The sequence below is a fragment of the Pleurodeles waltl genome, chromosome 11 (genome assembly GCF_031143425.1).
Source record: "Pleurodeles waltl isolate 20211129_DDA chromosome 11, aPleWal1.hap1.20221129, whole genome shotgun sequence".
NCBI classification, from domain to species: domain Eukaryota; kingdom Metazoa; phylum Chordata; class Amphibia; order Caudata; family Salamandridae; genus Pleurodeles; species Pleurodeles waltl.
In genome coordinates, this window is record NC_090450.1 from 923,971,873 (window position 1) to 924,116,051 (window position 144,179).

At 45.4% G+C, this 144,179-nt stretch overlaps 1 protein-coding gene across 1 annotated transcript; it reads right to left on the bottom strand.

Moving 5' to 3' along the window:
• Nucleotides 1–652: 652 nt before the first annotated feature.
• ABCB9 (ATP binding cassette subfamily B member 9) lies at nt 653–117,710 on the bottom strand. Its single transcript, XM_069214964.1, has 12 exons — nt 117,573–117,710; nt 99,453–100,151; nt 88,318–88,432; nt 88,028–88,158; nt 77,255–77,460; nt 58,759–58,956; nt 52,169–52,297; nt 40,132–40,320; nt 35,635–35,808; nt 20,597–20,756; nt 8,835–8,971; nt 653–2,390 (listed from the first exon to the last, which is right to left on the bottom strand). The coding sequence occupies exons 2-12, from the start codon at nt 100,060–100,062 to the stop codon at nt 2,106–2,108; spliced, it is 2,334 nt and encodes a 777-aa protein (XP_069071065.1). The 5' UTR covers nt 100,063–100,151; nt 117,573–117,710; the 3' UTR covers nt 653–2,105.
• Between the last annotated feature and the right edge of the window lie 26,469 nt (nt 117,711–144,179).

Consider the following 144,179-nt stretch of genomic DNA (forward strand, 5'->3'; position numbering starts at 1 on the left):
GTAAGCCCACGAACCAATGAAAGACACTGACATGACATGGACGGGGCTCCGAGCACTTTTTAATTCCTAAAGCGTCTCGCTTAGCGAAACGCATGCGCAAGGGCATGCGATGCAGGCTCGACCCTAAAAAGGACTTTATTGGTTCTTTGCTTCTTATAATTCTCTTCAGTTCAATCAACTTGAGAGAACCCATTTGTTTTGGCTGAGGTTCTAAACCTAAATACAGCCACTAAAGTGCCAAACTCCAGTCAGTTCAACATTACTGAGTATTGCAGTGGGAGACACTGAGGCCTACAGTATCAACCTGGCAAACACTGTTTGAGAGCGTGGCGTGGCATGAGCGTGGCCTCGCCTGGCACCGCTGCTAGTGCCCCTTTGCCATGGTAGCAGTACCAACCAAGACTGATTCAGTGGGGGTTCCCAACCTTTCGACTCCTGAGGATCCCACTGAACTATTACTGGAAGCCAGGGACCACAAAGCAATTTATACAATTTAAATCTCAAACATTAAAACAGTAATTCGCAAACAATACACCAACAAGCACACACCAAACAAATACTTGAACTACTAAAGATATAATCATTTTATATTAAAAAAATATGCCAAAATCGAAAACGTTTAGTGGGAAGGTTGGCGCTACATCTCGACAACTAACTTTTCAATGTTTAGTTTTATTTAGGAAAGCTGAATCCTCCGGCCAGATTCTGCATTTCTCAAGCAATTTCTGTTTTTATTTTTTCAGTACCAAGAACTGAAAAAGCTTTTTCACACAAGTATGTGGTGGGGGAAGGAAGTAAAACCATAAGGACCTCTCATCTCTCCATGGCCTCTCACATGTAATTTATTTGTTTTATAGCACCTCTCATACCAGTGTAGGGTGTTGGAGCACTTTAAAGGGGTATACAGGGTGTAGGATTCAAATGTCATCCACACTGGTAGGCATTATCTAAGAGTGCTTGGCCTGGAGAAGCACAAACCCAAGATTTAGAATATAACGCAGTGGTTAGAGTGGACTTTAATAATAAGAATATAGTTCTAGGCAAGCAAAACTTTTTTTAGCAGTATGAGGATAATGAAAGACAGGAAAACATAGCTTTCTAATTTGTGCCTTGCAGTTTGCATGCAGCTCTTTGATGGCAGTTCATAGCTCACTGTGCTAGATTACTATTGTAATTTATGAACTGCACAGTAACAAAAGAATCTCTGTGACAAAAGTAGTAACCCACTGTGCTATGCACATAAAATACTGTTCTTTGCATGATACACATTCTTTGCAGTAGGCATATTAACCATCAGTGCAACCTTAGATGAGTCAAAAATGCCACTAGACAAAACTCCCATCTCTCTCCAGCAGGTACATTAATCATCAGAGTTATCTTGATGCTGCTGGATGTACAGTGAACTTTGCAGTGGTTTTAAAACTGCTGCAGGAAAAAGTAATAAATATAAAAACATGCACGTTTCGGTCAGAGGCCCCAGCTAGAGAAGTGCCTTTCTGCCAGCCCAGGCCTGCGGACCCCCTGGGAATGTGTCACAGACCCCTGGTGGTCTGCGGACCACAGGTTGGGAACCACTGCCTTAGACTTCTAACTTTCCCAGGTCCTTTTTTTGTATTGGTCTTATATTATTATTTAATTTATTGCTGGCTTGATTGTTCGTTTTCTGTCTTTTTTGCATGTTTAAGAGGCAGGAAATAATATACAAATCAAGCAGACTGTACAAAAAAGGCATACAAGAAAAAAGGTAACAAATGTATATAAATAGCCATAAATAACAACCAGAAAGAAAAACACTATGTGAGTCAAACACTACATTTTTAAACTGTTTCATGTATAAAGACTCATGAAAGCAATGAGTACTACCAGTGCAGCAATGACATATTTTTGTGTCTTAGGGCCAGATGTAGCAAAGGGTTTTACCCATTCTATGTCTATGGGAAAATATGTTAGTACATATGGCCCTTAGTCACATCCTCTTCAATATACTCTGTGTCGTATTACAGAACAAGTTATTGCATATCAACGTGTCATTTCACCCAGATAGGGTATGTCCCAGCTGCTGCATCGTCAGAGCTCCATCACATTCATGAATTAGTCTCTGACTGCTAAGTTCCTGCTGTTGCCTTCCTCAGAGTGGCGCTCTGCAGTGCACTGGTTTGCACGACTGATCCTATACTGTCCTCATCACCGGGGTCACGCACTAGCACCTGCCGCTGGACCAGCTTAGAGTACAGTCCACCTTCTTCCATGAGCTGCTTGTGTGTCCCCTGCTGCACCACACAGCCCTTGTCCAGCACGATGATATGGTGGGCCTTCTCCACAGTGCTAAGCCGGTGTGCCACAATCAGCACCGTGTGCTTCTGCAGGTTGCCACCTACTGCTCTCTGGATCTGCCATAAAGTGAGAAGAGAAGGTGATTCATCTGAATAAACAATGTCTCTATCTTTATCCAACCTGTGGCTCCATTCTTTTTTTAACTTTGACCATAAGTACAGTATCTAGGTGTGACTAATATGTAAATCTGATTAAAACATGGAAAGATAGATGGGGAGAGAGTGTGTATGAGAGCATAAGAATGTCATGTTCACCTTCAAAACTACTCGCGTCTCAAAACAACTCTCCTAGCCTCAAAATGTCTCGCCTAAAAAGGCTTGCTTCAAAACAACCTGCTCAATTTTTTTTAATTTCACTTAAAATTATAAATGTCTGCTGTGCTGTTAATTTTATTACTTAGTAGTTACACAATACACAGACACTAAGGGCCTCATTACGAACCTGGCGTTTGTATGACCGCCAGGTTCGCGGTAGTGGTCAGACAGCTGCCAAAGCGGCAGTTGGACCGCCACATTATGACTGCTAGGTTTCCACGTCCCGACGGACTGGCGGTCCTACTCCGTCAGGGCAGCGCTGCAAGCAGCGTTGCCCTGGGGATTACGATCCCCTTCTCTGCCAGCGGTTTCATGACAGTACCACCGCCAGGAAAAGGCTGGCGGAGAAGGGGTGCAGGGGGCCCCTACACTGCCCATGCCCTTGGCATGGGCAGTGCATGGGCCCCCCTGGCCAGCATCCTCGCAATATTCACTGTCTGCTTTGCAGACAGTTAACATCGCAGTGGGTGCTGGTGCACCCTACGCACTACAGCATGGCCGCTGGTTCGATTATGAGTCGGAGACAATGCTGTAGGCTGTTTTCCGCTAGGCCAGCGGACGGAAACTTGGTTTCCGCCCGCTGACCCAGCGGGAACATTGTAATGGGCCAGCAGGTAGGCTGCCACAGTGGCTGCAATCTCCCCCTCGGAATTTCGGCGGACAGGCTTTTCCGTCTGCCGAAATCGTAATTAGGCCCTAAGTCTGTGTGTATGTTTTCTTCTTAATTTCACAATGTCCCTTTAGTACTGTGTTCTATTAAAAAAATATATCTACGTTAGGGGTCTCTATGTTCTTGCTACTAACACAGTTTCTACCTTATGGTTCATTTTATAACTTAATTACATTATTATTTACTTTCATTGTTTACCCATGCATACTTTTCAATATAATTATTTTAAACTACCCACAAATTAAACTATTGATAACACAGTTTCAGTGTCATTGTTGCTCTTTTTTTCATAGCACGGTGTCAGCTTTAAAATTACATTTAACTAAAGGCAAATAAAATAGAATAGCTAATTTTGATAGTCTCTAAAAGCAGGGATGGGCAGAAGCTCTTTTTTCAACAGCGTGTGAGCTGCCATTTTCCCGACCTGTATTCGTGGGCAGGAAAATGTTTTGGAAAATGCAGGTAGAGTCCTGTTGCACAGTTGACCTCAGCTGGGGCAATATGTACTTTCTTGGATCGCAAAGAGACGGGGGAAGGTTCAGGCCTCTTTAGGTTTTCTGCCAATTAGAAAGGCATAAAGACAGATAACTATTCCGAATGGCCAAAAAGCAGCTAATGTGAACTGATAACACAATCTGGCATTTCAATTATTGGTCTGTGTTTCAACCAATGTAAACTGATTCCTCTGGACAAACATTTGAGATTGGCTGCTGAGCCATTCAGAATAGTAGGGGCAGCCTACAAATTCCTGGACCAGCTTTCCAGTCCCGGAGGGTTCAGGAGGCACGGAAAAGACACATGTGTGAGTAAACCCCACAGTAAAGAGTCAGTGCTGAAAATACTTAAATTACGGATCACTAATGGTATGCTGATGGATTATGGATTTTTTGAGCCTCTCAATTTATAATTAATACAACTATGTGACCAAGGTTCACTTTACGCACTAGAATTCGTATTTTCTCCTCATTAATATTTATAATAAAAAACAAATAAAGCTAAATCAGTTACTTTTAACGTGCAACATTTTTCAATAAAATAATGTTGGAATCATTGTTACTCTTCGGGTATGACTTTATCATGTGAACAGTCAGAGTTCTGAGTTCTCTGGAAGCTCTGAAGTAGGTGCTTTTAAGGGAAGTGAAATGAGGTAGTTTGGGGCAAGATGATTAAAACCACCATTCAGGTTCTTCCAGCGTTTAGTTCACAACCCATTCCTCCTTCAAACTATTTTCTTTCCTTTACCCTCCTATACTCCATTCTGCTAAAAGTATTGTTCTCACGTTCCCTTTTCTGTATCACAACACAGAACGCCCGTTCTTGCCTTTTCCAGCTTCATAACATCAGGAAATGTGGGTCCGCCATCACATTCAGTGATGCTAAAACACTCATTATCACTTTTCATTCTCATCTTCATTACAATATTCTCCCCTACTTATTTGCCTCTTCGGTTTCCCCCTCTTTGGTCTGCGTTGAATGTTTCTATGTCTTGTCTTCAGTCCCCCCCTTTCCACACATATCACCCTATCTCATGTTACTCTGCGGGTTTCCATTGTCATCTCCATGTCCATTTTCTTTTGCCTTGTGCATAAACTTGTGAATGGTTCCTGCCCCCTTATCTTTCCTCCATTATTTAGTTCTGTATCCTGAGAAAGACCATTCCCTCCAAACCATTCTCTTTCAGATCTCTTGCCTACTTTACCTGCACTGCTGTTCTTGCATCTAAGCCATGGAACACATATCTGTAAAAGATGTTTTCTGTTCTTCTCCAACAGTCTATGCTGACCATGTATACATATGTATCACCAGGGTATGAATATGGAGTTACGAATTGTAAATCTTTACTTGCATACATATACATATCGTCATGGTAGTGTGGCAGCTTATAATCTGGCAGCAACATTTTTGCAGGATAATATTTAAAACATGAGTGTCTGCTAGAATACTCTGTTTAGGAATAAGTGATAGGAGCAAGATGGAGTGGTGATGCTTCGAAGGAGGGGGAACTAAGAGGGAAAAGGGAGCCCTGTCAACACCATGGGCAAACGGGTTCAGAGGACTGCCAAGTGCTAAATGCTGACATGAACTTGGAGAGATTCAACTCAAAGAAGATTCCTGAACAGAGAGGGAGGGGAGGACCCAAGTGGTAGCAGATTTTCCCAGGACTCCCTTAAGAGGAGAGGAGAAAAACTTGGAGCGTTGACAATAAGATGGGAATGAGTCAATGCAAAAGTTGTGAAAGTCATGGTTTGCTAAACTTTGCACAAGAGTCTTGTGAAAACTAGATTCTGAAACATGAATTAGGCAGGGCCAGAGAAAGGAAGAGGAAGAAGAAGGATGGGAGATCTGGGTATGTGCAAGGGATCAGAAAGGCAACATCAGAGGTGAGGTGGTCACAGGCATCCAGGACTGGTGCCAGCCATGCTTTAATGAGTGATCGATATCTATGCAGACGCTTGACTTGACCATTGTGTCTGGCCTACAGGAGTATTAACTGCAAACATTAACAAACTTAAGGAGGAAGGAAAAGGCAGAGGAACATAAAATAAAGCTATGGAGGATACTAAACAGGGATAGCTCAAGAGGGAGTATCTCAACCTTCTGAGAGGGAGGGATTCATAGCATAATCTCCTCACTGTCTTTAACAAAGATTTTAGATCTCCCATGCGATGAAGCTAGGAATATCCCCACTGAACTAAGTATGTATTATGGTATGACAAAATCTGTCATACATCTTGGCCCTCGTTCCTTGCTTAAAACAGTCCTAAGCTAAACAAAAATGTCAGTGAATCGGATGCTTACACTGCAGAATATGTCAGGCTGAAATGCTACTGCCTTCCAACAAGGCTGGATTCAATCACTAGCTGCATATTTCTCCTACTGCACCATAGAAGAATGGGTTGACCATGTGCTTAGTATACATTCATCAAAACATCAGATTTTATACTGTTATGTTCAAGTGCACTCCACTTCACCAACACCTCCAGTAGCCTGAGTCCCCTGACACTGCTGGAAAGTGTAACCATACACGAGTGCCATGCAGATAGATTTGAAAGTCATCAGCAATCAAATCCAAATTCCCCTTAGGATGCACTTGAGAGAACAGTCATATTTGTAAACTAAGAAATGTTAACTTCTCATTTTAATATTTCTAAAGGTTTATGTTTCAAGAAAGAACTGGAAATGTAAAGAAATGTCTCAAGAAAGAATTGGAAATGTCAGAAAATACGCAAAACTTAAAGGGATCGGAGGAACTAGAAAAGCACTGGGAACATAAAGTGAAGATGGGAGAAGAAAAACAAGACGTGAGGGTGTGAAACTTAAAGTGTACAAAAAAGAAGTAACAGTAGAAAGAAAAAATTGAGAAGCAAACATTTGAAGAAACTCACTTGTAAATTAAAACAATTTGGAAAAGCAAGCTACAACCGCAAGATCTTCTTCTGAAAAGCAGAGGAAACAGAAGAGTCCCTAGGTGGCCCCGAAATCCACTACCACAATAGGATTTGAGGAGAAATTGTCTATGAAGGGCACTGCTTTCAGTCAAAGTACAAAGAAAGTAGTACTCATAAGCCTTCTGAGAATCTCTGGCTTTTTAGGATGGCATGAATCACCGAGTGAATACCCCAGAGAAGTCCACAAGGATAAGAACCGAAAGCTACCCCATCTGTTGCCCACTTCTGAGACATGTTGGTAGTGTTTACCCCATCACTGCGCATTAGGAAAAACAGATGGGAATCTGCCCAGATGTTTAATAGTGCTAAAGCTGACGGGCCACCTGCTCTCAAAGATCTTACATCTCAAAGCAGGACCCAGCATTGGATTGAAGCTACTCTCAACAGAAAGTACAAGAATAGAGTCCTTGAGCATTGGAAGAAGTACTAAAGCAATAAAGAGCTCAGGCAACAGCCTCACCGGGAAGAGAGTAATCAGAATAATATGGGCACTAAGAATTTCATTAAAGTTTGTGTCAAACTTTCCCATATGAAAACCCAAAAGGGCAGTGGGGGATTGACAGGAGTCCAGTGATCCTTTTATATATTTTCCTTTCCTGAAAGATAAACCCTTTCGATCCTATATTTAGAGTGTAATCAGAATTACAGTATAAACATCCACAGCCTTATGCCTGACAGCAACAAGAGGAAAGACATTTACAGCCTGGTGCAAAAATGAGCCGTAAGGACCTCTTTTCCAAATAGCATTTTGTGCATCTGGTTTTTCACATTGATGCTAAACTAAGAACTAGTGCAAGCAAACAGTATTTCACCTGTTTTGCACATGACATGTCAACATTATTTCCAATCTCTGAATCGGTGTTAGTGCTCTAATGTGCACAGATACCTCTTGGGCCTGTTTTTTTCTGAATTTCTTTTTATTAGTTGATAGACCAGTATATATACATATCACGTAAGTATTTGCATTCGTTGTTTCCAGCATGACCAACCAAAGGTATTAGACCGACATGTACCTCCATCAATCCTCAAACACCTTGTCCAAATAAACCAGTATTCATCAGCACCTCTTGGTCCTGTTGTAACACTACTGCCACAGTCTAAATTACACTGCAAAGAGCAACACGTGATGGTGTGCACAAGGAAGTCTAAGGGTGTGTGAGCTGATAGTTGTAGGATGACTTACCTCTTATTAGGGGAAAAAGGAGTCCTAAAAGAGACAATTGAAATTAAGAATGCATATTTGCTACTAGCCTCAATCAATTTTTCAACAAGACTGTGCCTTTATTAATATTCAGCCACTGAAATAGCTCAGCTTCAGGGGCGGCTCCTCTGCAATGGCGGAGGAGCGTTGCAGCCTTGGCCAAGAGCCAGGAGATGAAAAGTTACACTATTGTTTTATTTTTCATCTGCTGGCTCAGTCAGCAGTAGAGGGAGTGGTGCGGCTGGGCCATGGGAGGTGGGATCAGGGAGGAGGGGAGAGTTCACCTAAGTGCGCATGTGTGTTTGGCCGGCCGTCTCAGGCCAGCCAAACATCACATGCACACTTAGGTTTCTCCAGCCTGGCTGTGTTTAACAGCCAGGCTGCAGAAACTGCACAGACCCCAGGGCTGTGCCTGAGCAGCAGTCACTGCCCCTCAGACCAGTCCTGACACTGCTTTCATGCTAGGTTTTGCATGAAAGCAGCGCCAGGATTGCTGGGGAGCCTGTGCTGGTGTCCCAGTGAATGCTGGGACACCGAAAGAGGAGCGACGCGGCAGGAGTTGGTGAAAAAGGTAAGTTTTTCCTTTCTTTATTTTTTTATTTTCCCCGTCAACCCCACCCCCTCCCCCCCAACATCTGTGGTGGCGCTGCTGCTCAGCTTACGAACCGGAGTGCCTGCCGGTGCTAACGACAGGTGTTACTACTAAGCAAGTATATGGTACTTATTTTCTCAATCTCAAAACTCCAATCTGCTGCCTTCCGGTCACACATAGGTATAATGCATACAGCGTGCGATCCTGACAAGCGCCCTTATCTGCTCCATTGATTCCTGCCTTTGTGGTATATAAACCCTCCAGACATACTCACTGCGTGCTCACTCTCTGCATCCAGGGCACTAGTGGCTTCATCCAGTATCAGGATCTGTGGGTTTCGGATTAAGGCCCTAGCAATAGCCACCCGCTGCTTCTGGCCGCCCGATAGCTGGGCACCTTTCTCCCCCGCTTCTGTGTGAATGAAGAAACCCATGCAATTGGTAAAGGGAACAGCTAATACACCATTTGTTTGTGCCAAAACTGTTATGAAAACTTTCTAAGGTTAGCAACGAATCAGGATTCCCTAGAGTTATGAAAACAGTTAATATTGGTATTGGAGAGAAGCAAGGCTAAAACAGTATGTGCTGTACAAATAGCTTGCTCCGGAAACATATTACTTAAACCTTCCACAAAACAGAACGCATTTTCCTAAAAAGACATCCTGCAAAAATGCAGCTTTAAAAACTGGAGAATTTGCAACCACTTTTGTTATGATTGCAGTATTACTGTAAAGGCGGTGCGGTCTAATGTACTTATGTTTTGTATTTTAATTGTAACTCGGGGTTTCAGACTACTACCTTTAAAGAACCGTAATGCCCTTGGGTCCATAACCTTACTGTCCTGTTTTACCGTCTTGGGTGAGAGAGCGACTGGGTTCCTTTTTCTCTAAATAGTGGAAGTGTATTGAAATAGGGAACTATTAAAAACGTGACTTTAATACACACTCAACATTTTCAGGACATAATTGTATTTTCTTCATGTTAAAATCTCCTTCCCAAAAAGTTTTTGTGTGGTGCCACCCCCTATAAGTAAAAATTACTTTTGAACCTTATGGAAACTGGTGTGCTTGAAATCTTCTGGCTAAATATTAGTTGTATAGCTATGGCTTCCAAATGTCTTCTTCATGTGGAAAGTGTTTGTTGGTCTTCGATAAAAAAGATTTAAACATATTTTCTAGGCAACCATTATTTGTTTACAATGGAATGTGCTAATATTCTGGTTCCAAAGATGTTTCAAATGTATGTATTCTAAACTTTTTGGCCAAATTATTAGTTTGAAATGTCACTGTTTCAAGATTATTTGGAGGTGGTCTACAATTTCTGGTCGAAAATGTTTACTTGGAAATATATTTGTTTGAACTTTTCTGCTCAAATATTAAATGCTCCCAAAAGTATCTGTTGCAGTTTCAATGAGAAATGTAATATAGCCCGAGCCATAATTGTAAAGTTTAACTATTCACAAAACAGACTTTTCAAGGAAATAGAATAAGGATTAAATGTTATGAACATAGCCTTTTGCATAACACAGTGTTTTCCTATAAATAGTTTAGACCATAAACAAATCTGATATTTTTTTGCTTAAAGCCATGTATCAGTCTTTGCAAGTCATGCTCGTCTTTTACTGCTGACATCATCAGAAGAAATAGCTTTCGTTCCACACAAAGTGTCCCTGGCAGCGGAACAAAGCAGTACAGAAAGGTACAGGGAGCTAGGTACATACATGCAGGGGCGTATCCTCTGTAGGGAGGCGTGGTTGGGGTGTTACACCCCCTAATAAATGTATTTTCTGATGAATAGTTGGGTACAGTAGCTTTCAGTAGGGTATGGTGTGGTGTCTGTCGGATTTCACCTGGGATTTATGCAAGCACACACTGACAAAAGCACACACATGCGCACTCTTTCATTGTTTTTTTTTTAAAGCCCTAAAAATGTTCATTATTTTACAAAATATTGTGTTTCTCTTACTTTGTACTCCAAACAATCCGCATTTCTCTCCCTTCCAACTGACTCTTAAGCTCCTCTGGCGCCCCCTGCTTGCAGTATAATGTAATTTGTCATTATATTCCAGCGTGATTGTCGGGAAATCTGAAGCTCACCCCTCCCCCAATCCTACTGACCAAGCTACGCCCCTGCATAAATGAGGGAGACAGAGGATGTAGGGGCAGATGAAACCAATGCCCACGCTGCCACAGCACCTCACAAGGAGTCTGCGGAGGGTCTCCACAGCTTCGAGCCGAGGGACGGGCAGGGGCTATGGACACTTCACCCTCCCTCCTTTAACAGTTGCTGCTGCTCATTAATGTCTGTACTGTAGGTGCCCAGCACTAGCTGGACTTTGAACAACAGGAGTTTTGAAAAGACTGAGATGAAAGCTTCCCAGAGACGTTGGGGCTTTCAACATCCTTGGGGCCGATTTACAAAGATCTACTCTTACACCTAGGTGTAACTCTTCACTTTTTTGCTATTTAATATTTCCAAGTGGAGACTTACACTTAATGTACATTGTATACGTATATGTTTGCACCCCTCAAATGAGGGTGTGAAGGCTCCTAAACAGAATTTACAAACGTAAAGTAAATTTTCACCAGTTGGTGAAATTCTCTGCCTCCATGGTGAAGATCTCCCGATGGGAAAATATGAGAAAACTTAATCAGGTTTATTCATTTTATTAAAAAAAATACAAATACGTTCATGCTTAATGTACATCTAAAATCATTTTAAATATGTATTATTAATTTGAAAGCAATAAAATGAGATGTTACAGCACATTAAGCCATCAAAATAAATGTGGCCAAGAAAAGTGTCCTCATCACACTGTGCCACTTGCAATAAAGGTTTAGCAAATGCACACTGCAAGACAATGGACATAAAGGTATCCAGTGTAAAAATCTGCATCCAGAATGTTATGTGTGGAACACAGTCACTACATTGGCGAGGAAGTGAATCTGCACATGTGTGTTGCCCTGCCTTCAGTAGTCTCTGATAAGTAACTTATGCAACACCAATGCTCGACATTAGGTAGTCTTCAAAAGAACAAAACTTGAACTTAAACTCAAGTCAAATGTTTACAATGTTTTTTGTATGCTGGATATCGCCATAAACTGTCCGCTTTTGATGCCAATAATCTGGGCCTCATCTGGTGTAAAAGGGTGAGAGCCTTTGACATCTATTTTGGTGCAGTTGGCATTGTAAATGACAAATATCTGCTCTGCTTTGGCATGCACTGTGTAGGTCTTGACATCAGATATATTTTTGATCAATTTGAAGAAGATGAGACTCCCATAAAATTGAAGGAGACGCTGAAGACCTTTTTTCTAGCGAAGGGAAATGTAAGACAAGGAACAATATATATTTCAATCCAACATTCACAAGCCCAGTGAAACCAATAATTCCTTTGTTACTCACCTGAAGAAAAATGCTCATCGCCACGATTTTGACAATTCTAAGAATGATCCAAGTGGGAGTATGTATTGTTTCTCTGTACTTGCGCACGGTTTCCCAGATAGGAATGTCGATGGCATGAAATTTCATGACCGAATATCAAGGTGAAATATGAAAAGGTAAGTAAGTAGGGATTTTTCAAACTTAACCCCACATACATGTACCTTGACACTCTATTTCTCTCTCTCTCTCCCTACATACACATACACACACACACCTATATATATATATATATATATATATATATATATATATATATATATATTCAAGGTGCATAGTTGTGGACTTAAGAATAGTAAATCTATACTTTTTCTGTAACCACTCATTTTTCTATTTTTGTCCCTCAATATTTTGTCTAAGATATTCTGATACCACGATATTCCTACGCTCAATATTCCTTAGTACAATCAATTCTAACTATGCAGAAGCCCTTTGATTTCAATTCACTGCAGGCTGCGAATTCGCCACTTTTCTCCCAAAACTGCTACGAATATCTCGAAATCTGCAAGATTTTCTAGCTATTTTCTAGCTATTCAGAACACAGCACACAAACGAGAATGAAGCTGAAGTTGTAAACTGGCACAAGCTTTGCAATACAATTGATGAATCTGTCAATACGACCCAAAGGCCGTGAATCTTGAAGCACGTGCTAGTGCTGTGGTTTCTGTCCCCCACACTCAGCTGCTCAGAGCACGTGATAGCCGTCGAAAAAAAGTTAGCCACTTCCAGTGTCTGCCAGAGTCAAAATGAAAGTGGGGCATCTTGCAAAACCTCCTGCTTGCCTAGACCAAACGTAACACCAAATCAGAGAAATAGTAGCAGACATCTGCTCGCCTTCCAAATCAATATCATCAATATCTAAAGACAGAGCTTCACAGTGGACTGCCAGAGTTTACTTTAGTGGAGGAAGGATGCCCACAATGAACTATGTGAACTTGTCCTTGCTATTGACGTTAACAAGGTACTAATCCAATTTCTTGTGAATGTTGGTGCCCTACCTGCCACACCTTTTCGAACATCCACTGATGTTCGCCTTTGTGTATATGGCTCAAAAGGGCCCCTCGAGTATTTGGGAGTATTTCATACACAGCTCACTCATCTCCTCTCTCAATTGACTGTAACATTTATGTTCTGAAGTTCAGGCTAATTAAGGTTGGCCTTCTTCTATTTCTTTGCCACCTGAATGCAAGATTAACCATGGAAGTAGATTTTGACTTTGTGGGCATGTTCTGAAAACTCTTCCAAGGCACTGACAAAGGTAAAGACAGACAACAAGACTTTGCCTACACAAAGATGTGATGGTCGAGTTTGTTGCTCAGCATTTTCTCAGCATATCTTTCAATATTCAAAAATAAGTTGAAGACTATATTAACGAGGGGCGGCTACTCCACTATGGCGGAGGAGCATCGCTCCCCGCCAGCAGAAGCAGCTGCATAACTTTTAAACTGTGTTCATTATCGTTTTAAAGTAAAAGGAGCAGGACCATGGGGCTGTGACGAAATAGGGGGAGTGCACACCACTATCCCTCAGCTTGCATGTATGTTTGTCAGTCTGTCTCGGGCCGGCCAAACACACATGCGCACCGGGCTCTCTCCAACCCAGCAACGCAGTGCTGCGTTGCTGGGTTGGAGACAGCAGGCAGAGATTTTCACTCCGCCTAGGAGTGCCCTGGCTGGGTGCTCTGTCCAATCCTAATGCTGCTTTCATGCTGCCAGCAGTATGACAGCAGCGTTGGGATTGGACACAGGGCAGGCTGGGAGTCTGTGCCTGCAGAAGAGGAGATATTCACTGTGGTCTGTTTAGGCCCACAGTTGGTTGCTGAGGTCTTTTTAAAAAGGAAGTTGCTGTGTAGCAAACGCATTTAATGTTTGGAGAGTTGAAGTAAGAACATGATGAGAAGCTTACCAGATTCAGTTGAACATTGTGTGAAGTGAGCCTGACATTCAACAAGGATAAATGTTGCTTTGACAAGATCTCAGCTTTCAGGTCTGTCCTTCCGCTGACCAATGTGTCAATTCTTGGCTCACTCTGGTTTCTGACCCGTTCCTGTGCCCCTATAGTCTTGACATCGCCACTATCAGCACACAATTAAGAGTGCCGACAAACAAAACAAGCATTGGCAAAGCCAATAGGTCTCACCTATACAAGAGCGATTGGCTTTGGCGATGTGTTTTGCCATGTTGTACACCAGTGTGCTGTCCAGCATTGCTAAAAGTTAGTGGCGTGGAGTTTCAAAGTGGTGTGGGGAAGGAAAGTGTTGTAGAGTGGATTTGCTGGAGTGTTGTAGAGTTGATTAGATGGAAGCAGAGTTCAGTGGCAGAGAGATTCCTAGAGTGGAGTGGGGGGTAATAGGTTGGAGTGGTTTAAGGTGGATCAGAATGAAGAAGAGTAGATCAGATTGGTGTGGGGTAGAGTAGGGTGGATTGAGTGGAGTAGAGTGGATTGGAGTGGGGTGGATTGGAGTGGGGTGGTCTAAAATCGAGTGGGGTGGATTGGATTAGGGTGGATTTGAGTGGGGTGGATTAGATTGGATTTGGGTGGGTGGTTTGGATTGGAGTGATAGTGCTGGGGGGTGGGCTCAGTTGGGGAGGATTAGATTGGACTGGAGTGGGATGGATTGGAGTGGGGTGGGGTGGACTTTATTCACTGGATTGTAGTTGGGTAGATTGGACTGGAGTGGGGTGGATTGAACTAGAATGGGGTGGATTGGATTGGATCGGGGTGGGTAGATTGGAGTAGATTAAATTGGAGTGGGGTGAATTGGATTGGACTGGGGGGGTTAGATTGGAGTGGGGTGGGGTGCATTGAACTGGGAGGGGGTGGATTGGACCAGGATAGAGTGGGCTGGATTGGAGTGAGTGGGGTTGAGTGGGATAGGGTGGAGCGGGCCGGATTGGATTGAAATGGAGTGGATTGGATTGGGGTGTGGTAGGCTGCAATGGGATGGGTTGGGTGGAGTGGATTGGATTGGAGTGGGGGTGTTGGATTGGATGGGGTGGAGTAGAGTGTGGTGGATTGGAATGGGGTGGATTTCACTGGAGTGGGGTGGATGGATTGGATTGGAGTGAACTGAACTGGGATGGGGTGGGATGGATTTCAGTGGGGTGGATTGGAGTGGTTTGGGTTGGAGTGGGGTAGGCTGGATGGATTAGATTGGAGTGTGGTGGACTGAACTGGGGTGGGGTGGATTTGATTGGGCTAGAGTGGGGTGGATTGGAGCAGAGTGTGGTGAATTGAAGTAGGGGTGGAGTGGAGTGGATTGAAATGGGCTGGGGTGGACGGAAGTGGGTAGATTGGATTGGAGTGGTGAGGGGTGGATTGGGGTGGGGTGAACGGTACTGGAGTGGGGTGGATTGGAATGGGGTGGACTGTAGTGGGGTAGACTGTAGTGGGGTGGATCAGATTGGATGGGTGCATTGGAGCAGAGTGGATTGGCATGAGGTGGATTGGATTGAGTGGGGTGGATTGGATTGGAGTGAACTGAAATGGGATGAGGTGGACTGGTGTGGATTCGAGCGGAGTGGATTAGATTGGATTTGGGTGGGTGGTTTGGATTGGAGTGATAGGGCTGGGGTGGATTGAACTGTAGTGGAGTGGACTAGATTGGACTGGAGTGAGGTGGATTGGATTCACTGGATTGGAGTCGGATGGATTGGACTCGAGTGGGGTGGATTGAACTGGAATGGGGCAGATTGAATTGAAGTGGGGTGGGTGGATTGGAGTGGGCTGAATTGGAGTGGATTGGATTTGAGTGGGGTGGGGTAGGCTGGATGGATTGGAGTGTGGTGGACTGAATTGTGTTGGGGTGGAACTGAGTGGGGTGTATTGGGGTGAAGTGGGGTGGAGTGGATTGAAGTGGGCTGGGGTAGATTAGAGTGGAGTGGACTGAAAGAAGTGGATTGGATTGAGTGTGGGGTGGTTTAGCTTGGGGTGTGGTGACTTGTATTGGAGTGGGATGGACTGGCATGGGGTGGAATGTGGTGGATTCGTTTGGGGTGGGTGGATTGGAGTGGATTGGTTGGAGTAAAGTGGATTGTATTGAGTGGGGTGGAGTGGATTGAGTGGGGCAGATTAGGGTAAAGTGGGATGGATTAGGGTGGGTTAGATTAGTTTGAGTGTGGTGGATTGGCTTGGGAGGAGTGGATTGGGGTGGGGTGCACTGGAGTGGGGTGGATTGGAGTGGGTTGGATTGGACTGGAGTGGGGTGGATTGGATTAGAGTGGGTTGGACTGGAGTTAGGTGGATTGGATTGGTATGGGGTGGAATGGATTGGTGTGGGGTAGATTACTTGGAAAGGGGTGGACTGGATTGGAGTGGGGTAGATTAAGGTGGTTTGGAGCAGGTGGAATGGAATGGAGTAGGGTGGATTATTGTGGACTGGACTGGACTAGAGCAGGGTGGATTAAAGTGGATTGTATTGGAAAGGGATAGATTGGGGTGGTGTGGGTGGATTGGATTGGAGTGAGTCGGATTGGGTAGCAGTGGACATGATTGGAGTTGGTTTGGATTGGTTGGATTGATTGGAGTGGGTGGATTGTATTGAGTAGGGTGGGTTAGACTGAAATGGGGTGCAATGGTTTGGAGTGGGTTGGAGTGGAGTGGGGTTGGGTCGATTGGACTGGAGTGGAGTGGATTGGACTGGAGTGGGGTGGGGTGGGATAGATCGGATTGGAGTGAGGTGTACTGGATTGGAGTGGGGTTGACTGGCTTGGCTGGATTATAGTGGATTGGATTGGCATGGGGTGGAATAGATTGGTGTGGGGTGGACTGGAATGAGGTGGGGTGGATTGGAGTGGGATGAATTGGGATGCAGTGTTGATGATTGGATTGGAATGGGGCGAGCTGGAGTGGGACTGATTGTTTTGGAATGAGTGGGTTGTTTGGGACTGGAGTGGGGCAGATTGTTTTGGATTAAAGTGGAGCAGACTGGAGTGAGGCAGAATGAAATGGGTTTGGGTGGGGCAGATTGGAGTGGGACAGATTGTTTTGGATTGGGGTTGGGCAGACTAGTGTGGGGCAGATTAGTGTGGGGTAGTTTGGAGTGAGGTGGATTGGAGTGGGGTGGATTGGATGGAGTGGGGTGGATTGGGTTGTTGTGGGGTGGATTGTATATGTATGGGGTGGATTGGACAGAAGTGGGGTGGTTTGGAGTGGGGTGAATTGGGATGCGTGGGGTGGATTGGATTGGGGTGAGGTGGACTGGCTTGGAGTGCGGTGTATTGTTTTGGATTGGAGAGAGCAGATTGGAGTGAGGTGGATTGTTTTGGATTGGAGTGCGGCACACTAGAGTGGGGCGGATTAAAGTGGGACAGATTGGTTTGGATTGGAGTAGGGTGGATTGGAGTTTGGCAGATTGATTTGAATTGTCGTGGGGCAGATTGCAGAGGGGCAGATTGTTTTGGATTGGGCGGACTGGAGTGAGGCAGATTGTTTTGGATTGGAGTGGGGCAGATTGGTGTGGAATGGAGTGGGTAGATGGGAGTGGAGCATAGTGTTTTGGATTGGAGTGGGGTATATTGTTTTGGACTAGAGTGGGGCGGATTGTTTGGAGTGGTGTAGATTGTTTTGGATTGGATTGGGACAGACTAGATTGGTTGAGAGGATTGGAGTGGGGTGGGAAGGAGTGGGTTGGAGTCGGGTGGGGTGGATTCTTGTGGGGTGGATTGGGGTGAACTGTAGTGCGGCAGATTGGAGTGGCGTGGATAGGAGTGTACTCTAGAAGTATGTGTTAAAACATAATTTCCGAAATTACATATAATAAAGAAAACTTTTTGCTTTGCAATGTTTAGAACAAGGTAATCTTCATCTTTTGAGAACAGCGCCCACAAGCAAAAAAAACAAGAAAACAAAGTGCAAAGTGAGAAAAGACGATTTGGCACAGTAAAAAGAAAGTTAGATACTTTGCAATTTTGTTTGTCCTGCTGTACAAATTTTTGACAGTCACAAGCCGCCTGTTTTCAGGGAACTAGATGTTAAAAAGAACAAAATAGTACCTCAATCACGCGGGAGCAGCGGACGGGCACTGATTAAGCTGAATATATCGGTGCTTGGCCCATGCTCCACACAGAGGAACGGAAATAATGCTAGACCTGCAGTGACGAATTACGAGGCTGTAAAGAAGAGTGCCATGCAAGCCAACATGTACACAACCGAGTCTTGCAGACGAGACGCATGTGCTAGTGCATGAAGTCGCAGGCTCAACCCTGAAAATGGTCTCTATCCAGTGGTTCAGAAGATGAGAGTTTGAGATAATCCAAGCAAAAATCATAGAAGGTCAGAATTTGGCCTATTTCAACTCCTCAGTACAAGACACAAATCTTATTTGAGTCTAGGTGCCACCCGGGCTTAATAAGCTGGTGACCAAGAAGCCCCACTTTGAGCGATAGCACATGCAATTTAGTCTCATAAATCCTGAGCAAGCTTACTTCACAGCCAGAAAAGGAAAGCCTTATGGAGAAAAGGGTTTGTGAACATTTTAACCTTTTCGTCTGCGATAAGCCATTCACTGTTGTGTAAGATCATCAAGCTTTATATATCATTTTGGGTAATACAAAAGCCAAGATGCCTCCTACAACAGAGAGACAGGGCCTTCGCTTGCAGGACTGCAAATTCAAAATAATTAATTGCCTGGTGTAGACCGTGCTAAGTTTTGTTTCCATATTCATTTCACCTCTTCTGAAACCAAAACATCTGTTTGCTGAAGACTATCTCTGCTACATCATTAAGCAGACAAGCTCATGCGCGTTAAGCAAAAAAAATAAAATAAATTAAATTGCACAAGCGTCAATTTGCCACACTTTGTTGAGTGTCTGATCTCGTCGACAAGCAGAGGTGGAGGGATTTGCAAGGTATGTACAAGTTTCACAAACACAGTTAGTTGAAGAACCTTAAGGCGAATTGTGCAAAGTGAAAAGTGAACCATCACAATGGACTCCTAATCAGAGAGGTCCTCTTAGACATACCTTTCTCCCTCCAGAGCCAAGTAGAGGTCCTGGCACATAAGGGTCCAGGGGCACAGTGGCCACAAAACGCCTACGAATTCAAAATGTTTGGTTCCGTCTTCTTGACGGCCTTGTGGAAAAAAAGATAGTGGGGGAGTGCCATGACTGTCAAATTGTGGGGAAAGAAAGCTAGACCACCCCAAAGATGTCCACACTACCAACAAACGTCTGTGGTAAAGTTGTGGTTTACATCTTTGGACACTATGCCATGGGCCAGTATTTGTTAGTTGTGATGGAGGAATGCTCCTTTTCCCGAAGTAATGGCCCTCTGTAATGCTGCAACAGACATAGTCATATCTGGCTTAAACAAATTCTCCACTTTTGGTATTCAATCTTAGTGAAGTGCAACAATGGGTCTGCTGTCAGTGGAAAGCATGTCAAAGACATTGCAACACTCCTGGGTTCTGTACCTCAGGATATAACCCCACTGTGGCCACAGGCCAATGGCATCACATGAGACATCCATGGCAACATTAAAAAAGGCACTCCAGATTACAGCAGCAACCAGATCTTCCACCTCTGAAAGGCTCTGCCAAACTGTACGCGACTACAGAGACACAACAGATAGCACCGCAGGTGCCTCACCTCCAGGTCTGAAGGTTAAGAAGAACCAGACCCTCAACTACATCTGGAAGTAAAGCCCTGGGACACTCTGAAAAGAGAAGATGAGATCTGACGCCAAGAAATGACCGCAAGCCAGACCTTCTCATGTGGGGCAAGGGGACACTCTGCCTATCAAACACCAAAGCACTAGCAAACGTGAATTTAATTATGTCCCTCAGCCATAAATGATCACTGGCATTTAAGAGTCAATGCTCTCAGACCTAGGCACAGACTCTGAGGAAAAATATGCAGCTGAACGACTTCATTCTTATGATGCTGAAGTCAGTTTGGCTGATCTTCACTGGACGGTAAATTGGTCTCTCGTGTTATTACTATTCCTGAACCATTCTCCACCCTTCCTCCTCCTCCTATTCCTTCATGTCTAAGGCCCATATTTATACTTTTGTAGCGCCGCATTTGCGTCATTTTTTTACGCAAAAGCAGCGCAAACTTACAAAATACAACTGTATTTTGTACGTTTGCACCGATTTTGGTTTAAAAAGCGGCACAAATGTGGAGCTAAAAAGGTATAAATATGGGCCTAGGTTCTTCCTGTTTGTCTTCTTCTATTTCAGTCTTTCTAGTTTATCTCGTCATCCTCGAAGAAATGTGAGGCCTGGTGAGCAGCACTTGTTGACCAAAGTCAAAAAAACAAAAAAGAGAGAGAGATAGAGAGAGAAGGACAAAGGTGTAGAAACATGGTTGAGTTAGGACCCAGGGGAAGACACTCCCGAAAAGAAATGCAATTGCATAACACTGTGCTGCATACAATAAGCTGCAGTGAGATCCTCAAGATTTTATCACTCGCATGCTGTAAGAGCATTGGAATTAATGTATTCAGTTTGCATCATGAGTCTTATTATTTGTGAAACAGCCAGTGCAGGGGTTAGACTGGAGACCTTTTAGTTTCAGAGTTCCTAGTGTTAGGATGCTTATATTTAGGTGTTTTTTACCTGTGCAATTTACCCACGCTCTGTACCTGAGCTATTTACCTGTGTTATAGCCATCTGGTAACTCTGATACGAAGGAGTGTGCATTGGCCTTTTCCGCTGCTTGAACAATGGCGCATTCAGGAGATGCTTCCAAGCCATACATGATATTGTTCCTTATGGACCGAGCAAAAAGGACTGGCTCCTGAGAAACCAGGGACACCTAGCAGAGAAAACACAGTATGAGATTGGCAACACAGCATAATAAGTCTGCACCAGGTGCAGAAATCTACATATATTTTTTAATATGTAAAGAGGGATGTGGCGCGATAATAGGCCTTTGTACTTGGGGGATTGGCTGGCATGGTCATTATTAGAGTAGATGGTATCTATGAAGTTACTTGGAACCCTTCAGTCAAAAGCAGCCAGGCTGATACTTACCAAGGTACATTTCAATATCTCCTATAATGTTAGGGGCATCAAATATTAGATAATGAAACCAAGTGTTGAGCAATTACCACAATAGCTTCTCATCAATTAAATGACTGAGGCTTTCTGGATGATGCACACTGAACATCTAACCACCTCGAGGTGCACTAGCTGCTTACTGTCTTAGTGCACCACATGCTGCACTTCAGAACAGCATGGTTTTTCGTTTTTGTTTCTGAACTGCAGATCAGAATAAATTCATGGCCGGTGACTCAAGACCATCCAATGGAGTGGGTACGCAAGTGAGAGTCTGTATCATCTCTTGGAGGAACAGATCCACTTTGGTCCCAAAGAAACAGAGAGCATGAAAGAAAACGTATTCCAAGGTGACAGATACAATCCATGTTTTTAAGTCTGTGTAAGCCCTAACTGATATTTTTTAATATTACCACTGATTACATTTGACCAACTTTTCTGACTCTGGAACCTTGTACTAAATATATGAGGATATTGATTAGAGCATAATTGAGAAACACGAATTTGCCTGCTAAAAGATGACTAGTTTGCATCCAGACATCCAGAGAGCTTGTACAACCTTGAATGGGGTCAATATCACCCCTTTTGTTTGAAATATGGACATGATCCCAATTCAGCCTCATTACACCTTCGCTTGTTCCTCCCCCGGTCACACTTCTTATTGCAGCACACATGCAGAAGGTACACAGGTTCACCAGCAAATTGTGGCCCATTGGCTACATCTTCCAGCCATGTTCTTCTCTCATTGACACGCACCTCCCACTATGCTCTCCGTAATCACCCTTGGCTTCACTGTTATTGTCCGGTTGTTTCAGTCGTGGTTTTTTATAAAAACACAGGCTATGGTTTTTGTCTTAGGACTGACGTACACCTCTAAGAAGGAGTAACCTGAGCATGCCACAATTTTTACAAAAGTTGAAAAAAAGTGTGGTGTAACAGTGCTTTATTGACATACGTATGTGTACATTAGGCGCTTTTTAGTTTCCTCTTTAGTTTCACCTGTGGGTGTTACCACGGGTGCATCCTAGGAGCAGTTAGAACTGTATATTAAACCCACTCAGATTAAACTTTTTGATATTTACAAACATTTTAATTGTATTTCCTGCAGTTATCTACACTCACAATTTACTGGAAAGTCCAGGCGTAACTGCTGAAAAAAGAGCCGAAGGCGCCCCAGTTACCCGAAGTTTTACAGAGGAGGGGTTAAAGAAGAAACTATGTTAAGGAAAAATATCCTAAGAGAAGAAAGGATTTCTAAAGTTAATTTTAAAATGAAATTTGCCCATTTGCCGAACCTACACGGGCCTATATCATGCATATTCACAAAGAGCTAGGAGCTATGACAAGAGTTGCAGTTGTCCTTTTTTGAATTTCCTAGAATTGAACTATTGCTCAACACTGTCACACCTGTTTGGGAAGGGAAGGTTGGTAGGTATCTCACACAACGTCATTAAATAACAGGCATGAACAGTACATAAGCCCATAGGTTGGATGTGAGCTTGCCAGCCTCACTGTGAACTAGGCACCCTTTCTACTGGGTGGGAGCTGGTCCTGCTTTGATGACATTGTTCTAATACATTGGAGACAAAGTTTGCCAGATGTTTCTGAAGACTCAAAAATGAACTCTTCAACCATTTAACATTCTTCCAACTTATTCTGATCCCGAATCGAAACCCATTAATTTAAATGCACCTTGCAGACTTTCTCTACCAACCAGTGGCGGAGGGGCGTCACCCTCCTGGCTGAGCCAGCATATGAAAAAAAAAAACAATAGCTTGCTATTGTTTTATTTTCCATCATAATTTTTAATCTGCTGGCTCAGCTAGCAGGTGCAGGGAGGGGTGGGGCTGGGCCACGGGGAGGTGGGAGGAGGGGAGAGTGCATTAAGTGCGCATGTGTGTTTGGCCGGCCATCTTAAGCCGGCCAGCTGCTACTAACACCAGAAGATGATTTAAGCAATAAAATGCCTGGTGTTTTCCAGCACCTCTCATTGGTGCAGTAATTGTTTCAGTTTGATTTTTATTTTGAAAATGGTATGCTGTTTTACTTTTTTTTACAGTAGCATGCCTAAATGTACCTAGGTCACTACGTATATATAATGCTAATAGAACACTGGAATGTTAAGAGGCCCAGTAAATACAGCAACTAGGCCTTCTGCTTTAACATTCCTATGTTTGTCTTTCTGTTTCTCCATTTTAATTCAGAACATTCTGCCCTCAGTAGGTCTATTGTTAAAGGCTTCCCCAACCCTCGGCAGCCTGCTATAATTCTAAAGTATGAAGATGCTTGTTACGTTTCTGGCACTAGGACATAGATACGTAGGGTCCTAGTCAGCAAATAAAATATATAAAATTAATATGAATATAAAACTAAGAGAGGTAACTTACATCTCCGACTGAATTTTCTTTTATATTTTTTGTATTCACACACTTTCCTAGCTGTGTGCATGAAAAGTTGCCCCGATGTAGGTTTCTGGGTGTAACTACTTGAAATGTCGCGTGACTATTACACAGGGCACTTATTCCAGCTCTGCGGAAGTGCCCACACAAAGGACATGGCATTTACTACTGCAGGGTTCTTTTGTGGGTTCCTGGCGGGAGCAGAAAATACATTTTCAGTTGTTAGCTTACCTTAGAGTCTGCATTTAACTTTGTAAATAGGCCCCACAGTGTCTCAATATTGCTATGATACGCCCCATTTATATCCCTAATAGAAGTGTTTCAAATAAATAAATCCATTTATGTTCTCACTGCACAACAGTGATAGCATCTGAAACTAGAACCAGCTGCGAGGGTCTTAAAAGGTCACCCTGCAGGCTGGAACACACTCCCACAGGTCCACCCACCTGCGAGCACTGCTGTTTCATCTCTTGTTCTTGGTGGTTGTTGCTGCATGTTAGCCTGTTAGCACGACTGGATGCCTGGGCACATCCCTTCCCATTTACACACAACCTATGTCTCCTCTTCACACCGTGAACATACAGAAAGATGTCTAGAGGCAAGAAGGCTTCTTCCACTGTGGACCTGAACAAGCTCCCGTTGAAAGTAGGAACACCTCCAAGTCTAATGCTTAAAGCACTAGTGAGAACATTTACTTGGAAGCAGCTGCAGGGTTTAGCCCACGTTTTTGAACGACTGACAAAGACTGAGCTGGGCACTGAGGGGGGCGTGGGAGGCGAGCAGTGGCTTGCTTCCCTGGGTTGTCTCTCTGTCAGGCCTGGGTCCCCTCTCACTGTCCTCCTGGCCTTCTAACTCACTTGCCCTCTCACGACCATCCTCCATTGTCTCTCCTAAGACCACCCTCAGTTGACAAAGGCTTCTCATGTGTTGTGATTAAAGCCAGACATGTTGGTACTGGGCTGTTTACCAATCACATCTTCACATCACTTCCACTCAACCTCCAGTACCAGCACTTTCCCATCTTCATTGCTAACCCTCTCCGCTTCCCTTCTCCCTCTCTTGTTTGTCAAAGCCTTCACTTCTCCTCTCCTCCTTCGCGCACCAACTTTACTTCACCATTCTCTCACTTTCTACATTTTTATTTCTAAGCCATCCTTCCTTTTGCCCTCTCATTATAAGATTACAATAGTAAATAAAAATGATAAAAACTACATAAATACACAAGGTATCAAAGTGCACACTGAAATCTAAAAATCAGTGCTGCATTTGGGGAGCTAATACTGCTTGCAGAGAGTGAGATTGTACATTTTTAGATTTTGTTTGTGGCTCGCTCTTGGTGAAAAGGGCTCGGTCGAGAATAATGTATCTTGTCATACAGTCATCGAGCAGAGAAGACCTGGCACAGGTGCCAGATCCTCCATAGTGCCTTACTCCTACTCCAGAAGGATTGCTTCTAGCATAGGAGGGAGTGATCCAGAATCTATCCCCATTCAGTCCATGGCCTCTTTAATGGTGTAGATTAATTAGCAACCGCTGGGGTTCTAGAGCCAATACTTCTGTCGTCTGCAACCAGACTGACCCAACCCGAAACCTTTGAGACTAGCGTTTTGCCGTTGTCACGGGTGATGGCCATTCGGTCCCACAACAGATCCCAACAATAACCAAGAGGTTCCGTAACTGCAGTCCTAATTATTGAGCTATGGATTGTAGTTGATTGTAGAAAATGTGGCATGCTTCACAACTTAGCAATAATTCTTCAAAGCCATTTAAAAAAGCATTAGCAATGCAATGAGTCTCGCATTTGCTCGAATTAGAGCTACTGGCGTTGTAAATTCCTGATTGGACTTTTCTTGCCACAAAAATGGAAAATTAAGTGTAAAACATAGTTGACATAAGCAAGCCGATTCAAAGCGCCACGGCCAGCATGAGCGCAGAGGAGAGACACAAAAGGAAAAGGAAGTATTCTCGCAGTCAAACGCATCAGCAATCGTGCAATTATCCATGTAACGGGGTTAGTCTGCAAGGTATGACAAAAACAGCATCAAGGCGGGACAAACGTAAAATATTTACCAATGATAACAAGTGATTTTTGAAAGGCAAGCCCAAGAACGAGTGAAAGTACTGGGTGTGAGGTGGGAGCGGTTAAAAGCCCACAATTCTTACAACAGGTCAAATCGCTTGCATGCTCGACCTAAAAAGGCTTAGAAAAAATTGTGGATCTTTGTCTACTCCATTTGGAATTTGTTTTAAAACCTTGCAAGTTTGTTTGTAAAGTATTTAAAAAGGAAGTTGCAAAAAATATGCTAACAGTAAAGTTTTTAGGAGGAGTAATAGTAACAGTCGGTATGTACATTGCTACGATGTCGCAGAAGTGTAAATTGGCTTATTATTATTATTTATTATTATCGTCAAAACATATCTTTAGAGGACGAATTGTCCCTCAAAAAGATTTTGCAACGAAAATCTCCCACAACACAAATTTTAGAGGGAAACTTTAACTCCAGCGAAAGCTGGGCAACTACACACATTGCCGTTTTTGTGATGCGCAAAAGTTATGTACTTTGCAAGCAACCTTTTATTTCACTCAGCAGAAAAGCGGGCTGCTGGGCTACGGAGGAGAGAGGTCATAGTCTTTATGTGAGCTATGATGGACCTCCCATTCTGTCCTTCGCTGAAGACTCTCATCATTAATCAGTCTTAAATTAAAGAGTCCCTAACTCACCTTGGCTGCAGCCCCAACCCATTCCCCGCATAAAATGCATTAATATGTTCTGTTCACCAATACCCAACCTACCATATGGTCAAAAGACAAGTAACTTAAATATGGGCACCAAAGTAAGACTTTAATCATTAAACATTTCCAAAAATATAAAGCAAAGAAAAATTACTCATGGACTGTGGGAAAAGAAAAATATCAGATGAAAATCAAATAGCAAAAATGTTATATTTTAAAAACTTTGAAAATTGAAAAATAATTAAAAGGCTTCAAGGGCAAACTCAAAAGCAGGCACCCCTTGTGGCTGGCATCTGAGTACTCTTGGTTGGATAAAGGTTGGGGGTTTGTCCCGAAGAGGAGTTCATCTTTGACACACGAAAAGTTTTCGAACATAAGAGTGTTCCCTGGATCCAGTCCCGAGACTGTATATAAAAAGGATCTAAGATACAGGTTTTGTGAGTCCTCATTAAGACTAGACCTTTGATTGAAGTAGCTTCATGGGAGACACAGCCAAAAAGTAAAGTTCATCCACATCAGCACGCCACTGACCTGAAGTTTAAGGTTCCTCCTCGATGGAAAGGCAATTTTTCAAACAAAGTCAAAATTTAGGCATTTGAAAGTGCTCCGCAGGCCCTCCTTGGAGGCGGTTTCTAACAGGACTTCATGGGAATTAGGTGCATTTTGCGAGATCGCTGATCAGAGATGGCCATCTGGTGTAAAATTCTTCAAGCAAGACAATGGCCCTCATTTGGACCTCGGCGGTCTTTGGAAAGGTACCGCCGTGCTGAAGACCGCCAGGCGGTTTTCCGCACAGCGTATCATGACTGCTGGCAGCCTTCTGCCCTTTTCCAGACAGAGAGCCGCCAGCAGCCATACTGGCGGTCGGCGGTGAAGTGGAGGCTGCTCCACCTCCACCGCCACGTCATCAGAACACCGCCAACCGAATCACGTCCCAGGAGTCGGTGTGGCGGTTTTCTGGTGACGGGGGGCTGGCGGCGGAGCAGCCCCCATGGATCCCGTTCCCTCCCGGAGGATCACCAGACCAGGTAAGGTGATCGTCCGTTAGGCGAGGGGGGTGGGGGGTGTTGTGTGTTGTGTGCGTGCATGGGGGTGTGCGTGTGAGTGTGTAGAGGGGGTGTGTGAGTGCATGTATGCATGCGGGGATGTGTTGTGTGTATGGGAAATGTGTGTGTTTATGTCTGTGTGCACGTGTGCGTGTATGTGTAGTAGTTGTGTGAGTGTGCGTGTAGGGGTGTGGGGGTGTGTGTGTGTCAAGGTTTTGGGGGGGTGGGGAGGGGGGTCCTGCCACCTTTGGGAGGTGGTAGGGGGGTCGTGGCTTTGGGGAAGGACTCTGGGGAGGGGGAGTGGGCTAGGGGAGACCCCTATCAGTGCCAGGGAACGAATTCCCTGGCACTGATAGTGCCTACCGCCATGGATTTTGTGGCGGGGGCGAGAACCCCATGAAATCCATGGTGGTATGCGGGGTCGTGATACCGCCGGCGGTCTAGTGATGGCCGTCTGGCTGGAGACTCGAAGTCTCCAGCCCAGCGGTCATTACCACTCTGGCGGTCGGAGTGGAGAAGTGGCGGTTTGGCATGGCGGTAACCGCCATGCTTGTAATTTCATTTTTTTTACCGCCAGCATGTTTGCGGTATTACCGCCACTTCTGCACCGACCGCTAGGGTCGTAAAGAGAGCCAATGTGCCAAACAAGGCAGGCTTGAGTGCATATCTTCAGCGAGAAGACTATACTTATTTCAGTTGGAAATACATCATTAGGGAGTATGAGATTTTTCTAGAGCTGACTGCATCACCAAGACAATGTCACAGGCAGCCCCTGTCAAGGACTCCAAAAGTAAACGTGACTTCGCAGTAGACCACAGTAATCACTTTATGCAGACGTCAACAACCTTTGAATACTATAACGTTATGTTGCTATGCTGCAAGGATGCATCTTTGTCTTCTGCTTTACCCCAGTCCTCCAAAGTTAAGTTTTTGCCCCGAAAAGGTTATCAAGCAAAGCAAATATTCAAAGATGATATTCATCCAGGGATATTCAGGGCAGGTTTCAGTGACTTCAACCTTTTTGATTAAAATTGTTGGGGTGGCACTAGAACCAGATCAACAAATTCATATTTTGATGTCAACAGCAAGGAATTCAGTTCAAGCTCAGTTGCAAGTTGGGCCTGGGGCAAAGTGACATGAATATGTTGGTACACACATTGGCCATGAAGTGAACTTGTCTATGCACGCTTGAAAGGAAAAGTGAAGTAAGCACGATAAAACACACACAAGATGCCACACAAGTTTTATTGTCAAAAGTCAGCCTCAGAGTCCAATCATTCACCAGAGACGGCAACAAGCCTTTCAGGTCCTACGCTAGAATTCCTATGTGCTATGAAGATGTAGCAATGTTGGAGACACTGGTCCTGCTTGAATTGAGAGAGGAACCCAAATTAAAACAATATCCACTGCCTAGAATTTCCAGCACCACACCAGTATGTGATGACAAACAGTCTGATGGTCGATGCTGGAACAGGAGGGTTGAGCCGGCAGTCTAAAGGTTTTCTGAGAAAGATAAAGTAAGGACGTAGGATATGAGTTTCACAATATTGCAGGCTGTGGAAGATGGTCTCAGTTAAGCTTAGAGCCTGGAGGCTGTTGGGTGCCTAGTCTATTACTGTGTCATCGTTGTCAAGTGAATTCATTCATAGGCGGCGAGGTTCCTTTTCTATTGTGTTGCGTGTGAATGAGCCTGCTCATATGTGCAGTAGGGATCAGGTGGCAAACTTTAGAGCTCCCCATCTGATGTTCTGCTACATGGGAGACTTTTTGTCATGTGTTCTAACAGACACTTCTGAAAGCTTGAGGGTGCATGCTCAGTGGCATCTGGGCACCGCATCAAATTCACCCGGCAAGAAGCAGGCTTATTTAAATACCAAGCCTTATTGGAGTACAGCTGTGCTCGCATGTTGATTATTACGCAAGTCCATAAACACATTTAATGTTTGGAGTTAACAAAGCAGGGTACTCTATAGCTGACTGTCAGAACGGTGCAGACAGGGCAATTTGCGATCTTTTCGGTGTGTGCTGATCATGTTGGTGCATTGATTTTTATATTACATCTTGAAATCTGCATTCAGGATGAACTGAGTGTTTTAGTGTAGTGAAGTTGTGTTTGATCCTTGTAATTGAGAATTTCCCTTTTGGTTATATACTTTCAGGCAACACTTGGAATACCACAGCTAGAGACATTCCACCGTAATGTACACTCAGGAGTGGCCCGTCATTAAGGGCTGTGGATCTCCACCACACCTCCCTTTTCCAAAGCATGATGAGTGTCTCTAAGCCTGAGCTTATCCAGGGTTAACTGTCTATCAATGATGCCTTGTCACAGCGTGGGGTGAGGTCAACAAGTCTCACTGCCCCCCCACCCTTTGAGGAGTTGGGGAAGTTCCTCCTCTCATTGGCTGACCATGGCTAGCCAATGAGGGGAAGCTGCAGGATCTTCAGTCCATCTCTTTCTTTCCCGAAGCCTCCTCGAATCACAGGTGCCTTTTTGCTTCTCCCTCATACCACCCAATGTCACCTCCGCAGCCTGGTAAGTCCTTGTTGAACGTTGGATGTATGTATGTGTGTGTATGTATGAATTTATGTGTGTCTGTGTATGTCCTTATGAATGGTGGATGTATGTGTGCGATGCTTGTGAATGGATAGGTGTGAGTGAGTGAGCACGTGGATGGATGTGAGTATGTGTTTGCCTGTGTGAGTGGATGGGTGGAAGAGAAGAACAAGTTAATTACCATAACTGGTAGAGGCATTGTCTATTCCTTACCTTAGAATATTTCCCAGACGCTAGACTGGAACTAATAATTCTTGAGCAGTATCTAAGTGGCTTCGATCAGCTCTGCATTAGCGTCATCCATGCTGGATTGCGGTGCCTATGTAGGTGCCACCCCAAAATACTGACATCAGTTTCATTTTGTGATTATTTCCTCACCAGAAGCAGCACAGTCTCGTCAGAAGGCTGACTGACCGGTGTGCAGAGCAACAGGGACTACAAGGACCTTTTTAGGTAGCAAGCCCAGTTTGCAAAAGCAGAGAGGTTAGGAGGGTCAGTAAATAATCTGTGGCTAGGCAGAGTCTCTAAGTTATAAGGTGTAACCAAAGGTAAGTTACTTGTACATCTGACAGAGACTTCTAGCTGCAGATTCCTCAGAATAGATAGCAAAGCAATACCTCCCTGGAGGTGGATCTGTGAACTTGTTCAGACCAAAAAGTCCTAGAGGATCAAATGGGCAAAGTGCCTACCATGACAGACCTGAATGTCAAGGCAGTGGTGTTTGGTAAATATGTGTAAAGATGCCCATATCGCAGCCTGACAGATGTTGAAGGTAGGGATTTTCCGAGGTCACGCAGCAGTCGCTGCTTTGGCTCTGGTGGAATGAGCCTGCAAGCCCTTAGGGGGTTGCTTTTTGGCCAATGTGTAGCAGATTTTAATGCACAGTACAAATTACTTGGAGATGGTCCATTTCTGCACTAATTTCCCCTTCTTTGCTCAAGTGAACCAAACAAAATGCTGATCGTCCACCCGGCTTTATCTGGTGTGATCAATGTAGAATCACAACACTCTTTATGGGTCCAAGCAGTAAAGCTTCCCCTTCACTTTGGAGGGGCGAGGCACAGCAAAGAAGGTCAGTAGACTAATGCTTTTGCCAACATGGAAGAGTGTCACCACCTTAGGCAGAAAGGAAGCACAGGTGCGGAGAACCAGTTTATCTCAGAAGAAGCTGGTGTACCCAGGTCTAACAGAAAGCGTCTGCAGTTCACTGACCCTCCTGGCTAGTGTGATGGCCACTAAGAAGACTGTTTGGATCAACAGGAATCTTAGGGGGCACACACCCATTAACTTGGTTTTAACTTTCTTAAAAAGTTCACTATTTGAGTCAAAGTCCCATTAGGGAATAACAACATTTTTGGGTGGGAACATATGCCGGAGGCCTTTCAGAAAAAGTGTCACAGCATGTGACTTGAACAGGAAGGGTTGATCCAGCAGATGCAAAAAAGCAGAGATGGATGAAAGATACCCTTTTACTCTGCCAAGAACCAGGTCCTGCTGGGCTAAAGACAAACCAAACAGTAACACTTCGAACAAGGGTGCAGACAGTGGGTCAACATGTTTGTTAGTGCACCAAGCCATGAACTAGTCCCAACAGCAGGTGTATATGGTCTTTGTGGAGGGATGCCGGGTTGTCAAAATGAGTTCTTAGACTTCGGGAGGGAGATCAAAAACGATGGCAACTGTTGCCACTCAATCTACATTCATGAAGGTGGAACATGCCGTTGCAGCAAAAAGATCCTCCAGAAGGGGCAGCATAGTCAGAGGACCGATGCTCATGCTCAGTAGTTCAGGATACAATACACACCATGCTCTATCAGAAGCCACAAGTATAACTTGGGCATGGTCAATCCTGATCTTTGTCAGAACTCGGGCAGGAGTAGTATTGGCAAGAAGGCATACAGTAGATCTCAGGCCCATTCATGACGAAACGCATCTCCAAGTAAGAGCAGCCTTGGAAACTACAAAGCACAGAATTGCTGACATTTTGCATTTTTGATCGTGGCAAATAGATCTAATCAAGGTTCCCCCCAATTGTAGAAGAGACTTTACACCACCTGTGGATGTAGACGCCATTCGTGATCTGCAAGGCAGTGATGGTTGAGGCTGCCCACCCTGACGTTCAGCGATTCCCCCAGGTATGGTACAACAAGGAAAATGTGCTGATGTTTGAGCACTTCCAGAGGTGCCACAACCCCACCCACCTTTTGTGTTGCAGTACTGCATGGCAGTGGTGTTGTCCATGAACACCGGAACCAGCCTTCCCTTGGTGGAAGGGAGGAAGGCTTTCAATGCCAGGTGAATCACACTCAACTCCAACAAGTTGATAGGGAGCGGAGACACCCCCCCAGAGACCAGAGTCCTCTGATTTCCACCTCTCCCAGATGGCCGCCCCAAACCAGGATTGACGCATCTCTTACCACTGTGACATCTGGGTGAGGGAAGGAGAGAGGTCAGCCACTGACCCAATCACACATTTTAGCCACCACTGCAGGTCGTTTGCAGTTCCCTCAGATATCTTGACCAGGTCAAAGTGATTCCCCTAATGCTGTGTCCATTAAGACTTCAGGTCCCACTGCAGATCAAGCACATGCCAGCAGGCATGTGTAACCAGCAGGATGCAGGATGTCATGAGGATCAACAGCCTCAGAGTCAGTCACAACGAAATCCATGATAGAGGCTGAAACTTTGAATCCTAGCCTGAGTATACTGGACTTAAAGCTCGAAAGGATAGGCCCGAAACTGCATTGTGTCCAGAATAGCTCAGATGAAAGGGAGTGTCAGAGAGAGTCAGTATGACTTTGGCATGTTAATAGTGAACCCCAGCCAATGCATGATGTCCTCTGTATTCTGGGGGTGATGACTGCCTGGGCTGATCCCACTTCCAACAACAAGTAATCCAGGTGTGGGACGGCTGGAAACCCTGACCACTGCTGATGAGCTGCAACCACCACCATCACATTCATGAACACCTGAAGGCCAAAGGGAAAAACAGCGAACTGAAATTGCTTTTGGCTCACCATGAACCACAAGTAACGTCTGTGGGCCAGTAGGACGGGTATATGGAACTATGCGTCCTGCAAACACTGCCGTCCAGGGCAGACAGGGCCTGAGCAAATTTTAACATCTTGAATTTCTCCTTTTTCAGGAATTAGTTGAGAGGGTTCAGGTCTAATAAAGGGTGGAGGCCTCCATCCTTTTTCAGCACCAAAATTTAATAAAAATGACCTACTTTTGATGTTGGCACCCTCTTGATGACTGCTTTGTCAAAAGAGCCTTCACTTCTTGAAGCAGCAGCGAAAGGTGGCCCTCCATCAGCCGATCTGAGGATGGTGACATGGACGGCGGGGTTTCTGTGAATGGAAGGGCAGAATCCTGCTGAACAACTTGGAGCACCCATTTGTATGGACTGCCAGTGGGACTAGAGGTGCTTGATCCTGTCCCCGACTGGTTGCCCGTGATGTTGTAAGGGAATAATAAAGGGGTTTGGAGCCTACGGCTGCCGGGTTTGGGGTGGTGGACTAGGCAGATCTCTGGTTTTGGGTCCCCCTAATGCTTGTGGGAGCTGCATTTGCAGGCATGAAAGGACCGGGGAGCCTTTTGGCCATGATGGCTGGGTGGAAATGGATGCGGCTGGCTACCCCTACCATAACCACAGAAGGAGCGGAAGGCAGAATGGGGATGGCGTGGGGCCATAGAGAGTTTCAACGCCGGGCGGTAGCCCTGCTGTCTTTAAAGTGCTTGAGTGGTAAGTCTGCCTTGTTGCCAAAGGAGAGAGTGCTATCGAAGGGCATGTCCCTAAGGGATGCTTGGACATCCCCTGTGAAGTCAGCTGACCTCAGCCAGGTGTGACAACAAAGTGCCAGTGACAAAGCTAACACTCTACCTAGAGAGTCTGTCATGTCCAGTCTGCAGCAGATCATGAACTTTGCTGCGTCACTGCCATTGGCTATAGGGTCAGAATGGCTCGGACCTTCTTGGGACCATGGACAGCAACTGCGCAACTTAGGGACAGATGTAGCAAAATCCGATTTTGCGACTTGCAAATTGCAAGTCTGAGTGACTCGCAATTTGCAAGTCGCAAAATCGGATGCAGAATGGTGTCTCAGACACCTTCTGCGACTCGCTATGGGGTCGCAAAGACCCACCTCATCAATATTCATGAGGTGGGTCGCATTTTGCGACCCCATAGCGAGTCCCTGCACTCACAGGGATGGTGGCTTGCTGTAGACAGCAGACCTCCATGTCTGTGACTGCTTTTTAAATAAAGCAGTTTTTGTTTTCATTTTGCAGCCTGTTTTCCTTAAAGGAAAACGAATTGCAAAATGAAAAAAAAAAAACGAAACCATTTGGTTTCGTTTTTTACAGAGTAGGCAGTGGTCCATAGGACCACTGCCTGCTCTGAAAAAATATTTTTGTCAACATTCACAAAGGGGAAGGGGTCCCATGGGGACCCCTTCCCTTTTGCGAATGAGTTACCACCAGTGTGACACTGGTGGTAACTGCGAGTTTGTTTGCGACCGCATTCGCGGTCACAAAGCAACTCTGAATTGTGATGTGAGTCGCAAATAGGAAGGGAACACCCCTTCCTATTTGCGAGTCGCATTCCCAAATTGCGAGTCAGTACTGACTCGCAATTTGGGAATGAGCATCGCGGGAGGCCGTTTGCATGGCGCAAACTGTGTTTTTCGCAGTTTGCGCCATACAAACGGCGTGCTACATCTGGCCCTTAGTCCCATAGTGTTTGGGTATACCAGCCCACAAGGCATCCAGTGTTCAAGGACGGCAGTGCAAGGCTGGTGGAGGAGAACATCCTCTTGTCAAAGGTATACAGCTTCTTGGATTCCCTATCCGGCAGTATGGTAGTGAAAGTGCTAAGGTTGATTTTGGACACTGAGACTAGGATGACCAGGTTCTCTCGGGTGAGGTGCAGGGTGATTACGACTAGATCCCCAAGTAGTGGATGGTGGCAGAGTACATTAGTACTATGAACAGGAAGACCTTTGCAGAGCTTGGCCCAGGCCCCAAGCAGGAAATAAGTGAGTGCTTCATTAAAGGGTAGAAGAGGCTCCATGGGGGCTACCCCATGATGAACCCCTCTGTCAAGATGCTTGTCGTGACAGCCACATAGGGCAGTGTAATGTCCAGGACCTCAGCTGCCCTCCACACCACCATATCAAATTAATCCTTTTTCTCCACAGCCACAATAGCAGGAGAGGCCATGCCAATGTCTGCTGAGGTGTCTGGACTACTAGCATCAGCCAGTTCCTCATGCCAGTTTTCCTAGGATAGAGATCCTTGAGGGGGTCAGGATAACTGTATGGATCCTCATATCTGCCCCAACTGTATTCTCCACTGGGCCTGTCAAAAAAGAGAAAGCACTGTCTCTGACCAGGAGGGTCTTGGTCCAGTCAACACCAGAGATGATGTTGAACTACACTGACCGTCTCTGTATCGGAGTTGAGAATGATGTTGGGGTCGGTCACAGCTAGAGTGGCTGTACCTGGCATCGTCGTGAGGACCTCTAGGACTGGAGTTGGTCACCCCTGTTTAGATCATTTTAGTCTTCATACTTTATTCATTTTAGTAGGGCTGCTTTTAGCAATGATTCTTATGTATTTAATATCAGCAGGCTTTATTCCAGAAAAGCAAAGAAGAAGCTGTTTATTTAGTTATCCTTCTCATGACATATGATCAGTACTTTCTGTCCAAGGGTACAGTTGCATGGTCTGTAGCGGATGTGAAAGGAAATTCCATTTTGCACAGAATATGTGGTAGCTGAAGTCTGTTTAGCAGTCCCCAGACCACAGTAGGGAACAAATCGCAGTGGTTCAAGCACATAGCATCATTTGCAGAAAATGGGCACGTGAAGCCACTTCTGTCACAGATCCCTCATTGCCTACCTTTTTTCTCAGGTACTTGTGATCATATGTGCTGATAGGACGTCCATCCAGCAGAACATGTCCTTCGTGTAAAGGGTAGAAATTTTCCAAAATATTGACGCAAGAGCTCTTTCCACTGCCCGATGGTCCCACTAGTGCAGTCACCTTCCCAGGATGGAGAGTGAAGGAAACATTCTGGAAGGTAAATACATGGTGTTACTCACAGTGCTATCCTGTATAAGATATCGCACTGGATTTCCCTGTCATACAACTAACACTAAGATGGTCAGATATATAAAGGACAATTACTTGTTTAAGGGCAACAACATCTCTTACATGTTACTTATTTTTCAGATTCGTCGCAGTTGCAGCTCGCTGCGTGCACACGGAGTGGGTGTGTCACGCGGAGGTGTTGGGTGTTTGGGACGAACATTTAATAAAACATAAAAACAAAAACTTACCTGTTTGACCACCGCGCCGCTCTTCTTTCCCTCCAGGCACAGGCTCCCAGCCTGCCCTGCGGCCAATCCTGATGCTGCTCAGAGCATTGTTAGGATTGGCTTGGAGAGCCCAGCCAGGGCGCTCCCAGGCAGATTGAGAGCCTGTGCCTCCTCTCTCCAGCCCGGCAACACAGTGCCGGGCTGGAGAGAGCCTACTGTGCGTGTGTGTTTGGCCTAACACACATGCGCACTCACTCCCCTCATCTAGGTCCCCCCGCAAAGCCCCTCCCCTTTCACAATGAAAGGATAATAAACACAGTTTATTATCCTTTCGTTGTAAAAGGTCTGCAGGGGGTGGGTGACGATCCTCGGCCCTAACAGAGGAGCCGCCGCTGATTGGTGGACACTAGTAGTATGATTGCAACACATATGCATCTCAGCACTGTGGACATAAACATACAATTTTCACATATTTATGTGTGTCTGATTTCATGACAATCTCCAGGAACATGTCAAAAAACCTATGCAAATCTGTAAACATATCCGTAAGACACATATTGATTTTTCATCCAAAGCACTGATTCCACACTTCATGCTGAGAAATCCCAAGTAAGTATGTATTGGCTTCACCCAAGGGGCAACTCCAGGGACCTCAGCACATATGTGTAATTTTACCTTGTGACTTCGGCTCCTTACTTTCAGTGTAAAAAAGCTTGATCAATCTCTTTTGAGCTTGAAAAACCTTGACAGCTGCACTGCTGCTCCTGTGCCATCAGTCATATTAATGACATTCACTACTGACCCTGACAAGATGGTCAAAGCAGCAATTTTCCACCTACATATGATGAATGGAATAGGGCTGCTAATTCCTCATAAGGGGCACAGGGACTTGTAGTATCCAGATTAGACTTCAGGAACGCCATACTAACTGGTGTTCCAAATTCACTTCTGGCCACATACAATACAGTCTCTCAACTGATAGTCAGACTGGTACATAAAGAAAAAAAATGATCACATCCCTCTGTTTCTTTGTGAGCCACGTGGTTCTCTCAAAAAGGGAGGGAATCCTATAAGGCCATAGGTGATAACAGTCCACCTTATACAATTTAACTTCTGCCCATCTCAGAGGATCCTAGGCCCCTACTAGCATAAACACTCTCCCACTGAATGAGTGTGAAATTATCTACATGTCAATCTCAGAAAGGTCACACCTCTCCTTGATTCCAGGAGACCGCTCAAAACTCTTCTAACCAAACATTTCCTCACCTAATACTAAACTTACCCCCAACAGTGACAACCTTGTAACAATTAAAGTGACCTACTATGCATGGAAGTCTCACCTATCCTGACATATATGTGCTCTAGGGTTAAAAATATTGATTGTTTATCCATCCCTTCTAAATGTCTTCCGATGTTAATTGTTATGTGTAAAAACATTTATATCTCTCTTGGTTGCGCTTTAAAAATACTTAATAAAATTTACATTTGGTTATATATGCACATACCCCCAAAAATGTTTGTTACATGCACTGTTGGGAAGACAGATATAGGGATTTGAGAACTTCCAACCACCTTTTTAAGAGGAAAATGAGGAAAACCTCTATTTTCATATACAACAAACTCCAGGTCCATATTTATGGAAAGTGGTGCTGTACGTAGTGCAGCGCCACTTTTCTCACACCCCCTAACACCACCATGTGTGCACCATGTTTAAAATATGGTGTACCATGGCGGTAGTTAGGGGGAATAGCAACATAATTATTTACGCTAGTTCTGAGCTTTGCAGGACTAGCGTAAAAAATGTTGACGCTTATCCTGCAAAGCACCCAGAGGCCCACTGAACACAATGGGAGCCTCTTTTTAACGCCTGCACTTAGCAGACGTTAAAAAATGCAGATGAAAATGGCACAAAGGAATCTGAAAGATTACTTTGTGCCATTTTTATGCCCCCCTCCCGAGCCAGACCACCCCGTGCATACATTATGCCTGGTGCAGGCATAATGTGGTGCAAGCATTGTGCCACTTTGTGAATATGGTGTGGCGTTTTTGCCCTTCCATCGCCACATTAGCGTAATAAAATTACACTAATGTGGTGTTGGAATGGAGCTAGGGCACCATAAATCTGGGCCGCCATAGTTTTCAAATTGACCATAGCACCGATGTAGGAAGGGCGAGGAAATATTGACAGACATGAGAAAACGAAAGTCAAAGCAGAACTTTCCCTACCTTGAGTAAATAGCCCCACCTATCAGACCAGCGTGGGAAAGCTTCAGAATAGTACATGCCCCCACTATGCCACTCAGACCCTTGAAAGAGAATATACCCATCAGATATGATTGACACAGAAAAAGGAGGGGCTGGAGAGGAGAAGGAATTAAAAATACTGAGGAGAAAGCTAGACAAACCAACTTATTTGAGGGTGATGACCTCGAAAGAAATTGACTCGCAGAACCTGTCTAATCTCTCAAATCTCCCTCATGAATTTAGCTGGCAGCGCAAATCAAATTTAAGAGACTGTATTAAGACCATTACTGTGTGGGTATAAAATCAATAACCTGCAACAAAAAACTTAAATAACACATCAACTACATGTACAACAAGCAGTGGCAAAGTCTATAAATTTGACTTTTGTATAATGCATGCATGTAGTCACTCACCATCCAAGCACATGCTGACGTACATGAACAATTTATACATATACGGAGAGGGCATGATTTAGAGTTTGGTGAATGGGTTACTCTGTCACAAACGTGATGAACATCATATCGCAGTATTACAATTCCCATAGGATATAATGGGATCGTAATAAGGCAGACAGGATATCCGTCACATAACCCCATTCGCCAAACACTAAGGGGGTTATTACAACTTTGGAGGAGGTGTTAATCCATCCCAAAAGTGACGGTAAAGTGACGGATATACCACCAGCCGTATTACGAGTCCATTATATCCTATGGCACTCGTAATACGGCTGGTGGTATATCCGTCACATTTCGGACGGATTAACACCTCCTCCAAAGTTGTAATAACCCCCTAAATTTGGTCCAGAGCCACACACCTACAGACATCCAAGCAGACAGACCAACATTTCTACAATCATTAACAAAAGAAGCCTGTAAACAGGCACCCATACAGGCAGATGTACAAATACCCCTGCAGCTACACAAACACACAGACCAATGGACAAATGCTAGGTTATGTTGGTTACATATATAGACACTTACGCTGCTTTGTAGCCATCTCAAAAACTAAATGTGAGATGAGAAGAGAAAGGATGGAGGAAGGCAGAGGGAATGAAGAAGCAGTCTTCTGAACTGTAAGGTCTTTCCCAAAGTGAGTCCCTTTGTAGCCGGCCTTTGATGTCTGGCTGACAAGAAGAAAGCAGGGAGGGTAAATAGGCTGGAGGAGAGGAAATGAGGGAGCAGGAGATGGAAGGATATATTAATCATGGGGGGTAACGAACAGTTAGGAAAGGTAAACTGTAAGTTAGATGTTAGGGCTTTTGCTTTGCACTCTAGTCTGCATGTGTCAGCGTTTGAGTTTTGTTTTGTGGACATGGGAACTACCCTCTCTTTAGCATAACCAACAGCATAATGGTCCGACCCTTCATTCTGTAACCAAAGGTCAGAGTTACTATTTATACTTTCAGAGATCAAAGGAAATATAACTGAATGGTGGTGTATTCTGGGCTAGAAAGACTGTAGACAATGACACAGGCAGTATGATGTTTTTGATATTTGTTTTGGTTTACCATTATGATACTGAAACTGAAGGATACCCGAGGTATTTACAAAAACAAATCAAGAAGGAAAGTACTCAAATGCATTCCCAGCCATCTTACAAGCACTGTGGTATATCTGATTTTTCTGTAAAAACATCATTGTTTTGTCCATCATTGTTTTTTTGCAATCCACATTTAAACACTGAAAAATATAATCTGTTCTTTTATTTTGAGTTTTCAAGATTGTCCAGCATTATGACATCCAGTAGGCAACTCCTTCACTAAAAACAAGTAGTAAAATAGAATAAATGTAAATAAAATTATGTAAAATTAAATATACTAACAGTGGATACTTACCTTCAGTACGTGAACATTAGGCCGAGTAGGATAGGCGAATGTAACATGTTCGAATTCAACTTTGCCCTCCAGGTGCTCTGGCGCCAGCGTACCTTCGTAAACCATGACGGGCTTGCGCTCTAGCAACTGAAATACTTTCTCAGCTGCCCCTACTCCTTGCATCAGCGCTGAGTGTACAGAGTTGATATCCTGGAATAAAACAATTGTTTTTATCATGCAAATGTTAAGAGAAAATATTTTCAGGCCTCAACTGTCCACCCATGCCTTCTGCAGCGCCAAACTATGGCCCGAGAAGTCCACCTAATGGTCGATGTATCTGCTCCATACAGTTTATGGAGTCTCACACTTAATGCACTAGAAAAGATAGTTTTCCACTTCATAGTTTAGTTTTTCAGTGCTATATTGCATTGATATGCCCAGTGATGCATCAGAAGCTGCAAGCTGCAAGCTGATCCAAACCTGAGAAACAAAGGCAGAATTAACAAAGATTTCTGTGTGGAAATGCCACTGACAAGTAGATTCCTCCTTGTTTCTGCAATTGTAAGAGCCACTTAGGGTAAGAGGAGTAGTATTTTTCTACAGGGTGGGTGTCTCATGCACTGTCAAAAAAAAGGGGCATGCAGAAGAAGTGAACACTCACCAAGATTTTCAATAATTTGCACTAACTTTCCCAAGTGTATCTGCATGTCTAACCCTAAACCTAAATGAATCAGATGTAAGTGGTGCGGTAAGTGTGGTCGTCATACTCTACATCCAGGATTTGTACAGAGCAGCAAATCAACTGTGAGGGTCTCAAGGCGCTGAATTGTAGACACAGGGAGAATAAGGACCTGATTACGACTTCAATGGAGGGGATTACTCCGTCCCAAATGTGACGGATATCACGCCAGACGAAATACGAGTCCATTATATCCTATGGAACTCGTAATTCGTCAGGCGGGATATCCGTCACATTTGGGACGGAGTAATCCCCTCCGCCGAAGTCGTAATCAGTTCCTAAGTGATTTGCCCAGAATCACAGGATGTTGAGCCGACATCGAGACTTGAACGCGATTCCCCCCAGCTCCGAAGTCGGCAGCTCAGGCCGTTAGGCCACATCATCTTCCTCCCTCGCCCTGGATAAGGCATTTTGTTTTTTTATTGCCCAAGGATGATTGAACAGTGGCGGCCGGCAGCTTTAGGAGGGAGGGGGGCGGGCGGGTGGGGCACACACACACTCATTCTTTCACAGACACGCGTGCACGCACATCCATTAACAACACTCATACCATTCAAACATGCACGCACGCACCAAACATTCATTTTAAAACATCACACACACTCATTCTTTCACACATGCACGCACGCACGCACATCCATTAACAACATTCATACCATTCAAACATGCACGCACGCACCAAACATTCAATTTGAAACATCACACACACACACACACACTTACCTTCGGCCTCCAGGTCCCAGGAGGGTTGGGACTGCTGCCTTCCCTCACTGGGTGACCCAGGTCAGCCAATGAGGGAAGGCAGCAGTCCCAGCCTCGTCACAGAGTGGGATGGGGTCAGTGAGACTGCTGACCCCACCCCACTTTGTGACGAAGTGTCACTGATTAACACTCGCCCTGGGCACTTCAGGGCTTAAACTGAAGCGCCCAGGGAGAGTGTCAATTGGTGACGCTTTCCTCGTCACCCAGGGGAGGGCCTCGAGGCACCTTTGCTGGGCCGAGGAGGTCACGCCCGTAGGAGCTGTGATCTCCTCAGCCCAGCAAAGTTCAGCTCAGGCAGCCAGTAGTGTGCGCAAATCGCGCATGTCTGCTCCTGGCTGCCTGACCTGAACATGAAGAGTGTCAGGCTGATCTTTCTTCAGCCTGATAGACACTCTTCATGGGGGGCAAAAGGTGGGGGGGGAGGCCTCCGCCCTAAAGGACGGGCCGCCACTGTGATTGAAGACAATCTTTGTTGGTTTGATGTTGTGCAGTTTCAGTCCTTCATCTTGCAAGAGACTTTGAAAGCTGTAGAAGACATGTTCAGTTTCATAGTTTATTTTCACCTGTATTTTATATTCTTTGGTTCGAACTCGTTTGTGGTACACTGCAGTGTTTACCGAAAATGTGTGGGCTGTGCATCTTCCACATTTTCAGAAGCTTGACAAATTTCTAGCCAGGTGTCTCTCCACTGCTTCAAAAACTATGTGACAGGCTTTTTTTCAGTGATCTAAATCTTTGGTATATTACCAAATATCCTGGTCCAATATTCCTTCCTTATCAGGGTCAGGGGTATTTGTGATGGCAGTGAATTGTATTTTATCGCATATAACCCTTCATAAACCCTATTTTGTGTTCTTCTTTCTTAGTTGTAATAGTGCCTGGCGTCTACCCTTTTGTGGTCAGAAGTTTTTATTTCTAATTCTATCCTTTGCTTTGATTAATACTTTATGTATTATATTCTAAAAGTAACATGTTTCTTGACATCTGGCAGCCAGCTGTTTCCACTGATGAAGGAACTCTTCATTTGTTAAGCATTTACTTTCCCTATATCGGGAATTTGCCAATGGAGTGCTGTGTCTCAGTTTTTGTACGGTGGTAAAAACATTGAATAATATGGTACTGGTAGCAGTTGGTTTCCTCTACAGAGCAGATTCAACCTGTTTGTCATTGCCAATGATTTTATAGGTAAAGTGGAGATTCTGTGTCTTCTTAATCTTTTTTTGTCTCAGCTAATCATTAATATATCTTAACAACATTATGATGCAGTACGTGTATTTCAGTATCCATGACCATTAACGGGCAAAAGGACACATTTTAAGTTAGATGGCATACGTTCACCACAATATTTAAGTGGATAGATATCCTGGTATGCTGCCACGACACTAAGAAGAACATGTGAAAGATGGAATTAATAACTGCTGCAACATTTAGAACATGTCCTTGGCAGAGTGAACAGTGGTTCATGTGATTACCAGACTCTGTATGAACAAAGTATGTAGCATATCATGCATAAAGAAGAGTTTAGGATTATCTCCAGAAAATGGCTGAATGCAGTCATATGTTAGGACATCCTTTGGCACAGCTGTTGAAGGACAGGAAGCGAAGCAGTGTCATTAAGGCAATTACAATGGATGCTCAATATTTGGCACCCCTAGACTTGTGTACAGCATTAGTGGTTCACAAAAACCAGGTGCACTGCACTGAAGGTGTACTGGGGTTCATTAATCAAACCACACTATTATAAATACCATTATAGTCCAGCGTCTTGCTATAGTATAAAAACTGAGACCGAATTTGAATATTCAGATAACAAATTATTTGAATTTGAACAGGTAGTGGGCTATGAAGTTAAGAAGAAAGAAACAAAATGTTGGTACTGAAATGCAAAAAGAACAACATGACATATGAAGACAGTTAATATATCTTGGACTTCAAGTTTCTAGGTGAATAGTAAAAAAAAAAATTGAAACCTTTTTAGTCTCAGGATAAAAATGTTTTTTTTATATAAACCTCTTTATTGATTTTATTGCTGTAGCAGCTTAAGAACAGGTCACATCTGCACCAGTGATATGTCACCCTTGCATTATTCCAGACAGGGCTTCAGCAGAGCATTCCCTTAACACACTGTACACTCCATGGAGTTCCACATTTAGCTACCAATGTCACGCTCAAGAGACTACTCATCATTATACGTCACAAAGCCCTCTCCATTTACCCCACTCTTTATTATACTTGCCCGGACACCCTCTCATCTCGTAGACCAGCTTTTCCTGCTGAGCACACCAATCCACCCCCCACCTCCACCGAGTAAGTGTTGGTGCTACCTCCGAACTCCAGTTGGCGGCTATGTCACGCTTTGGAACCAGGAATGCTGTCCCCAGGAAGGCACGGTCCGCCGTGCTGTCCTCTACTCCCTCCGGACACCCAAAAGTATTGGCAACGGGGTGATAAAAAGGATTTTAAGAAAATGGGACAAAGGTTACATTTCTTTCCTAGGAAATATCAACCTAGTTCAGGGTTCTGCAAAGTCGGTCCTGGAGAGCCGGGTCCATTCCAGATTTTTAGCATATCCACATTTAGAAAAATGTAGATTTCTGAAACATCTTGTTTCTAAATGTGGATATGCTAAAAATCTGGCATGGACCTGGCCCTCCAGGATCGACTTTGCAGAACCCTGGCCTAGTTAAATGACTGTGCTCCCTATGTTTTTATTCCTTTCTCAAACTCTATCAGGTATTAAACTTGGGAAATTAAATGATGATGTCCAGATGGCCATAAACACTTTAGATGGAGAACTCGAAAATCTTATTCCATGTAAACTGAAGGGAGGCTAGATGTCCCTCAGTTGTAGACACTACTATTCTACCACTAACCTGAGTAGGCTTGGAAATTGGAATGCCAGTAAATTCTTTATGAGAAAGAGAAAAATGTACAACTAACAGTAGCAGCTGCATCCATAACAACTAGTATTAGTCAACTGTTCAAAACTAGCTACTCAAAATGCTTTAAGAATTAAGACTGATAGTATTCCCATACTTCGCTGCCACAGATTGCTCCAGGGATTACTTTTGTTGCCTTCACTCTGATTAATAGGGTCAACGATCCTCCTCCATTCTTAATGTCAAACTTTAAAAGGACATTACATATACCATTTATGGTAACTGCTTCGTATTTAAAGGATGGATTACTTGTAATTTTCTAGTCAAATTGTACACACAAATAAATATATAGTCTGCTACCAACTCTAGTATGTGATTTCCTGTACACCACAATCATTTATTAGTTTGAGATGCCAAAAGCAAGTATTTGACTTTGTGTTATATTAATATACAATTGAGTCTGCTTTGTACATCCAAGGGGAATATGGAGGATTCTATGAAGCTTTATTGCCTTTTGATCTGATGCAAATGTTAAATCAGCATAAAACAATGCTTGACGTTTGGCGAGCCCTAGCCTAGGGAGGGATTTGCAGCGGTAAGCTTCAAATATGAAAATAAATCACTTATCAAACTATTGAATAAACAAGGAGCCAAAACAAACCATGCTTCACTCCCGACTGGCAGTAGACCCTGTCAGCATCTTCTCTAGTGTTAAGCAGTATGGCTGTTACTCAGGTATTAATGTGCTGACGATACACGTCATACACCAAGCTTCGTAGGGCCCCCTATTGCAAGCAGTTTGGAAGACAAACATACTCTTGGCATGCCAATCTATGCTTTGGAGAAATCTATAAAAGCACAATGGAAAAGTGCAACTCCTCTGGCACCAATTCTGCCATCAGGGCTAGCACACTTTTATTGTGAATAAAGTGTGCCCCTCCCTAGAACCAGTTTGATAAGTCAAGATTGTGCAATTGCTGGATTGCACATCATGAGTTGTCCTAAGATGATTCACGCAAATATTGTTCCGTGGGGCTGAAAAATGGATAGAAAGCGGTAGTTGCCAATAATACACTTTGGCTACTTCTTACGTACAAGTTACTTACCTTCGGTAACGATATATCTGGTAGTGACATGTTCTAGTTGCAGATTCCTTATCTTAGAATTTTCCCTCAGGCGCCAGACTAGATCCAGAGATTTTTCTTCAAGCAATACCCTTGCGCGTCTTTAGGTGGCGTCGGTCGACTCTGCAGGCATAGTTGGCATTGTAGTCACCGTGGTGACGTCGGGAGTAGTACATAGATGCCGCCTCAGTGCAGTGACGTCAGTTTAGTTTCACGACTTTCCACACCAAAGCGCAGAGCCGCATAGAACACTGAAATTGGTGCGCCAGAGCTATGGCCCTGAATGGGGAAGCCCTGTCCCTAGAAATCAGTTTGCAAGCGCAGAGGATGGGTGGGCTGGTAAGGAATCTGCAACTGAATATGTCTCTACCAGATATATTGTTACTGAAGGTAAGTAACTTGTACATCTGATAGAGAATTCTAGTTGCAGATTCCTTACTTTAGAATAGATACCCAAGCAATGCCATCCTCAGAGGTGGGCTGCGAACCAAGACCATACTAGAAAGTCCTGCAGGACCGAATAACCAAAGTAGCCATCCCTACTGACCTGACTGTCCAGGCAGTATTGTTTACTAAACGTGTGCAGGGATGCCCACGTTGCTGCCTGGCAGATATCCAGGACAGGAACTCTGCATGCTAATGCTGTGGAAGCAGCAGTTGCTCAGGTGGAATGAGAGCCCAAGCCCTTAGGGGGTTGCTTCTTTGCAAAAGTGTAGCAGATCTTGATGCAAAGAAGGACCCATCGAGAGATGGTAGGTTTTTGCACCATCTTCCCTTTCTTCGCACCCACATATCCAACAGAGTTGATCATTCACCTGGAAAACTTTACTACAACTGAGATAGAACGCCAACGTTTTTTTTTTATTCAAGCAAAGGAGTCTCTCCCCCTCATGAGAAGGATATGGAGGTGCATAAGAAGTAGGCAAAGTGATGGACTGGCCTTCATGAAAAGGTGTAACGACTTTGGGAAGGAAGGAAGCCTTGGTACGAAACACCACTTTGGCAGGATGCACAGACAAAAATGGGGGCTTAGAAGATAGAGCCTGACGCTCACTCACTTTGCGAGCAGAAAGGATGGCAACAGGAAAAACAGTTTGGAAAGTCAGGGACCGTAAAGGATAGTTGTGCATCGGCTCAAAAGGAGCACACATTAAGTAAGTAAGGACAAGATTGAGGTCCTACTGAGGCATGATAAATGGAGTGGGAAAAAACAAATGGGTGAGACCTTTATGGAATCTAACAATAGGAGACGTAAAGAGTGAAGGCTGATCAGGTAACCTCAGAAAGGCTGAGATAGCTGATAAATAGCTTTTAAGGGTGTGCCAAGTAGAACCCTGCTGGGCCAAATAAAGAAAAGAAAGAGGAGCAGAGAGGGGATAAACAGATTTGTTGGTACACCATGCCACAAATTTATGCCAACAACAGGCGTATACCGTTTTGGTGGAGGGACACCTGGCTGCCAAGTTTACATCACAGACTTCGGGTGGAAGGTCAAAAGCTGTCAACTGGTGCTGCTCAATCTCCACGCATGAAGGCGGAGATTAGACAGGTTCGGGTGGAGAACCGTCACCTGCTGCTGTGACAGAAGATCCTCCAGGAGGGGAAGTCTGAGTGGAGGATCGGTGGCCATGCTCAGTAGCTCTGGATACCATACTCTCCGTGCCCAGTCCAGAGCCACCAAGATTACTTGTGCCTGGTCGATCTTGATCCTCTTGAGAACTCTGGACAGAAGTGATATAGGCGGAAAGGAGGCCGTAGGTCCACTCGAGATGAAAAGCGTTGCCGAGGGAATGCTGCCTTGGAAACTCCAACACGCAAAACAGCTGACATTGCGCATTCTTTGTAGAGGTGAGCAGATCTAACCAAGGCTCTCCTCACTGCTTAAAGAGACCTTGCGCCACCTCCGGATGGGGCGCCATTCATGATTGGCTATGTATCGACGTCTGAGTTTGTCTGCTCTGGCGTTCAGAGAGCCCGGCAGATGCTGAACCACCAGGGTGATGTTCAGATGTGCCAGCCATGTCCAGAGGCACAGCACCGCCTGACAAAGGGTCTAGGATCCCACTCCGCCCTGTTTGTTGTAGTACCACATGACGGTAGTGTTGTCCGTGAACACTTCCACCACTCTCCCTCTGAGAAAGGGAAGAAATGCTTTCGATGGAAGCCTGATTGCCCAGTGCTCCAGAAGATTGATATGGAGTCCAGACTCGACCAGAGGCCTCTGATCTCCACCTCTCCCATGTGGCCGCCCCATCCCAGAAGTGACACGTCCATCAATATGGATAGATCTGGTTGGGGAAGGGAGAGGGATCTGCCGTTGACCTAATGCCAATTCGAAAGCCACAACTGGAGGTCTTTCACAGTCCCTTCCGATATCTGGACCATGTCGGAGAGATTTCCCTGATGCTGCGCCCACTGGAACTTCAAGTCCCACTGCCGAACCTGCATATGCTATTTGGCATGTGTCACTAGCAGGATGCAGGAGGCCATGAGGACTAGCAGCCTCAGAGTCAGTCTCACGGAAACCCAAGATAGAGGCTGAAAGATCGGAATCATAGCCTGAATATTCTGGACTCGCTTTTTGGGAGGATAGGCAAGAAATTGCACTGTGACCAGAACAGCTCCGATGAAGGGAGCATGTGAGAGGGAGTCATGTGTGACTGAGGCACGTTTATAGTGAACCCCAGTGTGTGCAGAAGGTTCACCGCAGTCTGAAGGTGGGAGATGACTTTCCAGAGTGAGTCTGCTTTCAACAGCCAGTTGTTGAGGTAGGAGAAGACTGAAACCCCCAAACTGCGCAGATGAGCTGCAACTACCGCCATCACTTTCGTAAACACCCAAGAGGTGCTGGTACGGCCGAAGGGGAGCACGGTAAATTGAAAGTGCTTGTGCCCTACCACAACACATAGGCAACATCCGTGGGCAGGCAGGATGGGAATGTGGAAATAAGCGTCCTACAAGTCCAATGCTATCATCCGGTCCACTGGGTCCAAGGCAGACAGGACCTGAGCCATGGTGAGCATTTTGAATTTCTTCTTCTTGAGGAAGAGATTGGGGGCTGAAGGTCTAGGATAGGACGTAAGCCCTTCTCTTTTTTTGGACACCAGAAAGTAGAGGGAATAACAACCAAGGCCTACTTCTGGTGCAGGGTCCCTCTCTATGGCTCCCTTGGACAAGAGAGCCACAACTTCCTGGTGGAGAAGTGCCAAATTATCCTCCAGTATACGGTTGAATGATGGAGGCCTGGCTGGTGGGGCAGACTCGAAGGAGAGGGAGAAGCCCCTCCGAACGATCTGCAAAACCCACCTGTCCGTAGTGATGGATTCCCAGTGGGGCAGGTGATGACGAATCCTGCCGCAAACTGGACCAGTGAGGGGATGGACTAGGAGGGTTTGGAGGTTGCAGCAAGGGCAGGGGTGGACTGGGCAGACCTTGTGTTCCCTGTCCCACAACCACGTGGGAATCCATGCCCCCGGCCACGCAGTGGCTTAACAGCATGGGTGGCATGGTGGTTGGGAAAGGAACGCGACAGGGACCTCCTTCCGTGGCCACGAAAGGGGCTCTCTCTCTCCAGATCAGCGAGTGGCACAGAAAGAAAAGAACTGATGTCACTGCGCCGAGGTGGCATCTATGTACTACTCCCGATGTCATCGCGTTGACTACGACACCGACGCCACCTAACGGCACACAAGGTTATTGCTTGAAGAAAAATCTCCAGATCCAGTCTGACACCTGGGGAAAATTCTAAGATAAGGAATCTGCAACTAGAAGTCTCTATCAGATACAATCCTTGCCCTCTTCCAGTAGTCTTGGATGGGTCCTGTCTTGAGGTTGCATTCAGGAGAGTTGCCTACCACCGATGCAGCTTTCAGGGGCTGTGGTGAAAGACGGCTACAACTCTTTCTTAATGATTTCAAAGCTTTTTAAATGATAATACCCAGATTAGGATGATAGCTTATTTTATCTCTCTCTTTGCTGTCACAGTTTTTACAATGCTCATGCAAAACATTTGAGCCTGCTCTCATCACTTATCACACTATCTTTGTTCTGGTGCTTCTAAATTCTCCTAACCAGCTGGACTTAAGTAGCCTCCACAACATGTTGTAATAATTATTAGTGGTAATTGCCTTCTGCCCCACTGCACAGTCCTTGAGATTTTGTGTTTATTTCTTGTACTTAATTACATTTTCAGATGTTGTTTTCTTGACCCCCTTTTTGCAACAATCTCACATAGGAGGTATGGCCCTTCCTTCAGTCATGTGGGCTTTCATTTAATTTGATCTCATTTCCTGAGATGACTAAGGGCCTGATTTAGATCTATGCAGTCTTACTGCCAATCCGCTGCTGCAGCGGACCCAAGAACACCATCAAGTCAACGGTGTTACACCAGCCATATTTAGATGTATTGCGGCTGAGCTGCAGACCTCCACGACAGAATGCTCTTCCTAGCCGTCAGGCTGGCAGGTTCCCATCAAGCATAATTAGATGTTACAGTCCTACATGTGGTGTGCTGCCGGTAGACTGCTGATGGAGGTAGGTCGTTGCTGGACCCAATGTGCATTGGACCATGGCAGTGGCTATGGAATAGAGGTAAGTCACACATACACACTGTATCTCAGCCACGTGTCCCCCTGCACTGCAAACAACACACTACATACACACTTATATCCATTGCCATTCCACCACAACACATGTATATGCCGTAAACACATATTGACATACATCCATGACACAACATACACTATTGACACTGCACCCACACACAACACAACCACCAACACAGCTACACACTTATCTACACAAACATACACACACACAAGCACAACTACACACATCATGACAACAACCACCACACAACAATACTCACCTGAATATTGCACACAGAAACACAACATACACAACATCAGACCCATATGCAAGTGGCACACATACTGACACAACCACATCAGCCACCCCAGCCCCCTCCACCTCAACCAGCCAATTGCATCACACACACCTACTGACTCACATACACAACTGGCAGCACAACATGACAGGTACAGGGCCCCTTGCAATGTGCACACACGGACAAGTGTGACTGTACCGTCATTGTGGTGCCAGCATTCATTCTGCAATGAAAATTACACCAAAATTACAGTTTGTATGTGTGCAATATGTCTGATGTACCACTGTGTCCCCATCCATGTCTGACCCAGTCGTGTCCCTGACAGATGAATATCACAGTAATAAAAAAATATACTGTGCCTTGTAAATGACTGCAGTGGTCCTGAGCTCATATGCGGTGCCCACACAATGTACAGAGGCAATGCGGGTTCCCTACCTTCGAGTCAGGAGATTGGGGGGTTGTGTTTTCTCTGTGGTCCAGTGGCAGCAGCGATGGAAAAAATTGTCAAGTCATGTCCAGTCGAAAACAGAAGTTGAATTGGGAATAAAGGTATGTTTTCACACCATCCGTCTCTCCCTCACTCCCCATCCGCCAACTCAGATGTGGAGGTCGGACGGCCACAGTTGGCTGGAGTCCGGCTGTCAGCCACTATTTCTTATGGAGCTGACGACTTAGGTGGTGTTATTTGGTGGAGTCAGCGAGACTAATGTTGTCTTTCGCCTATGGGACCACCAACATCTAAATCTGGTGGGTGGACCACCAAGGCGGCAGATGGGTTTTCAGTCAGAAAACCCACAGAAGGACCGTTTCTGCCAAGATCTAACTCAGGAGCTAAGTTTGTTTAAGTGCTACCTTGTGATGGCTTAATAATTTCTCAAATCTTTGTCAATTGATCTGTTAATCATTAAAGGCACGTTCTACACGGTAAACTTCCACAGACCAGGCTTTGCATTGGAGTGTGAAGGTGACCTGTGCAGAGCAGTACTTACTGCCTCGCAGTGTCTGTGCTGGACTGTGTTACTCTTGCTTATCTTTTTAATATGGTTGGGACGGTTAAGTAACTGACTGATTTTAACACAGGACAATTACAAACTGATTTACGTTTATGAACGTGTTTGGCAGGCAGGTATGCCAAGATGAAACTTTGGTCATTAGAAATTCCAAATGCTGGCATTTACAAAAGTGCATGTGTTAATCCGTGGTACTGCTGATATGCGATTGCTTCTTCTGTTTCTTTACACTTGTTTATTGTTAAAAACTGAAGAAAAAAAACTAAAAACTGATGAAGATTCCAACATTGTGGGTCTCTTGTTCCTCTGATAACACTGGTAAAAGTTGAGGTCTGCTTATTGGTAGCGGTTTGTAGAGTTAAAATGTCACCAGTGAAGTTGTGCACAACTTCATCTGTGGCAGAAAAATCTCAACAAAATGATTTTTTGCTTTAGAATTTTCCTTTTTTTCTTAAAGAGAATTATTTTCTTTCGTTATGTTTTTCTCCATTGAAACCTACTTTTGTTGTTTTTCACTCATTTAAAAAAAAAAGTTTCCTAAATAGTGAAATCCCCCAATTTCGCACTCCCGTATATTTTCCACCCCCAGAGTCACCCTTCCAAATCAAATAGAGACTGACAGCCACCAGACAATATTGCTGTGAAGAACCTGGACTTACCTGCATGCAGTCCCCCAACAAAAAGATGTAAATGATGAAAGAAACCAGATTCCCGCTGGTGATTTGACCAGATATCACAAGATGTGATCCATAGTACAAGATACTGAACTGCAGAACCAGCTGAGTGAACTGAAACAAAAGAAGAGTCTTGTTTATCTGGATACACTCAGTATCTACAGTCACCCCAGGTAGGATCATACTAAAATAGTCTAAAATATTTATTAATATTGATCTCATATTTTTCAGCTTAATGCCATATTTTTTAAACAATATTGTTTGCCAAAAAGTAAGAGGGTCAAATGGGTGAAAAAGAAGAAGACAATAGGAAAACAGGGAAACATTCAGAAAAGAAAAACCAACAGAACCTAGGATCTACTGAAGAGATATAACACAAAAAACGAAAGAATTGCAAACAAATAAAAAATAAATGGGACTCATACCAAGATATGGAAATGTGGATCAGAGGAGGGACCTCACAGGATTTGAGCCGTGTAATGAAAGTCCCACCAGCCGTCCCCTCTATCCTCTCTCCCATTAAGACAGCAGGATATTCCAATGGACCCGATGACAGGGCCTTAAGCGATTCTGCCACGGGTTCACCAATTGCTAGTGGTGACATTGCCAAACACAATGTCAGACCAGTTGCCCAATTTATGCTGATGAGACCATCAAAGATGTCAGCTGTACGTCTCCTGTGAAAGACCCCACAATAAACTGTGATGATCATCCAACAAAAGCCCTGCAAATACTCCTGAAAATCTCCCAGCATAATGCAGGCCCTGGAGAAATACCTCCACTTTAGAGGTGCATTTCGAGAATCCAGCTTTCTTGGTGCAGGGGTAAAGGGGACTTGCCAACATAGAGCCCAGTGTCCCAATGGGGCTTCATCATAGCTGTGGAAGTGGTCTGGGAAGAAAATACCTAAGGCAGGAATGTTAAAATAGGGTGGAGCATCCTCTGTTGGTGTAACAAATTAAGGAGAGGATAAAAAAGCACCCTGTGGAATTCGCTGCTGTTTTTTATATCTCTTGTTGAAAAAGCATGTGCTTTGTGGTACTGAATAAACCAGCCTTGTGCAGCTTGGGACTTAAATATGCCAATAATCTCATGATTTCGATAGATTTTTGTAGATGAGCCTATAGTCAGAGTCTGTAATCACCCTTACTGGGAGAGGAAGTGACCAAGCCAGATATTTTGGACTGTGTGCATTAGGACAAATAAGTAGCTTTATTTTATTGCACAGATGGTGTGGTCCTTTCAAACCTTCTACATGTAATGGTGTAGCAAGATCATGTCAGGGCTAAATTGGAAATTCTCACCTGGATTCAGGAGGCGGCAATAAACAAATGTAAACAGAAGTCAGGAAGCGGCCATTTTGATCTCATGAATGAAACAGTGCAGTACAGAGCAGTTGGCCCAGGGGAGATTAGTTGCGCGAGTCACCTGGTGGTTAAAGTTAGCGACAAGTGTACTACTTTTAGCTGTAATTGGTTTTGCTGTTGTCCAGCCTCTGAGAGGAAACTACACTGCCCCTGGTAGCCTATTTTTCGTCAACACAGGTGTGGAAGTAGACATAGAGGTAACGGTGCACCACATCACAGGAGGTTAGATTTCAATCACATTCATGCACATAGGCCTGTCACTGCACAAAGGCCTATCTCATGCTGCTCCATGGCCTACTCTTCTGCTGCTAACTACCATGTGCCTCTTCCACAGTGTCTGCTGATCATGGATCTACGCGCCTATCCCTTGAACCTAACCTACGGCTTAAAACACTCTTCAGAAAGCAACTGCTCATCCACATGTAGCCCTCTGGATGAGGAACTCAGCTGGAAGTTCTTAGTGCCTTATCTGTGTTCCCTCCCTCCTTCCTCTGTCTGCCTCTCCTCCTCATCCCCTCATCTGCACAGTGCATAACGTTTTGTAACTAGGTTTGTGCTACATCCATTTTCCGTACTTACCCTTTTTGACAGGTGTGTTTTATTGCTGAGCCAAAAGGCTTCGGGCTTGGGCAAACATTATTTTGGATCCAAAAGAACATTGGGGGGGAGAAGTTGGGAGATGATCCAATCCTGATTCCAAATGCAACTACGTTAAGCAAGAAACCCTAAAGTCGATAACTACTTATTTAAGAGCTAACTTGTGGTTCATGGGGGATGCCCTAACCTCTGTCTCTGCAGAGAATCTGTGTCTAGAGTTTGCTTGATTGATATCAGCCCGCATCAGTAGTTTGACTTTCTATCAGTGTGCAATCTGTAAGGTGAGGTTGAAAGAACTCATTAACATGAAGACTTTGATCCCATATGTTCCCTACTCAGGGATTTTATACAGAACTCGATGAGAGTGGACTTTCCAGCATCACTTGCCACCATGCCAATTGTTTCAAAGAATGCAGTTGCGACACTTTATGAGATCAATACTCTGACAAAGCTGCATGCTAATTTGCCGGTCAATCAGAAACCTACTGTTCCTATATCACTCAGTTCCTTATCAAAGATTTTCAGGCCTTGCTTTCGGTCTTGGACGACAACTAGGACTGCAAAGCTCTTTTGTTTCTAGCATGGCCCTGGACAGAGCCAGCACTGTCTCTCTTGCACTTGTCTCTGGAGTGTCGGCATTCGATTGCTATTCCTGGGCAGCAGATTGTTCGCACATGGTTACGCTTTTGAAGGTGGCCTTACTCAGACAGACACTTTATTGTCGATGGTTGAGGATCTTGTGAAACAAGCAGCTGAAGATAAGAATTTGGCTATTTGTTATAAGCCCTTCAGAGCTGCTGCACAGCCTTGGCATCGACCTTCATCCCACTGACTATCCCTGTGGCCTGTCTTTTATAAACAAGTCTGCCTTTCCTCCCACAGGCAGAGGATCTGTTTTTGTGTGTAGGTTTTTATTGGCATTTGTACAATAATCATAAACAAAAATGGCATGCTGACAGATCATTGCAGGATATCGTGCCGAATTACACGAACAGTTGGGATCCCTCTTCCATATCCCAAAGACTCAATCTCTTTTCCATGTGTATTATCAAACAGCATACATTGTGTCATACATAGTACTGAGGGCAGGATAAAGGTACCTTCTCCATAGCATTTCTAACTCTTTAAGTTGTCACTGGTTGCCCCTACAGTTGATTAACCTTTGATCCCTTACCCTATTTTTCGATTCAGCTCAAGGGGGTAGGGCATCTGGGGGGGGTCCAGCAGTTCAGACAGCATTGCCTCTCAAGCTTGCAAATTGTCTGCAAGTTTGTTGTCCCTACATGTTTTGCACATATGACATTCCTCTGCATTTGCCTGTTCAACTATATGTCTCAGCCATTCTGCATTCTTTGGAACTACTGGGGGCATCCAGCAATTCTGGTCTTGGCCAGCGTGAAACCCAGTATATGGAACTTCTTACTGTTTTTTTTCCACAGGGATCCAACCCAAACATTGTCCCACTTCTCTGGGCATGGACCAACCAGTGGTCACAGGCAGAGGGTGTGGTTGTAGAGTAAGCATACTTTTAAGGGAGGACATAATTATTCACCACGTAGCCCTCCTGACTATAGGAGTATGGGCAAGTGGAAAACCTATCTTATTCATGGTATGTAGTCTCCAGTCATCCATCGAAGTCTGGTTTGGGGATGCAACAATGCAGTGGCCGCTGGATGTGTTCAGAAAAGTATATTCTATTGAGATGTCAAGCACACCACCCCGTCCAGTGGGGCTGCAACATGTTACAACTGCAATGTCTCAGACAGAGCACTCAGGATTTACAGTAGAAATGTACCACTCTCCTGCCTCCAGAAGGAGTTTAATTCATCTTGCTTTTAGTCATAAACGTTTCATACAATTCTGCCCTATGACTGACATGAAGGATATGAATAGATTGTTTTTAAAATCCATTCTCTTCAGGTGTGAGACCATTCAGGGAATCATCCTTGCAATATCCATGATTTTTTGGTGTCTACAGACAGGCAAGGCACTAACATTAACACACCACCAAAGCATTCTGTGCTTCATAGTTCTGACAGGATACTCTCAGTTCAGGATATGCCCCTTCTCCCTGGAATCACCATGGTTATGGGCCTCTTCGTTTATATTGCTAACACAGAGAGAGTTCTCCTCCACCTCTGTCTTTATTTAATGCCTGCAGTCCCTCCCCATTGGACTGTTCTGGCCATGCAGATGGTGTGTGATCCTAATTCTTCCAAAAATGCACTAATGATTTGTTCAACCCTGCCTCAAAAAAGGGTTTTCATTCTCCTCTTGAAGCACTGACTGTTCAGAACCAACTGCACCCCCTATTTTCAGGGGTGGTGAGTGTAGGTCCAGCAGTAGCTTCAGAAGCGTGAGTAGCTTTGGTTCCAGGGGAACATGGCTTCATCCATTTTGATGGGGATGTCATCTGTTACGCCCCTGGATGATGGCCAATTAATCCTGGTGTCTGCGCCCATCCCCAGGGACCTGAAGTGGTGTCAGATGAAGAGGACATTCCCACAGGTAGATCTGGATTCCTAGAGCCCTTAGTTTCGATACGCAACACTAGCATGAAAAGATGATGGTGAGCTTGAGTGCCTAAAAAGCACAAGGTTTCTGGTATTCTTTGGAGGCAGCCAGGCACTCCAGCTAGTAACAAGTCATGGCCTTCTTCAACAACCTCCTGTTCTACTTGGATACCCTGAGGTCCACAGCTGTAGTCATCAGGCGAGAAAACTGTGTTGTCAGAACATAAATCAACCCTCATGAAGCCTGAAGCGTCTCACCGCCTGGGCATCCTAGAACAAAGTGATGAGTACATTACATTGCACCTGTGGGAGCAATTCTACGGTGTTATACTGGATGGAATGTCAATGTGTAGGCCTACAGGGCTTCTGTTTGCATTACAAGGGTCTTGACAATGATCAAGAGGGAGGGCCGGCTCAAGCTGTTTGCGCTTCCTGGTATCCAGCAGATGCAGTAGCCCCTGGTGGGGTTTTTCGGTCCTAACCCATTCTAAGGTTCAGACTAATTGCTTGGATGCAGAACAGTTTGGTCTGCGTAGATAGAGGCTACCTTCAAAGGTTTCTCTGGCTGCCCAATACTCAATGTGGTCATCCACTCTAAGATCTTCTGCCCACTACTGGGGTTCCTTCTGCTTCTACTGTTGTGTAAAAGATCCCTTGCCTCTTTTACAATGACCATAGGGTTCCAAACTTTTTAAGGGGGCCTTCATGTTGGGCTCATAGATTCCTTTCTCTGGGATGAGATGGCATCCATCACCGCATACCATGAACTTGATGACTGGGTCAGTAGATCTGTATCTGTATACTTTTAGCTAACAAAGTCTACATTCATGTCTTTGGTCACTTCTGGGGTTTTCCACTAATGCTCAGGCCCTTATAACTTACTCCATTTGTAAAGGAATTATCTTTGAATGTTTTGTCTATTAGAATGAACTTCTGTGTTGTTCTCACCTCTGCATGCATGTTAGGAGACCAATGGGATCTAGTGCGTGGTTCAGTATCTACAGTTTGTTTCAAGCGTTGACATGAATTAAGCTATTGCCGTTCCCTTCCTCTGCCTGGTCCCTTCATCAGATTATCGGTAAGGTTACATGTCCTAGAATTGGGGATGGCAGCAAAGGTGCATTTTCTGTGACACTCCATATGCCTCCTTTGTTCCTTGTCATCAGGTTAAGAGAGACCTAAAACCTCTAGCAGGTGGATGCGTCTCCTCAGTCACTCTTGGCTGTGATTTAGGTTTGTCGCCTCAAGGGAGTGACTGCTTCTTAGGCTGAATCTAGAGGAGCGTCTATGGTAGATATTTAGTGGTAGTTATTTGTGTTACACCAATGCTCTTGTCTAAAACAAGTTTGATGCTCCTCTTTTGATGTTGCATTTCTCTGTTCATCAGTCTTGTAAGTCTTGAGTTTTGACACATTAATGTCTCTATATGAAGAGCATTTAGGCCCATATTTATACTTTTTTATCGCCACATTTGCATCATTTATTGACGCAAAAAAAAGCACCAACTTACAAAATACAATTGTATTTTGTACGTTTGCGCCGCTTTTGCATCAAAAAGCAGCGCACATGTGGCGCTAAAAAAGTATAAATATGGGCCTTAGTGTATCTGTGTTTAATTGTCAAATTAATTTGCAGTGCATTTTAAGACTTTCTACCATAAGCATTTTGCAGCATAGAGGGACCTTAAATTCCCTGGATTAGATCCCCTGGCATCATTATATCCTGCTCCTCTTAAAACCCATGAAACCCACATAAACCAACTAAATCTAAGTCACAAACTTTCAAGACATAGCAGACCTCAAAACAAAAAACTGTTTTTCACAACTGTCGTGAAAAACTATTGTCATTTAAAAATAGAAAGTTTGCCGTCAATAAAATACAGCTCAAGCCAACACCAAGCAGGCAGTACAATAACATATTTATTTATATAAAACACAGAACAAAAATGGTGCAGTTATTTAAGGATACTGTGACAACTAACCATACCATCTTGGCCAAGCTAAGATACTGGAATCACAAATAGCACTGATGTCTTACACTGTGTGTACTACAGTTTATGTTCCAGTAATTTGTAAAAGCAAGAGCACAAGTTACTTACACTGGCAGACCATGTAAAGAAAGTTGCAGCTGTGGCCTCCTTTTTGCACAAAATGTGCACCTGCTGCAGTTTTTCCTTGTAGAGTTGCGACTCTGTCTCCTCGTTGGCGAAACTCCGCACAGTCTTCATTGCTGAAAGTACTTCCACTGCAATATTGTTGGCTTTTGCATGGGCATCCTGAACGCCTTCGGCAAGTTTCTAAAATAAACGTAATAATAATAATATTGATTATAAAAATGAAAAATAGTAGTAATAATAATAATATAAGAAGAAAAAGAAGCTTCTGGAAAGAGGATGCAGATTTTGTCCATACCTGAGCAACAAGATGGAAGAGATGATCCAATTGGGCTTCATTTAGGGTATGGAGCACAGCCCGCTGTCCATCATGGTCGCAGGGGTAATTTCCTCTTTGACCATGGCTGGACTACTGCCTACCATAGTTAGGTATCTTCAGCGGCCCTGCCAAGACCTCTGGGCCTACCAGAGAGCCATTGCCACGGCAGCTCTTCAGAAAGCACTGAGAGTTTGCTAAGTGGCTGCCATGTTTCATGTTGCTGCTCAGCAAATTTTTTTGTATTGTGTTTTTCAAAGACAAATCCTCAAAGTAAGAGTTTTAGTTTGAATAACAAAAAAACAACAAAAAATGATTATGAAATCCTGGGATATTTCTCCTAGTCTGTGGGGTCATTTTTTGTTTTTTCTGTTCTAGAACGCCAGAGTTTTCCTTGAGGTCCCAAAGTCAAAGCAAGTACATCAGACTGTCTACTCTTAAACAGGGCAGGTGTTCTGATGCACCTAGATTGGCAGTCCCAATCCTGTCAGGCTGTCAGTGTAGGGTTTCCGCTGGCAGACTAGCAGGGGCACAGCTTGAAAGCCTGATGGAATTCCAGACTCCAAACAGAGTGGGAGGACCGTCTGGCGGGCAGTCTGTCAACTCCAAATCTGGCCTTTTGACTCCATTGATCAACTTCTTTTTGGTAGTCATTTTACAGCACTCTGGTCAAGGAGCAAGTGTGAATCAATTCCCTTTACTCTGACATGAAAATATCTCCCTGGCTTCTTTTGTGTGTGTCTGAACTCTGGATTTATATTTAGACCTACTATTTCTCATACCAAAATGAGTCCCAATTTTTTAATATCATAAGCTATCTTCAGTCTCAATCCTTTAAGAACATTATAATTGTTATTAGTAATGTGATAACAATTAATAACCTAAATATTATTTGTCTTGGTATTACTAAATTATTTCGTTGTTTATTAAAACATCATTAAAGATAACACTGACAATAAAAGAAATAGCAACAATGAAAGAAATATTACTATTACTAATTCTAATAATATTGGGAATGTACAAGTTGGTTCATAATAACACTATTAATAATATTAATGTTACTATTCATTATAAAACACCACGCCAAATAATATTAATAATCATATTATTGATTATTATTATTATTGTTATTGGTATTATTATTATTATTATTAGTATTACTATTAATAATAATAATAATAATAATAATAATAATAATGTTAACATGGTTATCATTATTGTTAGAAGTTGTACAGTCAGACAAAGATATTAACATTCTTGAAAGTTACTCTACCCATTAAGACAGCTGCATCCCAATGTGGGGGGAAAAGAAGGCCACTTTTAGAGTTCACTGCTAATCTAAATTGAAAGGAGAGTCCACTAATGGAATTTTCTCCGTAATTCTATTTGTGATCATTTAAATTCCACCTGTGGATTTTCCTCTAGTTTGAGCACTTCCTGCAGGAATTTACAGATTTTAAATACAAACAAACTTTTACCAGACCCTGTGGCCCGCATTACGAGAGGCCTGGATAATTACGACATGTGGGGTCATTGCTGTTACTGCAAGTATTGCAATAATGAGCTTTGTGATAAATACTGGCAGGGCAAACCTGCTGATATTTATCGGCGAAAAAATGCTTGTTATTGATAGGAACATGCAGATTTTGGTGCAGTAAGTAACACAATCTGTGTGTTACTCCCCCAAAACTAGTAATCGGGTGGTATTTGATAAATTTCAATGCAACGGAGTCAGGTGAGATAAATATCACGCTACTTACAGGGCTGCTCGTGATGACCGCCTTTGTCTCCTGTCCTAGTATACTCATCACCAAGCTAACCAATGCTTCTCTCAGTAAAAAGGCAGCCTTAAGAAATACAAATTGTGTGGACAGTATCCCTTTCCAACTACAGATAATACTGCCACTCCCACACTTAGATATGGTGCTCAAATTCCTAGTTATGAAGCAACTCTTTTCAAAAGTTATGTTGTGTGTATTTTTATAGGACACTATCACCTGTGAGGGTATCTTAGTGCTTTGGCAGGTGTGTGTTGCAGCCTCTGGGGGCCTTACTCGAATAGCCAGGCCTTCAGCTTCTTGTAGAATTCAAGAATGGAGGAGGAGTCTCTAATGAGGAGGGAAAGGACATCCACACTTTAGGAGTGCTTAACAAGAATGAACGACCTCCTGATCTGCTGTTATGACAGCGTGGGATGTGTGCATGTGAGAGTTTGTCTGACCGGATGTGCCTGGTGGGTTGGTGGAACTTCACATGGCTTTTTAGGTAGGCTGGGTCTGTGTTGTGTCATCCTAGTGTGTGTGGGTGAAGAGCTTGAATTGTGTTGGTTTATGTTTTGGGAACCAGTGGAGTTCCTTCAAGTGGGGTGTGACGGGAGACTGACGTAGAAGGTTGAGGACCAGTGTGGTTGCTGCTTTCTGAACATCTGAAGTCTTTTTGTGAGTTGGTTGGGTATTCACGCACAAGAGGTGTTACTTTAGTCCAGTCTGCTGGTGATGGGGGTTTGGGTGATGGTTTTCTGGCTGTTGTTGGGTAGCAACTTGAATATCTTTTTCAGCATCCTCAAGGTGTGGAAGAAGGACGTGGCGACTGCGTCGACCAATGCAGACATGTCGATCATGATTGTGAATTTGAAGATGGAGGTGGAAGGTGGCAGTACTGCAGGTGCAACTTTTATCAAAGTTGTATTGGGGACGTTTTATTGAGGAAGGAGGGGTTGGCATGATGCACGACTTTATGTAAACTGTAGGTATGGGTTACACAGAAACCCGTGCTAGTAGGATGCAGGTATTTATTTCCCTGAAATGTTCTATCGAGTGACGAGAGCGGATGAGTGGAAATGGAGTGGCAATGAGTAGTGTATTTTTCAACAGTGAATGAGAACCTTGTAGACAGGTAGGAACATGTTGTACGCGCCTCCTCGTGACCTTTCTACCCGTGCACACCTGATCGTGGAACGAGAGCACACGTGGGCCCTTATGAGGGAAGGCAGAAACTATAATGTGACCTTGAATCTCATCTGGTCTCGAGCTACAGATAGTAAAATATACATGCCCTATGCGTCGATTATCACTTGTGTCTGTAGATGGCACCAAAGTAGAATTCATCTTCCGTGGAAATAAAGTAAAAAATGTTTTTCGAAAAAAGAAAGGCAGAGGATTTGTTTTTGATGTTCCACAACTCTAAAGTTCGGACCGTGTATGGTCCAATGGCGCCTTTGGGGGCGAAAAAATAAATGAGCAGCCGTCTCACACTTCATGAAAAGGGTAACAGAAACAATGACTGGCAAGCACTGACAAAGCCAATAGCTCTCGCCTATGCGAAAGCTATTGGCTTTGCCAATGTGTTTTAGCCATGTTGTACAGGACACCAGTGTGGCTGCTGTTCAGCATGGCTAAACGTTACTGGCGTGGAGTGAGGTGGGGTAGTTTCGAGTAGATTGGAGTGGGGTAGCTTGAAGTAGGGTAGATTGGGGTGGAATGAGGTATGTGAGGTATACTGGACTGGGGTAGACTGTAGTGGACTAGAGTGAGGTAGACAGGGGTGAAGTAGAGTGAGGTATACTGGGCTGGGTGGACTGGGGTATATGGGAGTGAGGGAGTGGGGTAGATTGGCATAGTAGACTGGAGTGGGGTAGATTGATTGGAGAGGATTGGGGTAGACTTGAGTGGAGTTGGGTAGACTGGAGTGGAGTAGATTGAGTGGAATGAAGTGGGTACAATGGGGTAGGTTAGACTGGAGTGCAGTATATTGGGGTAGATTGAAGTGGAGTGGGGTAGATTGGGGAAGAGTGCAGTGGGTTGAATTAGGGTGGATTAGAGTGAAGTGGATGGGAGTGGGGTGGATTGGATTGGGGTAGACTGAAGGGGAGTGGGGCAGATTGGGATGGAGTGTAGTGGGGTAGATTGGGTGAAGTGGACTGTGCTAGATTGGGGTAGAGTTGAGTAGAATGGGGCAGATTGGTAAAGAGTGGAGTGGGGTAGCTTGAAGTGGAGTGCAGTGGGATAAGGGTGGAGTTGGGTAAAGCGGGTGGATTAGAGTAGATTGGAGTGGACTGGGGCAGACTGGAATGGGGTAGGTTAGGGTAGACTGGAGTGGGAAAGATTTGAGTGCGGCTGTTTGCAGTGGGGTAGATTGGAGTGAAGTGGAATAGAGTAGAATGGAGTGGGGTAGGGTAGAGTGGTACTGGGTAAGTTGGAGTGGGGTGCAGTGAGTTGGTGTGGGGTGGATTGGGATGGGGTTGATTGGATTGGGGTGAAGCAGAGTGGGGTAGATTGGAGTGGACTGGATTGGGGTAGATTGGTGCGGATTGGTCTATATTCGAGTGGCGTGTGGTAGATTGGGGTAGAGTGGGAGGGGTAGATTGGAGTGAAGTAGGGTAGATTGTATCACAGTGGGGTGGATTGAGGTAGATTGATGTGCGCTAGATTGTAGTGGGGTAGACTGGGGTAAAGTGAAGCAGATTGTGGTAGATAGGGGTAGACTTGAAGTGGAGTGTGGTAGATTAGGGTGGGGTAGATTGGAGTGTGGTGGGGTGGCTTCGGGTGGATGGAGGTAAATTGGTTTACATTGGAGTAGATTGAAGTGGAATTGGGTAGATTAGAATAGATTGAGTGGAGTACAGTTGAATGAAGTAGACTGGAGTGGGGAAGACTGGAGTAGATTGGAGTGGGGTAAGCATTGTGGAATGGAGGGGCGTGGAGTGGCGTAGAGTGGCGTGTTGTGCCATTGAGTGAAAGTCATCGAATGGAGTGGCGTGGCATAGAGTGAAAGAACACAGAGTGGAATGAAGTGGAGTGTTTGTAGAGTTGATTGCTGTAAAGTGGAGTGCTATAGTATTGAGAATACATGGTGTGGTAGTGCACCGACATTACAGACATTACAGACAACCAGGGGCGTTGTCCCCCCGCCAGCAGCAGAAGCTGCAGAACTTTCACAACGAGGGGATAATAAACTATGTTCATTAGCCCCTCGTTGTGAAAGGGGCGGGGCATCTGAGATGAGGCACAGTGGGAGTGCTTGGCACTCCCCCTCACTGTGCATGTATGTTTTGCCAGCCGTCTCTGGCCGGCCAAACACACATGCGCAGTAGGCTCTCTCCAGCCCAGCAACACAGGGAGAGCCTGCACAGGCTCCCAGTCTGCCTGGGAGCGCCCTGGTGGGTGCTCCCAGCCAATCCTGACACTGCTCTGAGCAGCGTCAGGATTGGCCGCAGGGCAGGCTGGGAGACTGTGCCTGCCTGCAGTCAGCAGATGAGAGGAGCGGAGCGGGGCGCAGCAGCGAAAAGGTAAGTGTTCATTTTCATTTATTTTGTTTTTATTTTATTACATTTTAGACCCCCCTCCTGTCTATGCTCCCCGCACGCCTCCCGCTCCTTATGAGCGAAGCGAGGCGCAACTGCAGACAACACTTTTTCAGTTGAAAAGACTATTATATTTGCACGACATACAGCTTTACTGCACACAAATGATGATGTGTGGAAATGCCATCACCTAACGTATTGATGTGTTTTGATAATATTCAAATATTTTTTTCCACCACACTTCAGAATCACTAAAACTGTGCTTCATTTGTACTTATGTAATTCTGATATATTCTGAAATGTCAGCAGAGTTCATTTTTGTTGTCTGCTAGAAAAAAAACCATCATACAAACTCTCCTCTCACATGGCTACTCAGCAGGGTTGTCGCATAAATATTCTCACTTTGAAGTCAGAGAAAAAAGTAAACATTAAGCTTCCTCTGAAGACAGAGCCTGACATTTCACCTTTATCTTTGAATGCACAGCAAATGTGACAAGATAAGAACAAGATTTAAAGGAATGTTTTCATAAAACGAGTACTCGGAAGGATACAGTTAATAAGATTTGCTTCTTAGAGGGACAAACTCAAGCTGGACAGCCTAAAGCAAATAAAGCCAGTAAATAAAAAGCAAGAAACTGAAAGTTACAAACCATAAAGCCAATAGTAAGCAAAGGGTGAAATGCATTCCCAGGGAAGTTTCCGAATGGCCACAAGAAGTCGGAAGCAAACCAGGCAGCCGTGGTGTCTGGTAGGATTCAACCAAAAAAGATTACAAATAAAACAGACGGGGTGGAGCTTGCTTGGCTGCAAGATGGCCACACCTTAGCGGAGCTCCGCCGGCCACCTTAAAATCCGTGCATCAATCCTGCGGTCGTACTGAATTACGACCCCTGATAACACAAGTTGCTGCCGGATGGTGTGTCCGGGGACCGGTAATCCCAGCCAGCCGGCGCTGTTGAGGGGCTCCTGGGATACGGGGCCTGGTGTGAGTCTGGGGCGGCCCGGATGTCAGTGCGACGTGAGAGGCGGCCCCGGCTGGTAGTGCCCGTAGCTGGGGGACTACAGAGCGATTGGTGGGATCGGAGGGACTTCACCTCGGCATGCGCGAGTGGAGGTGAAGACGACCGGGTGACGACAGCCGGAGAGGTCCGGGAAGTGAGCCAGCCAAAGGGAGCTTGAAGTAGGCCTGTTTGGCCTGCCGTGGGGCTGCAGCGGGCCGCGACGTGCGGCAATGCAGGGGAAGAAAATAACGGGTGTTGTGCAAGTGCACTGCTTTGTGGTCTGAAAAGAGCTCTCCTGAATTGTGCAGCGATACGGCCGGCGAGAGGAGGAGGCCGGGCTCAGAGGCACAGTGAAATGGCCAGGCTGGTGAGAGCTGGGTGCGGCCAGCGCGGCCTGGGACTGGCGGTGACATGAGGCGGCCCCTGGCTGCTGGGCAGAGGCCTGGCAAATGTGACAATGCACGCTCCTCACTAGGGTGAAGTGGGGAGCCTTCGTGGTCTGGTGCTGGATAAGGAGGGCCCGGCAGTGGTGAGCATGTGGCCTGATCGGTGCTGGAGCTTGGTCGAGTGGTGGAGCGTCTTGTGGTGTCCCCGTAGGCATTGATGAGGACAGGTGGAGAGCAACAGGCAGCGTCAGCAGGATAATGAGTTGTGCGGTGTGAGGTCTACCCCAGGTGGTGAGTTGCTGTGATGGACGCTACGAATACGGATATCTGGAGACCGCGGGTACTCTTTCTTATTGCAGTGAGACAGAGGCCTGGGCGTGCACCCCGGTACACATTGGCACAGAGGAGGCACCCTAAAGTGGTGCTTACTGGGAGAGTGTAACCTGTGCATCAACTAAGGCTTGAAACATGGCCAAGACCGACAAAAAACAAACTAAACTACAGTTTGACCAGCGTAATCAGAGAGCTCCGCGGGAGACCACGTGGTGGCGGGTGCGCCTGGAGGAGCAGATATGCCTTCGGGGGAAGAACCAGAACTGAGACAAATATTAGCTGCAATGCAGCAAAGCCTGACCCAGATAGACAGTAAATTATACTCCCTCTCCTTCAGAATGGACAGAATGACGGAGCGGCTGGATAGGAATACAGAACAGTTAGACTAGATACAATAAGTACCCCCCCCCGCCCAGCCCCTCGCCCTGCCCCATGCTACTCACCTCTTCTCCTGCTTCTTTATTCATCTTTGATCTTCTTCTGTGCTCTTCATCTGTATTCTTCATCTGTGTTCTTCTTTCTTCCCTGCACCCCGTCCTGCGTGTTCTTTTCTTCTGTCTTCATCTGTGTTCTTCTTTCTTCCCTGCACCCCGTCCTGCGTGTTCTTTCTTCTGTCTTCATCTGTGTTCTTCTTCTGTGTACTTCATCTGTGTTTCTTCCTGCACCCCGTCCTGCGTGTTCTTTCTTCTGTCTTCATCTGTGTTCTTCTTCTGTGTACTTCATCTGTGTTTCTTCCTTCTCTTCTGCACCGCGACCTGCGTGTGCTTTCTTCTTCTTTGTCCTTCTTCTGTGTTCTTCATCTGTATTCTTCTTCTGTGTACTCCATCTGTGTCCTTCTTCTGTGTTCTTCATCTGTATTCTTCTTCTGTGTACTTCATCTGTGTTTCTTCCTTCTCTTCTGCACCGCGACCTGCGTGTGCTTTCTTCTTTCTTCATCTGTGTTCTTCATCTGTGTTCTTCGTATCCTCTGCTTCACAGGGCTCTCCTCTTCTGCCGGACTCCTCTTCCTTGACTCTTCTCTCCTCCTCTTCTTTACCCTTCCTCTTGGCTCTTCTCTCTTCTGTTCTTCTGCTCCTCGCTCCTCTTCTTCTTTACCTTCTTCTTGGCTCTTCTCTCTTCTGCTCCTCGCTCCTCTTCTTCTTTACCTTCTTCTTGGCTCTTCTCTCTTCTGCTCCTCGCTCCTCTTCTTCTTTACCTTTTTCCTGGCTCTTCACTCGTCTGCTCTTCTGCTCCTGACTCTTCTCTCTGACCTTCCTCACTCCCCTCCACCTCTGTAACCCCCCTCCCCTATCTTTTCTCCCCTCTACCTGACCCCCCACCCTCCGCTTTCCCGCCGCCACCTCCTGCTCGCCCCCGCCCCCCCTGCCCCCATTCGTCGCCCCACTCCCGCCCCCCACCCCCAGCTGACCACTCCTCCCCCCCCTCCTCCCTCTTGTGGCGGCCGCTGTCCTCAACTCGGGGCGCTCCAGCACCTGCTTCCAAGCCAACCCGAAACGTAGCCACGGACCCTTCGCATGTCACACCTGCAAACTCACCTTCCACCGCGAAACCACTACGCCCGCCAGCCCACGCGCCATCAACCACCTCAAACGCATCCTGATCAACGCACGATCCGTCCACAAGCACGCCGTTGAACTATGGGACCTCCTGGACTCCATCGCACCGGACGTCGTCTTCATCACTGAGACCTGGATGAAAGCCTCCTCGGCCCCCGACATCGCCATAGCCATCCCCGACGGCTACAAGATTTCAAGGAGAGACCGAACCAACCAAGTAGGTGGAGGAATCGCCATCGTCTTCAAGGACTCCATCAACGTCACCACCTCCACTGAAGACACCCCCCTCGCCGCCGAACACCTGCACTTCCAGATCCACACCGACCCCAGGACCACACTCAGAGGAACTCTCATCTACCGACCCCCTGGACCACGCACCCTCTTTAGCGACTCCATCACTGACTTCATCTCCCCGCACGCCCTTGCCTCGCCGGACTACATCCTCCTCGGTGACCTCAACTTCCACCTGGAACAGAACAACGACCCCAACACTACCGCCCTGCTCGACAGCCTCGACAACCTCGGCCTCAAGCAACTGGTGAACACCCCCACCCACATCGCCGGACACACGCTAGACCCCATCTTCTCCGCCAGCAACCACGTATCCTTCAGCCACTCTTCCGCTATACACTGGACCGACCACAGATGTGTCCACTTCACCTTCCGACGCGAGACTCGCCACCTCCGCACACAACCCATCCCACGTCGACAGTGGAACAAAATCCCAGAGGAACAGCTTCTCTCCACTCTCAACGACAACCAATCCACCTTCTCCTCCGACCCCAACGACGCAGCCCTCAGCCTCACGAATTGGATCACCAACTGCGCAGACAACCTCGCTCCCCTCAGACGCCTCCCAAGACAGACCAACACCAAAAAACCTCTCTGGTTCACCGACACCCTTAAGGAATCAAAGAAAACCTGCCGCACCATCGAGAAAGCCTGGCGCAAGGACCACACCGCAGATAACATGACTGCCCTCAAGAACGCTACCCGCGAACACCACCAACTGATCCGCGCCGCCAAAAGAAACTTCTTCACAGACAGACTGGACAAAAACAGCCACAACAGCAGAGAACTCTTCAACATCGTCAAAAGAACTCTCCAACCCTAACGCCAACGCCAATGCCATCACGCCCTCACAAGACCTCTGCAACTCCCTCGCCACCTTCTTCCATCGTAAGATCACCGACCTACACGACAGCTTCGGACACCAGACCCAGCCAACCACCACAGAACCTACAACCCCAGCCATCACGCTCAACGCCTGGACTCACATCCACACGGAAGAGACCAAAGCCACCATGAACTCCATCCACTCCGGTGCCCCCTCGGACCCCTGCCCACACTTCATCTTCAACAAAGCCGACGACATCATCGCCCTGCACCTCCAGACCATCATCAACAGCTCGTTTTCGTCTGCTACCTTCCCCGAGAGCTGGAAACACGCTGAAGTCAACGCCCTACTGAAAAAACATATGGCGGACCCAAGCGACCTAAAGAACTTCCGCCCCATCTCGCTCCTCCCATTCCCTGCCAAAGTCATAGAGAAGACCGTCAACAAGCAACTTACCAACTTCCTTGAAGACAACAGCCTACTCGATCCCTCTCAGTCCGGATTCCGAGCCAATCACAGCACAGAAACCGCCCTCATCTCAGTCACAGACGACATCAGAACCCTGATGGACAACGGAGAAACAGTCGCCCTCATCCTCCTCGACCTCTCGGCTGCCTTCGACACCGTCTGTCACCGCACCCTAATAACCCGCCTCCGCTCCACCGGGATCCAAGGACAGGCCCTGGACTGGATCACCTCCTTCCTCTCCAACCGCTCCCAAAGAGTCTACCTCCCACCTTTTCGCTCAGACCCCACCGAGATCATCTGCGGCGTCCCACAAGGCTCCTCGCTCAGCCCGACTCTCTTCAATGTCTACATGAGCCCCCTCGCCTACATCGTACGCAAACACAGCATCAACATCACCTCCTACGCCGACGACACTCAACTGATACTTTCCCTCACCAAGGACCCCACTAGCAACAAGACCAACCTGCAAGATAGAATGAAAGATGTCGCAGATTGGATGAAACTCAGCCGTCTGAAACTGAACTCAGACAAAACGGAAGTCCTCATCCTCGGAAACACCCCAACCGCCTGGGACGACTCCTGGTGGCCCACGGCCCTTGGCACCGCACCGACCCCCTCAGACCACGCACGCAACCTCGGTTTCATCTTGGACCCACTTCTCACCATGACCAAACAAGTCAACGCTGTATCATCCTCCTGCTTCCTCACCCTCCGCATGCTCCAAAAGATCTTCCGTTGGATCCCCGCCGACACCAGAAAGACCGTGACCCACTCCCTCGTCACGAGCCGCCTGGACTACGGCAACACCCTATATGCAGGAACCACCGCTAAACTCCAGAAACGTCTGCAACGAATTCAAAACGCCTTCGCCCGCCTCATCCTCGACATACCCCGCAACAGCCACATCTCCGCCCACCTGAGGCACCTGCACTGGCTTCCTGTCAACAAAAGGATCACTTTCCGACTCCTCACCCACGCACACAAAGCCCTCCACAACAAGGGACCAGAATACCTCAACCGCCGCCTCAGCTTCTACACACCCACCCGTCCTCTTCGCTCCGCCAACCTCGCTCTCGCCGCCGTCCCTCGCATCCGCCGCACCACAGCGGGTGGGAGGTCCTTCTCCTACCTGGCGGCCAAGACATGGAACTCCCTCCCCACCATCCTCAGGACCACCCAGGACCACTCCGCTTTCCGGAGACTACTCAAGACCTGGCTCTTCGAGCAGCAGTAACCCCTTCCCCCTAGCGCCTTGAGACCCGCACGGGTGAGTAGCGCGCTTTATAAATATTTATGATTTGATTTGATTTTAGTCAGAGAGACGCATTTCAGAGGTGGAGAAAAGCCAGTCAACTATGTCCTCCGGTCAGGCTAAGATGGGCAAAGAGCTCGTGGCCCTACAAAGTAGATGACTTGGAGGACAGATCCCGCAGGAGTAACCTACGTATAGTGAGTGTAGCGGAATCTACTGCTATAGATAATATGGAGGGTTACATAGAACGCCTGCTCGTCCAGCTGACGGGGCGCAACAGGTTTTCCAGTCTGCTTGTGGTTGAAAGAGCGCATTGCTCGGTGGTGGCCCAGCCGCCCCCAGGTGCCCCGCCGTGCCCCATTATAGCCAAATTACTAAACTATAGAGACCAAGATGCTGCCTTGAGACGAGCTAGAGAACTCAAAACCCTTCAGCATGAGGGAATGATGATTTCGCTTAATACAGATTTCAAACAACAAGTGCAAGAGGCTAGATGGCAATTTATTTCAGGGAAACGGCAGCTACGGGATCTTCTTTGGAATACCATATGTTATACTCGGCCAGGTTGCGGGTGATGGTGGATGTAAAGCCGCTCCTCTTTAAAGACCATAAAATCCTTGCCCAATTCCTGAAGCGGAGGATGGCTGAGGGGAGAGGACGTGAAATGGGGGACACCCTGTCACGGGATGGCTGTGACTAGAATTTATGTAACTGCAGGTGTGAGTAGGAGAGGTGGCCTGTGAACGCTGGACAAGGGTGGCACGGGGCTGGTGACAAGGCACATAAATATAAATACCAGTGGCAAATGAAATGTTTTAGCGGGGCACTAACTGTCGGCAGTGGCACCGTATAGTATGCTGCAAAACAGACGACAGGGGGTCTTATGGTGTAAGCTTCAAGTACCTAGATATTTGACCACTACAGTACAGTAGGTGGTTGGCACTAGAGGGATGATAAGCACAGCTGGGCAACATCCACCCGAGCATGTGGAACACTCGTCGACTTAAGAGAGGGTTACTTTGGTTCATGGAGGGGTGGGGGCAGGATGTGTATTTGCAGACAGGCGGGTTGGGGCAATGCCTGTTGTCGGTGGGGGGGGGATTTACAGGGAGTTATTTGTTCTAAAGGTTTTCTCAGCAATGCAATTGCAGACTCACACACGCAATATGGCAGGTACAGGGTTCTACACATTTTGTAGCTAATTGAAAATAACACTTCAGCATCAGATACAAGTAAGGGACCGAATATGGTGCGAATGGTCATGTGGAATGTTAGAGGTTTAAATAATGCCAGAAAGGTGCAAAAGGTAGTGGCCTATTTACAGCGGCACAGAGTGGACCTAGCTCTTTTGCAAGAAACTCACCTGGCTCTGGGTTGCCCCATACTTACCCCTAGGAGGATGCAGGGGCAAATTTTGGCTGCAGGGTTCACGTCCCATTCTAGGAGGTGTTGATTTGGGCATCGAGGTCCTCCGGTTTCTGCCTCCGGGAGATTGAAATGGACCCTAATGGCAGGTATATAGTGGTGCGCTGTAGTCATGGAGCTGTCATGTTCCTCCTGGTTGGGATTTATGGGCCTAATTTTGATAACCCCCAATTTTACTATTATCTAGCAGCCAGGACGGGCACCTGGGTTGGGGGCTCCCGCAGATATGGGGAGGGGATTTTAATTGCCCCTCGGACCCTTTACTTGACAGGTGAGGGGGTCGCATATAGGAAACCGGCTTTGGCGGCTTGAGTGGTGACCAGGGTGGCGGCGGAGTTGGGGCTGGTCGATATATGGCGATGCAAACACCCTACTGGGGAGCAAGGGGGGTTCACCCACTACTCGGCAGCACATGATTTACATACACAAATTGACCTTTGGCTGGTCTCTAAAAGCATGGTAGGTAACTTGCAGGTGGGGGTCCCCTGGCCCAGAACATACTCAGATCATTCACCGGTCCTGTTGGAGACGGCATTGAGGCCCAAACCGATTCCCCCATTTACATGGAGATTTCCCCCATACTCACTACTGGATTCGGCATTTCGCGACGAGTTGGCTACTGCCATTAAAGACTTCTTTCAGATCAATATCGGCTCCGTAGATAGTATATGTACTGTATGGGAAACATTTAAAGTGTACATACGTGGGACAACCATAGCAAAACATGCAGGGGTTCTGCGATCGATTCGGGATGTCTGGACTCTTTGGAAAACAAGCTTGCCCAGTTAGAGCGGGAGCACCTGCACACGTCCGACAGACAGATTTTGGGTTGCATACGCACCAAGTTGGCGGAATTTCAGGACACGGCACTTACTGAGGTCCAACATATGGGGAAATATGCAACAGCCCGTCTCTATGGGGATGGTGAGAAACCGGGGCGGTGTTGGCGAACATGACACATCCCAACAGGCAGAAAGACACAATTATGGTAATACAGGCTGAGGATGGTAGCGAGATCACAGATCCAGAGCACATAGCAAATAGGTTCTGCGAGTATTACGCAGCCCTCTATACCTCCAAGATTGCCCCGAATCCGGATGCTCTGCTAGATTACATGCTACTTATAGAATTGCCATGGCTAACAGCAGCAGACAGAGAGTCCCTTATGGTGCCCCTGACCCTCGAAGAGATGAGCAGGGCCCTGGGGGGTATGGAGGAGGGGAAGGCTCCGGGGCCTGACGGGCTGACAGTAAGGTTTTACAAGGCTTTTCAGGACATATTGTTCCCACATCTGAGGGCAATCTATGCAGAGATGGTGGAGGCTGGTGTTATGCCGCCCTCTATGCGAGAGGCGGTGTTGATTGGGTTGCTGAAACCTGGCAAGGCTCCAACGCAGTGCTCATCCTACCGTCCGTTATCACTAATAAATGTCAACACCAAAATCTATGCTAAGACCCTGGCAGACCGATTGGCCATACTCTTACCTAAACTGAATAAGCTGGAGCAATCGGGGTTTATTCCGGGCTGTAGTCTTACTGCTAACCTCCGCACAGTGTTTGGGGCTATGCAGAACTTGAATTCCTAGATGCGGAGAAGGAATTTGATTCGGTTGAGTGGTATTTTATGATGGCGGTTGGGAGTGGGGGACGTTTTTCTACAATTAGTGACAATGTTATACGAGAAGCCCTTGGCCAGGCTTAGAGTTAACGGCTTGGTTTCAGACACATTCCACATCACTAGAGGTACTAAGCAGGGATGTCTGCTGTCGTCCCTGCTGTATGCGATAGTTGCAGAACTGCTGGCATGTGCATTGCGGGAATATCATAGCCACCGGGCCTCCGGTTCCAGAACTATATTTTGGTGATCTCTGCATATGCAGACGACACCTTGCTATATATCCAAGACCCACACCGTAACGTAGCACCGATATCATGAGAGATTATAAAATATGGCGCCTTTTCTGGTCTACGGATGAACTGGGACAAGTCCATTGTGTTCCCCCTGACGCCAGCCACAATTCCAGTGGATGGGGATTTCCCCCTTAAGTGGGAAACGGAATCAGTTCGGTGCCTAGGAATCCGAGTCCATACAGACCCTAAGATAATAATGGCGGATAACTATGAGGTCGCGATTAAAGCGCTGGCGAGAGATGTGGAGAGATAGGTCAGGTTGCAGCTCTCGCTGGTGGGTCGGATAGCCCTCATGAAAATGGTGGTGCTTCAGAGATTTTTGTTCCTCTTTCAGAATATCCCTATGTTGTTAACAAGGGCATTTTTTGCGACCTTGAGGTCCCTGCTTGTTAAGCTAGCCTGGGCAGGAAAGCAGCCGAGTCAAAAGGCAGACCCTGGCCCTACGGTACGAGATGGGTGGGCTTAATGCACCTGATCTAGAGCTGTATTACAGAGTCGTCCATGCTATGTTTGCCCACACCTGGATACATGGCTCTCAAGACTTGCCATTTCTAAAAATAGAACATGAGCGGCAGCCCCAGATCCTTTGCTGAGTAGGATCTTTCACTCCCCGACTCGAAGATACGGGGAATTCGCTTCCCTGAACACTACCACACAGGCCTGGCACAGCCTGATGGGCCGGCAGGGGCTCACCCTGCTATATTCCCCGCACATGCCTCTGGAGTGGTGTGCGTTGTGGCATGATAAAAGTGTGGTGGAGGCCATGCATAAGCTAAATATTAAGACACTAGGAGATTTTTTCCGAGAGGGTGGCATGCGTACATGGGATATGATGGGGGAGCAGGTAAGTGAACCGACTCCGCTTCTGCAATATCATTTTTATAGAGCCAGGCATGCAATGGGTGCCCTTATGGGTGAGGAGTTGGGGGAACCACCAGACATTCAGCCCCTCTATATGATTATTACAGATGCGCAACCCCGTCGTTTGGTGTCTAAACTCTATGCGCAGGTGCAGAAGGCGCGTGTGCATGAGCTGATAAAGGCCAGAATTGACTGACAGAGAGATTTGGGGTTACAGTTAACAGATGAACAGTGCCAATACTGCCGTTTCGATGACTTGCGTAGTCTCTTTGAATGGCAGGCACCGCCTGATACACTTTAAATACATAAATAGGGTATATTATACACCCCTCAAACTCTATAGATATAGATTGTGTACGGAGGCCACTTGTCCGAGATGTGGGGAAGACCAGGTGGGTTTTTTCCACATGTCATGGTCCTGTCCAGGCATTCAGCGGGTCTGGGGACAAGGATTTGCAGAATTAGAAGGCATAGGAGGGCACCAGTTGGAACATGCACCGCTCTTGGCGCTGTTTGGCTGGGACAGGGGGGTACAGAAGACGGTTTGACGTTTGGTATCTATTGGGCTGTTCCTGGCTAAGCGTCGCATAGCAATGCGCTGGGATCGGGGACCGGTGCCGTCGATTGAGGAATGGCATAATGATATGGTGTATTGCAATACGCAAACAGATGCATACAACAAACTGGCTCCCCCAACCAGCAGACCTGCACAATATTGGGAAGCTTATAAAAAATACCTGATTGGCAAAGAAACGGGTGAACAGGAGGGAGAGGGGCCTGAAGATGAGGAGACTAATAACCCCTAAACGCTTGCTGTTACAGTTTCGTGGTTCCTCGGGCCCATAGACAGCCAAGACATATTTGCCAATGTAGGAGGGTGGAGGGAGAGATGGGAGAATGTCCAAGTTGAATGGGACTGTCATGGTTCATAATGATTGCCATAGTAAGTGAAGGACTATAGAAGGCAGTATTCGACTGTGTGAGATATGTAGAAATTGTACTGTGAGATGGTGCAATTGCTTTTTGTATTAACTTGTTTTGAAAAGCATAAATAAAGAAATAAAAAATAAATAAATAAAACAGACCTCGCCTCTTGGTTTGAAATGTCCCAGATACTGATTTTTTAAACAATTCTTTTTATTTGGCATAAAAAAGAAAAAACATTCTTAAACAATATTGCTTGTCACAGTGTTTTTAAAGCATAATGCCAGAGCACTGATTTGCCCTGGTTTTGCCACGTTTCATACAATGTAGGCATGTCTAGGGACTGGTCTGAATCAAATCTTCCTGAAACATACATAACTACACCTTACCTTCACCTACAAACACCTGCAGGTCCCAGTTGTGCAACGAGGCAGAGCGGACACAGACTTTCATCCGCCAAACCAATACATAAAAAGGGTCCATTACAGCTCTACTACTATTGTGTCTATGTTTCCACCACCTTAGTATATCTCTCTGTATTTATTTGCTATTACTTGTTCTTCAAACTACACATACCTTTACAATCCGTCCTCTTTTTCCATTTTCCCTCCTCATTCTCTTAATGTCGTACTCCTTCTACCATTCTTTTGTCTATCAGTGACTCCCCCTCAGAGACCACATTTATTTACTCATTTGTTTATTTGCAACATTACGTTAGCATCTTTTGCTCAACTTTTTCATTTTTTCTGGCCTGTTATTATACAGTCTGTTTTAGGGAGTTTACTCTATCATTTTCACATTCCCATATTTCAAGCTCTCTGTCAATTTATTGTTTCTTTAATCTCCTTCCCATTCCTTTGTTTTCCTTTTCTATCAAACGTCATTTTTCAAATCTCATATCATTCTTTTTTCTCTCTTCAAGTAGCTGTTTTTCTCTTTCGAATATTTTGGTTTGGTTCATTTCCTTTTTCCGTTTCTAGTTCTCTCTTCTGTCTTGACTTGCAGCTCTTCTCCTTCTCTGTTTTTTCTTTATATGATTTCTTCCTACCCTTACTTTCCTTTAAGTGAGTTTTCCTCAAATGTGTGCCTACATGCACAGGCACTGGGACCCTTCCTATGCAGCATCCTGCCTCAACCAATTATAAGTCATAAAAAAGACAGTCATACTGAAAGAAGAGGTAGTAAAATCGCCATATTGTTTAATCAGGATTACTAAGAGAAAGTGGTGTCACATCCATGAAATGTTTAAGAAACTCTCAGACAACATTGCCATCCTTAGGTGTTTAAGCTAGGTACAGGTGATGCTAATCAGGGTCAGATTTTCAGGATATCTATTTATGCAACTGTGGTTTCTTTAGGTAAATTTATTTTATGTCAATATCATGAAAATATGGCATGGATCTGGAACTTTGTTGGACATTGATGCTGTGGAACAACCTGGTTCTAGACACAAGCGTAAAGCACTAATCTGCCTCCTCCCTTGGTACTTGTCACGTCCTGTCCTTGAGACGTGTGCTTTGGAATACACTGAGGAAGGTACATATAGTACTAGTAGATCCTCTTGAGAGTCATAATAAGCACAATGTAAAGATGCCTGATCATATAAGTAGGATGAAAGTGTTGTCCATACCTTGTAATAACTTCCGTATGCTTTGGAAACCAGCAGCATGATGGGAAAACCCAGAACAGTGACGAGCGAGAGCTGCCAGGAGATGCTGAACATGATGATGATAATCCCCAGGACCTTCACCGCACTCCGCAAGAACAGATTCACATTTCCTGCAAGCACGTCGCTCATTTTGGCCGTATCTGCGGTCAAGCGGGAGATGATGTCCCCTGGAAGATCAAAAAATGGAGATTAGCTGATAGCACTAAGGGAAAGCTGCCTCAAGGAAGAGACTTCCTCTGCACATCCAGGGCTCACTACTTCAGTGGAATCTTCATATACCGGTTAGTTGTCTGGAGATTAAGACTGATTGGAAACTACCCACACAGAAGCTCCACTCCCTGGTCGATTGTATGGAGATCAGCAGTGACTGGAAGCTACCCACACAAAGGGACTGCACTTCACACATCCCACCCTCACACAGAAGCTGCATGCCTTATTCAATACTTTGGGGGTAAAGTAATATGGGGAGGAGCACTGATGGGAAGCTACCACAAACTTGGACTTCGCACATCCCAAATCCCAGTCCCGCACGAAAGCACCATAGCATCTTATCGTCTGTGGAGATCAACAGTGACCGAAAGCTACCCACATAAATGGACTGCACTTCGCATAGCCCAGCTTTATACAGAACCTCCAACATTTGATTAATTTAAGAAGATCAGCCTCAATTGAAGCTATTTCCACAAAATAAACTTTACTACACAGATCACCTGTTAAATCTTCACACCCTGGTCAGATCTGTGGGACTTATTTAAAGTCTAAGCTGCAAGACCTTTAATCTGCCAGTGTGGGAAGAACACACTTCCATATCACTGGTGGAGGAAGGTCCACTGCTCTACAGACCTGCTGCCACACTGGGGATGTTTTTTCCCTGTGGAAGTGAGAAATTCCCTTGCAGAAGTTCTCATGCAGCATGACATCATTGTTGCCACCATATGTGGGCACTCAGATATCAAGTACCCCTGATTTGATGGAGTTTCCTCTCAGCATATCATGGACACCTGAAAGCTTTCTCTGAGAGAGTTTCATCTAATTAGTGGCTGCCCTTCTCAGTGATGACTCCACAGTAGATTATACCTGGCTGGGTAACCATAACTTGGTGACCAGTGCACTATCATATTCAGAAGCATCAATACTGTTGCATAAAGAACTAAGTGGTGCAAGAGCTTGCAGAGGTTCCACTATTGGGCTCATTCACCTTCCACTACTCTCTTAACTGACTGATCCATCACCATTGTTTTTTGGAAGTTCCATTCTTACCCTCCTCTAAATGATGCCCTATTTTCGAAAAGCCTTTCACCACATTATCTTAAACCATAATGTTAAATGTTTCGCTGGGCTGGGTGGAGTCTGGAAGAGAGCCTCATTAGTTTTTATTCTGTATTTTTACAGTGGTCAGACCCTCCCCTATGGACTCCTACTTTTATCCAACAAGGTCTCCTACTCATTTTTACTGCCCCTCTCTACTATTTTTGATTGACTTGCTTGTAGCGCTGTTACTCGTGTCCATATTGCACCCTTAACATAAGTAACACAGTTGTGATGTTCTGATGAAAAACTTTTCGTTTTTATAATTTATGTTTAGAGATCACTGTTTTGAATACCATGCATCAAATGGGATTTAGTCACACGTGTACAGTATCACTACCATGTGTAAGTAACTAAAACAAATGCCTCTGGGTCACTTTTATGCTACTTGCTGGACAACTACTGAAAAAGCAGAGAAGGCTAATCACCAGTTATAACACCACAAATTTGAATAGCTTTTTATAAAACATGCCAGGAGGGGAACGGCTTGTGGCAGGTTACAGCAAGAAAGGACCCACCTACTATGATTGGGCGAACCAAAAAACAGAAGCACCTGCACAAGCTTCAATCATCAAAGTATAAAAGTGATTGATTTTCTGTCCCATCATGTAATGAAACTGCATACAGATGTCTGCTGATGCTTTTGCTGGATGTTTTTGATCCTAGTTGATTGGAGTTCTGTGGGCATCAAACTGTGTTTGAAGTCTTGGGAATGCACTTGTGGTTTTGGGTCATGAGACTATGTTTTGGTTTTTGGATCAGTAGATGGTGAATGAGGTTTTAGCTGTCACCACACTGACTCTGAGTGTGTCAGAACTTGATCATACTCTTGGGGTAGGTTCTTCATTCTTTGGGTGGCAAGTTTAGGGCCTTGTCATACTTCCTTGGAGAGCACTTCTTCTTTCTCTTTAGAAGGTATGCCATTTCAAGGCTTAATTTAATTCTGTTGAAAAATGGCACTCTCTGAAAAGTCACCCCAAACTATTTGCCTTCCTCCTCTGGTTTTTCTAACGTATTTTTGTTGGCTTTAGGATTCTGCGTACTTTACCACTGCTAACCAGTGCTAAAGTGCATGTGCTCCGCTGAAACATGGTAACACTGCTGTATACACAACTGGCATATTTAATTTACCTGTAAGCCCCTTGAAAAGTGGTATACCATATACCCAGAGCCTGTAAGTTAAATGCTAGTTGTGGGCCTGCAGCACTGCTTATGCCACCTACACAAGTAGCCCTTTGAACATGTCTCAGGCCTGCTATTGCAGAGTCTGTGTGTGCAGTTTTACTGGCACTTCGATATGGCATTTAAAACCCTTTGCCAATCCTTAAACACCCTTGTTATTACACATAGGTCACCACTAAGGTAGGCTGTAGGTAGCCTATAGTGCAGGGTGCTGTGTAAGTAAAAAGCAGGACATGTACTTTTACGTTTTGCATGTCCCAGTAGAGTAAACACCTACATTTGTTTTTCACTACAGTGGGGCCAACTCCTCCTATAAGTTAACACTGGAAATTCCTTATTACACTTTTAAGCTGTAATTCCTGATTCAGAAGGAGTAGTTATATCAAGTTTCATATAATTGGAATGGCAATGATAAATCCTCTTTACTAGTAAAGCTGGGCTTAACATTACTATTTTATAAATTCCACTTTTACAAAGTGGACATTTCTCTGCTCTTATAGCTCTGCGTGTCTGCAGCCTGTCTTCTAAACATGTCAAGGATGGGTGACAGCAACACTTTGTGCATTCCCTCTAGACAGCCACAAATACAGGAAGTTAGGTGTGTCTGAGCACTCATCTGCATTCATAGCTCCTCCTAGGCAGGAAGAGGGACAGGGGTTGACACTTACATCTGAATAGGCAGTGACTGTCCCCATACAAAGGACTGAATCAATCAATCAATCAATCAATTAATTTATAAAGCGCGCTATGTACCCGTTAGGGTTTCGAGGCGCTGGGGGGGGGGTGCTATCATTCGAAGGGCCATGTCTTGAGGAGTCTCCTGAAGGTGAGGAGGTCCTGGGTCTGGCGTAGTGAGGTGGGGAGAGAGTTCCAGGTCTTGGCGGCGAGGAAGGAGAAGGATCTGCCGCCAGAGGTCTTGCGCTGGATTCGGAGGACGATGGCGAGGGCAAGGTTGGCAGAGCGTAGTTGACGTGAGGGAACGTAGAAGTTGAGTCTGGTGTTCAGGTAGGTGGGTCCGGTGTTGTGTAGTGCCTTGTGTGCGTGGGTGAGGAGTTTGAAGGTGATCCTCTTATCCACGGGGAGCCAGTGGAGGTCCTTCAGGTGGGGGGAGATGTGACATCGGCTGGGTATGTCGAGGATCAGGCGGGCGGATGCGTTCTGGATGCGTTGGAGTCGTTTGATGTCTTTCGTTGGGATGCCTGTGTAGAGTGCGTTGCCGTAGTCAAGTCTGCTACTGACGAGGGCTTGGGTCACCGTCTTTCTGGTTCCTGTTGGAATCCACTTGAAGATCCTGCGGAGCATGCGGAGGGTGTTAAAACAGGAAGAGGAGACAGCGTTGACCTGTTTGGACATGGTGAGAGCGGAATCGAGGATGAAGCCGAGGTTTCGTGCGTGGCTGGCTGGGGTGGGTGGGGGGCCGAGGGCAGTGGGCCACCAAGAGTCGTTCCAGGCTGAGGGGGTGCGCCCGAGGATGAGGACTTCCGTCTTGTCGGAGTTAAGTTTCAGGCGGCTGTTGCTCATCCACTAGGTGATGGATTTCAGTCCCTCGTGGAGGTTGGTTTTGGCGGTGAGAGGATCTTTGGTCAGGGAGAGGACGAGCTGGGTGTCGTCGGCGTAGGAGATGATGCTGAGGTTGTGTTGGCGGGCCAGTTGTGCGAGGGGGGCCATGTAGACATTGAACAACGTTGGGCTAAGTGAGGAGCCTTGGGGTACGCCGCAGATGAGGTTGGTGGCTTTGGAGCGGAAGGGTGAGAGTCGGACTCTCTGGGTTCTGCCGGAGAGAAAGGATGAGATCCAGTTGAGGGCTTTGTCTTGGATGCCGGCTTCGTGGAGTCGGGTTAGTAGGGTGCGGTGGCAGACTGTATCGAAGGCGGCTGATAGGTCGAGGAGGATCAGGGCTGAGGTTTCGCCGTTGTCCATTTGTTGTCTGATGTCATCTGTGGCGGCGAGGAGTGCGGTCTCAGTGCTGTGGTTTCGTCTGAAACCAGATTGAGAGGGGTCTAGGATGGAGTTGTCTTCTAGGAAGTGGGCGAGCTGTGCGTTGACGATCTTCTCGATAACTTTCGCTGGGAGGAGGGAGATCGGTCGGAAGTTTTTGAGATCGTTGAGGTCAGCCTTAGGTTTCTTGAGGAGGGGTTGGATTTCTGCGTGCTTCAAGCTGTCCGGGAAGGTAGCGGTGTTGAAGGAGAGGTTGATGATCTTGCGAAGTTTGGGGGCGATGGTGGCGTCGGCTTTGTTGAATACGTGATGTGGGCAGGGGTCAGCGGGAGATCCTGAGTGGATGGAGTTCATGGTCTTTAGGGTTTCGGCGTCATCTACTTGGTTCCAGGTGGTGATGCGGCAGGCGTGGGAGGAGTTGTTGGGGGTGGGGTCTGGCGGAGGTGGGGTGTTGAAGCTGTCGTGGATGGCTGCGATTTTCTGGTAGAAGAAGGTGGAGAGATCGTCGCAGAGTTTCTGGGAAGGAGGGACGTCGTTGACGTTGGCGTTGGGGTTGGAACGTTCCTTCACGATGCAGAAGAGTTCTTTGCAGTCGTGAGCGTTGTTGTTGAGGCGTTCTGTGAAGTGGGAGCGCTTGGCGAGTCGGATCAGTTGGTGGTGTTCACGGTTGGCTTCCTTGAGGGTAGCAAGGTTGTTGGGTGTGCGCTCGAGGATCCATTTTTTCTTGAGTTTCTGGCAGGTGCGTTTGGAGGTGGTCAGTTCGTCTGTGAACCAGGCTGGTTTTTTCTTTTCTTGGTTGGCGGTGGGTCTCTTGAGTGGCGCTAGGATGTTGGCGCAGTTGAGGATCCATTGATGGAGGTTGATGGCGGCGGAGTTCGGGTCGGTGGGGTCGGGTGGTGGGTTTTGGCGAGGGTGCTGGTAAGTTGATCTTCGGTGACTTTTCCCCAGCGGCGGTGAGGCGGTAGAGGGGTGCGGTGGTGTTCGGTGTTTTTCTTGAAGGTGAAATGGCCGCAGTGATGGTCGGTCCAGTGGAGTTTGGAGGTGTGGCTGAATGAGATGTGGTTGCTTGAGGTGAAGAGTGGGTCAAGGGTGTGTCCGGCGATGTGGGTGGGAGTGTTGACCAGTTGACGGAGCCCGAGGTTGGTGGTCAGTGATGCAGTGTTGGCGTCATTGTTGTTCTTCAGGTGGAAATTTAGATCTCCCAGGAGGATGTAGTCTGGAGAGGCGAGGGCGTGGGTGCTTGCGAGGTCGGAGACGGTGTCGCTGAAGGGGGCTCTTGGTCCTGGAGGGCGGTATATGAGGGTTCCTCTGAGGGTAGTGTTGGGGTCCGTGTGAATCTGGAAGTGGAGGTGTTCGGCTGTCTTGAGGGTGTCGTCCGTGTGGGTGTGGATCTTGAGGGTAGATTTGTGGGCGATGGCTATTCCTACGCCGATTCCGTTGGTGCGATCTCTTCTGGTGATCTTGTATCCGTCAGGGATGGCGATGGCGATGTCAGGGGCCGAGGAGTCGTTCCACCAAGTTTCGGTCAGGAAGGCCACGTCTGGGGCGGTGGTGTCGAGCAGGTCCCAGAGCTCGATGGCGTGTTTTCGTGCGGAGCGTGTGTTGAGGAGGATGCAGTGCAGGAGGTTTGTGTTGGTTGGTGCTGGCTTCGTTGTTCTGTTGCAGGAAAAGTTGCAGGTGCGGCAGGAAAAAGGTCCTTTGGTGTGCTTGGGGTGGCCTGGAAGCACTCTGTGGAGGGGCCAGGGTTGAGGGCGAGGAGTTCGCTGGCCGAGTATCGGAGGCAGGGGGTGCGGGGGCGTGAGGACCAGGGGGGGTGGCGCTGGGCGCGGTCCAGGCGCGGACGGGCGCAGACGGGCTTGCCTCTGGCGCGCCAGCGGCGCGGACGCGCAGCGCCAGCCATTAAGAAGGGAGAGGGGAGGGGGGAGGGAGGAGCAGCTGGGAGGCGGGAGGGAGCGGCGAATGGGGGCGCGAGGGGGGCGGGCCGCAGGGAGGCAGCGGCAGGTAGAGAACTGCAAGGGGGAGCGCCCAAGGGGCGAAAACAAGAAAACAAGGCAGAAAAAAGTCGGGCACAATTTGAAAAACAGTCACAAAAATACACTAATGGCACAAAATACAATCGGGGTACAGCAGTCAGAGGGGCACAACGGGTTCAGATGCGCAGGAGGCAAGGTGCTTGAAAAACAATAGAAAAAGCACTTACAGGACGGCGAAAAGTGGCACAATCAGAAGGGGCACGACGGGGGCAGAAGCGCAAGGAGGCAAGGCGCTGAAAATATAGAAAAACACTTACAGGACGGCGGAAAGCGGCACACGGGTCAAGTGAAGCTTACTAGAGCCCACTAGACACCAGGGATGAGGCGCAGGAGGATGCCTGCGGGTGGAGGAGGGCCTCGAACACGCTAGCAGCAGCATGGGCGGGGGTCAGAGGCAGGAGACAGCAGGTTGGTGCTGCGGACGTGGGGGGCGAGCTCTAGACCTAAAACAGGTCAGAGGTCGCTCACTCGCGACGCGCAGCGCCAGCCATTAAGAAGGGAGGGGGGAGGGAGGAGCAGCTGGGAGGCGGGAGGGAGCGGCGAATGGGGGCGCGAGGGGGGCAGGGCCGCAGGGAGGCAGCGGCAGGGAGAGAACTGCAAGGGGGAGCGCCCAAGGGGCGAAAACAAGGCAGAAAAAAGTCGGCCACAATTTGAAAAACAGTCACAAAAATACACTAATTGCACAAAATACAATCGGGGTACAGCAGTCAGAGGGGCACAACGGGGGCAGATGCGCAGGAGGCAAGGCGCTTGAAAACAATAGAAAAAGCACTTACAGGACGGCGAAAAGTGGCACAATCAGAAGGGGCACGACGGGGGCAGAAGCGCAAGGAGGCAAGGCGCTGAAAATATAGAAAAACACTTACAGGACGGCGGAAAGCGGCACACGGGTCAAGTGAAGCTTACGAGAGCCCACTAGACACCAGGGATGAGGCGCAGGAGGATGCCGGCGGGTGGAGGAGGGCCTCGAACACGCTAGCAGCAGCGTGGGCGGGGGTCAGAGGCAGGAGACAGCAGGTTGGTGCTGCGGACGTGGGGGGCGAGCTCTAGACCTAAAACAGGTCAGAGGTCGCTCACTCGCGACGCGCAGCGCCAGCCATTAAAAAGGGAGGGGGGAGGGAGGAGCAGCTGGGAGGCGGGAGGGAGCGGCGAATGGGGGCGCGAGGGGGGCGGGGCCGCAGGGAGGCAGCGGCAGGGAGAGAACTGCAAGGGGGAGCGCCCAAGGGGCGAAAACAAGAAAACAAGGCAGAAAAAAGTCGGGCACAATTTGAAAAACAGTCACAAAAATACACTAATGGCACAAAATACAATCGGGGTACAGCAGTCAGAGGGGCACAACGGGGGCAGATGCGCAGGAGGCAAGGCGCTTGAAAAACAATAGAAAAAGCACTTACAGGATGGCGAAAGTGGCACAATCAGAAGGGGCACGACGGGGGCAGAAGCGCAAGGAGGCAAGGCGCTGAAAATATAGAAAAACACTTACAGGACGGCGGAAAGCGGCACACGGGTCAAGTGAAGCTTACTAGAGCCCACTAGACACCAGGGATGAGGCGCAGGAGGATGCCTGCGGGTGGAGGAGGGCCTCGAACACGCTAGCAGCAGCGTGGGCGGGGGTCAGAGGCAGGAGACAGCAGGTTGGTGCTGCGGACGTGGGGGGCGAGCTCTAGACTAAAATTGCACTAAGTGTCCACTTTTAAAACAGCTATTTGTGTTTTATGTGAAAAGTATATATGCTACTGTAATTATTCAAAGTTCCTAAAGTACTTACCTGCAATACCTTTCAAATGAGATATTACATGTAGAATTTGAACCTGTGGTTCTTAAAATAAACTAAGAAAAGATATTTTTCTATACAAAAACCTATTGGCTTGGAATTGTCTCTGAGTGTGTGTTCCTCATTTATTGCCTGGGTGTATGTACAACAAATGCTTAACACTTAAGAGCAATCGAGCTCTAGACCTAAAACAGGTCAGAGGTTACCCCCTACTGACAGTCTGGAGCCAGGGCTTGGCAGAAAGGGCTTCTGTGCACTTCAAAAACCCTTCTTGGAAGTCACCCCAGCTTCTAAGGCATAACTGTGCATAAGTACTGGGTCTCTGATCCGACCAAATCAGACACTTCTGGATCAACAATTAGTCTCTGTCAGAAGAACTGCTGTGCTGCAACAAGAACTGTTACTCTGCTGACCTGAAAGGACTGCTTTCCTGCTGTACTGCCTTGTTACTCTGCTGACCTGAAAGGACTGCTTTCCTGCTGTACTGCCTTGTTACCTCTCTGACCCTGCTGAGGGAGAGCTGGTTTCTGCCTTGCATCCCAAGTGATCTCCAAAGGCTTGTTGTCTTGCCTCCTGTTGCTTGAGATTCAGGGATATCAACGTCTCTACCCCTACTCCTGTGCCTGGATCACTGAAAGTGAACCCAGATACTTGCACCGATGCATTTCCAGTCTGCCTGGAGCAGAACCGCACAACTGCGAGAGTAGAACCAGCGCAATGCTTTCGGAACCAATGCATCACCTTGAAAGCCCGATGCTCAGAACCGTGCATTACTGTCATAGCAGCTTGGAGAGACTGACGCATCCCGTCGACTGCGCAGAGAAACCCGGTGCATCATACTTCAGAACCAATGCATCTCGGCTTGGTACTTCATCTTCGGAGCCAATGCATCGCCACCACTGCATGAAGAAAATCGATACATCACCTTGACAGCGGGCCTGGCATCGATGTATCACTCGACACATTGCTCATCGGCACCCTGCATCTCACTGTTGGGACGAGGATCAAGGTAACCCCCATTGGCGCTTATTGCTTCTGAGCACTAGAACTCTTTTTATTTGTAAAAAATTATTAACTTGACCTCTCCTTATTGGATTTATGTCATCTTGGTCTTGATTTATTTATAAAATCATTGTCTATTTTTCCCACCTGAGGTAGAGTCTTTTTGTGGTGTTTTCATTGTGTTCATGTGTGTTGTGTTGAACAAATACCTTACACGTTACCTCTTTATATAAGCCTCACTGCTCTGTGCCAAGCTACCACAGGGTGAGCACAGGTTATCTTTTAGTGTGTATCTGACTTACCCTGATGGTTCCTGCTTATACGGGGTGCATACTCTGACAACCAAAAACTAAATTTCTAACAAACCTAGGCACAGTTTCCAATTCATCTGGATATTATTTTCCACAGCTTAGTACACTAGACACTGTCTATGGGATCCCTAGTAGCTTGTTAATTGGACCTAGGGACTTTTGACTTTGGAAAATAGCCCTTTGGCACCCTCAAAAAGTCACTCTACTTTGGATGGCCATTTTGTGTGGTGTGTTTGTGGGTGACTTGATATTTTGGAAAACTGTTGCAGATTTTCAGCTACCTAGGCTCAAACTCACTGAGATGCCACTCCTTGCATTCAGTACCACTTGAGAAGCCACTGTAAATTACAGGTGCACTATGGCCATCTTCAGAGATCCATTTAATTAATTATATGTTTTATGTAGTGCTACATGTCTCCTCCTGGGTAAACCTGACTCACAAAGAATCTAAAAGAAATTAAAAGATTTCTGTGTTTAGGGGGATTTACAAAAAACTCTGGGAGAATACCTGGAAGTCTACACAAAGTCATAGATTTCTAGGCATATTCCTTTTTCCTTATGTGCACTCATTCATATTGTTTGCAGAGTGACCATTAGGTACGAGTAAGTATTCTGAAATGTGGATTTGCACAAGTAATGTATTTTCCCTTATGTGCACCCATTCATACTGTCCACAGATCATGCATTAAGTTGGGGATGAGTTTTCTGAAATGTTGATTTGCACAAGTGACATAATTAATTTTTTTCTCCACATATTTCCATGTGAAGAAAGCTATTGCCTTGCACCCTACATATGAGAGTGTTTGAGGACCTTTGCACTGCCAGCCTATTTCAGTGGTTAAAATAAATTAACAATGTGCGTGTGAACAATCAATCTTAATTTTTGTGAATACTAACGTTTTCTGACTTTTTGTTGCCTACCACATTCTTACTGGCTAGTGCCCCTCAAGTCCCCCACCCCAATCACTGAAGCATCCATGTTCCTACTCCTAACACTAAAATTACAACTGGGGAAGTTTATTGACTGACGCATCTTCTGCTCTAATAATTGGAGTGGAATAGTGCCTGAGGCCCTGTACAAGCGTGAAAAATAGCAGGACACACCACAGATACTACCCGGAAAGCAATGAAAACCCAGATGAAAGGCTGCCAGACAATATTTGGGTAAACCATTGTGCCAACAGACCTGTTTGATATTCATCAAAGAACCCAATCTCTTGGGAAAGTAGTGCATGGAAAAGCAGGTGGCGAATTCTCAGATTCAGTCTGGTGTAAGCTGAGCTGAAGAGGTAGACACGGACACCAGCCGAACAAGCACTGATGGTAGACGGAAGACAACATGTTACTTGGCAGTATACACTACATCTGATGAATTATGCATTACATGCAGAGAACAGCAGGCATCAACAAATTGCTTCCTTTAGTATTAAGCAAATCACATGTGTATAGACAAAGTAGAGATCACAGTCTGCTTACCTCCCTACTGAAAATAGTGTCAAAAATCCCACTGAATTGGAGACCTGATCCAGGCTCTTCTGCACAACTATCCCGTCCATTACTAATCCTGCATAATAGGGGGAAAATATGTCCGCTGGAAAAAAATGGAAATGAAGCTGAATGTACACAACAAATTTACAATGGTTCTGCACAAGTCATTGATTCCTAGCCATACTTCTCTTGCCTTAAGAACACTCATTCATGTTGTCCACAGAGTGAACATTATGGTAGGGTATGTATTTTGAAATATGGATTTGCACAAGTAACATATTTTATTTTTTCCTCAAATTTTTTTTTGGCATGTGAAGAAAACTATGGGAGTGTCTTGAGGACTGCTGCATGCCCAACTTGCACACTTACACCCGTCTATTTGTGCAATAAGGATAATGGTGCAAGATGAGAGTGAACAATCAACGGTAATGAATGTGAACAAGAACAGGTTTCTGACTTTCTGGTAGCCTATTCCATTCCCAATGGCTACCTCCCCTCAAGTCCCCCACACAAATCACTGAAGCATCTATGTTTCCTCCACTGACCAAAAAGTTACAACTTGGGAAACCCATCAACTGTCGGGTTTCCTGTGCCAGTATGCTGCCTCTGTGAGCATAAATTCCAGCAAGTCCTGATTCTACCGATCCAGATCTGTAATTTGCACTAAAAGATGACACTATTTGTGCAAACATTTTTTAATTAGAAGTATTTATCTATTGGCATTTATATAGTACAAACGTAGATAGGGAGAAATGGAGCGCTGTACATCACTTTGGGGGGAGTGGAGGACAATCTACAAGATTGCATATATCAAGTAGGGAATCACAGAAATTCAGTTCACACATAACATTCAGTCATTTTTAGTCACAGGGATATTATGTTATTTGCCCAGAACCACCCAATGTTGAGTCAAGTGCTGAGGTCAGGATTCAAACTTTGGTCGCCAGGTTTCAAAGTCAGCAGCCTTAGCCGCTAGGCCACATGTCCCTCCCTCCTGTTATACCTCCTTCTGTCTGTCAGTCCTCCTCTACTGCATGTTTGTGTGTTTTTTATTTTTTATAAAATTTTTCTTTCTGGCACCAACTAAAGGCAATCCATCACTATTCCTTTGTCTCGACACATCGAGTAACTCAGAGCACTCCTCCCATGGCTAGTTTACTTGTAGGTATTCAAGCTCAGGTAAGAAATTTAAGATTGGTGGTAGCCACGGAGCATAAATCAAGAATACTTATGGAGGTCCATATCGCAATTTAAAGTCGGCCTTTCTGAGGTATGCATCATTCATTAAGTTCATTTAGTCTTTCACTTGCATTTTTTCCTGAAAAAGAATGCAAAGCAAAACACTGCATTGTATCAGCAATTAATCACTAATATTAAATAACTGAAGGTCTATGTCGCAGTTTCAAGTGCAACCTTTAGTTATATGGCTGTCTATAATTCAATAATGCAAAAGTAATTATATTTAGTAGATGGCAATCAATCAGGAGTAAAACTTTGGCCCCCAGCACTTCTTTATATATTAAGCACCATCTACAGGATACTCTATCAGTTAGTAAGTGCTATGGAAAATGGTTACAGGCTTGCTAGGAAGAGAGTTGTCCTAATTTAAGGCGGAATCGTGTAGCACAAATAGGACTGCCATAGATCAGAACTGGGCGCCCTTTTTGCAAGGCCAAGACAAGTTCAAAAGTAAACATTAAGAACATCCAGAAGGGTTGTAAGAGTTAGAAGAGAGCCACAAAATTGCCAGATACTACATAAGGTTACCAGATTCTGTAAAAGAGGCAGAGAAGATGGGGCTGTTGGTCTTTTTCTGACATCACTTTCCATGAATCTATTATACCCCCATGTCTCCTAATACGAGTTGTTATTTAACCCTGACTGGTTATCTCTGGATCATCTTCAATCTGCCTTTAAATTTTGGAGGGAGGAAGGCGCCAAGATTAGAACACAATTCTTCAAATCAGGCCTCCCATGGGGAGGTACTGTGGCAACACAACCTTCCTTTTTAGGGTCGAGCCTGCTTTGCATGCGCTCGCGCATGCGTATAGCAGGGAGACTCTTTTGTAGTTAGAAAAGGGCACCCAGCACTGTCAACTTCACGTCAGTGCTTTTTATTGGTTCGGGGGCTTCCCTAATTAAATCGGCCTGCTTTCATTAGTGGAAGGCACGCATACGTCATGCCTTTTCCGGTGGCTAGCCCTCGTCGAGCGCAGCGACCAAGTACAGAAAACATGCGAGGCTCGCTGTTTTCCATCGGGCTCGTGGACTTTTTTTTAAACTAATTTACGAGCCCAATCTCGCTTGGCAGAAGTCGAGCGCGTTACCTACTTGATTTCACTTTTTCAGGTTACGTGCATAAATGCACTTTTGCCCGATAAGTGAAAAGTCGGGTTAGGAGTTTACAACGCAATCGGCTCTAACACGAGCAAACGCGAGACCCGATGCATTGTAAATGCTTGTTTCATTGGTTATGCTTTTCCCTATGACCCTTTTTTAAAACTTAAAAAATGTCCTCCAATTTAAATGCCTGTATATTTACAAACCAAATACTACATAGTTCTAAACCACCGAATGTACTTACATCTGTTTGTTAAAACAACACAAATTCTAAAATATGGAATTTATACTTACAAGTACATGAAGTTAGTAATTACAATTTTATTTGGAAAACATAAAGGGGATCAAACAATAAAATTACAGAAACGATTATCACAATCAAGTAATAAGCATTAACATTTTCTATAAAATACTCAAAGGGGCTCAACCATGTGGGCATTAACTACTGTTAGTGTCTATACTTGAACGGTTTCTCAGGTGAGTGCGGTGTGGGGTCATAAGCATGCACGCACAGTGAGTGTGTCTGGCTACATGTTGGCTTGATTTTGGATGCAGGCATAACATTTATAACTGTTCTCCCCAGGATGGGCGCATGTTTTGGTACCCTATGCAAATCGACCACGTTTTTGGTTCTTTTCGGTGCTACACGAACTGTGACAATGATATGGGTATTTTAAAATCTTTTTTAAGTTAACAGGATTCCGTTTTAATTCATCTAGGTGGAGACTTATGGTCTCTTGACCGACTTACCTTGACTATTTCTGACCGCGCATGCTTGGGGGACCTTTTTAGGTAGGTGGCTATAATGTATTTTTCAATGTAGCCTTCCCGCCCTTAATACTTTGAAGTTAGCAATATCTAATTAATTTCCTGTTTTTTAATTCATTATTCATAACACTTGACCATCATCAACTAACATTTGCAATTTAATAATTCCTGGGAAACACCAAGAATTAAGCAAGGGTGTAGGAACTGCTGTGTGTTTTACTTGTGTCAACTTCTATTTCTGATGAACCAGGGTGGAGGCTTTTCCCATTCTCTTAACTTTCCTCATCATTTTTTTTCACTTTTTTTCACTTGTTCTGCTTTTGCAACTTGAATTTATGTTGCCATCAACCCTGTGTAAGGTTTGTGATTATTATTTTATATACATTTACAGCCTTGAAAAAGTCAGGGATGGTGACGAAATACGTGTCGGATGATGCTGTGATAACATATACATTTTGGAGCACCGAATCTTCCACGTTTAATAAACTCCCTTGACTGGATCTATTTTCTAGTAATCCTTACTTTATGGACTTGTAATTTCTTTTGAACTGCTACATGAGCGCATGGATGTCTTCTTGTACTTTAGTATACAGTGGGTCTTTGTGGTCCATTGTTATTTGTGCCTTTGGTAGTAGGGTATGTGTTACCTGTTAAGCACCACCCAAATTAGTTGTGCTCTATCTTTACTTTATCCACTTTTACTTTTGTAAACTAGAGGTGTGATTTATAGACCACTACTACCTTTCTTCATATGAATGGCTGTTTTATGGTTATCTGCACTCCTTTTCCTTCTTTTTTGTGAGGTATATTAGGTTGAAGACATTTGTTTTAAAATATGGCTTCATATGATGATGACAGGGATAAATTGCCACAGGAATTGTTTGGTAACAGATCAGAAACGTTGAAAAAAAAGTACACCTACTAACAGCAACAAGGGCATTAGACAGAAATTAATTAGATTAGAACATCTGAACAACCATGAGCTATTGAGATGGTGAGACCTCAACCACTCTTAAAAGATACCTAGATATGAAACAAGTTCCCCGAGGTCTCTTGTTATTATAGTTCCATCTTTTCAGGATCTCGAAACAGTCACTTGGTATGATGAATATTCTAATTAAACATGCAGAAAGGAAAAGAGACTTACTTCTACAGGAGATTGAGAAACTTGAGGAGGAAATTAAGTGTTTCAAGCTTACCAGAGGCCACAGAGAAAACTTTAAAAAAATTATCAAAGATGTCCTTGATGCACATCAATTATATATAAAGGATAAAAAGATGAGAAAACTAAAGTGGGACAAGAATGACTATCACAATGGTAGGGTCTTTGCATATGTTTGTAAGTTTGACTTTAAGACACGTCCCTTGGATAAGAAAATAATTGCATCCACTTCAGCCAGCGAGTCTATTTCCTGTATTACTAGTGATATAAGTGATTCACATGGTAATGTTCCTGTTATGGTGGGAATATTCAATGGCATGACCTTCTCCTCTGTTTTAGTGGAGTTGGAGAGGTACAGAAAAGGGATCAGACAGAACTACAGCAAACAAAACTCAAACACCAGAAAATAAGAAGAGGTAGGAACAGTAGCAAGAACAAACATAAGGGAGGAAGTGGTAACCAGATCTGCAAACTAAAGAACTGAATGCATTTATGAATGTATTGGCTACGGCCAATGATATACAAATGACGGTTAATAATGTATCAATAGTGAACTTGTCTAATCTTGAATTATCTAATCGTCAAACTAATGTGTTATGTAAGGGACTAGGCTTTTGTCCAACATCTACGTCAGATTTTGCACATGTACATATAGATCTGTATGCATGTGTATGTCATTTAAAATTAAAGAAATATTTTGAAGAGAAACCTACTGATGTAGTTCCATACATGCTTCACCACCAGAATGTCACAAATCTATAAGAGATGTACAAGATTTTCTCCTTTTTCTCTCACTAGATAATGCTGGTACACGCCCACCCTCCATGCAAGCTCTACTAACAGATTTAGGCGTTGCATCTAATATATACTTGGATAATGGGCTTAAATCTGAATCCACTTTTGTTCCTAATCTGCCGGTGAACAACGTTATAGATGCCTTTCAAAAGACGGTCCCACAGGACCTTTACACACTGGAGAATAAAGTAGGTGAAGGCTACAGACCCAGGGTGATAATTCGATGAGAGAGGAACGTAGAGCACGTGACACATTATCTAATACTCCCAATATCGTCATTGGGGAAGCAGACAAAGGGGGTAAAACTGCGATAATTAAAAAATCAGACAGACAGTTATCTGATGGATTGGCATGCATCAAACTTTCTAATAATCCACTAAAAGATATCACTAAAAATATTGAACAGGGGATAACCTGTTTGCAGGATTTACATCTGATCACCAACATTGAATTTAAATATATTTTTAATCCAGCACCACGTGCTCATCTCTGTATACTCAATTGCATCAGGTACAGGATCTCCTACTGAACGCATTTCAGAATACATAGATGTTCTTTTGCAAATATTTGTACGTAATTTAACATCCTATCTAAGGGACATGAAAGAACTGTTGAAAAAAGTTGAGGATATAGAATGGGTGGATGTCTTCAAATTTGTTACCCGTGACATCATTTTGCTATACATGTATCCCATTAGAAAAGGGCCTCCAGGCTCTTGCCCTAACCCTCTCATCCAGAGATGCTACACTGTATGAACATACCAAAATTATTCTCGACATTACTAGACTGGTTCTGGAGAACAATGTCTTCCTGAGCAATGGACATTGGTTTAGACAAGCCTAGGGAGTTGCTATGGGCTCCAAATGTTCTCTTTCATACCCAAATCTCTATATGGGTAGGTTTTTTTTGTTTTAATTGTCCTCATAAATGTTCCACTTAGGCACCGGGACAAGCGGAACCTGGCCGAGATAGGGCGGTCCCACCAAAAGGGCTTAAGCCCCCCTCCTACCAAGCTCAAAGTCCACCAGCCCTTTTCATCCAAGGCAGCGGCTTGTACATTGACCATCGTGTACAAGACTTAACTTATAGGTGTATCAAACCACAACACTCAAGTCTTGCTGCCCCAAAAAGCCTTGGAGGGGACTTCTTAGTCATTGGACAGTGTTAAGACCATACTCCCACTTTAATTAATTCATTCAGTAGGTGGGGGGCGCACCGGAGCTAAACTTTAAAGGCAGCTTCCCAAAGCTCCCAAAATTTAGTTCTCTTACTAGGGGAACCAATCTTTTCCAAATGGTACAGCCACTCTTGTCCGGATGGAGCCACCGAAGAGACCCATTTCAGCCAAATCTCTCGTCTGGCTAATAAAATTAACACAAATAACAAATTACTTTGGTGTCTAGTGAGCTTCTTCTCTAGCCTCACATCTGACGGTACCCCAAAGATAATCAAGGACAGACCTAGTTCCACCACTAGGCCGACCACATTAAGTACCACCTTCCCCACTTCTTGCCAAAACACTTCCAACCTAGAACCTTAGCAGAACATATGTAAATTGTCAGCCTCTTCGTCACCACAGCGAGGACAAGTTTTTCTGGCGTTTCCCAAGGCTGATAATCTCACCGGAGACCAATGTGCAGAGTAAATAGATGATTCTTCTTCAAAGAGGCTGATTTAACCCTATGCCAAAGTGTCAATGCTGAAGTTCGCCAAAGATGAGCAACGTCCAGGGTCGGTAAGGACACACCCCACTCTATATGGGTAGTTTTGAAAAACATCATCTATAGTCATTATGCCCCCGATATTCAGGAACACGTACTCTATTGGAAGAGATACATTAACAACTTTTTTGTCATTTGGACCAGCAGCACAACTAAGTTGGTGAGTCTTTTTGGCCATCTGAACAATGATTCCTATAACCTTAAGTTCACATACCATGTTCTTCCAAGACAAATAGAATTTATGGACGTCATCTTATATTCTGCCAGTTTCAAGAAAGCCTCCAGGCTGTACAGGAAGCCAACCATCTGCAATTCTATTCTGCATGCACACAGCTCACAAAGTAACGCTATCCTACTAGAAGTATGTTTTCGACAAAGGGGTTACTCTGCTGACATACTTGCCAAACTTGTAAAAATATTACCAAAATACAATGGAAATCTCATCTTACACATAAGACCCATAAAAAAGTTAATAGCAAAAGACTTAAACTGATCACTAGATACAGTTTCTAAAGGCACACTATATACAAACTTCTCTCCAGGCACTGGTATTTACTTAAACTGGATAATACATTATCTAAACATTTGTCCGATAAACCTTGCATTACTCATAGCAGGGGGGTGACTCTGAGAAATAGACTGTGCCCAAGCTATATTCCACCCTGCCCACTAATGGTACATAATTCACGTTTACCAGATAGATCGAAATGTTTTTTTTAAATACACACAGTGCACTGCCAATTTGCTGTGGATGAGAAAACAAGCTTTGAATATAATACCAGGAGGGCATAAGTGATCCAGCATTTTATGAATTGTAACACCAGATTTGTAGTGTACTGTATTATTTTTAAATGTGAAAAAATCTACATTGGTAGCGCCATAAGGCCATTGAAAGAAAGAATGCAAGAAAATGTCAAGAAATCACAAACAATAACCTGAATTACCCATTGGCCTTACATTGCAGCACAGCCCATATGGGGTTGGAACTTATCAACATCAAATTTCACGGTATAGCCCAGGCGGACCCCAATCCTAGGGGCGGTGAGAGAACAGTGGTCCTGAGAAAGTTGGAGACTGAATGGATTATTAAGCTATGTGCTCTTGTTGTAGACTGAATGGATTATTAAGCTTCTATGTGCTATGGATGGAGGACGCAATGTGGATAGGGAACTGCAGGTTTTCTAGTTGGAGTGATGATATAACATGTTGCCATCTATCTGGAATTACAAGTGATGGGTTTATTCCATACTATAAAATGCACATGACCTATGGAATATATGAACAGTCAGAAACCCTCACTTTGGTGGCTTCTATTATTCTAATGTTTGTTTATTTAAATAAAAATATTTATGTGCAATGCTTGACAAATGCAGGACATTTAATTGTCAACAATTCTCACATGTATACGTTTTTAGTGTATAACATAAAATGCCTTCGATGCTTGTCCATACCATTCTTAATGATCATACTGTTATGTGTTTATTTGTATAAGTACTTATATGGGGACAATGGAAGAATACCTTGTATGATATCTGATATATATTATTTTGATATGTGACAGTGACACTATTGTTTTACCTTTCCCTTTGCTTTCTTTACTCTCTTAGTGAATGGTGATGGCTTGTATATTAAATTATTTTTTATTTAGCATTTTTTATGTTTAACAATTGATCTTTCCCTCAAGCCCCTCCTCAATAATTTTAAAGCCAGGGTGTTACCCTTAGAATTCAATCTAACTAGACTTTTAATAACTATGGCACAATGACCTTGGCACAATAAACTTGGAAACAACAGTGATATAATGAATAATGTCAGCTAATTTCCCCTGAATGCGATTTAGTTGGAGTTTTATACTTACACTCACACATTTGATGGCACAATGGGCATGGTATTCACTTTAACATGCTTCTTGGTCATTTTTACTTAAACATGATGACATACCATGATGGGTGAAATAGCATTTTTCTTTTGTACTGCCCTTTACTAGACTGTTTTCAAATATGCATCCTGTTCCTTTAGTCTGGACGACGCACTGCCATTGGACTGGTGGGTCTACATGTACTCTCTTTGTTCTATATGTTATGTTTTTTCTCTGTTTCTTGTCGATTTACTATTTAGTTTTACTCGACATGTTTTAAAAAAATCTTTTTAAAGTTAACAAGATTCTGTTTCCCTTGATCTAGGTAGAGACTTATCATGGTCTCTTACCTGACTTACCTTGATGCGCATACTTGGAGAACGGTCTTTAGGTGTCTGTAATGAATTATTCAATTTAGCCTACCCACCCTTAATACTTAGAAGTTAGCAGTATCTAATTACTTTCCTGTTTTTTAATTAATTATTCATTGAGCTTGGCCATCATCAATTAACATTCCCAATTCAGTAATTCCCTGAGACACCATGTATTTAGACTCTGCTACTGGTGTGACAGCAAGCAATTACATCCCTGGCAAGCCTTATGAGCTTTTCATCATAATTTCAGGCTGGTCCCACTATGAGTTACTGTGGCCATCTATTCATGAAGAGTTAAAAAAAAAATCATTTATTATATATCTTTTCTTTTCTCTCAGTCCTAGACATTTACTGTGGATCATCGTTTTTGGAATCCATTACTGCTATTTATAATCTTGTGTGTTCTCATAGGTCAGCAAACTATAATCTTTCTGCAACCCTCAAATCTACTGAGCTCCTTTCGACTTTGGGCACCTTTTTCCACGTTCTTAATTTTACTATTGGATTGAATACATTGTATTACAATGTTTGGTTATCCCACTACTCGAGCTGTTTGCTAAGCACCAGTGTAGGAATTGCTGTGTGTGCTTTACTTGTGGCAACTTCTCTTTTTGATGAACACAGGTGGAGGGTTTTAAACGTGAATTTATGTTGCCATTATCTCTGTATATAGTTTGTGATTATTATTTTACGTACAGCCTTGGAAAAGTGATGGATGGTGACGAAACGTGTCAGTTGTTCTTGTGATACCATATACATTTTGGAGCACAGAATCTTCCACGTTTCAATAAACTCACTTGACTGAATCTATTTTCTACGAATCCTCACTTTATGGACTTCCAGTTGCTTTTGGACTGCTACTTGAGTGCTTGGGTATCTTCTTGTGCTTGTATATTTACATTCCCAAATACCACATAGTTCTAAAGGACCCAATATATTTACATATGTTTGTTAAAACAAAACAAAAGCTAAAATATGGAATCTGTGCTTATAAGTACATGAAGTTAGAAAATAAAATTTAATTTTGAAAACGTAAAGGGGCCCAGACAATAAAATTACAGAAACGATTATTGAAGTCAATTAATAAGCATTAGCATTTTCTATGAAATGCTGAGAGTGGTTCAACCAATCAGAAAGATAAAATGTGGGCATTAACTACTGTTATTGTCTATACTTGAAGGGTTTCTCAGGTGAGTGGGGACTTGAGCAAGGCAGACACAATGGGCGTGCCTGGCTGCATGTTGGCTTGAGGTTGGAGAATAGGTGCTATCACCTTAATTGTTCTACTGCTTCTAGAAATTAACAGCTGTTAATTGTCCTCCTTTTGGAACCGTAATTATGAATAGGCAATGTACAAAAATGGAAGCCCTCAGCATACAGCATTTGTACTTATTTATCACTGCTTTCTTAATTTTTTGCTGCTTTAAGAACAGCTCTGATTAATTAACAAATAGTGATTGATATAGAGGAGGACATTATCATTAATTATGCCTTAAAATACAGGTATACAATTAGTCCCTGCTAAAGAGATAACTATTTAATTATTGATTTTTGAGTGTGGCACGTGGAGCATATGCTACCAGCAGTATCTCATTCAACCCCGACATCCGCTCAGCAAAGATGGAGATAGACACCTACAGTGGCTAATTTGCCACCATTTCTTGTAGAGTTGTCTCCATGAAAGGACAACAGAGATTGGGAGGTGGACTTTCTTGATAAGTAATATGGTGTCTTGAACATTCTTGAAAACAGCCCCGTCATGCTATGGAGGCTAGATACGTCAGCACTGACACTGTACTCTTATGGTCGGGGTAAATTTTCACTGTCCATATTACCGGGCATAATTCCACCAGTAACATGTGATTGGATAATTATCCATCACAGATTTCCTTCAGTAATTGGCTCATCTTATTAAAGATTCAAGCACTTTAGTGAAGATGCCTCCACTGCCCTCTAAATATTGCACATTTCCCTCACTCCACTGTGGTAGAGCCGGTACATCTTCTATAATGGGGGATGGAAAACTCATGCCAGTCAAACTATACATCAGGCTCATAATGTGGAAAAGAAAAAAGATACCAGCCATTGATGTTTGTAGCACTCACCTAGAGTGGAGCCCAATAGAAAGATGAATGCCACTCCAATTAAGGCAGCGTCTGGCTTGCAGTGAGATAACAGCAGTGCAATAGTTGCTACAGACGGTTGACCCTTTTGCAGGTTTGTGCTGGCAGCCTTGCCAGGTCTTTCCTCTGCTTTCATGTTCTCACTGTTGAGCTCTCCTTTTTCTTGTGAATGTGGCACTAAAAAGATCCACCACAGAGAAAGAAGGGTGACCGAAGACACGCAAGTCCACGCAAGCAAACTCCAAAGCCAAGGCTCACCCTCTGCTTCCTGCTCTCCTGACTGCAGAAGCAGCTGCATCAATGCATATATGCCAGTGACTGCACCAACAAAATAGATCGTGGCTAGAGATGTCGTCCACCATTTCTGCCTGAGAAGTCCATAATTTGTTACTCCAATTAGGGCACCACATAGTAGGAGGCCCCTCAGCAGGGATGGCCCCCACACATCCAGTGTGGAGCTCAGAACGTTGAGATGCACCTGGTCCAGGAAAATGGTCTTACTTTTGCCTCTGTTTGTGTGCAGAAATGCTGTTATAATCAAGTCGGCCGCAGTAAACATGAGTGTAACAAACGTGGCCGCCCGTGGTTTCATGGCCGCGAGCAACTTGAAAATATTAGGAAATGCGTCTGTCGTGTTTGCATTGCTCTTCTGCTGACTGGAAAAACTTTTAGACCATTATTCTGAAAAGAGAAAAAAAACAGAGTCAGCATGTTTGACATCCTCGGAAAGTAGGACAAATCAAGAAAAGTCATGGCATCGTGGTACAACAAATTAGTTAGCTGCCCGTTCACGTATCCTAATGTACGGATAGTGACTGCTGATTTTCTATCGGGCATTGGGGAAAATACCTTTTTACATTATCTCTGGGAGAAGTGTCTATTGATCCCCGCAACAGGGTTCCTTCCATTGCCACTGAATGTACATTTTTGCTTGAGTGGAACATGTGTTGGAGTCCATATGCTTAATGAATTGAGGCCTTGATGAGAATATGATAAGTCAATCACAAAATAGTGGTTGCCCTTTAAACTACCTTCATCCCTGTTGATGTGACACCCTACATGTAGCAGCTCCGGGGCCTCCATCTGGAAATGCCATACTGGTTTTGAAGGGTATGGCAGTGCTTAATTTGTAAAAATATAAGTGCCAGGGCCCTTATCAGGAGGCCCCTGCAGCTTTCATTACCCATTGATCCTGCCAGTGCTGCCAATGGCAGTACCAACACAACTACTAACCATTAAACTCCTACAAGTGTGATAATCCAGACTATTGCCGGCCCCAAAGCTATGATTATCTGTAAATTAGACAAACAGTGCCATCATGTGGCAGACTGTCATAAGTGCCGGTGTTGACAATGAAGTGCTGCTGCCAAGCAGTGGAAAGCACTGTCTTAAATTAAGTACTGAGGAATGGGGAATAGACATATTCCACCGGAACTAGTTGTACTACAACAGTACGAGGTAGAAACCAAATGTGGTTGCCTGTGTGGAACAAAACCATGTTCTGCTTCACAGCAATGCCTTGCACCCAAGCAGGATGTCTGGCCCGTGACCTTCAAAGTACATTCTCATAACTATTTACTGCTCCACCTCACTCAAAGTAGTGTCCTACACTCATTGATCAGGGAATAAATATTCTAAGATGACATTGTGATTGGTTCTAATTTCCAACGAGTGACACAATTCTCCCTTATGTATTGCATCAATGGAACCACACAGTTATACTCCTTTTAGACTTTAGAAGAAGAGTGTAGAACATTCACTTGGAGAATGAAGTCCCAAAGGCTGATGCCCTGTTATTGCTTCAGCTGAGGTTGGGGCTAAGGCTAGGAAAAGATTCTCCTCTTAAGTTGAAGATCGAGGCCGATATCTCTTCTTGGAGGATGAACAAGTAGATGGCCGCAGGGCCCATCTGACACAACTGCATAGAAGACTGAAGGAAAGTCACTTTTTGACATGGTTACCCCAAGGTTTGCCTTTTATTAGTATGCTTAGACTATTTTCACTGAGATCCTGCTAACCAGGACCTCAGTGATTGTGCTCTCTCCTCTAAACTTGGTTGCCTTGGTACCCTTTACACCCCACAATTGGCATACTGGTGTACCCTGTAAGTCTGTAGTATATGGTACTTAGGTACCCAGGGTGGGTATTGGTACACCAGGGATCTCCCATGGGCTGCAGCATGTATTATACAACCCATGGGAGCCCATGCACACTGTGTCTGCAGGCCTGCCATTTGCGGATTGCGTGAAAAGGTGCATGCACCCTTTCACAGCTGGTCACTACATCAGGTCATGAGCAGAGGTGCCCCTACAAGCTCTAGTTTCAATTCCCTGGACTTCGTAAGTGCAGGAAAGCCATTTTAGCTATGTACTGGCTATAGGTCACCACCTATGAGCTACATAATGGTACCTCCAAACCTAGGCATGTTTGGTATCAAACATGTCTGACTCATACCCCAATACTGATGGTAGTATTGGTGGCAGGATTCCATGCACTATGGGGGCTCCATAGGGGGCCCCCCAGTATTACTCCTACCTGTCTTCCAGGGTTTGCAAGCAGCCCACGCTGCTGCAGCCTCCCGGACAGGGTTCTGCCCTCCTGCTGCTTGATCAGCTCAATTAGAGGAAGGCAGAACAAAGGATTTCCTGTGGGAGAGGGGTGCAACCTCCTCTCCCTTGAAAATAGTTTTGCAAGGCTGGGAAGGGGTAACCTCCCCACGCCACCAGCTTGCTTTGAGAGGCACATTTGGTGCCCTCCTTGCATAACCTGGTTTGCACCAGTCCAGGGACCCCCAGTCCCTGCTCTGGCACGAAACTACACAAAGGAAAGGGGAGTGACCCCTCCCCTATCCATCACCACACCAGGGGTGGTGCCTATAGCTCCTTCAGGTGGCCACTTGATTCTGCTATCTTGAAACCAAGATAGGCAGAGGCCCCTGGGAGCATCTGAGTGGTCAGGCTAGGCAGGTCACATCAGTGACCCCTCTGATAGGTGGTCACCTTGCAAAGTGACCAAGTCCCATTTTGGGCTATTTAGAGACTCCCTTGGTGGTGGGTCCCCAGATTCCGCATGCAAGACTCCTGCAGGACTCCTCTGCATTGACCTCTTTTGCTCATGGCCATCGGAACCGCTGCTGAACTTCACAGGAACCAAACAAGTCTGCAACACAGAGATGACCTCGCCCTTCAACATTGTTGCTGCGGCTCCTGTCAGCACTGGGCAACATTTCCACGGCTGTGCATCCTCTGGGGTCAGCAAGACTTCAGCTGCACCAAAGAAGCAAGAAGGACTCTCCCTTGGAGTGAAGGAGTCACTCTGCTGCATCCGCAGGCACCTAAGGCAATTATGTCCGGCTGCTGAGATCTTCTGTTCTATGGATCTGCAAAGATTCCCTAACACAGGTAGTGGCTCTGAAGGATCCCCTGGGTCCTCTTTGCCTTCTGTCCAACTTGGGAGACTGTGAGCTCTGGCCTCTTCATCCAGGACAGAATCCCTGTGCACCGCAACTGTTGCAGCAACAAAAGCGTATTGAGTCCTGCTCTGAGGGATCTTCAGGCTTTGAGAAGCTCTGGCCCACAGCACTCTACCTCTGCAAGGACAGTCACCCCTCTTTTGCTCCAGCAATGTGGGACTCCTCTTCAGGTATGCTGCTTGGGCTTTACTGCGACGTACTGTGCCTTCTGCTAGTGGGTTGCTCGTCGGGGCTCTGCCTGCTTCTGCTGGCTCTCCTGTTTTTTGAGGGTCAGTCCGGACTCCCCTCCAAGGGTTGAGTCCCCAGGACTTTGCTGGTCCTCTCCAGCCCTGCAAATCTTCTTCAGCTCCAGCTTGCATTTTCTTGTGCTTGTTGGTGGCCCTCCTGACCACTGACCCGTCTGCAATCTGGCGACCACTGAGGGTCAGCTCCTAGGTAACTTCAGGGACTTCTCTGCAGCTCCTGGACTCTGCAGCTGGCCTTCATCCATCATCACGGTCCCGGATCTTCACCCACAGAATGATGGGTATTGTCTCCTGCCCCACCTGGACACTCCTGCTTGGACTAGACTCTGTCTTCTTCTTTCACAAGCCCTCTTTATCCGGACTCCACAGTTGGGTTCCACTGGTCCGGCCCTGTTTTGTATTGTTCCAATCCTAAGTCCCCATGTTAGCCTATGGGACCGCCAGGTAACTTACCTCTGCTCTCCTGGTCGCTGGGGATCTTCTAGCTACTCACCTCTTGGGGTCCCATACTCTCCCAGCCCTTGGCTAACTACTCTATATCCTCTGGTGGGGGACCGCTTCTCACATTCCACCATTTTAGTATATGGATTGGCCCCCCTCTAGGGCTGTTGCTATTTCTAATGTTTTTATGCTATTCCTTAGTACTTAACTGTATATATTTTGTGTGTACTTGCCCCTGGAAAGAGGGGATTGCCTTTAGTATCCTAGTTCAGTGTTACTATAATAAAGTATATTTATTTTTGCAACACTGTGGTCCCTTTCATGTGTGATAAGTTACTGCGTGACTACTGTGGTATTGCAAGTGCTTTACACTTCTACATAGGTCTTGGCTGCTCACCACAGCTACCACTAGAGAGTCGTGGCTTCCTAAACACTTACACTTACTAATAAGGGTTGCCTTGACCTGGCATAAGATGCCAACACCATAGGTGTCCACCACACATCAGGCCAGCCTCCTACAAAGAAAAATTCAAAACAGCAAAGCAGCCCAAGTGGCACAAGTATCTACAACCTAGAAGACCTGAACCAGATCCCAGAACCAGTGCTTAATCTGTAAAACAGCAAGTTGATAGGTCTTTAGGTATTGTCAACCCTGTCATCCAGCTTAAGCTGCTGAACGAAAGAGTTGACAAATACCAAGGTTACCTAGTTTTGAATCTTACTCAAGCCTCTTTCTTCCATTGCAACACTTTGTATCTTTAGCTCACTTTTATGTGTTCTTTTTCATTCCTACTTCCTCTTTGTCACAGATTTCCTTTTCCTTCCTCTTTCTTTCTACTGTTTCTACCTCTTGCTCTCTATTGCTCTGGGTCAAGGTAAATAATTATTGATCCCAAAATTAGTGTTGGTGCAGACCACCAGCACCCAGGAGTACAACTTAAGCACTGAGTGAGAGTCAGGCATATGTTCAACACATGCAAATTGAAGATGTCCAAGAGACAACCAAGGACTGCACCATTCATTGGACCTAGTCCTCGACCCGCCTTCCCTGAAACCTTCTTACAACGCAACAGTAAGTGCCTGAACCCATGACCCAGTTGTGAACAGGGAGTGCAGGCTTAAAAGCATCATGCAAAATCCCTTTCACTTTGTGGAGCACTCTCTTTCTCCTCGTTTTCAGACCATCTGGAACGCTATGGCTCCCCTCTTTCACCAGAAGAATGCCCAGGCTGAATTCTGAACCATTGCAACTTTCATTCTATGACTTGTTGTGCTGGACTTTATCGTGGTTATAAACGCTACTCTACACCAAACCTCTGCTCTAGTGAATACAACCATATCCAGTTGGTGTCCCAGGTTCATTAGGCGTATCACAACAGCAAGAATGCTCATTCTGAAATACACAATCCTAATGTCTACGACTAGGTGCTTACTGTGATGTACCATTCACTTCCTCAAAACCTTCTGGCATCTCAAATTGCACTGGGTTTAGTATGAGTATCAGCTAGCCCCCCTAATCCGAATCTGATAATATCCTGTTACAAACAATGGAGTCCAGAGGTGCTTGGTAGATCAGGCACGCCATTGACTTCGGTAACTAGGACAAAGGGAAGACATGAAACTGCCTTAATTGACATATTTTATCCCATGTCTGGCACACAGATACCATTGACTCAAGCATGGCAACAAAGTAAACCAACTGCATCCAAATCCTGTCAAATCCTTTGTAATCCGCCCGCAACTAGCATATCCTATGAATCTAATAATAAACTGAATAGAACGCCTTACTTTACAAATACTATATCAGCATTTGGGTCATATCTCAGGGCCAAAGGTGCTAGGGCCATCTGTTTTACTTTGTACTACCGTCGCCTTTCCTATTAAGCAAAGGTATAATTGTTTTTAAAGCTCCAAATTCACAACATCTCCTGGCATTACACTTGAAACCACACCTAAGCTACAATTAAAGAATTAGGCGTATTAAGGGACTACTCGGTTGTAGTGCATCATACCATGAGCCTTCATGACACAACACTAATGCTTAATTTGAAAAAAATATATGAATTGTGAGGATTGTCACGTATTATGTGGTATATGGTTGTGCAACCTTACTGTGTAATACACTCTCAAAACTGTCTTGGGTCCAGTCAGGTTCATTTGTAAAAACTTTAGCTCAACCCTGGGTAGCTGTGGCTTCCAGCAGCAAGGCTTAAACAAAGGAAAACAAAGGAACTAACAAAGGAAAACAAAGGAACTAGTGTAAAGCAGTTAAAACCATCAAACGATGAAATACAAAAGTCACACAACACAAAAGAAATTCTGCACCAATTTTTTAAATAGATTATATTTTTTATGAGTTTTTAGACACCAAGATTAGCCAAATCCACCAGAGGGTTTCGGAAATATAAATTTTTAACTAAAACGTAAATCTCAGCTTTTTAGTCCAAAGCACAAACAAGCATGTTAACCGTAAAGTTTTGAAATGTTTGAAAAGTTTGAAAGAGTTTTGTTCGGCTACTCCGGCCCCAGTGGGTCAACCAATTCCACCAGGGAGAAGGTCAAGGGGCTACTAAGGAGTATTTGGGCAATACCCTGGTCACCAAAGCAGTCTCAAGTTCAGTTTACACACTTTCTAACAAGACTGACACAGACTTCAATGGAGTGTTCTTGATACTGGGGATGCAGGATGCTGATAGATGCTCAGGGTGGTGTGCAGGTGAAGGGTGTGCCCTTGTGGTTATTGTTTGGTCCACAGGTAAGGTGTGGCGACTTTGGCCACAGGGTTCAGTGTTCTTCAAAGTCCTCTTTGAGCCAATAGAAGGCCAGTTGTGGCTGGGCTACTGGTCTCCATACCCAGCAGGACCTGTGATATCTTTTGGTGTCCCTCTTTGGCGATCAATCCGGAGTCAGACAGCACACTGGGTCCAGCAGATTCAGGTGCAACGTCTGGCTATCAAAGATCGGTCTCTTAGGTTGCCCAGTGGCGGTCGACAGCGATTTGAAGAGTGGGGCTACTGTCTTACCAAAATGGACTACTTCAGCTTTGATGGCCCTGGTGCTGGTCAGCGGTCTGAACCTTGGAGTCACTTTTTTGGTCTGGGGCTCAGGAGGGAGTTTTCTACAAGCAAAGAGCCTTATGCACAGTCCTCTATTTGCTACCCCAAGGTGCAGCAGGTGCAGTTGATGCACCCTCTCTTGCCAGGTCCAGAGGTCAGCAGAACAGTCATTCTTCAGTCCTTTCTCCATTGTGATCTGCAGTTCAGGGCGACAGGGGTGTCACATTTATGCCCAAAAAGATCCCTGGGGGAATGATTTGGTCACTAACCAATGGGCTACCATGATCCCTCCCGTCCTGCAATGACGTCTGGCTAAGTGTGGTATCTAGTAATTCCATGGTGCACTATTCTGCCCACTCTCAAGATGTCAGAACCCTTTCTCTGATGTTAGGAGCTTGATAGTCTGGCCTAGAGGTTTGGCTAACTGTAGGATACACGCCCATGGAAAATCAATTTGGCCACTGGTTTCCCCTCTCTGTTCCTGCTGCCAGCCAGTCTACCTGAACAAAGAGACAGCCCCACATAAGTGTGATCACGCTTTGCAAATCAAACAAGGCTACCCTCTTTGAAGCTCGCCTTTTGGGCCAACATCTTGTGTGACTTCTGCAAGGCGGAAGTAACACCGCCTTCTGTAGCAGGCCTCTGTTGTTCCTGAGCATGGGAGTTTTTCACTCTACTCCCCAGGAGAGCAGAAGGCTGTCTGGTGGCCAGCAACTGTGCAAGGCCACTCAATAAACTTGGCAACAGAATGGCAACTTTCTAAAAGTTGTTTTTCCTTTAAAGTGACATTAAATTCGACTTGGACATCAAGTCGGGTTTAATGCCATGATTAATTTGATACTTTGAAGTACCCATTCTAGTAATGTAGTCCTATTCAGAAGTTAGCCGGATTGAGGGGTCAACCGGTAACTTTTTGTTCGCTAATGGGGCTCCTAACTTTTCCACAACAAAAATGACAATTTGGAAGTTTTGCTGTTAGAACATATTGAACTAATATGTTTTACTGAATAATATACAGCACTCTGCCTTACGGCTCTACAGACTTTCGTTAGGGGAGACTTACATATATTTGGTCATGTAAGTGGGGGCTTTGCCATTGGTTTAAATGGCAAAGTTGAACTAGTTTTAAAATTGCTCTTCCAGGTTGCAGTGGCAGTCAACTTATTCCAATTGGGGATATCCAAATCAACATTCATATTGTAATGGGTTAGCACACGCACTGAGGTGTGGTTAGCATGCTTCAGTTCACTCTCTGGGACAAAAACCAGCAGCATCAGTCTAAAACATTGGGTGTGATCATGCAAAAAGAGACATTTCCTTACATGAATAAGTGCAGGGACCCACAGTTTTCTCAAGGGCCCACCAACGGTGCTGCCTAATACCACAGCTGCTTAGTCTTGATTCCACCACGTCTCTTCCTTCTACCATCTCTCTCTCTTTTTCTCTGCACTGACTAGGCATGCATCTGTACCCAGTAAAACTATGCCAGTACTTTGCATAAACTGGCATCCTCCCTGTTTGTGATCCAACTGGTCATAACCTCCCAGCCTCTGTATGTTTTAGTGCACTACGCATACACCTTGCAATTCCTGTTCCTTGTGTGAAGTGGGCGTGCATGGGCAGTACCATATGCTTGCATGGATTGTGCACACTTCCACACTCTGAGACCGTACCCAGTTTATAAACAAATTCACACACACTCTACAGTTCTTTAAGGACTGAACATACACTTGTATCCCCTTTTCTCTGCCTAGATAGTGCAAAATATCTTCCTCCTGAATTGTGCATATACTTACATCCAATTTGTCTGTACCTAGATTGTGGATAAGTGTAGAGCCACATTGTCCATGTCTGCACTTGCACACCCAATTCATGTTCCTGAATTGTATAATCACTCTTCTCTCTGTATTCATACCTCAGATGTGCATTTTATTACATCTCTGTATGCCTGCGAAGACTGTACATATGCCTATATGCATGTACTATGTACATTGAACTTTCTTTCTTTATATACACACATACACACACACAAACCTGCATTTACACTCTTCTGTGTCTGTGCTTAACTGTGCACACACCAAACCACCATTACTCCTGCATGAAGAGTACATAAAGATGCACCCACTATGTCCGTGTGTGGATTCTGCACACTCTGCATTCCCTATCTGTACATGTACTGTGCAACACCTTTATTCACTCACAGACTGTGAAAACACTTGTGCCCACTGTATCTACTCATCCCATTTTGTCAGTTTGTATAGCGCACTAATCACCTGTGAGGGTATCCATGAGCTTGAGCAGGTGTGTAGATGTGTGGTCCCTGATGAGCTATTCGAAGAGCCAGTTCCTCAGCTTATAGCGGAACACCAGAAGTGAGAAAGAATTCCAGAAGTGAAAAGAGTCTCATGTGTTGTGGGAGGTTGTTCCATGTTTGGGGTGCAATGTAGGAGAACTACCAACCTCATGCTCTGCTTTTATGAAGGCAGGGTATGTGTGTGACTGAGAATAAGGCTGACCTAGGTGTGTGGCAGGTTGGTGAAAGTGTATGTGGTTGTTCAGGTATGCTGGACCAGTTTTGTTCAAGGCTTTGTATACATGTGTGAGGAGTTTAAATGGGCTGCGTTTCTGAATGGGGAGCCACTGGAGATCTCTAAAGTGGGATGGGATGCAGGTGTGGCATGGGAGTTTAAGTATGAGTCTTGCGCAGACAGGGGGCGTGGCTTGCTGGGCAAGCATGGCGGACATGCTCTGAAACCACTCTCAGACCCACATATCCAGCATTAATCCGTCTGGGGCCTGGGTTCACCTACAAATAAATCCATCTCTGGTGATGCCCTGCTTGCAGACCCGGTGCTGCATCGACGGCACCGACGGAGCAGCATGCCTATGGCCAGGACTGGACTCTGAGCTGCGACTGTGTGATGCCTACTGAACAGCCAAGGGAGTCATATGAGCACCAGAGGTGCAAGAGTCACACGCAGAGTTGATCATGGTGCAGCCCCCACTGACTGAGTTGCTGCTGTGCCCTCCACCGCCAACACGCGATCACCCTCTGGACACCAGTAGGGCCTGCAATGGCGCGCTATACTATGGAGGGCGGGGCTTGTTGCTACACCCGTATAGGGATCCATACATGTGCCACTGCCTGGAGGAGGGGGTACAGGGCCTATTGCAAACAACCTGGGGCCTGTTGGTGGTGACATCCTGGGCCCCCCCTTCTGTGCTCTTTTGGTGGCATGCGGTGGCTGGCCTCTGATGCTGCTGAGTCCAGTGAAAAGAGAGAAAAGCATCCACAAAAATGCTGGCCCTTGCAGAGCAGGCCCAGGAACAAACGTGCTTGGTCCCCCCTCCTAACAAGCACAGGGTCCTCAGGTACCTGCGGCATAAGGCTAACCTCTGGCCAGGGGGACGACCACCATCGCACCAGCAGCAGCAGGACACCATTTACATGGAAATAAATGGGGCTGCTCGTGCTGCTGCACTTATCACGACGTGAGGTGCAAACAAGTGGGTCCTGCAACTGCCTCCTTTGACTTCTCTTCCAACGCCTGGATATAATCAAACCGCACAACCACACTTAATATGTGATACTGGCGAGCAGGCGGTGCGCGGCAAAATTAGAGCTGCGTGGGGACAGGAGACTGTGTGGGAATTCACCTCATGGCCTACTGACACGAACTAACAAGTGGACCTCTAGGTGCAATCAAAGTCTACGCAAGTCTAACCGACTACACTTCCTAATGATGGGGCGCTTACACACAAATGCACAGGGGACGCTTGCGGGGCCCTCCACATTGCGGGACCAGCCAGAACACGACACAGGATCCATGGACATGCCCCCACTTCAACCCACCATCAGTGATAAACTGGGCTCAGTGCTTCCGGCAGTGGAAAAGATTGGCACCGTTCTTAAAACCACAAGGGCCTCATTGGAGAGTAAAATGTACACAGTGACACTGGATTTGACACTGCTCCATGCGAATCATAAGAAATTTACAGGAAAAAGTACACACCATTGAATTAACGCTAGAACGCATGCAGCCGAGAGCTTGCAATCCTGAGTCATCTCTGAGACAAATGGAGGAGTGAGTGGATGTGCTGGCGAGTCGCGTGGAGGACACTGAGGGTCAGTCCGGATGCAACAATATACATGTTGTGGGACTCCTGGAGGGCACAGAAGGATCAGATGCCATCACATAAGTGGAGTGATAACTGTGAAAACTACTGCCCCCAGACAACCTATCCAACTTTTTTTGCAGTGGAACATGCCCATAGGATGCCAGTGGGTAGGCCACTGCCGGGATACAACCCGGACCCTTTTTGTTCCGCTTCTTGCACTAGAAGGTCACAGACACAACTGCTCGAGGTGCAAAAGCTGCTTGAGATCATAGAAAGCATTTTTAAAGTTATGTTTTTTCCTGATTACAAGGTAACAGTGCAGCAGAAGTGAAAGTCGTACACTGTAGTTAAACAGAAGCTTTCGTGAACTGAACATTCGCTATGCACTCCTATTCCCAGCACGACTGTGGGTGGCGTCTGAGGGATGGACACACTTCTTCAGTTCCCTTGAAGACACATGGAACAGGCTGGATACTAAAGGATACTCCAACACGGTCCACCCTAGCCGGTACAAAACTATACCCCGTGGCAGAACATACAAGCACTGCGGAGACAGGCGCTCCCGTTCCAGACAATCACAACCATCAAACAGCGTGCCTTACTTGGATTTTAAGAAAGAATATCTCCTTCCTCACGTGACACATGGGACATTTCCATGCTGACCATACACATACAAACCAGCCCCTTTTTCAGTACCGTTGCTGACTGAGATGTATTGATTGCTTGTTACCTATAAGTTTGGGCAAGACACATGTTGCATCTCTGCTCTCATGGCATTTCTGGTTCTAAGTTTGTGTTAAATGTTTGTATGAAAATAGCGGAGACCACCACTCCGTCAAAATCAACACCTCCAACCCAGCAAGTTCCTATCTACGCCAGGTGAAATTATACCTGTGCAGGTCGCAATATTCCCCAAATTAGGTCTGATAATTCCCTATTTACAATATAGCACAGTTCAATATACTCACCTGGAACATGAAAGGCATGCATAAGCGTTCATGTCAATACTTTGTTTATACTTACCTAAAAGGGCGAAGCACACACATTGCTCTACTGCAGGAAAAAACACTTTATCCATGCTGAAGCTCTCAAGCTCCAAAGACACTGGAGGGGACAGGTATTTGCCACAAACTACTCCACTTATGCCAGAGGGGCCTTGGTGAGGGTTAGGCCCAGAACACCGTTTATGTTTAAGGATACTTTCACAGACCCAGAGGGGCACTATGTTTAGGTGAAAGCTGTCTTGATGGTCAGGTCATTCTCCTGGGATCCATATATGCTCCCAACACAGAACAGTCCACCCTTCTGCACACGTTCTCTAATGCTCTCTCTCTCTGGGGCGACATGCCATGGCTAACTGGGGGAGATTTCAATAGTGCTCTAGACACCGAAATGTATCGCTCCTTTTCCCCACTGTCCCACACCACTGCTGCCACCCAAGCTCAGACCGACTGGCTCAATCAATGGTGGTTAGTGGACTTCTGGAGAACCTGAAACCTAGTGACGAGGGTATACTCCTTTCATTCAATCCCACACAACCAGCATGTCTTGTAGAAAGAATTGTTGGGACACCAACAAAACCTCCCTCCATCACTGACATGGACTATATGGAGCCCACCCACTCGGATCATAATCCCCACACGCTACAACTACAATGGGACACCTCCCCCCATCTCTACATGGTGACTGCAGCCTATACTGGAAGACCCCCATTTCGGACCTCTCTTGGTTCAATGCTAACTCAACACTTGGAGATAAACGAGAACACAGCATCCACAAAACTCATAGAGGGGACGCTTTCTGGACAACACTGTGGGTCATTGCCTGGAAATACAGGGCAACATGAGGCAGACACAAAGCAGAGATCTCACCAGATTGGAGAATTCACTCCTAGAACTGGAAACACAAGCGGCAAACGATCATACTTCAATGCAGGCCCTGACAAATGCAAGATGCGAACATACGATGTTACCGGAGAGGTTGTGATCTCTTAATTACACAGCACACTCCGCACGCACACATGCGTCAGCTGACAAACCTGGTCCACTCCTAGCGTGGCTTATCAGGCAAGATCATCAATGAGTCCCCATAACCGTGTTGCGCTCAGCATCAGGTCTCATCTTCTATACACAAAGTGGTATTCACAATGAATTGACCAGACATTATACACAGGTATATCAGACTCCACTGGTTACTGAGCGGGAGACATATTTAACATGATCCCCATACACAAAGGAACAAGTCAAGGCTGCCCTCTGTCGCCTCTACTGTTGTCACTTGCAATGGATTCTCTGGCTTTACATATGCGCGAAAAGGGAACAGCTTGGGGTGTTCCGCTAGGGGATGGGATACACGTTATTTCGCTATAAGCTATTATACGTTAGGGATACCCACAGCATACATGACACAATATCACAATTATTGCCACGCTTCGCCAACATATCTGGACTCCGAGTAAACCGGACCAAGGCGTGCTTGTTCCCCTTCTCATCTACTGTTCATGATCCCAACTGCATTATCACGGGAACGCCCCTAATGTGGCAGCAGGACACATTTCGCTATCTGGATGTCCATGTGTATCATAACTCACACCAACCTTGTTGACGGTAACATCACACATGTAGTGACCTCAACAAGGGCGCAATTGGTGTTTCGACGCACCTTGCTTTTGTCGGTGACTGGGAAGGTGGTGTTGTTGTAAATGGGGGTTCTGCCTAGATTACTATATTTGTTTACTAATTTGCGTAATTATATATTGGCCACCTTCTTCAGAGTCTTTGTCTGACAGCATTGCAACTTTATCTGGCATGGCTCAAGGTTCAGGTTGGCGTTAACTAAACTTCGCCTCCCTACAGACGGGGGTCTTGGCTGTCCCCCACTTTGAACACTATTACTTGGCTACCCAAATTCAATGCATTGCCAAAATGTTAACAGGATTACAGTTACAGGACACTTCCACATTGTCACCCAGTTGGGGTTTACTGGCCCTACTACATCTGTTCCAACCCTGTACACACACACACAAGCTCCTGACTCATTATTGCTAGGTATAGTGTACGGATGCTACCAACAATGTTTTACCATCACAAACCAAACCCCTCCATTTGCGCCAGGACTGCCCCTGTTGGGAACACCCAGACCCACAGGTCCCACATTTACAACGGAACTCAACACATGGCACGATGCGGGACTACAAACATTGGGTGTCCTATACAAAGACGGTATCCTAACCGCATTTGAAGTACTGATAATGGAAGAAGACATACCCCTGGACAGTTTCTGTTATACAATTCATTAATCACCACACTGGAAGGAGACTGGGGCGACCTTTTCACAGATCCGCAGACACACCCCACAGTAGACTACACTTCCCGGGACGTAGGAGACATCTCATAAACTGGTTTGCCGACTCCCACAGCAAAAGACTTAGGGCTAGTTTTTGAATGGCAAATATGTAACCGCAAGGTCGGAAACATCCTCAAAGACTTTCAGCATTTATTTAGAGGCCTCCGGTGTCTCAAGGTCTACACAGTCATACCTCATATCAACAAATCAATACTGCAAACCACCATACGGCGCCGGCTAGTGCCATTCCACTTGCGACCACGCACCAAAAAAGAACTGGACAAGCTAGGGGTGATGGACATCATTGAGAAAGTGACAGAATCAACCCCAGGGGTGTGTCCCATATTGACCACATCAAAACCTAAGGAACCTAGTGGAGTGGATGGACATACAGCTTCCCAACTGATCCATTAAAGCAAGAAGCACATTAAGTGACCCATGGATGAGATCACTGCAGTTCTCAATGGAGTGCAATGCTTCTCCAAAGTAGACTTCACCACTGGTTATCACTAGCTACTCCTGGACACTGCTAGCTGATACATCACTGCTTTTTCAACTCATCTGGGAAGTACAGAAGACTGAACTCCAGAATTTCTTATTGTGGTGAAGTTTTTCAGAATGCTTAAGGGCTAAAGGCATGCTTAATATAAGTGATGATATCCTAAACTACTCAGAAACAATCAAGAAACACCATTGTCATCTAAGGGCAGCACTAAAAAGAATCTCTTAACATGGCTTCATGCTACACTGGGAAAAATGTAAATTATTTGATCACCAATCTAGTTCTTTGGCTAGGTCTTCTCAAGAGAACGAGTAAGAACTGACCCACAAAAGTATGAAGACATCAAGAACACAGCAGCTTCGGTGCCTGTGACCGAAGTAGGGAGCTTCCTAGGATCGCCAATGTATTGCAACCAATTTATCTCAACTCTAGAAACCTTAGTGGAGCCCTTTCGACTGCTCATGAGGTCCCAAGACAGGAGAGAATGTGGGAGTGACTTTGAGGAAGATTTCAGGAAAGTGAATGAAGCCATACTACATTATACCACAAGGGTGTATTTCAACCCCTGCAACAAAAGAGATCTAACAACTGATGCTAGCCCAAGGGCTATACAAGAGCAGAAATTGAACAAATGGGCCCCATCAAGGAATGCCAAGCCTCTCAACTCAATAGCGACTCTTAACAACTTGCTCTGGTCATCACCAAGAACCACTGCACATCATTCTGGACCAACATAAGTGCTGACTTTGGCAGTTTTCTGGATGGAAGGCTGTCACTGGCCATCATGGATGCTCACATCAAGTTCCCCATGGTTGAACTAGTGGCCATGTAAGACCAATGCCAAGAAAAATGTTTGCCTCCTATAGGTTGCCCCAGGAATTAAGAATGGACAATGGACCACCCTTCCAAGAGCATGTGTTTCAGAACTATACACACCGACTAAACATTCATCATCCCAAGAACATGCTCTGGTGGTCTTAGGCTAACACGGCTGTTGAGCGTTTTAGGCATATGCTTAACAAGGCCTTGTGGATAAGGATCAAGCAAGGGGTGGGGGGACACTCAGTGTGTGGTTCACAATTTCCTGTGAATTAAAACATCCCTTAATGCGTCACTCCCTGTCACCTGGCCACCCTGTTGTTCGGAAGCAATCTGAGAGACACCCTCACATCAGAGCCTTTCTATGGAAGTCAACAAGCTTAGGCCTGATTTAAACTCGGCGGACGGGTTACTCGGGTCACAGTGGTGGTGGGTCTCATGTCTGCTGAAATCTACATCCCATTGGATGTAATGGGATTTAGGTTTCGGTGGACAGGGTAAGGGATTTAAGTTTCAGCGGACGGGATAGCCATCACCGTGGTGACGAGTAACCCCTCCGCCGAGTTCTCAATCAGGCCCTTAGTCATCGAGGCCGGTCAGCTATGCAGGGAGAAAAACAACAACAAAAAGCTTGCAAGTGACAAAGAGCCATCCGTGTGAAGCTGCAGGGATGTGGGTGAATGGTGGAAGAGGACCGGTACCTAGTATGGAAATTCCACACTCCCTGTGAAAATGGGTTCTGGAGCTTGGTAGCAGCAAAACAGACAACGGTACCAGCCAAAAGGGGTACAGAAGTGTTAACCCATATATGTCAGGGTTCAAAAATATCCCATAGTGGGAGAACAGCAAATTGAGTGAGCGAGAAAATCTAAATCAAAAGCTCGGGCCACCAAGAAGCTCTCCTCAAGAAGATGGAGACACAAGGTAGGAGGTGAGTGGGAGTGGCCCAGGCACACACTTCTGGAACCACCAGTGACCCCGCTGACCTCACCTGGGGGGGACGAGCGAGAAGAACCTATGGGCCAGCCCAGTGGGCCCACAGCAATGCGCCACGAGGCGCGAGGTGTCCTGCCCAAACCAGAGGTAACACCTGCGACCAAACCTAGTCCCCAGTCAAAGACTCAATGGGCTAGAACATGGTGTCCTTTTATTTATATCTGTGTCCCTAAGAGCTGGGCCCTGCCTGCTGCACCCCCGTACACGTACAGGGACTGAGCATATACTCCGTTTACCTGTAGAGATCGTGCATACCCTCGTAGCCCCTGCGTCCGCACATGGACTGTACATACCTGCCCGTACGCTGCCTTTCCTTGTGAAATCCGTCTCTCAGTTTTCTACAGTTTGTATCCCGGCAGTATTTTGTGACACCTGATAAATAATTTATCTGAATATAAAGTTACACTGAAAAAACTCCACCGGTTTTATCTTTTGCAAGCAACCCACCGGACTTGCAGAATACAACTTTTAGGCGATGCATCAGTGAAAACATATATTCCAATAACATTAATCCAAACAACGTATTTAAGGATTTTAGTGGACAATTAAGAAACAGACTGCAATATAAATTTTATAGCGTGCTAATGCATATATATTGACATATATTAGTAGAAAATGTGTTAACGTATTGGGGGAATATTGTCAATTTAGTAATTAATACAGGCAACCAGAACAAATGCAATATACATCAAGGATTTATGCATAGAGAGGCAATGCTATCTTTCTTTCCGTTTTTTTTTAAACGCCGTTTCATGGAACGGAGAGAAACAACTCATTAATTTTACGTATATTGTAAGGTAATTTTAATTTAAAAAGCATGCAGGGACCTATATATATATGTATATATATATATAAAATTGGGAGCATTTGCTGCCTTATTTTTGAGAATTAATGGCGATGTAAGTAACAAGCGCTACTTCTGCTCAGTAAATGTCATTTTATCAGTCTGTGTAGGATGAGAGGCTGAGCCGTCCCCACCTGCAGGTGTCTTACAAATCGAAGCAAAAGTCATTTAACCCACCCACCTAGCTTACCGTGGGAAGGACAGTGCAAGGGTTCTGGAAGTGCGGAGTTACTTAGGGGTATAAAAGAAGGAGCCGGCCCTACCTTCGCAGAGCTGGCCGGTTCTGAAGAGAAGATCCGAGGACAGCTCTTCTTCCAAGGCAAGGCAGGGAGATTCCGCGAGCCCGGGTCCGCCCACCGGCGCCACCGCAGGGACCGGCCCTCGTGCTCCCCTGCAGGGAGAAGACGGAAGCGCACACGCTTGGGCGCCCGGGGAGAAATTCATGTGAAACAGGAAAAACAGATGACATTTATAACACCGAGGCAGCTACAGTCACCCGCCTCATCATGGCGCAGGCAAACACCGGATGTGTGAGATAGCTGCGCGGAGGGCTCTGGCGAAAAGGCCTTTCCCGACAGGCCGGGGCTTTGAGAGCCTTGGGACAATACCACGCCAGGCACCGACATGTAATACAGTGTTTGCCGTGCGGAGGCGGAAGGCTGGGCTTGCGGTGTGGTTGGAGGGAGCCCAGTGCATCGTTTAAAACCAATACAGGGTGTGCCTGTGTGGCGCCAACCTATAGTGTACTGGGGAGGACACCGGCACCTGCTATGTGCAGGTTCCCTCGGCACAATGGTCCCAAATTACTGACGGGAAACGTTAACCTTTGAAGTTTGACCTTGCGCTTTATGAAGTATAAAGCGCTTCGACGACTCGTCAGGGGTAGTAAGCGCTATATAAATACTATTACAATACAACACAATACCCGTCTCCAAGGACACATATGTGGGTGGCAGGCACCTAGTGGTTGTGGGCATGTTTTTGTTCGAACAGAAACCCCAAAGACAGACAGGTGCTCACTGACTAGAAGTAACACCAAGTAGCCATGAGCGGCTACCTCGCCTTTATTTATGCCTCGGCCGCGCCGGCCCTCGGGAAGCGTGCTCCGTACAATACATAGTACAGGCCGGGTGGCCCTCTACATCCCTTCCAACCTTTCTTAAAAATAAACACAAAGGAATGAGATACAGTTAATCATGACGGCATGCAGCGAACAACTTCTCGGCTCCTGGCTTAGTGCCGAGTTACAACTCAGCTGGTAAGGGTGGTCTCGGCTGTTCAATATCTCTTAGTTTGTTGACTGTTTTCCTCTTGTAGGACCGATGGGGGTATACTGGACTCACTCGGAGTACTGAACACCATTGTTCCAGTGTTGGTGTCCCCTTGGAAGTTTTCGGTGGCAGTTTCCACCACCGCGTATGTTGCATCTCCTTCAGGATCAGTCCTGCCAAATGGAATCCGTTTGAACCATGATATGTTTCTCAAAGTCTCCGATCCTCCTCTCTGTACGTTTACCATGGTCCCTCGTACTATCACAACCTCCCAAGCTTCTTTCTCAAAGGTTGTACTAAACTTCCACCGTCGGAGCCGATCCTTTATAACAACCTTATCACCCACACTGAGGTCCGGGTCAACTGCCCTTCGATCTCTACTCGCTTTCTCTTTGGTGATTCTCCTCTTCTCTTGGGCCACCTGCACATCGACAGCTGGCTTCCACTTTGGACCACCAGGTATTATATCTCGGGCCCACCTCCTCATCAAAATATCGCTTGGCGCACACCTTGTCATACTATGGGGTGTTTGACGATACACCCTCAGAAACTGATGTAAACAAGACTCAAAGTCTCTCCCTTTTCCACCCCAATTCGGATTGCTCTGTTGAGTGTTCTCATGAATTGCTCTCCTTCTCCATTAGCCTGGGGCCACTGGGGATTATCCTTCTGTGCCGCATGTTGGGACAGTGTAAGCGTTCCTGAAATTCTTGACCTGAAATGTTGGACCATTGTCTGTTTTGATTTCACTGGGCAGCCCAGCAATGCAAAGATTTTCTCCAGTGCAGGTTTCAAATCAAATCAAATCATTAACATTTATAAAGCGCGCTACTCACCCGTGCGGGTCTCAAGGCGCTAGGGGGGAGGAGGGGTTACTGCTGCTCGAAAAGCCAGGTCTTGAGGAGTCTCTGGAATGCGGAGTGGTCCTGGGTGGTCCTGAGGCTGGTGGGGAGGGTGTTCCAGGTCTTGGCTGCCAGGTAGGAGAAGGACCTCCCACCCGCCGTGGAGCGGCGGATGCGAGGGACGGCAGCGAGCACGAGGCCAGAGGAACGGAGGAGACGGGTGGGGGCGTAGAAATGCATTTCACTAATTCAACAGCAGGGAATTTGGTATGGCTGTTTATGAGTACTAGAGTGAATCTTTTGTCGGGAAAGCTTCCAAAATCTATGCTCCTGGATAACCACGGCCGAGTGCAGGCTTTTCCAATGATTCTCCACGCCACCAGTGGTTCACTACTTGTTATAATAGAGGAATGACAGTTCTTCACTTTCTCCTCTACACATCGGTCCATTTTGTGAAACCACACTTTACTTCTCATGCAGGCTTTTGTTTTGGCAATGCCCTGATGTCCTTCTACAGTTTGTGCGAACAAACTACAAGGGATAACAATCTGCCACAAAGTAGAAGCCCTCCCTTGCTCACAATGAGCTCATCCCAGGCTCACCATATCTGTGTTCAAGCTTCTTGCTCCTCTGCCTTTAGACCATGCTCTCCACCCAATAAGTTTTTCCACTGTCGTCCTTGCAGGGCCTCTTTGGCTGAAGAAAGATAGGGCATTGTTGCTTCTGCAATTTCCTCCAGGGATAGTGCTCTCGGACATGCCATCTCTATAACCATCTTCACATTGTACACTCAAACCCAATGCCAGAGGATGGCGTGACAGATATTCAGTAGGGTTGTTCGCTCCCAGTTGGTAAAGGACATCAGGAGAGTATTGGTGGAGTTGTACGGCCCATCTTTGGATCCTCAGAGGTCCATTCTGAGCAGTGCCAGCAAATAATGGGACGAGTGGCTTGTGGTCAGTCACCACTTGAAATTGCTGACCGCATATAGGTAAAAATGTCTGCAGGCCTACCTAATTGCAAGAGCTTCTCCTTCTATCTGAGCTTACAGTGTATCTACTCCTGTGAGGGCTCTGCTTGCATACGCAATGGGAACTCAGACTCCTTGACTTTTATCTTGTAGGAGTATCGCTACCAGCCCTACCAGACTGGCATCCACAATGAGTTCAGATTTGCGCTTGGGACTAAAGTATGCCATGGTGGCATCACGGAGCAGGGCCTTCTTGATCTCCCAGAAAGCATGCACGGCTTTGCTGTTCCATTCCCACGTGATGTTTTTCTTTGTCAGCGCTCATAGGGAGTCAGGAAGAGTGGCCAAGTTGGGGATAAGCCTTCTGCAATAATTAGCTATACCCAGAAAACTGCAAACTCCTGAGGGGTGCTGGAGTACTGCCGCCGATCTGATGGCCTCCACCTTCTTTGGGTCCACTTGCAATCTTTCATTTGAGAACCAGTTACCAAAGGACTCCACAGCACTGGTATAGAATGACCACTTCTGAAGGTGAAGTCAACCCACATTCTGTCAGGAGTTTCAAGGTGGCTCGCAACTGAGCATGATGTTCTTCGACAGTGCTTGAGAAAATCAAAATGTCATCACTCACATTGATCACCCCCACAAGACTGGATAGCACTTCCCGAATGCCATGTTGAAAGGTTTCATCCGCTGCTGATACTCTGAAGCTGAGACATTTGAACCAGCAAAGTCCCACATGTGTGGAGAATGTTGTGTTTGTCTACTAGACTCCTCAAGCAACAGTTGGTTATAGCCAGCATTCAAGTCAATCTTGGAAAACTATTTGACTCCATTTAGATCCGCCACGATCTCGTCAATATTTGGGGTGATATGCCTCTCTCCGCGAAAAGCTTTATCGGACAGCCTCATAACGACACACAACCTTATCGCCCGGGCTATTTAAGCTTCACGCGCTATGACCAGATGTGACACCCATGGTGTTCGACCTGTTACTTTTTTGATAACTCCTAGCTGCTCCAACTGTTCCAATTCCTTCTCAACCAGGGGGGCAATGAAACAGCACTCTTCAGTGTCACAACGCTACTAGTCATACCGTGTCATCAATATGGAGTTTCACTTAGACGCCTTTCAGGCAATAGAGCCCCTTGAACAGTTCCGGGAATTTGGCGAGAATGCTTTCAGCATGGGATTGATGTATCTGCCGTGCAAAGAAAACTAAGCCTAATTCTTTAGCCATGTGACAGCTCAGTAAGGTGCCAGTATTACTTTCATCACATGGAACGTGGCTTGTGTTTTTGTGTCCCCATTCACCACTTTCACTTCAATGACCCCTCTCAGAGGGATGGGGCCCGTGCCTCCCTACATGTAAATGTTGGCCTTTGTCTGGAGGATTTTTATCCATGGATCCAACTTGAGGAATTGCACAGTATCTATGCCACTGACTACTGCGCCGGTATCAATGACAGCTGTAATCTTGACTCCACCAATTTCCACCTGACACATCAAGGGAGACCTCCTGAGTTGATTGTCCTGTCCAGTGAAAGATATGGTGAACGCCTCCTCATTATTGTCATCCTCAGGGCGGCTGATGTCCACACTAATAAACTGTGGCTGTCCTTCCACCATATCTTCCAACAGTTGACAAATGTTTAAATTTCTCTTCCCTTTTGTGCTTGAATTCGACAATGCGTTGTTACTACGGCAGACTTTCGCAAAATGGTTATGACAACCACATTTCAGGCAGAATTCTCCCCATGCAGAGCACACGCTTGGCGAGCGGTGCATCAGCCCACACCTGCTGAATATTTTATCATTCAACTTGGCACTGGCGACTCCTCGTGGTCTAGCAGTGTGTTGTATCACCTCATCCTGCCCTCCTTTACCCTTACCGTACTGGATGTTCGGAGAGGTCAAGCTGCATGCTAGGGCCAATTCCATCTCTCCCACCTGACTGGCTTCAACTTGTGGGAGCTGGCCAAGATCAGAGTATCGTCAAGCGTGATGCCAGGCTGTCAAAGAATTTGCTTTCTGAGGCTGGATGACCGGCATCCCTGGACCAGCTGCGCTCTAATCTCGTCTTGTTTGTCTATGCATGTACATGTGCCTGTCAGCTTGTGTAGCCTTGCAAAGAACGTGTCAAAAGACACACCTTCTGCCTGACAAGCTTGAATTTTTCATAGTCAGGATTCAATTGCGTATTGAAATGCAGATTCTAAGCTGCTACTGCTGTGTCAAGTTGCTGTTGTCTCCTATACTTAGTAAGTTTTCAAACAACTCATACAGTTCTTCTCCTCCCATGTGCAGCATCTGCGACCATTTTAGAGCACCATCAGTTTTGCATATGGCGCCAAAATAATGCTGTAGGCGCCCAATCCACTGGTGCCATTTTGGAGCAGTAGCGGCTGGATCTGCAAGCCGACTGAGTGGAGGTGCAGCTGTGACCGGTGCACGTGCACTGTCCTGTGATGCTGGAGGTGCAGCTCCTTGTGATGGTGCCCACATGTTCCTTCACTGTTTACCTTGGTATGAGGTCTTTTCTGCTTTCTACTGTTTTGCCTACTCCCCCAGTGTGCCTATCCCTTGATCTTGTTCCTTTTGGGTTTAGTTTCTTTATGCTTATTTTTTTGTTTGATGATCATGGCCATGTCAATTCCCCACAATGTGCACTCTTGATGCAAAACAGCCTCGTTTTTTTTTTTTTTTGGTAACAGCGTCAATTATCCCATGAAACAATGTCGGATTTCCCCAGCAGGCACGTCCCTCCCTCTCTGGGCCTCTGGATGCTCACCACATGCTTAACCGGTGCTGAGTTGACACAACGCCAGGCAGCCACACTAGGGTAGCACTATTACCTGGGACTCAGGCACTAACTCTGGACTTTGGAACAACAGCACCATTGCAGTTCCGTGCACCTGATGTATTTCAGCTGAATCACTGGGCGTAGTCACTCCCCTGGCAGCATACACATAGACCCGTGGTCATCCTCCAGCGTGAGGCACCGCACTTCTTTGTTTCACCTGCCAGGCATGGGGGGGGGGGGGGTGGGTAGGGGTTGGAACTGGTAGTTCCTGGGACGCCTCTGCACGTCCGCTGTCAGCTTGGAGATTCTACTATTGGTGCCCTTCAACTGGCTGGGACAAGAAACGCTTCTTTCACAAAGCTGATGTATCATGCGCCGGACAGCACAATGAGAGGTGGGAACTTTCCTTCTGTATGCTCGCGGCGGGGGTTCCACCTTGTCACCAATATGGATGGCAGGGACCTCATGGTGTAGGCCAGTGGTTCCCAACCTTTTGACTTCTGTGGACCCCCACTTTATCATTACTGGAACCTGGGGACCCCCACTGAATCATTATTGGAATCCACGGACCCCCTACTGAGTCATTACTGAAAGCTGAGGATCTAATCTGTTAACATTGATTTAATTTTCTAAGCAGTCGCGGACCCCCAGGGGTCCCCGGACCACAGGTTGGGGACCACTGCCTCTCTGACGCCTTCGAACAGGAGACCCTTAGACAGACACTTGCACACTGACTGTCGGTGACGCCAAGTAGCCCCGAGCAGCTACCTCGCCTTTATTTATACCCGTGGGCTAGCGCCCGGCCCTCGGGATGTGCGCTCCATACAATGTATAGTAGGAGGCAGGGGTGCACTCTACAACATATACATTTGAACGGTAACTGCAGAACATATGCTATGTGCAGCACTGATTGAGCACACTCTACATCAAGGTTTATGTATCCTGTCACATCGGTTTTTTTATGTAAAATCCTGTCATCAAATAAAAGTTGCCTGAAGAATTAGCAATACAATTGTAACAGCCTGTTCACATATTATAAACATGTTTTATATAGTCATATATAAAGGGCAATGGTTTATTGTACTGACTGCCAAATGAATTTAGTATCATTTTTAGATACATATGAGAAAATGGTAAATTGGATTCAATGATATGATTTAATTCTAATGTTTAATCAAAAGAAACTATGACACTATGTAAAAACATTAATTTGCACGCCTGTAGCTTGCATTAATTTAAAAGAATTCTTCAGTTCGAATGATAATGCTGCCCATCTACACACTTCCTTCCTGTTAATCTTCGATGGCTCTGTACATGGTCGGTGTCATCCTTTGAACTTCAGAGACCGGTTTCTTTATATGTAACCCCATGTCATACACTGCTCTGCTCTTTTCTCGAGATCTGACAGATATTACCTAGAAAGTCTGCAGTATGGCATCCCCTATCAAATACCTGCCTGAAGAGAAAGGTGGTCCAAGCCGCTTTACTGCAGGAAACCCACATATCTCATGTAGAAACTGGAAACTTACAGAACAAATGAGAAGGAAAGCTGTACGGTTATGCATGAGGGGCATTGATATGGGTGAAAGCGAACATCCCTTTCCAAAAAAAGGTAAGTAGTGGTATACCTAGGAGGACGGTATGTACGGGTTGAGAGGCTATCAGATGGAGCTCCTATATTTAAAGGGGGTGGGGTGTGTGTGTGTGTGTGTATATATATATATATATATATATGCCTCGAACATGACACTAGTGGATTGGTTGCAGCATATTTCAGCTAAACATGCAGCCAGAATGACATTGTAATATTTGAGGTGTTGATTTTTAATTGCACGACAGACATCAATAAAGACCGATCCTTTTCTCCAATCAGAAACAGTCGGAATCTCATCATTGTTAATGCCATGGATCAATGAATGGGTAATTAGAACCTCAGCGATGTATGGAGGACACAATACCCTAATCCAGGGGGTACTCGTTTTCCTCCCCAGTTGATGCCTTTCACCTACACATACATAGCTTTCTATTGGACCAAGGCATCTGCAGTTAGTACATATACACAGACACCTCTGCAAAATTATCTCTGACAATAACCCATTATTTATGACTCCTACATGGGGGAAGCATATAACATGTGGCACAATTTGTTTCCCTGGATTTGGTGGAGCATTGTGGAGTTTGGTTAAAGGGCATCCCAGCTCTATTGCTTTTCACTGCCGTCAGCGATTGGGAAAAATGTTGGAAACCGAATTAAGCCTGAAACATGTACATGGTTACTGCAAGTGGTTCACCTTTAGGATACAGCGCACATGGATGCAATAGAAGTCACTGACAATTACTTTAAAAACAACAAGAATTTTGTTGACGACAAAGGAATAGTATGGGAGGCCTTTAAGGTCTTAGAGGGGAATGTTTACAAACAGCAAAGGGTATCTGTGACACCACAATAAAACAAATGCTATCTTAAAGCTTCAAATTCTAAATTTGGAAATCCTGAGTGTACGGGATTCCAACTCTGAATCAGAGTTGGCTGCGAAATGCTAGGCCTGGGTGGCCATAATGATGGCGTTGCAGTGTTTCGACTACAAATCATGCACCCACAGAATGCATGCTGAGGGGGGCAAATGTGCAGAGCTTTGTAATGTTCAGTCACACCCAAGGCTAATATAGCTGTGCAATCTCGTGGGAGGGAGACATGAATGCCAGAATCTGGTTCCCTACGCCGCCACCAGAACCCTGTAAACACCAGAAAGGTATGGCAGCTTCAGGCGAGAACAGTACCCCGGGGAAAGGGGAAGTGGGGAAAACAAGTATGGCGTCCCTGGGTTCCCTCAAGATGGCTGCATTAGTCCTCCTCTCTGCCAGTTCCTTCAGTGTTCAGAGTTTGCAGTGTATTTAATAAACATACAGTATGTGTTTTAGTGCTCATCCTCCTAAGGCATAGATTGATATATGCAGAGGTTTGAACTGTAAGTATACGTTCTTAATAAGCACCTCCCACTTTCCTACTAGTATCTATCAGATGGAACCCTGTGTATGCAGGTGGCAACAGCAACTGGGAAGTAACAGAAACAAGACTGTCACACAAAGCAGGTAGGTTCCACTTTATAACAATATTTGCAGGTGAAGGACAACTCCTGGGTGCAACTTTTATGCTGCCGCACCCAAGGAGGCCACCCAAGACTAGTGCAGATTTCCGGGAGGGGCGTAGACACAGGGGAATGCATAAACACTAGACCACTTCCCTTGCCTTGGCCTATTGCTTTGCTTCTGGGTTATCAACCATGCCATGCAGACTCATGCATGGCTGCAGCTGTGACATGCTTCTGGGTACGATGCTCAAAAGTGAGCAGTGTGGGCCATGATTTACTTTATATGTAAGAATGATGGTTTAATTGTTAGTACTCAAAAAGAGATAAATGAGGTATTTGAAGTTTACTACCTATAGTTATACACTGATGGAAAGGCACCAGCTCACACCTGATTAGCCCCTGACCAATGAATAGAGAGAAGCCTTTGAGCAACTCATAGACAAAGACAAAATCTGTGAGCCACATGTCCTAGAAGTAGAAATAAACTCCCTGCCTCTGGAAGTTTACAAATAGACTGTTGTGAGCTATATGGATAAGTTACTTACCTGTAAATCCTAGTTCTCTTCCAGGGGTATCCTCATCAAAGTCATAAACATTGAATATTCCCGCCCTTGTGCGGGGACCCCGGAGCATATATAAAATACATACACATTATACATGTGTAACAAACAGTCATGCAGGCTATCATGTTAAAAACAGGCTAAAATGCTTTATTTCTATGAAGTTTTTTTTTTTTTTTTTTTTAAATACTACAATAGAGCATAAATAAGTACCCAAGCTCCTAAAACTAGGCTTGGGGAAGTAAGCAGTAGCAAACTCTAGTGAAAAAATAGAGAAAACTGCATTGAAAAACAATGAAGCATTCTTAGCCAATAGGCTGCATGTAGGTTAACACAGGAGAACCATAAAAACTTTGGCACTGTGCCTTTAAGACCCTGAGCACCTCCAGTATCCCACCATGCCTCAGGGGTGAAGGAAAGGTGACAGTTGGTTCACAGCTAGGTCAGTTCTTTTTACGGTGACAATTTGTATAATTGAATCAAAATACTGTCTGTCCTGCACTTCCAGTAGACGTGTGTCCGGGGAGGAGGGTGGGTTGTTTATGACTTTGATGAGGATACCCCTGGAAGAGAACTAGGATTTACAGGTAAGTAACTTATCCTTCTCTTCCAGGGGATCCTCATCAATAGTCATAAACATTGAATAGATTAGCAAGCCCATCCCTAAACCCAGCGGACTGTCCGATAGAAGTGCAGGAAAAGACATGTCTTACGCAAATAAATTCCTTAGAGAGGCCTGCCCCACTTGGGCATCCGCTCTTGCATCTGAGTCTAAACAATAATGTCTTGTAAAAGTATGGACAGACTTCCATGTAGCAGCCTTACAAATCTCAGATATAGGAACATTGTTAAGGAGAGCAGCAGTAGCCGCTTTTCCCCTTGTGGAATGCGCTCTAGGCCGCGCTAGCAATTGTCTATTAGCTAGCTGGTAAGTATTAACAATACAAGAAACTATCCATCTTGATATTGTTCGCTTAGATGCTGCTTCTCCTGTCCTTAAATGACCATAGTTCACAAACAAGCGGTTAGAGTGTCTAATCGATTTTGTCTTGTCCAGATAAAATTTCAGCACTCTTTTCAAGTCTAATGAGTGCAATGCTTTCTCAGCCGGAGTTTCCGGATTGGGAAAGAACGTCGGTAAAGTTATGGTCTGATTAATATGGAATTCTGACACCACCTTCAGAAGGAAAGATGGGTGAGTTCGTAGAACTACTCTATTGTCATGAAAAACCGTGTACGGTTCTTTTGCAGACAAGGCCTGGATCTCACTGACCCTCCTCGCTGAAGTAATGGCCACCAGAAAAGCCGTTTTCCACGTAAGGTGTTGTAAGGAGGCCTTATGGATAGGCTCGAAAGGAGGGCCCATAAGTTTTGCTAGGACTATGTTCAGTTCCCACGGAGGAGAAGGCCTCCGAATTGGCGGAAAAACTTTCTTCAAACCTTCTAAGAAATCCTTGACTACAGGTTTCGTAAAGAAGGATTCCTGAGAAGGTGACTTGCGATAGGCAGTAATAGCAGACAAATGTTCCTTAATAGATGATACCTGCAGACCGGATTTCGCTAGGTGAAGCAAATAGGACAGTATGACGTCCTCCTGCGCCCGTATGGGATTATGGCCTTACTGACAGCACCATATGTAGAATCTCTTCCACTTAAAAGCGTAGGAACGCCGCGTGGAAGGCCGTTTGGACTCTTTCAAGATGTTCATGCACTCCTGCGAGAGTCCTAGGTGCCCATACTGCAGGAATTCAGGAGCCATGCTGTTAAGCTCAGAGAGGGTAGGTTGGGATGCAGAATCCTGCCCTCCATTCTGCTCAGAAGATCCGGTCTGCACGGCAGCCTCCTGTGAGGTTTTTCCGACAGGTTGAGGAGATCCGTGTACCAGAATTGTCGAGGCCATTGTGGCGCTATAAGAATCATTCTGGTCCTGGATCCGTAAAGTTTGCTGATCACTGCTGGAATGAGGGGAATCGGCGGAAAAGCGTAAAGAAATGTCCCTGACCAGTCGATCAACAGGGCATTCCCTCGAGATCCTGGACGGTAGAACCTGGATGCGAAGTCTGGGCATTTCCTGTTTACATCGTCTGCGAAGAGGTCCAGTTGAGGCCGACCCCATTGCGCGAAGATGTATTCTGCGACTTCGTCGTGCAGGACCCAATCGTGAACGTCCTCCAGGTGTCTGCTTAGAAAGTCTGCTTCTACGTTCTGCTGACCTGGCAGGTGAACTGCTGTGATTGACATTCCTCTGGCCAGGAGCCAATGCCATATCGCTTGGGATTCTCGTGAAAGGGGTAGGGATCTCGTTCCCCCTTGTTTGTTCAAGTAATACATCGTGGTTGTATTGTCCGTCTGTATCAATAGAGTTTTCCCCTGAATTAGCGGTGTGAAAGACTTGAGAGCCAGATGGACCGCTCTGAGTTCTAGCAGATTGATGTGGTACTGCTTCTCCTTGTCTGACCACAGACCCTGCGCTTGAAAAGGACCCAGATGAGCCCCCCATCCCTGAAGAGACGCATCCGTTACCAGAGTGTCGGATGGAAGTACCTGGTGAAACGGAGCGCCCACTGACAGGTGAGGTCTGTGCATCCACCATCTCAATGACTGCAGTGCTACCTCCGGTAGCCGCATTGTGTCTTCCCAGCGACCTGTTCTTTGGCTCCAATTGGCCTCCAATGCCTCTTGGAGGGGTCTCATGTGGAGTCTGGCATTTGGGACAATAAAGATGCACGATGCCATGGAGCCCAGTAGTGATGTCACCTGACGTGCCGTAGGTGCGCTGGCTCTCAACAGGTCCTGGCACTTCTTGTTTATTGAGGACAGTCGTTCCTCCGAAGGATACACTTTTTGTAGTTCTGTGTTTATGATAGCTCCTAGGTAGTGAAGACTCTGCGTTGGAGTCAAGGTTGACTTCTGGTAATTGACCTGAAGACCTAGAGCTTCGCAAACTCCTAGTACAATGTCCCGATGGCTTCTCGCCTGCTCCGGAGAAGAAGCCTTTAGTAGCCAGTCGTCTAGGTATGAATATATGTATATCCTTTGTCTTCGTAGATGCGCCGCCACCACTGCCATACATTTCGAGAAAACTCTTGGAGCAGATTTCAGGCCAAATGGTAGAACCCTGAACTGGTAATGCTGTAACGCTACTCGAAAGCGCAGGAATTTTCGATGCTTTGGAGCTATTGGGATGTGGAAATACGCATCCTGCAGGTCGATGGAGCACATCCAGTCTCCCTGATGCAGTTGAGGGAAAATTTGGTGAAGCGCTAGCATTCTGAACTTCTGCTTTCTTATGTATTTGTTCAGCAGTCTTAGATCCAGGATTGGCCTGAAAACGCCCTCTTGACCCTTCTTTGCTACTAGAAAGTAACGGGAGTAGACCCCCTTTCCTCTGTGGGCAGGTGGAACCCTTTCTATGGCATTCTTTCTTAGGAGGGCGAGAGCCTCCTTGCGTAGCAAGGTGAGATGAGCCGGATTGTGTTTGGTTGGTGGCAAATGTGGTGGAGGCTGCTTGAAAAGGAGAGAATAGCCATGTTCGACAATATTGAGCACCCATTTGTCTCTTGTGATAGAGTGCCACTCGTGAAGATGAGCAACAATACTTCCCCCCACCGGAGTGGTGTACAGTGTCGAGGGAAGCGAGACTTCATTGCTTAGTGGGTGCTTTTGGAGTGGACTGTTGAGGTCTACTTGACCCTCGCTCCCTTGTGTTTCTTCGCTGAAACAGAGGGCGTCCCTGTCGTTGCTGAGACCTTTGCGACCAATGAGGGGTTTGAACCCTCTGTTGGAAAGGGCGTCTATCGTACGGTCTGTACCTCCGCCTGAAATCTTTCCTTCTTTCGAGGCCTACCGCCTTCATGGTATCCACCTCGGTCTTCATGCGGGCCATCTCTTCGTCTGCATGGGCACCGAATAGAGAATTCCCGGCAAATGGGAGATTCAGGATACGTTGTTGTGCCTCCTGTTTCAAGCCAGTGAGCCTCAGCCAGGAAGATCTCCTCGCACAGATACCATGTGCGTACCCATGAGCCGCCAAATCCGCCCCATCCGCTGCCGCGCTGATAACTTGGTTAGATACCAGGCATCCTTCCTGTAGAATCTCTTGGAAATCTTGCCTGTCTTCTCTGGGCAGTTTTTCTGTAAATCTACTGAGGGAATCCCACAGAGAACGATCGTACCTGCCCAGGAGCGCAGACGCACTAGAGACCTTCATTGCTGAAGCCGCTATCCCGCACATCTTTCTTCCCAGAGAGTCTAAATGCCTGCTCTCTTTATCCGGGGGTACCGTGGATGAAGATGCCACCGAGTGGGTCTTTCGGGCGGCAGCTATGATCACTGAGTCTGGTGGCGGATCCTTCCTAAGGAATAAAGGGTCTTGCTCTGGAGCCTTGTACTTTTTAAGAATCCGAGCCGGGGCAGACTTAAGCGAGGCTGGGGCCAGAAAAGTGTCCATGGTTGGCTGCAACAAACCAGGCACTAGAGGCAGCAACTTTTTCGACGCTGATCTCTGTTGTAGCGTCTCAAAGATGATTGATGAGGAGGTAGACGGTTCTGGAACCTCTATATTGAGTTTCTGCGCTCCTCTTAGCAACACCTCGTTGAAAGTGGTTATGTCATCCACTGGTGAGACTCTAGCAGGTGGTGAATCTGTAAGAGTAGGTGAGTAACGCCCGACAGAAGAACCTGATGAAGACCAAGAGGGTGATCTTCTTGAGCGCGACCTGGATCTCCGTTGAGAGCGAGATCTGCTGCGGGACGCTGTAGCCGAGCGCCTAGGCCTCGCGGTCGGCTGTCGAGGAGCTGAACGAGCCCGTTCTGCCCCGGCTGTCGGCGATGGCGTTCTTGGCGGGGAGGCAGTGGGTGAATACATTCGCGAATATTGCGAATCTGGGGAGGCCGCTGGTCTGTTGAGGCTCTCCAGCCATCTCGGAGATAGGTTGATGGGCGAGACATGCCCAGGAGATGCTCTTGACCGAGAAGAGTCGCTCGGTATGGAGACCACTGGAGACTGAGCCTTGTCTGGCGAGGGGCGATGTTCTGCTCCCTGTTGGACAGGTAAAACCTGCGTCGACGTCGATGGCTGTTTCGACGTCGAAGGGCGCCCAGTCGCTTGGTCCTGCCTCGACGTTGATTGCCTCGACGTTGAGTGCCTTGACGTCGAACGGCGTTCCTTGGACCTCGACCTGCTCGCCGTCGTGTGCCTCGACGTGGAGCGATGGGAGGTTGACGGCGGATGTTTCTCGTGCCGTCGTGGAGTTCTCGACGCCGTGTGTCCTGACGTCGGGGGGCGCACAGCCTTTGGCGGCGACCGGGCATGCCGGCGATGGCTCGACGTCGATCGGCGGGTTGCCGTCGACGGAGACCTGCCCCTGCTCTGATGTTCCCTCGACGGCGTTCCCTTCGACGTCGGGTGTGTCGCCGTCGACGGCGATCTATGCCGGTGGGACGTGGTAGCGACGACGTCGACGGTGAACAAACAGGTATTTTCCTACCTGTCGACGTCGACCGGGCCATTCTCTCCTGAGAATGGCCTTCTGGATGCCTGGGGAGTGAGGAGGACGATGTTCTTTTCCTCTCCTGAAGCCCATGAAGTCGGATCTTCTCTCTGTCTTTCAGAGTCCTCCTAGACATGTTCTTACAGTACTTACAAGTGTCAGGGCAGTGACTCTGAGGCAGGCACACTATGCACAGAGAGTGGGGATCTGACTGGGCCTTCTTCTTCCCACAAGCAGGGCATTTGACAAAAAGAGAAGGCATTTTTCTGTCAGAAAAAACCTTCCTAGCTCAGACAAAGATGTTACTTGTCGAGTGAAAAGTGAAAAAACGCTTTTTTAAAGAATTTTTCTGAGGAAAACTCAGAAAAACTGAGAGCTCAATGCTCCAGGATCCTCTCAGAAGAAGCCGGAAAAAAGAACTGACCTAGCTGTGAACCAACTGTCACCTTTCCTTCACCCCTGAGGCATGGTGGGATACTGGAGGTGCTCAGGGTCTTAAAGGCACAGTGCCAAAGTTTTTATGGTTCTCCTGTGTTAACCTACATGCAGCCTATTGGCTAAGAATGCTTCATTGTTTTTCAATGCAGTTTTCTCTATTTTTTCACTAGAGTTTGCTACTGCTTACTTCCCCAAGCCTAGTTTTAGGAGCTTGGGTACTTATTTATGCTCTATTGTAGTATTTAAAAAAAAAAAAAAAAAAAAACTTCATAGAAATAAAGCATTTTAGCCTGTTTTTAACAAGATAGCCTGCATGACTGTTTGTTACACATGTATAATGTGTATGTATTTTATATATGCTCCGGGGTCCCCGCACAAGGGCGGGAATATTCAATGTTTATGACTTTGATGAGGATCCCCTGGAAGAGAAATAAATATACCAATTTATGTAACTGTCTACTTGAGCTGTACAATACAGTAAAGACAGGATTTCTCAGACGGGATCACTCCCAAAAATATTAAGGGGCGATAATCGTGATCCTCCAAACACAGGGTAAGCACCCTTTGGAAAAGGCATCGTACAGATCACTATGAATGGTTAAGGTGAACTATAACATATTAAGCTCAAAAATCGTGGCTGCTAGACTCCTACCCAAGCGCAGGTCTATGATACACTCAAATCAGAGTGACTTTGTGCCTTGATTGTGCAAATTTGAGATGGCTAGTTCATGTATTGTGTGAAGCCCCTGTGGAACAGCTGAGGGCAGCGTGGCTGCATTAGACAGTGAAAAGGCCACTGATTTTCCGAGATGGTCTATTTTGCCTGCCGTAATGATAGGAGCGGCTTGCAGTGCTTTGCAGGGACGGGGTGGAGTGGGGGTGTTTAATTAAATTTTGGGGAAAAAACCCACTTACCTGCTTCGTAGCCGCCACCACCACCACCACACTCCTGCTCTGCGGCAGACACAGGTTCCCAGCCTGCCCTGCGTCAAATCCTGACACGGCTCAGAGCAGTCTTAGGATTGGCTGGGAGCCTGTGCCTGCTCTCTCCAGCCCGACAACACAGCGCTGGGCTGGAGAGAGCACAGTGCGCATGTGTGTTTGGCCGGCCCGAAATAGCTGGCCAAACATGCATGCGCAATGAGGGGAAGTGCTGTGCACTCTCCCTCAGTGCTTGTCACAGCCTGTGGCCACGCACCTTTTACTACAAAACGACAATAAACTTAGTTTTGTAGTAAAAGGTTTGCAGCTGCTAATGCTGGCGGGGGAGATTTCGACGGTCTTCCGCCCTGAAGGAGGAGCCGCACCTGCGTAATGACTAAGAGAGGATTCAACCCTAACATAAGAGGATGGATAAAGCTGCTCTATGCGGACCCAGTGGGTAGGACGGGTACTGGAACAGTGTATGTAAGGGAATGCAAAACAGAGCGAGAAATAAGACTGGTGCCTGCTGCCATACCATACTTTTTGCCTTGGCAATTGGACCGCTTGCTGAACAATTTAGATGCTAGAGGATGGAAAAATATCTAGAGGCTGGTGGATCGAGGTATATGATTTCTCTTAATGCAGATGACATCCTGCAGACTACCTGAGGTTCAAATCCCTGAGGTCAAACAGACACTGGACACAATTGGGGAGTGGTTTGGGTTACAGGTTGACTGAGGGAAATCATACCTATTTCCATCATCAACCCAGAAAGGAACCACCAGCAGTGGCCTAGTAACCCCTTACAGCTGGCCCTGTTCAAAATTATATACTCGAGCTTGCAATTATATTGTTCACACAAAGATAATGTTAAAGGCAATATTTCAATGACTATACTACCTAGAAAGATCTTCAAATACCTGGATGCTTTGCTCTCATGGTATCTATGGACAGATGGCTGCCAAAGGGAAGGTTGCTTTGGACAAACAACGTCTTAGACGGAAGAGAGGGGATCTTGGTGCACCCAACTATGAATACTTCAACACTGCAGTCCAACTGCAAGAAGCAGTAAAACCAACACCGGATTCAAAGGACCCAGAAGCAAAATTATTATTGGCAGCTGTTGCACAAACATATTTAGAGGCCTGTGTTCGACTGAGCATCAAAACCACTTCCAAGCGAGTGACAATAATATAACTGTTGGAAACTATGCTTCAGAGATCACAGTCAGATGCTTGAAATACTGGTAAGTCACCAAACCGGAATTTGCCCCAGAAGCATGTGAGACTAATTTGTAGGGGAGGCTGGGCGAGAAGGGGAAGAGCAGAATATAGAAGAGGGATCTGAACTTCCTCATGGGACAATTTCTGGCCCTAAGGAATCTCTCTCTTAAGTTCAAAGGTCTCCAAAATAATGCTAATTTGGAACCACCCACAGACAAGGTCCTACAGACTGTACTTATATGGGCAGTGGCGAGGAAAATTGTACAGTCAGATAATTTAGACATTGAGACTATCACTTTCCGGATTACATACATGTTGGAAAGTTACATCAGATAAAGAGCTAAGAATGGAAATGTGGAACAGTGGGACAGAATGCATAGCCAGTGTATCCAGGAACAGTAGGTTGAAACTAATACAGTTTGCATAAGACATACCTCACATTATTAAGATTGGTAAGAGTATTTGGCTGTAGTCGTGGGAGCTGCCCCTGATATCACTCACATGATGCCGGGTTCGATCATATGGTGTGAGAATGTCCCATTTTACAGGTCAACTGGTTTAATGTAGTAAATAACAAAAACACGGTGCTGGGTACCCCAATAGCTAATGTAGGAGAGATTATCTGCTGGGGTCTTTCCTAAAAAGCGACAACATGGAATATAGGAGAGGGATTCGTTATGCTCATGCTCGCCAAGTGAGAACTGTCTGTGTTGGAAGTCTGCAGAAGCTCTGCTAAGTCATGGAAAGCAAATGAGGTGAAGTGGGACCCAACACAGTGACTTATCGCTGTGAGGATGGCCGATGGAGCATGACCTGAGGCCCAGGAATGGGCTGGGGGCATTCCTGGACATGTGGGTAAAAGTCCCCTCCACCACCTTGAGGAATGGGTTTGTGACAAAGCAAAGCTATCATTACCAAACTGAAAAGACGAAATGAGACTATAAGTGGTATTCTATTGAGTCTAGCCATGGCGCCACATCGGATGAACCTGAAGGTTATAGACTGTGACATGTTACATACATTTTAGATCTGGAGCTGAAGTAATCTGCTATACTATGTAAAGAACCCATGCTTGTGAGCAATGATATATCTGCACATATGTAGGAAAGTTGTTTGTTTGAACTGCAGGTCGTATGTTGGCATAATATCAAAATGTGTTTTTCTTTTTTTTTTTAGGCCTGACCAAAGTAAAAAGATTTGCAAAGACTTTGTCTTTCCCTGTTCTATATGCTACTATATTGCCCTTGGCATCTAACATATTCAGGATTCTTTCTGCAAAAGTTGGAGGTTTCTACAAGAAAATGGGTAACTCTGCTGTTTGTCATAATTGAAACAGTGGAATATACATTCAAGTAGTGCACGTGTCTGCCACCAATTTTAAAGGCATATTTTCAGCTTGGGGAGATCATCCTTCTGTTCTGTTGGTGAGCATGGGTTTGAAGGGGTTTTTGTATTGTTAGAATCCCAAACACTAGGGCAGGACAAATCCAACTAGATGCAATGTATCTCCCTGCCGAGCACCTCTGCCCCGTTGACATTAGAAAAAACCCCATTGAACTGGATCTTACACCATTTCCGCAGTGAAGCAGTTTGACGGCTCACCAATTGTGAACAGTGGCCGGAGGGACCCCTGCTCATAAACACTCTGAATCTGTTTAGGGTCAGATGTTTGCCTTATTAGGTGCAAGCTGAGCGGATATTCAGCTTACTGTATATTACTGAAAGTTCATTTTGATGCCCAGTTTTTATAACTAACACTTCCTAGAGTGACTGGGTATGAGAGGCGGGTGTACAAAAGTGGCAATGTTGTTATCCAATCAGAATGCAATAGTACTCGTGCTACCTGTAAGAAATGGCAGAGCCCACTTCAGATTAAGCATTGCCTGTCCCAACACCGGAGGAAATGACCTCACACAGTATGAATCTTGAGGGGAGGGGAGGATACAATTTTCCGTGCTTCTGGGATCCAAGAAAGAAGTCATTGCATCATTTTTTTCTCGTTCTCTTTCATGCCAATAAATAATTTATCACACTTATACATTTCATCAAAATACTTTTTCTCATATTTAAGGTGACAATCTTGTGGATTCAGTCTGACATATGATGAATTAATTCTCCTCTAACACAATTCTCCAGTCCGCCTCGTGCAGCCCCTTGCAAAAAAACAGTTCAAGCTGAAATGATGGTCTCAAGATGTTCGCAGACACGACAGTCTAAGTGATTTCTCCTCGGTCTCGAGGTTGGAGACCTCTCCCTCATTGTCTGGTGTTTGCAGCCTGCGTTTCAGTTGCTTGTTGGATTAAAACTGCAAGGCGGAAAATGGAATAAAGACTTGTGCGTCATTCTTTATATTGGGGCTCTTTAGTTTTGGGCAGCAGGGGACTGCAGGGCTCAATGTCACAGCCGTAACCATCAGGCATGGGTGTCTCATCTACACCCATGTGGGGGATAGATACTCTCTGTTGAAAGGAGGTGAAAAGCTACATGCATTATAGGACAGCGAGCGGGAAACAAGGGATTGTGACCATCTTGGATCATGACCAAGCCTTGCCTCTCCACAAATTTCTCTGTAGGAGCCTGTAAGTATGCAGTTTTTGCAACATATAATGCTGCTTTTGAGCTCATATGGCTAGGACCTTCACTTCCTGCCTATTTCTGTTTATATTTTTTAGGCGAAAATCTAAACACTATTACATCCCAATGGCCACAAGCGTACCTCGGGCATAAACGTGTGGAATTCTAGGATTTTACCTTCCCTATCAGCTCAAGTCTAAAAATATTTAGGACATTTGGAAACTTGTACTCACTGGCTTGTACTTCCTTCCCAGGATTATTCTTGGAATGCTTTATGAATTCAAGGAAGAACTTTTAGTTAGACTTATTTTTTTAATTATAAGCATGTCTACCCGAGGACTTGTAGCATGCACTTTACTAATTTTAGTGAAATGTAGTTATGAAATGTAAGTGGCTGCATAATTGTTATGGTTTTAATTGACTAAACAATAAACAATAAATAAATGAAAAAATGAATGCCTTGTCAGGGAATTATTGGAAGGTCTGCACATTTTCCTTTCTTAGAATGTACAAAACCCATGGCTTGAGAGGTGGCCATCAATTGGATTTTAACAAAGGACTTAAAACACTATTTGTAGGGTTTAACTCTCAAGCTACTTTACCACTGCCTCCCCTTCAAGTCTTTGATTGCCATAGAGCCAGTTAGCCCAGGAATTTTCTTTCTGACCATTATCCTTGGCTAGAGCACGAAAAACAATTGCTTTCATAGAGCCATGATTGGCATTTTTAATTTGATGGCAGTACTTAAACAGCCTTCCAAGCCAAATCTTGTCTCATGATTTAAAACTTCAGACGGATTTGAGTTTCTCTAGTAATTTTTTGCAAAGTGGAATATTTTTTCTGCATGTGTTGTAATAGATTACATCCAAGATCTTCATCTATTTAGCAGGGAAGGCCTTGTGGCCGTAAGTGAGGTCTGGCAGTAGCTTGGCCTTTGCAATTTTCAGTGTGGGTTCTGCAGTCGGGTTTGCTAGCTTATGATCCAATATATTAAGAGCAACTATTATAGAAGTACCTCTGTTTTCAGATGTGGCTTGAGGATTTCGTGGAGATCCATGTCAGACTTCCACACACCAAGATGGTTATAAGTTTGGGTTTGACCATAGCAACATTTCTCCCTTTTGCCACAGAAAATGATTTCTACTTGGTTTACGTTAGACCATAATGTTGCTCATAATTATAATGGAAAACAACCTGTTGGCTCTATTGTATGAGTCGATTCAACACAATTCATTAGACCAATGAAGGCTCTTTCCATTATAACTGTATCATCGGTGTACTAAAGTACCTGGATGTGTGGCTGGACAGTTTTTTGTGGAAATGTCCTTTCTGCTTGAACAGCCTTGGTTAAATTAGCCATGTAAAAGACTGACTAACATGGGTGCTAGAACACACTCCTCTTTCAGGCCTTTGCTGGCATATGCTCATTCAGAGACTCTGAAGCCATTCACACACATTGACAAGCCATATGTCTCAATATAAAGGTACAAGAGCGCTCCGTTTTCTTCATAACAGGCACAAATCAAAACCATTGAAGGCCAACTATAATCCATATTGCATACCTAGGGACTATCTAGAAGCATATACTTTGCATGAAAAGCCAAATAGGATAATGCTACCACATAAAAAGCAGCAATCAACACCGTAAAATGCCGTACTATAATCAATATAGCATAACAAGAGACTATCTCCATGGACATACTTTGCATTGAAAGCCAAGTAGGATACTGTTACCACATAATCCATGATGCTGGACAGGAAACTTGTCTGAAAAGAGGAAGTTTACCCAGTTTTTTAAATTCTGTAAGAAAAGTCTTGTGTAAACTTTAGCCTTTATGGCAGTGGTCTACAAACTTTTAATGCCCTGCCCCCCCAGTTGAAAAATAAAAATGATTGCCCCCCCCCTCAGATTTTTTCACAATTATTTTATAAAGATGGCAGTGTTTAAACATGTCTAGACCTATTTAGACATTGCAGTTAAGTACTGTTACCTTTTTAAAAATGCAGTAACATGCTTAAGCTTAAAACAGAGGCCTGTTATCTGTATGATGCTTCTTTTGGCCAGAGGCTGGCGCCATCCCAGGATCACTTGAGGCCCCCCTAAGGGGGGCCCAAACCCAGTTTGAAGACCTCTGCTCTATGGCAATGAGGGTGATAAGGCGATAATGCGATAATATGTTGGATCACCCTTTCTTGCACATAGGAAAATTATAGGTATTTACTGTTTTGTCTGTCATGAAGCAGACTTGATCACCTAATAAAAAGTGTACCACAATATTGCCATGTGTGAGGAGCTAGTTTAACACTCAATTCAATGGGGTAAACAAAGCTAAAGGTCTTCTCGTTACTGGGTCAAGAGCCCATGGATGGCTTCCCATTGAATGTTCTTGAAGTTTGACTTTGAGATCACTGAGGAACTAAACTCCTTTGGAGGCAATCCTTCTAAATTTCGATTCATTGATGGTGGACTTTACTCTGTCTGACAAACATCCGTACACTACATGTTGCCAAGCTTTTGAGAACATTAAAATCTTAGCATATTTAAATCTAATGACCAATAAAGATGAAACAAGATGTTTCATATTGTTTGTATTTCCACAACTCACTCCACTGGAGGTAAAAGGACCAAGGCTTAGAATGTCTAAGGATAAGGTTTCTTATCTGTTTAAAGTGGACAGTGCGATGCAGCAGTCGGTCTTAATTTAGTTCACCAACTAATTTGAAATTCGTGTTAATTCCAATTTAATAAGGATGATGATTGAACAAGTGTAGTAATGATGGCAGATTATCTGCACAGCTGCTACTTAGTAAGACCATTGTTTTAGTATTTGTATAGGAAAATGTAGTAATTCATCCTTTTTTGATCTCAACATGGACTAAAGCAAAGATCAAAGAAATAAAAACTTTAAAAAAAAAAAGATTGTAATACGGTCTTTTGGGGAAAGTGGTAAAAAAATTTCTGCAGATCATACAGAGACAAATAAGTTCATGTTGGAGATGCCCAAACCAAAGGTGTTACTTTTTATTACCTTGTTTATTCCTTGTGTCATACTAGCGCAGGCTGAGCCACTTCAGAGCTTTGCCGCCTGTGCGCAGGCCATCTTCATTGTGGATAAATAGTTTGGTCTTCCTTGAAAAGGAAATGAAATAACCAAACCTCCTCACTAGGTTCTGGTCAGCAGTATCCAACAATGATGGCATGCCGAAAAATAGCTTGACAGACGAATTTAGATTTGAAAAACATGAACTCGAAAATGTCAACAGTTTTCAAACCTTCATACAGTTTTGTTTGAAAAGGGTCACAGTTTTGGACCAAAAATATTAATTTTGCTGCTTAATTGCGGCACTAAAGAAAGGGAGAAAAAAAAACTAGCACATAAATTAGAGAAAGAAGGTGATGAATACATGGAAGAAAGTACAATGGTAAAATGTAATTTAAAAAAATGCAAACGAAGAGGAGTGAAGCAGTGCTGAGGCTTACCTCTGTCCAACTGAAAAGGAACGAACATTGGCAAAGTCAATGGGTCCCATCTCGGTCAAGCTATGCCAATGCTTTTTGCCAACTGCACACGTGTGGATGAGCCAAGACTCATGGACATGCATGGCTGGCCATCATGAAATGGGTTTTGTTGGCCAACAGATCACATGCAAGCTTTGTGACATGCACATGTGTACACATGTGCATTGACACGTGCATGCTTTGTGATGCAGGCAGCCATTGCAGCCATTTTTAATTTACTGTTCTAACAAGGTGAACAGAAATGGCCATGAAAAATGAATGTGAGCGGCCCGCATCAAGTTGCAGCTGTGGGGGCACCCCATAAAAAAAAGTCTGTGTTCAACGTGGTGCTCTTGAAGAGGAAAGGGAGAGGGAGCACTAGGGAAGAAGGGAATGAAAAGTGGTAGGAAAAAGAAATACAGAGAATGAGAGCAAGGAAACACATGCACTCAAATGGAGCGCTGAATGAAAATGAAACGAAAAAATTGACTCTCAAGGAAGAAATTAAGTATACAACTCGTCCAGTCCTGGGTGGGAGAAACACATGAGTAGGGAGGAAAGGTAGTGAATCAGGAGTGCAAAAATGAGGTAGACAACAAAGCCATCCATGAATGACTAAGGGGCTGACCCAACGCCCAGTCCAAGTATTTGGAAAGAACAGGTCTGCCTACAGATATCTAAAAGTGTGACAAATAATGTTAAAACATCAATGTATCTATCACCTATATATGGAACCAGAAAAATGATTCAAGGGCCCTTTGAATAACAATGCATCTCTTAATTAATTAGGCAAGTGAGGAACTGGTATGTGCTTTACCCTCTCAGACCCAACAGATGCTACGTCATCCCAATGTGAAGTATTGAGCAAGTCCTTAGTATCCTTTCCTCAGTCCAGGGAGGAGGAGAAGTGAGGTACTTCTAATGTAGTGTGATTTCCTGTATGCCTTTTATCTCTAAATTTGCCACTAATTTGTATTTCTACGCACTGCAATAATAATTAGGATAGGTTAATATGGACAAATGTGTGTCCAATGCAAAGACATATTCTAAGCGTATGAAGCAACAAGGATGTGGGAGTGGCAGTGGTCATACACCAGTGTGGCATGGAACAAATACAACAAACCGGCTTCACCGGGGAAGGGATGGGGGAAATATCAGCTAACTGTTATTGCAGATGGTACCAGGTGGCTGGAGATCTGGTTTGGAGCTTGTGAATGCAAATGGATACAACATTGCGAGCTAACCCCTCATATTGAGTTCAAGTTGTTTGCAGTTTATGTTAAGCAAACAGCAACTAATTTTCCTCCAGGTGGATACTGTAGGGTGTCTCAACACCCAGAACACTTACTTTCCCCTGGTGAAAATACTCGCCGTCGTCCAACAAGCTGATATCTAAATGATGATGCAATGTTTCTCCCTTTGTTCCACAGATGCCTTTGATGTGCAAACGTAACAGAAAAAGAGAATTGAATAAATAACTATTTGAAAAAAAATTATGAAACAACATAAGACTAGTTTTATCGTGTTAAAAACTGTTTTTTTATTTTTGAAAACCCCAGGCACTAGAAATGTTTATATACAACAAACTCATTAAGTATTTTACTTTTTGATAACAGCCTATATCTCAAACGTTTTAGCGTGCACCACTATAGTACAACAGATTTAAACATAAACATGTCTTTTCCCGTTAGGTTAAATATTCAACTCGTGGAAAAAGCTCCTGTTTTCAAACATGTAAACTGAGGTATTATTCACAAGCCAGAGTTTTGGAAGTCAAAATGTGTTACATTAATATTCTATCAACAATGGCTACATCAGAGGTGTATCAGTTTATTTTATGGGAATTCATACATTCCAGTTAGACTTGCTTCATGACCATTGCTAAAAAAAATAAAAATAAAAATAAAAGGAGAGATCGACAGAGATGCCATCAACACTGCATGGTGCCTTGCACAACCTCAAGTCATTTCTTAAATAGTGGTAGATTTCCAGCATGGCGGAGGGAAACAAATTTGAAAAACAGTACTTTTTAAAACACTAGAGACATACGGCAAATCAATGGTGGGATTTGCTATACTCTGCTCCAGCCAAAACATAGGACCCTGTGAAAATTGACTTTGCCCTTTAACCTTCTGCAATTATTAAATCCATAGTTTTAGAAACTGTAGATAATGGGCATAAAAAATGTGTCCAACGGCTTCTTATTAGTATACATACCATCCACGTAGGTATCCAGATGACATTCACATGCCCAGACAGTTAAGAGAATAGTGTAATTTAATGCCATACAGAATTGGGAACCAGGAATGTGTGTAGTGTTCTATCTCATAGAGACTTTGACCTCCAGGCAGGTTCCACACCAACAATGCAGGGGAGGTGGTAAGGCGCTCGAATTAGCATTTCCCAGTTCATCTGGGTCCTTGTACGCTACTATGACGTTGGTGAGCCAAACCCTTTTTTATTGGTAACATGCTCGGTGTCAGATCTTTCACGAGCACAGTCATCAAACTCCACTTCCGAGATGGGAAGTCAGCGCGAGAGATGATGATGATGTCATGTTGCAAGAGAAAGCATCTCAAGCTGTGTTCTTGAGCTTGTCTTTTCCCTTCCCGAAGCAGACCGACTGCGTGGGCAGCCTGTTTCACTTTGAAATGGCGCGAGCTGGTTCTTCTGCTCTTTCGCTGGGGTTTTAGTGTTATTTCCAAACACATCATCTTCTGGTTTGAATGTTGAAGAGGGGAGCCTCCTCGTTCGGTGTTTGACACCTTTTTTCTCTTTTTTGTAAGCTGCAGCCAGATTGGCAATAACCTGAAAAAAAGGTAAATGTGCACATTATTCCCTGTCACTTTACACGATTCACACTGAGACGGAAGGTAGCCTCTGACAGTCCGCTTCATCAATGCCAACATACATTTACGAAGCTAACAAGACACAGAAACAAGGAGTTCCTGCGCCAGCACTGATAGTTAAGTTAGGAATGTTAAGTGATAATTAAGGAATGTACAAACACTCTAAAAAATAGGGGATGTTTACTACTCTTAAGAAAATGACTGACTGGAATTCAAAACTGAAAAGTTCATCAGTACAAACCTTCTTCTGAATAAATAACAGTTCTCTAGACATATGTTTCAGCAGGATGTTACTCTTGAGGAAAGACAAAATATTAAGGCAATCTTTAACAT

Excerpts from the sequence above, each read along its gene's own strand:
- ABCB9 (XM_069214964.1), bottom strand. The coding sequence starts at position 100,062 with ATGAAACCACGGGCGGCCACGTTTGTTACACTCATGTTTACTGCGGCC. Across the intron at positions 58,957-77,254 it reads CATACGGAAGTTATTACAAG|AAACTTGCCGAAGGCGTTCA; the intron begins GTATGGACAACA and ends CGTTTATTTTAG. Across the intron at positions 35,809-40,131 it reads CTAATGTTCACGTACTGAAG|AATGTTTCCTTCACTCTCCA; the intron begins GTAAGTATCCAC and ends TTTACCTTCCAG.